General features: G+C 41.6%; 3 protein-coding genes across 4 annotated transcripts; 2 read left to right on the forward strand and 1 right to left on the reverse strand.

Moving 5' to 3' along the window:
* Positions 1 to 48,878: 48,878 nt before the first annotated feature.
* Positions 48,879 to 52,464, forward strand: LOC311001257 (5,6-dihydroxyindole-2-carboxylic acid oxidase-like; the record flags this gene model as incomplete). Its single annotated transcript, XM_083992297.1, has 7 exons — positions 48,879 to 49,233; positions 49,569 to 49,891; positions 51,154 to 51,358; positions 51,450 to 51,617; positions 51,704 to 51,883; positions 52,016 to 52,162; positions 52,277 to 52,464. The coding sequence occupies 7 exons, from the start codon at positions 48,879 to 48,881 to the stop codon at positions 52,462 to 52,464; spliced, it is 1,566 nt and encodes a 521-aa protein (XP_083848423.1).
* A 1,449-nt stretch (positions 52,465 to 53,913) lies between these two features.
* Positions 53,914 to 58,602, forward strand: lurap1l (leucine rich adaptor protein 1 like). Its single transcript, XM_083992505.1, has 2 exons — positions 53,914 to 54,425; positions 57,099 to 58,602. The coding sequence occupies exons 1-2, from the start codon at positions 54,207 to 54,209 to the stop codon at positions 57,486 to 57,488; spliced, it is 609 nt and encodes a 202-aa protein (XP_083848631.1). The 5' UTR covers positions 53,914 to 54,206; the 3' UTR covers positions 57,489 to 58,602.
* A 14,958-nt stretch (positions 58,603 to 73,560) lies between these two features.
* On the reverse strand, positions 73,561 to 121,372 carry mpdz (multiple PDZ domain crumbs cell polarity complex component). Of its 2 annotated transcripts, none has more exons than XM_083993301.1 (47): positions 121,289 to 121,372; positions 118,571 to 118,656; positions 116,516 to 116,682; positions 113,961 to 114,122; positions 113,500 to 113,639; positions 112,860 to 113,073; positions 112,278 to 112,400; positions 111,767 to 111,964; positions 111,009 to 111,111; positions 110,180 to 110,268; positions 109,226 to 109,457; positions 107,707 to 107,793; positions 107,304 to 107,383; positions 106,927 to 107,073; positions 105,873 to 106,043; positions 104,959 to 105,159; positions 104,484 to 104,693; positions 103,283 to 103,441; positions 102,754 to 102,906; positions 101,070 to 101,414; positions 100,574 to 100,685; positions 99,416 to 99,614; positions 98,396 to 98,437; positions 96,990 to 97,097; positions 96,562 to 96,642; positions 96,257 to 96,434; positions 95,991 to 96,101; positions 88,341 to 88,406; positions 87,062 to 87,236; positions 85,887 to 86,083; positions 85,623 to 85,714; positions 84,136 to 84,214; positions 83,691 to 83,759; positions 82,746 to 82,841; positions 82,583 to 82,657; positions 82,234 to 82,342; positions 81,917 to 82,062; positions 81,101 to 81,184; positions 79,770 to 79,963; positions 77,388 to 77,535; positions 77,209 to 77,295; positions 76,998 to 77,094; positions 76,738 to 76,901; positions 75,936 to 76,040; positions 75,524 to 75,618; positions 75,189 to 75,312; positions 73,561 to 74,967 (listed from the first exon to the last, which is right to left on the reverse strand). In XM_083993301.1, the coding sequence occupies exons 2-47, from the start codon at positions 118,584 to 118,586 to the stop codon at positions 74,821 to 74,823; spliced, it is 6,177 nt and encodes a 2,058-aa protein (XP_083849427.1). In that variant the 5' UTR covers positions 118,587 to 118,656; positions 121,289 to 121,372; the 3' UTR covers positions 73,561 to 74,820. The 2 variants fall into 2 exon arrangements, with proteins under 2 accessions (XP_083849427.1, XP_083849426.1); XM_083993300.1 differs by having other exon boundaries at positions 82,234 to 82,429.
* Between the last annotated feature and the right edge of the window lie 7,608 nt (positions 121,373 to 128,980).

The following is a 128,980-nucleotide window of genomic DNA, read 5'->3' on the forward strand; positions in this document are numbered from 1 at the left end:
GAGGTTTTCAGAGACAAAGTGAGAGAAGCAAATAAGTGGGTGAGTGAGTGATGGAAAATGAGACCCTTGATGATGAAGAAGAGGATTTGCAGGTACAGTATTTCATCCCGCAACGAGAGCCACTCCATCTCCTCTTCCTCTGCTACATAATAGTCTGTTTCATCGTATAATGTGTGCAATTAGGTCTTCGCTTTGAATAATATTTATTATCACAACAGTTGTCAGTGTTTCAACAAGAAATGCATCATTTAGTCTATTTGTCAGAGAGCTGAAGGGAACAATACGTCTTGGTTGAAAGAAAGTTCCCGCGTGATTATTCTAATGCTCCCCAGTGAACCAGCAGGATGGTGTAACAGGTTGACTGGCAGAGGAAGTGCTGTGTCAGCGTTTATATAGTCTTCTCTAAGGTGTTGTGTTCACTGAGATGGTGTTACAGGTGGACTTGGTTCCTGTTACTAAAGGTAGTGCTGTAAAATGCTTCTGAACTGGAATCAGTAGACTGCAGCTATCCAGAGAATCACGCTCGTGCTAAGCTACTGCATAGCTAACAGACAACACACACTGGGAACAAGTCACACTACAGCAAAACTTCTTATTAGTGTAAATTGGATTGGATTTAGGATTCAGGATTCCCTGAGCTGGTGAAGCTGTCTGGAAGGTATTTGCACACGCTGGGATCTCCACAGTGAACAGTCAATCAATCATGTGATAAAAATCAGTTTTAAAAAGACAGTTTGGGTTACTTCATGTGGGATTGTGTGAGGTAGTTTTCTGTAGTCTGTGTTATTATCAGAGGTAGATTCTGATCACCGCGCCGCCTGTTCAAAGAAGCAGCTGTGAACACCGCCACGTGTGCTGCTGAGGATGATGCCATCTGCAAGAAATTATGTTTTAGCCACTTCTTTAAAAAGTGCCAGCAGAAGAAAAACAAGGTCAGTTTAAGTACGCGGCTGTGTTTCGAATATTCTCACAGCTTTACCTTGGTGTCAGACGGCTCTTTTTCCTCTGTGCTGCAGTTTGTGAACCCATGAACTAAAATATTACTATGACCTGCTTATTCTTGTAAATAAAACTACAGTACTACAAAAGTATGCCTGTTAAAGATCAGCAAGTCTATTTTATGTTTACTTGGTAACAGCAATTCAAAGCTCTAACCCTGTGTGCCCCATTTGTTGAATAGCAACTAAAGGGAGTCACAGCTCTGCAATTTCAAGTGACAGCCTTACTTACTAGAATTTAAATAATGCGTCTCCCTTTCATCGCTCCAATACCTATTTTCACTTATGGTCCAAAGCAGTAATTTTAAAAACACTGTTATTAGGAGTCAACACACACATGATTAATCATTTATTTACATTACAAAATAAAAGATTAAAGAAATTGACTAGAGTTTGGTAATTGTAACCCAGTGGTGTGAATATTATGCAGAAACTGCTTGTATTTGAATGATGGTGGTGTTATGTTATTGACTCCATGATATTCATGAATTACATTACAATCTGTAAATCACTTGAATTTCCAAACTTTCCCTCAACTGGCAGCACAGCCTCTTCCCAGCATGTGCAGAAATGATTTCAAACAAAGCAAAAAAAAAAAAAGCCATCCTCCTCTTCCTCCTCCATGATGGTTCTTCTTTGACTGGTTGGAGAGGAGGACTCGCAGAGGAGATGGCAAGCTGTGGCGGCCGGCCATGAACTTGGCTGCGTTTGCTGACTCAGAAGAGGACATTAGCATACAGCTGCCATTAGCCAGGCTGCAGCTGCTGCGGATGCCTCCCTCACTTTGCTAAAAGGAAAGAGATAGCTCGGCGGGCTAGCTGCTGTGGGTGTGACAGAGGGTTCATAAGGCGTACACTCACGCTCCACGGAGACCTTTGCTGACGCCTTCTCTCTGTCCTGATGACTGATGATGCGCTGCTCTGATGAAACCCCATTTGCAAAACCTTACAAATGGCCCATTGTATGAACGTCATGATATGTAGCACAAAGAAAATATGGATCCTGTAACGTAAATATGGAAACTCCTCCCGGCTTTTGCACACATGCAAGCAAAAGAAAAGAAAAAGGAAACCCATAAATTTACAGATTTAGAAATATATTCTCAGTAAATAGAGTTTCCCTCAACAGTGTCTTTTGAATTGATTTCTGCTTGTTCCCAATCCACTCTGAGAGAGCCATCTTTTCATGTCTAGTTGAAGCTGAATCACATTCTGTTAGGGCTGAGGTGATGTTGCAGGCAGATTGCTTATCCGTCAGGATCACGGCAGACACAAACAGGTTGCTGATGCTGCTGCTTAAACCTTTTATTCTTATTGTTAAAATTCTAGATCCCCTTTGTTGTACGGTGTATAGAAACGGAGATATGCATTATGCGTACACACTCGCTACCCTCAGGCCCAATCTGGGCCCATTGACTCCCATTATAAACACATATTTTTTGATATACTGTAATCCTGGCATATTAAAATATTTTCCCATAAATACCGAATTAATCTAAACCTCTCCCTTCAAATTAAAGGGAAAATAGGTTTTAGCCCGCCTTCCACCACTAGAGGTCTCCCTAAACCACCAGAGAACTAGGCCTTCACTGAAACCGCTGTTTAGGCATATTTCTCTTTCTATGCAACATATAGGGCAGTAAAAACAATGAAAACCCTAAAACTGGTCTGGGTGTGTTTGGACCAATGCAGAAGAGTGGTGTGAATGTGGGTAAGAAAAATATTTTGTCTGTGTGTGTCTGTGTGCGTGAAATTTGGATCCTCATCAAAGGCCATACAGGCTTTGTTTATGTTGGTGTTTATAAACAGAGTCCATATCTCCCATTTGTGTGGTATCTCCATACAAATCTCTACAAAAACATACAAAATATAGAAAAAATCATATAAAACTTCATATCTACAGTTAGGTCCTGACGTTTGTGAAAAGATTTGATGCAGTAAAAAAAAAAAAAAATGTTATGTATATTACCTTTTTATGGCATTTATATGACAAGTGCCGTTAGTATAAAAGTATATGTTTTTGTTATAGCTCCAAAAATAATAATGCATTCAAATCAATGTTGTTATCAATTGTTGACATGTTCAAGCCTCTAATAACTTCATATGGAGTGATCCACTTTGGATCTCATTTTTGGGAAATATTGCATATTTTGTTTTTTTCCTCATTAAAAAATCAGGGGGTCGCCTGACAAAAAGGGCATAAAAACATAAAAAATGACAAAAAATAATAAAAAACTTTATGTTTATGAATAGGTCTGGAGTAGCTGAACAGATTTCATGGAAGAAAGCAAAGAAAAAAATTCATATATGACATTTTTATGGCACTTTTATGAGAGGGACCCGTTTGGGTCCCGAGGGATACAAGGGTAACTTTTTTGAATAAATTGTAATAACTCCAAAAAAAAAAAATGCATTCAAATTAATGTTATTATCAATTGTTGACATATTCAAGCCTCTAATAACTTCATATGGAGTGATCCACTTTGGATCTCATTTTTGGGAAATATTGCATATTTTGTTTTTTTCCTCATTAAAAAATCAGGGGGTCGCCTGACAAAAAAGGCATAAAAACCTAAAAAATAACAAAAAATAATAAAAAACTTTATGTTTATGAATAGGTCTGGAGTAGCTGAACAGATTTCATGTGAAGAAAGCAAAAAAATAAATAATATATGACATTTTTATGGCACTTTTATGAGAGGGACCCGTTTGGGTCCCGAGGGATACAAGGGTAACTTTTTCGAATAAATTGGAATAACTCCAAAAAAAGAAATGCATTCAAATTAATGTTATTATCAATTGTTGACATATTCAAGCCTCTAATAACTTCATATGGAGTGATCACTTTGGATCTCATTTTTGGGAAATATTGCATATTTTGTTTTTTTCCTCATTAAAAATCAGGGGGTCGCCTGACAAAAAGGGCATAAAAACATAAAAAATAACAAAAAATAATAAAAAACTTTATGTTTATGAATAGGTCTGGAGTAGCTGAACAGATTTCATGTGAAGAAAGCAAAAGAAAATATTCATATATGACATTTTTATGGCACTTTTATGAGAGGGACCCGTTTGGGTCCCGAGGGATACCTATGTTATAGCTCAAAAAAAAAAATGCATTCAAATCAATGTTGTTATCAATTGTTGACATATTCAAGCCTCTAATAACTTCATATGGAGTGATCCACTTTGGATCTCATTTTTGGGAAAAATTGCATATTTTGTTTTTTCCTCATTAAAAAATCAGGGGGTCACATGACAAAAAGGGCATAAAAACATAAAAAATAACAAAAAATAATAAAAAACTTCATGTTGTCTCAGTCAGCCCGCCATCATCAAATCTGTCCCTGTCTCCCATGATATATTGACAGCATTGCATTTGTCTCCCCCTTCCCCTCCAAGCTGAATTCCTGACCAATCCGGTGCCTGGTTATCGTGCCATCATAAAGAATGTATGACAGGACCTTAGAGTAGTGAGAGATGGCTTCGGTGGAGCCGGTGGGGCTGGTGCAAATGGAATAACGGAGGTGTGGCGGCACGTGGCAGCTCGACTTCCAGCCTTGATTCCTTTTCCGAGCCACCTTGAAAATCTCAGACCATGGACACTTCTCGCGCAGGCTGTCCAAGGAGTTGTTGAAACGGACATGAAATAGATAGAATTTTGTCAACTGATGGTTATTGAAGCTGAAGGAGGAAGGCCAAGCAAGTTCAGATCCAATTTAACACTCCTACCATGCGCATGCAGGTTTCGCATATTAAGTATTGTCAGCTGAATCCACGTCTTTGAGCTCATTAAGATTTAACATGGCTACTTTGGGACATTTCCAAAGAGCACCGTCGAGATCTTTTTCGAAGAGGCACAGATAGGTTACGGACAATTTTAGTTTAGCCATTAACGATAGAGCGGTCGAAATCCCAGAAACTGTTGATTGGTCATGGTCGAGAGGCCTCGAACTGCAAGTTTTCCTCACAAATTGTGATCTCAGGAGATAAACCTCAGACTTGGATCAATACGATCGGCAGAATAGTGACGTCAAAACTAATTAAGATTGCCTGTGTGGCACAATGGTACCAATCTGTGCTGAGTGGACCTAGTGTCAGCATGGGCTACAGCAAGGTTATTTTTCTTCCATTGTTTGAGGCTTAGAGACACCTCCAGAGGGATTCCTGTAGCCAAGACACTATTATCTGGCCACAGTTTGGGACAATCACACTGTCCCTCTCTCATTTCTTGTAAAGGTCCCTCTTCAATTAATCTCAGAGCCAAATCTTTTTATGCTCTCCTGTACGGGGGCCCATGAAAAGAGACTTTTTCAAAGAATCCTGTGAACAGGTTGGCTCCCTGTGTTGAAAGCGAACAAAGGGGGATTATGTCACATAGAGTAAACTGGGAAAAGAGAGGATGTAACCTGGCGACTGTGATTATGTCCAGATAATGTAGTGTTTTTACGTCTGACAGAAAATGCTGCGAAATGCTCAAAGATGAGAGTTCACGGACATTTTACATTTCAGTTCTACCAAATCTGTGAATCAGTTCAACACATCGATCTTGAGTATTGCTCTAGTGTGCAGATTACATGGATTATACAGTCAGGATGAGGAAATGCCAGTGGTGGTTATTTTAGGCCTTTCACTCCGAAATCGAGCAAATCCATTTGCATTATATACTTGCAAATATGTGTTTTTGCCCGCTCTAGCACTCCATTAGTGAATGAGAGGCTCCAACAAACAGATTGTTGGACATTAAATAGCAGTTGCATTGAGGCCAGGGTGGAAAAATATGCACAGACTAAAGAAACTTTCCATTCCATTTGATTTTCATCTTGTAAGTTCATCCGTTGGGTGTATTGGTAATTATGACACCACTGTCACCACCAACGTTGATGCTGAGTTCTGGGAAACTGCTGAAAATGAGTCAGATGAGACAAAAAAAGAAACATGAGCAGTCAGGCGATCATACAGGTTTTTAAAAAAGCACTAGGTTAGAAAACCGTCAGTTTATAGACAGACTGTGTACTGTACTATTTTCCTTTGCAGTGCAAGATTACCTATCCAAACTAAGTGCCTTAGTGAATACATTTTTTATAATGGCCAGACCTCATTTGAACTGTTACAGTGATATCTGAGGAAATTAGAGGAGTTTTTGACCACTGATAGTAAAGTGAGTGAGTTTGGAACTTTGGTCTCTATCATCCACTAACAGGAATCTGTGAAACCATACGTCCAATACCTCCATGCATCTGATACATGGCAGGTGGCAGTGAAGCGTATAGAAGTGCAGAAATCTGCTAACAAATGGCAGCCGCAGCACTGTCAGCAAGTAAGTGCAGGTAAACAATGCACGTAAAAAGATTTAATTCTTTTTGGCTTGGTGAATGTTTTGTTTGGCCTGAAGGATACATCTGAATGTAGATGTAACTTTTGTTTGTTTGTAAGAACACTCCAAAGGGCACCTGTAAAATGTGTCCAATTTCCAAACTCATCTAAGTTTAAGAAATAAATAATTGAAGATGTTTATTTATTCTAAGTTCCTCCTTTAAAACTGTGGCCAACAGGAACTTGACAGACCTTTTGAACCTAACCCAAGCCCTGCCTGTGTCAATGCAACATGTGATTAGTGCTTTATAATCCATTTCAAACCTTTATTAGACTGTGCTTTAGGAGGAGCTGTGCTTGCCCCAACTGATTCAATTATATTCACTGATAAAACCGCAATTTGTTGACAGTTAATTTTATTTCAAAAAAAATAATCATCAGGCAGAAAGACACAAAGCAACATTTGCAAATGTGTCACCTACAGTGCCTTGGAAATGAGACAAATTGCAAGTAAATTGAAATCTTAACCAACTAGAATACAAACTTAACAAAACCTCACCTTAAAATGCCCCAGTTCAAGCACCTTAACAAAACAAAAACCAGCCACACAGATTGTGTTTATTTGTTGCTAATAGCAAATATTCTCCCTTAACCAACCTTGCTTACACGTAATCAGCTCGATATAACCTTGAGAAAATGCAAACAAGGCAATTGTGTTGAGGTGATTAATTCATTTCTAAATTGCTGTGCCTGAGCGCATGTGGAACACAGTAAGATTAATTTTGAGAATTTATGCATTTCTCAAACGTGCTCTGGGAGTGCAAAGAAGAATGTTTATTTGGGTAAAGAAGCCGCGATACAGTGTTACTCTCTGGCCTGAGCAGTGTAAGGAGCTGCACACACAACAGTCAAAGTTGTTTTAAAGTCAAATGGATTGTAATCGGAACCCGAGATGCACTCTGTTCCTTACTCTGAGGATTAGGTAATGTGTAGAACAAAAGAGATATGAATAATTTATTGTCAGCTGCATGCATTGCGGTCATACACATAGAAGTCTACAAGCTTCTGACTTCTGACTTTCATGTTCATGGGAAAGAGCCTTTAAGGCTTTATTAGACCTTAAAGAGGTTAAATTATCTTCAATTCAATTAGTTTAAAAATCCACTGTAAGACTCATTTACATGTGTCCACTCTGTCCAGCTCTTGTCATCCCCTCCTCTTATGCAGATCCAGAACAACAACAACAAACAGATAGAAGATATGGAGAAAATGGCAGCCATCTGTGATGCTCCATCTTTGTGTTTGCTTGTTTTCTGAAGCGAGGAAATAAGCTGTCTTTGACAACTGGAATGGTGAAGATGAAAGCAGAGGAGAATGCTGATTTATGCAGCTGGCTAATGGCTGCCATCGCTGCTGAGCTGCTACCTTGCTGGTTCGGAACAGTTGCACGCAATTATGAATCGCCTCCCGTGTAGCTGCTGTATGGGAAATGACAATACACTTGCATTTACACTTGTTTTCAATGTGGTCGCAAAGTGTCTTTCACTTCCTCTGGAGGTGGCTGATTGGATCGCCATCCGTCTTTAGCGGTCAAAACCACACATTAAAGCTAAACGCTCGCGTCCTCCTCATCACTGCTCCATTTATAATCATAAAGTCGGTATTTATTGACATTTTTCATCACAACACACCAGAGAAATGCAACGGCTAACATTTGCAGCGACCCCCAAGTTGCTGAGTTATGAAAAAATCCTGGTGTTTCATGTGATTAATTTTTCCAGTTGATTTGACAAAACACTTTTGCTGTGTGGAGAAAACCTGACATTATGATACGACTGTAGCCACATTGAGAGCCCTTTTTTCCTTGAAGAAGCACTGTAATGGGGACTTCATTTTTTTTTTCTTTTGGGGCTATTCTATAAAAAGGTGCGAGTGTCTGAGGTCCCAGTGGTACCTATTACGGCAACCTAGTAGTCATTAATCACGGACGAGTAAGCATTTCAACACAGCGTCCGCCCAGACTTTCCAATAGCCATTCATTAACAGTTTCCACCGCCATTTCTTTTCTTAGCATCTGCCCCTTCCTCTGCATCGCTCCCACCTGGACTCTATGGAGTTGGTCCTTTTCTTGCTGACATACCTGCTTTTTTTTCTCCTTCTCCTTACAGTGTTTCATGTGTTATGTGGAAAACTGTAGAAGAGGATGAGCTCACTGTTCAGAGCTTTTATATAGAGTGGGGGAAATATAACCTCTGCAAAGTTTTTCTTCTGTTTTTAAAGTTGTTTATCAGTAAAACATATAGTACAGAGTGTCGGCGTGAAAAAAGGCTGTGTCTGCTGGAAAGTGACAGCGCGCTGTCTGTCATTGTATTCATCTCTCTTGGATTGTAATCAGGTCTGCATGCAGCAGTGAGTCAGACATTGTAAAAATAGTTCCTTTTAAATTAAAAACACAAAAATATGTCGACGCTGTCATTTACCATCAGGAGAGTTGTCATTCTGAAACAACTGAGTAGTTACTTGGTTACTAGGTAATGCTTTTCTACCCATCTGTGAAAAACCCTAGTGTTCACACTGTATGTCGTTTCATTCAACATAGCAGAAATAATCTGTCAAACATCATGCAATAGAGTAGCCAGTGGGGAAATTAAACCCATTATTAATGGTCTCCCACATCTCACGGGGGCTTTCCATTATAATTATTGACTTTCTCCCTTCTTGTCTCATACGGTGCTTTTACATTAAATTAGAGGGTCAGGGTCAGCGTCTGCTAAAGTAGCAGCAACACAGAAAAACAAAGCATGAATAATTTTGTGGTTGCCGATGTTTGTGTCAGAGGAAATGAGACCAAGAACTGTTGAATTTATTGGGGGATATTTTTATCAGAATTTCAGTTTCAAAGCATTTCAGACCAGTGATAATTACACCACAGAACAGTCTTCTTGGAACCTACAACAACAAATATCCTTGTTTGTCTTCATAAACAAACCAAACTGGGATATTTCAAGAAATGTGGGAAAAGCCTTGGTTAAATTTAGAGCTGTTTGCTTGAACAAAAAAAACCAGCCAGAGATTTAAATTACATCGTTGATTGCCCAAGAGAATGACTGTTGTCCCTGTGCTCGCTGAGAGGAACAGTTAACCACCGCTTACAGCAGGTGGTGAGACAAAATCATAGCTATCAGGTGGAAACCTTGACCTGTGGTTTTGAATGGGCACTTCATTTGGTTTAATAATTTCAGTTTAATGGTTAGCCTTAAATATTAAAAACTCATTATCTAATTGGACCTACACGGCACCAGCAGTGCACTATTTTCTGCTTCCCTTGGCCAAGAAATGGGGCATGAAGTTTGTCGGTGGTGGCCAAAAACCTGACTGCACAAACCTGAGCGATTTGGCTTTCCCTGCTGATTGATTGGGTCGAGCTCCCGGCCCGCTCATTGATATGCATCAGGGAGGGGAGCAACTTTCCTCTCAAAATAATTTAGCTACAATTACAGTGAACCTCACACCTTCGGCAGCACCTTGCTTAATATCAATCACCTGAAGAGGGATCACCCAAAGTGCTGATCAGCAGATTAAGTGCGGAGATCCCTCCTCCTCAGCTTTCCTCACCATGTCGCACAGGACATTAACCCTCAGAGTTAGGTTTCCCCACGGCAGCAGCCTAAACAAAATGATTGCTAATCATTTGTCGTCTGAGCCCTGGAAGACTGTGGGAGTAAGTCTGCATTGATTAAATGGCAGGAGAGTGAGAATGAGAGGAAGCAGCTTCTTCACTTGACTGATGCAGATGATGGGGAGAGTATACTGTAGTAGACAGAACAAATCAGCTAATGTGAGGGCACCTGAGGTCCCTGACACGCAGCCAGAGCTTATTGCTATGCCACTTCACTGTCTCCGAAGAATTCTAAATGAAACTTTGCTAAACCCGAAGTGTCTTCATGCTGCAAGTCTTTGTATTAGTCCTTATGCAAAGACAAAGTTGGCACAGACCTTCATTATTTGAACTTTAGAGTTTCTACATGATTAAGAAATCAAAAGTAAATACCCCTGTGGCCACATAAAGAATGACAAAGCCATTACTCATAACCTGGAACAAAATTAATAGGCCAAAGTCTACAGCACCATACTGTGGGTGCATGAGTAATGCAGGGTCTTGGCTGCTGGTTGGTTTCTGAACAGAAGCTAACACTACTTGCCAATTCCACGATAAATATCAAATAGTCTGGCGGCACTTTTTGGAAATTGAGCTCCATGATGGAGTGGAAATTGCCATCAGGCTGATGCATTGTTAAAGACAAGCAGGAACAGCTGGTGGCCTTTTCCAAGATAATCCAACTCTTGATGTTTCTGGACGTCTTGCTGGCGATAAGAGTATGTGCCCTCCACTTTTCCTCTCAATAATAAACTTCCCCTCCTTGGATTATAAATGAAAATGCATTTAACTCACACACGGGACTTTTGCAGTCACACACATGCTTACAATGCAGGATGCAAAGCCTGGAACCATTTGGACAAGGAGCCTAGGAGTCTGCATGTATGCAGAATCTTAACTACTGCTCCATTAACTCACAGTAATGATGCATGCCATCCTTCTGTTTGCCTGTTGGTGATTTGGAGATGGCACACTGTTGCATGCCGTATGCCCCCTCTCTCTCTCCTACTGGCCAGAATTTGAAGCCTCACATTTGGAGGAGTCAAGAGAATTTAAGGTGCAGCTGAGTTGTAGCAAACAAAATAGTCTGCACTGTTAGGACTTGGATTATGAGTGAGAGAATGGCAGAGAGAAGGATTGTGTGAAAGCCCACTAGGCCTGTAGCCTTTTTTTTCCTATTGTGAAGTATATTTGTCTGCAGAACCTTTGGAAGGCTCACAAAGCAGCTTGACGACTGAAGATGTGTTTTCTTTATGTGAGAACCAGCCTCTGTGATACACAGGGAAAATGCTATTTTTTACCCCCAACTGTTGTTTATGGGAAGCAAGTGTCAAAAACTACTTCAGTCTCCAAAGCCAAATTGATAAAAGTAACAATATGAAAAGTGCATGCTCTTATTTTCGATCACTCGGCGCTGTGTGAGAATTCAAAATTTGCTTGTGTGATTCCGGAACTCAACTTCTCTCTTTAAACTGTGAATGTATGCAACACTCGACACAAGAAAGCAGATGGATTCTCAGCTGAATTTGCCTATTATTAAATTATATCGGCAACACTGAGTCGTGAGGTGTACGGCCTAATTACTATTCTTTTGAAAAATCCCGGTGTTATTCCAGACTCATGCAAAATGGAAGACGATGTTGAGAATAAATGTGTTTCCTAAACTCAGAACGGAGGGGAATACATTATGCATGCCAGCAAAACTTTATAAGGTTACAGTCCTTTAATTATGACACTGAAGTCGTGGCATTGACTTCAGTGTTAATAACAAGCAGCTTTGCTCACAGGAAAATAATTCTATATTCAAGTAGAAGAAAGAGCTTTGGAAATGTAATTCTGGTATCGCCATGTGATATTTTCAGTACCATTAACCTTATGAAATGAAATGGATGTCCTTTGAAAGACTGATCAGTGTGACTCCCCTCCTTGTACCGCCTCCTCTGGGTTTTGTGGACCCATTCAGCAATTTGTGCTCCGTCTATCTGCTGAACAAGTGCTCCAAATACACTTTTCTGCGGTGAGATAACAGCCGGATAATATGTTTGTTGTGTCAGTTCCCTGGAATTACCTGACTCTCCTATTTGTCTCTGACTGTGTTTCTAGATACTTTTCTGGATGGGGCTCAGTATCTGTGGCTCTGTAATTAATCACCACTCCTTGTGTCCTCTCCACCTTCCCCACACTTATCTGGATGTTTAGCTCCATGTAGACAAAGGCATTACATTTTGCCCTTATGATTCCCAGTAGTCAGTGTGAGCTTGTGAAAAACAGACAAGGGCTAATCATAGCGTAGGATTTTCTCACAATGTTAAAGCAGAAGTGAGTGATCCGGTCGTTTTCGCTAATGCTGCGTTCCAGGCAGGCTTTTGAAATCGTAAATTACAGCTTCAAGTCACAACTTACGACTTTGTAGCGTTCCAGGCAACCCACTCGTGTTTTTCCGACCTGTTTTACCGGTGAAAGTCACTATAACGGCCACTCGTAACTTTCGACCGGTGAACTCGTACCAGATCGAACTGGTACCACTTCACGGTCGGAAAAATACGAGTTTCCTTGAACGCACCATAACAGTCCTCGTCCCTACGTCGCCACATTCACGGCGTTCCTTGGCTGCACACACAGCCCTGCATGCCGTTCTCTCTCCTCATTGGATAAAAACTGTAGGATACGATAAATGTTTTCTCTTCGGCTCAGAGCAGAGCAGAGTGACTGACAGACCCGTGTTTCAGTCCAAACACTCTATGTAAGTGATTGCTGTCGGAAGATATAACTATTTAAGACTTATATTAACACAAATATATCACTCACTTCTGCTTTAATATAGTGTGTTTTATGAGACACAGCTTTTTATGTTGGAGGAAAATGACGGAATTAAAGGTGTATTAACACTTTTTTGTTCATTTAGAAATGAAATGACGCCATTTGTGAAATATGAAACACTTTCAAAGCTTGATGAAACATGTTACCCCCATAGCTGAACTAGAGACTGGTTATTCATTATTACCTTGATAAATTACCTATATTAAAGGGATAGTTCACCCAAAATTGAAATTTCACTCATTATCTACTCACCCTCATGTCGACTAAGGGCTGGGAGAGTTTACTGAGTTACAGCTCCTCTTCCCGGTTTGTCAAATTTGACGAACAGGGAAGAGGAGCTTCCGCTACAAACAAGCTTGAAATATAGACTTATTTAATTTTTTTCGGAACAATTTCGCATTTCGGGGCTTCAATACAAGACGGACATTACATACGAGCAGCATGGAGGTATTTGGATGTTTTTTGGTGTGTCTTTTTGTTACGAGGACAGTTGGTATCCATTTGCAACCGTTATATGGACATGCACTGCTACACCGAGACCCCCTGTAACTCAGAGAAGCCACGGAGGACTCTGAAACTTCTCCCAGCCCTTAGTCCACATGAGGGTGAGTAGATAATGAGTGAAATTTCAATTTTGGGTGAACTATCCCTTTAACATATTACATGTTAATTTTTTACCCCTGGACCTTTTTACCTTAGACCTGATTACTATAAAATCATTCTGCATGATGGCTCTTTGATTCTGTGTGACGTCACATTTTGAGAAAACCCTAAGTATCAGACATTTAACTTGCTGAGGACAGTTAGTTTAGCTCATAGTTTTGGTTGTTCAGTGCACAATGCTGTAAGTTCTGTATAGTTCAGTTCCAGGGCTCCTATCAGCAACAGTGAGCTGTCCTTGAGCAAACTTGGGTCAATAAATCCTCTGCACATCTTCCCACCAAGCAGCAGCGAGAGAGGAAAGCTAGCCACTAGCTCTTGAGTTAAGTGGCACATCTGATTGACTAAAGACCCGATGTTTTATTCAGAAATCGCTAGAGGAAAGATGAATATTTGACACGATTTCAAGCTCATGTTAATGTCTGGGTCATATTTAAGTCATCTTTTGTTTACACGTTAGCTCTCCTGCTCCCTAGTGGTCAAAATAGATTTTGGTGGATTTAAAAAATCAATCAATCAGTCAGATGTTAAAACAATTAGCTGTTCTTTCATAACTTAGATGCTTTCTTTACAATTTATTGCTTTCTGCTTTAATTTCATTCACTGACCATTTCACCACTGTGAAATGTCCCCATTACATAATTGGAACCCTTATTAATTGTTAATGATAATTATTGCTATTATTAGAGTTGTTGGCGATAACTTTGTAGTAAAATAAAGTAAAAGTAAAATAATAAAAAATAATACTAAGCATGCAACTGCCCTGACACCGTGACAGCCTCCCATTGGGGAAGCCAATAGTAGAAGACCTAAGAACTTTTACAAGAAGAATAATCCACAGGGAGCCAAACAATGTGAAGCATCACTGAGCTGTAACATCTAATTATCAGGAGCCTCTGAAGTGTATTGAATTTGTCAACCCATTGGAAAAAGCTGTTTCCAATGTTCTGTGTTTGCACCTTTACAAGAAACCAGTGCAGAGATTCACCCGCCCTCAGAGGAAACAGTTTAGTTCTCAACCAAGATTCCTCCATGTCAAAGAGAGGGCAAACTTTAATCAAGACGCATCCAGACGCATGATCACCACATCCAGATTGTTCCACCCGAGGGTTTTTTAACCGCTCTGTGTTCTCAGAGGAAATAATGTCTTATAACAAGACATGGCACGAGTCTCATGCCCTTCTTCTTCTTTTTTTGCAAGCTATTTTCAAGCGTTGCGTCAGTAAACTTCCCATTATCTTGAAATACATTATTCACAAGTGAGTGTGTTATGAGACGAATCAACCCACCCCCTGACCTCACACCCTAGAAACCAGCCTCAGCTACCAGTGTGTGTGTGTGTGTGTGTGTGTGTGTGTGTGTGTGTGTGTGTGTGTGTGTGTGTGTGTGTGTGTGTGTGTGTGTGTGTGTGTGTGTGTGTGTGTGTGTGTGTGTGTGTGTGTGTGTGTGTGTGTGTGTGTGTGTGTGTGTGTGTGTGTGTGTGTGTAACCTGAGGTAACACTCATCACGAGTTGTTGTACCATTATTGGAACATCCTGCAGCATGTCAAGGCTGCTTTCTAATGACTCCTCTCCCCGCTGCTTTTGATGTGTAACTTGTCACTCCGTCGTCTACAGGCTAAACTAGAATGTTTTGATACATGTGAGAGAGGAAACAGAAGAAGAAGAAGAAAAACTCCAAAAACGCTTTTTAATCCAACACCTTAAAATATCCGCTAGCTTTTGGGTGAAAAGATTCAGTAGCAAAACTTGTGCTTGGTATCAGAGCTGAGAATAACATGCACCAGCAGGCAAGAGAGACACCGCATCAGGGACCAATTTACATCATGACACTGTCAAGACGGAGCCTTAGAGGTGTCACATCTGGAGGTGACTTGCACTGAGCATCCTTAAATTATGTGCACATATATTTGAATATTATCATCAGGTTCATTTTGTACCGATCGCAAAAAGCATGAAAACCCTGAGAACAAAACACTCAACAAAGAAGAGTATACATGTACTGTAGGTGCTGCTTTTTATCACAGTGACTTTGTTTGAAATTACAGGATTCTCAAAGAGCACACTGTGGTGGTATTATGTTTAAATATCTCCCCAACGCTGAGCTCAAAGAGCATATTAATTCCATCGCGCTGCAACATTTGTAATTGATTATTTATCGCTCGGCTGACAAGCGGTACTTATGTTCATTTACACATTAACAAATCTGCTTTTGAATGTCAGATCTGCCCATATGATGAGAACTATCACTAAGTCATTAGACGAGAGGAAGATTCTGTTGCCGTCGCACCTTCTTTGAGAACATCAAGTCTCATTTTGAGGCTTTTCCTGCTCTGTTCTTGATTCAACAGCCGATTTTACATTCGACCCAGTTTCGGCGAGGCTCTCTACTGGGACACAACCCAGAAGTGTCATACAGCAGAACCAGAATAATAAGGCCCCTCCGTTCTGGAAATGAAAGCAAACCGTACTCTGTTTATGCGCCATAGATTAACATACAAGCACAGCATTTTCCTGTATGGGTGATCAGCTTATTTAAGAGGCGCACGCAGTCGTCAGCTGGCGTTGTTGTAATCAATGTGGCTGAGGCAAAGAGGCACGGGGAAACAGACAGGATAAGTACAGTGTAATCCAGTGCGTACACATCTCATTTTGAAGGCTAATTATGCACACCCTGCCCCTTGGATGTTAGTTTGGTATGGAAATGACAGCCAACAATTTTAGGAGACCCTTAGGAATGTAATTAGTATTATAATATAATGTAATTAGTCTTACCATGCCATGTAATCGCACAAGGCTTGGGATATCAATAGTTAATGTGCAAACTGGATCACAAACAACCTGATTAAATTTTCTAACTTACTTTCAAAGAGCTAGTAGCAGTCTGCCAGCAGGTCTCACAGGGAATTTAATGTTTTTACTGAAGTTAGGGAAGTACATATTGTCTCTGAGGTGAACTCTGGCTGGCACAGGTCTAATTATAGGAATGCTGATATTGACAGTGTAGTCTTCGGTGTGTGTTTAACCTAAAGAAGTCAAGCTATCTAAACGTCTGGGGTCGGTGTTGTCTCGCTCTGCCCTCGTGGCTCCAGCGCCCGTGGTGGCTTTCTCACAAATCACTTTTTGGAACAACTCTTGGTTTTAGCGGCGCGATCGCAGCGGCAAGCACAAAGACACTGGTACAGTAGAGGAGTCGACACGTCCAACACAGGCCTGTGAAGTACGTTTCCCTTCATCTGTCAGCTTCACTTAAATAGACTTTTAACTGGATGTTATTTAACACCGTTAATTATATAAATAAGTCATCATTTCAGAGAAGTGCACTGTCAGAATCTATTTCTTCCTCATAAGTACAGTAGGTTTCAACTAACTATCAACTCCTAACCTGTTAATCCAGCTTTGTATATCAACCTCAGTTTCCGTGCATAGGGTTCAGTTATTAGCAGCCTCGGTGTGTGGATATTAAAGCTGCTCTCTCACCCCTCTGCTGTCTGCAGGGAGTATCATACTAAATAAGGCAGCTGCTCTAGTGTTTCATGCACTTTATTTTTTATTGTAATCTAAACAGATTGTTCTCATACGTAACAACTTGATGGGAGACTTTCTTCTAAGTTTATTGTTATCATTCGCTCCGATGTGCAAATTGTCCTGATGTGCATACAGTGTAATGAAGCAAATAATTCCTCTTGATTTTTGTTATGATGTTTTAATAATGTCTCTGGTGCTCTCTCATTGTGGTGGTATAATTGCTGTGGCATAAAGAGCACACCCAGCCCTCCAAAAAGAAGTTATTTCATTACATTTCTGACATTGAGGTCTGATGATGAGTTTAGACGTGTCAGAACGAGGTAGAGGGCGGCTATACAGGAGGTGCAAAGTAAACGCTGTATGTATAAGATTGGTGCATGAGCACAAACAAGCGTCTGTGTTATCTAGGCCAGTTCGCTGTAAATTACACAGCCTCAGTGGCTGTTGTGAGTGTCTTTGAGAGAGCGTTCCTCTCTCCAAGCATGTTTCCGCTATCCAGTCTCCAAAGTGTTACAGTCATAATTAGCCCAGATTAATGAGGAGGCCACTTCAGAATGAAATGTATGAATAATAAAGGTGCTGTTATACAAACACCGTTTCATCTTTCATTGTAATTTTACGCAGTGCCCATGTGGGACACTGAGGGTGAAAAAAAAGAGACATGTTATCACATTTATTAAGGCCTCACTGACTATTTGTGCCTGTGAATATTGATGAAGGGGGAAAGTTGCACATTTTTCCTGCCTAGTCTTGAAATATAGACAACAGACTATTTATAAATGACATTTAAGAAGCTGAGTAAATTCATCAACTGGAATTTCCCTTTAATTACTTGACCTGGGAGGAAAAATCAAAACCTTCAGACAGCAGTGGCCCCTCCACGTCTGTGTGAGCGGCAGCATGGAGTTGCTTTTGACAATGGTCAGGATGCATTCAGATTGCCCCCTTTTCTACTGTTCTTCACACTTGCAGATAATTAAGCCCAGGGGAAAAGACTGGGAGTCTACTGGGAGATCAGGGATGGCTATGGGGAATAAAGCTGTGCATATCTCTGCCATGATCATTGTGCAAACACTGGTTTCTCTTCACTCAAGCAGTGAAGCCTTTAACACCTTCATATGAGCTAAGTACTCTATATACTGTAAAGAAAGTTGGCGTCTTTACTGTACTTTCCTATTGCTGAATTGAACTTCTGACCTATAAAGGAAATTATACATACACACACACACACACACATCGCCTATTTCGCAAATTCTGTTCAAGCTGGTTTTTATACATTGATCACAAACATTCCTCCACACATGAATTAATGAAATATTCAGTATTTTGCAGTAGAATATTAACGCAGAGTTGCAGCTAACAGGAAACCTACACCAAACGGGATAAATGAGTAGTGGTCGCCTCTGATTTCTGAATGAAAGAGCCGACACATTTCCCCTGATTTCCACGTCTTGAGAGAGCTTCCTTGATGGGCCAATGTTGCAGGAATTTCTTCTGAAAATTGCTGCTGGAAAAAGAGAATTTAATATGTCTTTTTATCTTTTTCATTTTGTTTTGTTTTCTCTCTGTGAAGGTTTTTTGCCTAAAATGAGAAACACCACCGTTCAGCTCCCTCCAAAAAGGTTGCTTTGTACTATGTTAAATTTAGCATGACAGGATGAAAGTTAATTTCCACATTAAACAAATGTGCTGATCTCTGATTTTGGGGCAACAAACACAAAGCTCAGTGAGACCAGTGAAAAGTGGCTAGAAAGTAGAACAAACTTTTCCTCAGAATCCAGGCCAATGCTTTACCCCTCTGCCAAGTGCTGTTTTTTTTTTCTCCCCCCACAATGCCAGTGATGCTCTATGATTAGGTCTTTGTCTGAACTGCGTAGAAGCCCACACACAAATACTTTTCTCTTAATTAGGGTTTTTAAAGCGTGGGAGTGGGTAAGAAGGAGACGGAAAGCTTCAAAATGAAGAGAAGAAAGCTAAATTTGATCTCAGGCACTTATATCTTCAAGCTACTCGTGATCTTACCCACTGGAGATCAAGTTTATCTTTCTTTGGCGTCACGTAACTTCATCCAAAACGTGATGTTTTTCAATGTGGCACGTCTAAGGAAAATAAGCCCTTCAGAGGTTGTTGATGGTTGACCAGCAGGCATTTACAAAGACGGTTCATGTGTTTGGCAGCATGGACCTGGAGGGCCTTGGCAATTCAGCACCCAGGCCTTTTTGATCTATAGAGAACACACCGCGGATGTCAGCACCGGGAACGCTTATTTCCCTGGGGAGGCAGCCAGTGGGGACAGCAGAATCCAAGGGGCTAAAAATATATTTGTGTGAGGCGATTACAGGTATAAAGTCAGATGTGAACAGTGGAAGGGCTTTGAAATGTTAAATTAGTGTCTGCTCTCCGCCTGTCACTGGCACCGCACTCAGAAAGAATGATTGTCATCCTTTGCAATTTGCCCCATTTCACTTGCATATACTATATATATACACTACAGAGATCTGCACCACATGTCCATTACATGACTAGATGGAGGATTCCTAATTTTCTCTACTGCACCAACAAGAAAATTGCACCGTGATTGACAGCGTGGCTCATGTACTACAGTATCATCAAGCCAATGAGACTATTATCAAAGATACCATCAATTTCATCAGCAACTGGAGTCCAGGCAAAGAGATAATTTCACTGAACAGCTTTAGTATTGTCTGCTATGCTCGAGCTAAAGCAGAATACATCTGCATTAATGTGCTATTCCCCTTTTATCTGGCTCTCCTACACCCAAATTGCCTATCGTTTGTAACCCTGCATGTACGGAAAAATGTTAAAAAGATGCTTTTCCTTATCAGCAGCCCTTCCAAATTCTTTCCATGTTCCACCTCCTCTTGATTAAGAGTAGCCCCAGACACAAAAGAGCAAACACAGTTATCAGACGGGGATCAGGGAAGAAAAATAACCCTCACCGTGAAGGCACCTCTCCTCCCCCTTTTTCTGTGACTTACCCAGCCCGGAGAGGGAGGGGACAAGCCGTTGAGGAGGACATATAAGTGCGGGGATGAGGAACAACTTGTCAAGATGGTCGATGATAAACGGAATGCTCCATGTGGGTGGAGGAACTAAGTGATGCCGCTTGCCCCTTGGGTGGCTTTACCCACGTTTGTAACGAATGCGACTCGTGTCGCATTGGCATTCATCATTCAGAGCTTTTAGGCAAGGTTTTACCTTACATAAGTCACAGTTTGTGCAGAATTGTGGTGTGCAAGGACACTGCCATAGGAGCTTCACTAACTGTTGTCAGAGTGCCAAAGTGCATTAACCAATTATGTTAACTCCGCCATACCTGCAGTATTTGCAAATAGGTCTTGGTTGGAACTGAGCTACTGAGAAATATCAGGGGGACTATAAAAATCCTGGCAAGGAGGCAGAGGCTGCCTGTATTATTCACAGTCTTTCAGTAAACTTTAAATGGTGAGGTGAGGTAGCATAAATGACACTGGCAGGATGCAATGTGATTTCACAGCGCTAAGAATAAACCAGTGTTGCCTCACCACGCTCGCAAGTATAGAGTTGCATTGGATTTTTTTTTTGCTAATGAAGTGTTGAAGCCAGAAATCTCAGTGTATGTCACCACATATCATCCTTCTCCCTCCTTTTGTCTCTCCGTCTCCCACTCCGCTGCATCACTTTTGAGAAACTTCAATGAAACTGATCAGAATCAGGAAAGATTATGTCACTTTATTTAGTTTGTTTGTTTTATTTTCTTCACAGCCGCTGCTGTATGAGATGCTCTGGGATTAAAAAAAAAAAAATTGTTCTTAATGAGGATGAAAAACAAACTGAATACTTGAATTATTAACTATACATTGAACATGTCTCTCTCTGGACACCAAAGCAGATAATGTATTGGACAATGGCTTGCACAACTCAAATCCACATAATAAAGAATTAATGAACTATTTTGCCAGGGTGATGCATATTAAGGCGTGTTTAACTATCCGTCAGGCGAGGTGTCGACAGCCACTTGGTCGGGGTGATAGATTTCAAAGCGGGATGAGACATCAATCACTGTCTGGTGGTGATTGGTTGTTTGTGTGTGCGGCGGTGGCCCTCCATCTCTGCGAGGCGAAGGTTGGCTGATTGCTCCCTCTGCCTCGCTACATTCATTGTAGCTACCTGACACCATGTTATACACCCAATGCTGAGCGTGGAAATGCTTATTTACACTTCGCTGGGTCGAGCCTCCACACGCGCAATATCATTTGGGTGTCTTGATGCTGAATTGGCTGGTGTACTGGTGTGAGCCGAGCAGGTTTAGTAGTCTGGTTATTGCCTCCCTCGTTGCTTTTGTCCATTTATTCCAAGATAGGTTAGATGGAGGACTGTTGGTTGTTTGTTTTGTTGGCCAGCCTGTCTCCTGGCCCTGTTGCTACGATAGCTGACTGACAAGTGGTTAAGATGTCTCTTTGTGCTTATCAAAAAGTTGGCACATAAGGGTGAACCGCTTTGCTCTCTATCTGCTTTGAAGCTGCAACAGAAATCAGGCCTCTGGAGCTGCAAAAGCAGCTGAAGTTACAGTATATTGTATAAAAATAAATGTGCAGCAGCATTTATATTATCGCAACCTGCAATACCCATCAGCCAGACATATTTATACATGTGAATCAACGGATTTATCCTCGTGAAATTACCTTTTCATAACGTTTAGTATCGTTGCACTCTTTTATTTTAACTGCAAATATCATAATGTTATTCCTGTAATGTTATTCACTGCTCTGCTTTTCCCCTCGTGGCCTTTTTTCTTTGTCTTGTTGTTATCATCACCACTTGTGCTGCGCATAAGTGTGAGTCTTTTTTTAGCTGCTCGATGGTTCGTACTTTTCCACTGGCTAGACAGATGTGGGAAATGGTGCTAAATCTTAATATTGCTCAGTAATAGTCAGTCTGTGCTCAGATATAGAAACATAGAAATAGTAAACACGGTTGAACCAGCAGTGTTAAAGCAGATATCAGTGGAATGTTTTTGTTAATATAAGTCCTAAATAGTCCTATTTTCCGTCAGCAATCACTTACATGAAGTATTTCAGCCTAAACACGAGTCTCTCCGTCACTCTGCTCTGCTGTAACCCGAGGAGAAAATTTTCCTTGTGGGATACAAGTGTTATCCAATGAGGAGAGAGAACGGCATGAAGGGCTGGGTGTGCAGCCAAGGGATGCGCGTGAATGTGGTGACGTAGCACGAGGACCAATTGATGCCTGACAAGGGCGGGGGCTGCTAACTCATGGTGCGTTCAAAGAAACTCGTACTTTGTGTTTTTCCTTCCTGTGAAGTCATACCAGTTCGATCTGGTACGAGTTCACGGGTCGGAAGTTACGAGTGGCCGTTATAGGGAACTTTCACAGACAACAGGATGGTAAAAACACGAGCTACGGGTTACCTGGAACGCTACCAAGTCGTAGTTGTGACTTGAAGCTGTAACTTACGGTTTCAAAAGCCTGCCTTGAACGCAGCATTAGCCGAAACGGCCGTGAAGCTGATATCTGCTTTAATTTGTCACTAAAGCTACAGGACAGGAGGGGTGATGTGTGTTTACCAACTGGATTTATTTGCCCAATATTAACAAAATATTTTCATATCACAGTGCTCTGTAAATGTATTTCCATAACAGAGTTGGAGTGAGGATGGATGACGGAGGAGCGGATGGACTGATCAGAGTTTTTGAGGCGGCAAACTGACAGTTGCATGAAGGGACAGAGTCAACATGGCAGAGTCAAACCACAGGATAGGAAAAAACAAACACAGTGAGTGTCTTCAGGTCTGACTTGGTTGATATAATAGATTATTCAATAAGTAAAAATCTATGCAAGTTATAGCTTTACTGCTTGTGAAATAGATTCAGTCACTCTACATTCATGTGGTAAATGTATCTGTAGCTGCTTAGCCTAGCAATCGGACTGTAGGGAGGGGGAAAGAGCTAGCATGGCGTCTCTCCAAAGGTAGTAACATGTCCCTACTAACGCTTATTAAGCTCACAAATCAACAAATGGCAACTGTTGCTGCCAAACTTATTCAGCTCTGTGTAATTAACATTCAGTCTCGGAGCCCGGCAGTAGAAATTAAACCACTGGCTCTTGTGAGGTTAATATACTCACTGTCTGCATGCTGATGCTGATGCATTTATGCTGGAGCAGAGATGGTCCTGTGAAAGAGGAAACATTACTTTGCAGAGTCCTGCCCTGCAACCACAATATAAAACCCTAGTTGTATATTTTCCAATATACAACTAGGGTCTTTTAATTTCCTACAAGTGACTCATTAGAAGAAAAAAAAAGGTTTGGACCTAACATGTAATAATTTATTATACTCAACCACATTGTCATGAGAAAGATAGTTGGGAGTCAAAAGACAAAAAGTCCAGGAGTTACTGTATTTCACATGGCAACGCTAAGCTTACTGATCCACAGTCAGTGGCACACTTCAGTAAAGAAAGCTTTACTGTTGCCGAGCATCAAAAGGACGGCGAGCATCAAGCGGGAGACGAAAAGATGAAGTCAGACGAAGAATCCCAAACATCCCTGTCCAGATGTGATCCGTCCTGACGTATCTATGTGCATCCTCTTTGTCCTTCATGTGGGGAGCAGCTCTCTGAATTATGCATTCGTACCCAGTATTTTTTGAAAGTGTTCATCGAGAGATAAAGTTTTCTTAAAATTTGTTTTGATTTGTGCGTGTAGGGAACAGAAATAGTCGGAAAAAAAATCTTGTAGGGAATAAATATGCTCAAAATATATTAGGTTCAAAGATGCAGCTTAAAAGCTCGTCAGTACTCAAAGTGCTGTGGTGCTTAGAACATACTTTCCCTGATGATCACATGTACCAGATCTCTTTCTTTTGACACATTTTCTTGTTCTTTTCAGAGCATTTTTAATGCCACTATTTGCATAATCTTGTCATTGTGCCACAGGCACCATTAAGCCAAATTAGTAGCCAATCATCTTGCCTGACTTTGATGTCATATACTATCTGTGCCCTAACATGGGCTGATGAATAATGGTGGAAAATTAGAGCAGCTATCATGGTTCTGAAGCCTTTCTTCTTTGTGTTACAGTATATTTTTATATGTTACATTAATATAACATATTAAACAAATGTAAGTTATATGTAAGACGTTAGTCTGTATTCAATATAGATGCTCACAAGGGATGACGATAAGCATAGAGTAAATGTCTTTGTATTATCTCCTACATAAGATGAGACTGATATGGTCTCTTGTTATTGGTACTGTATGGTCTTAGCTGTAATGCCTCCTCCAGATGGCTCTCCTCAATTAAGCTATTCTTTTCCAATACCCTCAAGAAAGCAGTGTGGGTGCTCAGGCTCTTGACAGTTGTGTATATTTTGAGTGTGTTGCTGCGCCCTTCACAGAATTAACCATAGGGATGGGAGCATTATTAGAGTCAAATTAGAACCCCGCTGTGTTTGAAACCACACGGATGATTGTGGAATTTTTAATCATTGTGTACAAACACTGAGGAGAGGTCAAATTAACCACTGACTGACCTTTCTAATGCTTTGTGATGTATAGAACAGTCTTTGCTGCTGCCACTGTCAGCATATACAGTAAGCAGCATGTACAACCACTTGTTTCTTTATCCTTAATGTTCAATAAAAAATTTAAAAAAATAAAAATGGAGAGCTACAGTTACGAAAAGACACATGTTTAAAAAATTATGATTGAAATATATTGACGACTTGTGTGGAAATCAATAGCTAACAAGACATTTCCCCAGTATTTTTAGCATTATCTGACATGTGTGTGACAGCTTTATGGTGCTTGGGAGAACACCTACATGCCTGATCACACCTCAGCAGCACACCCATAGAGGGTTAAGTGAAAATGAAGCACTAATATCCCCCGGGGCCGAGCTGTCTTGCTGTGCACAGCATGACTGACAACATGACCAATAGATTATTTTTGGTTTTTGTCTCATTCACGGTGATGATGATCCATTGGAATGAAATGTTAGCCTGATTATAATTCCCTGTCATTCTGACATGGGTCAAAGATAAAAGTTAGATGAATTGATCAAGCCATACTCTAAGATTGAAATTGACAAGGCTCCTTAATAATCTTGACAATATTAAGGTATAGATACTTACCTGACTATTTGTTGTAAAAACACAAATAAACCAAAAAATTAAGATACTCTCTGGAAAAAACATAATTAATTCATGGTTAATCCATTCATGTGTTTCATGCATGAAATTTTTATTTCATGAATATTGCCCTTTGCCAAAAGTTGTCACTTTTCATAACAGTATGTGAAGCAATCATCTGCATAAGTTATATTTTTAACTAAGATGTCATGTAAAATCAGTCATTACAGAGTACACCATTATTCAATAAAAACAGTGTTGTAACTGAGCATTTTGAAATAAAATCATCTACAAAAAAAGTATTATTCTTATCATTGAAAATAAGAATAATGAAATAGCATCTTACAATAATGAGTTCAGTTTTATTCATTGATTTAGTTAGTTAGTTATTGGTTCATTAATACATTCATTAAATAAATTATACAGTTTATTGATGTTCACTTGTTTCTTAATTTCTTATTTGTCTATCTAATACTGATCACTTAGGGACTCCATGCAGTTTATTGGGCAGCGTTGAGCATGTAACCTCAGAGGAGCAGCATTCAGCACAAGTTAATGACTTTGCACTTGGGCAGAATGGTTCATCAAGGATCTTTTTGATGATATCATCTAATATAGGTGTGAGAAATCTTCTTACATCCAGCATGTGAAGAACCGTCTCAATCCAAGGATACTCCATCTCAGATAATGTACATAGATATTACTCAATATAATGAATGTGAGCAGAGATCAAGTGCATATTATACAACTCATCATAATCAGGATCATTACCACAGAGGAAACATTTGATGGTTGAATTTCAGAATAGTACACATCTCTCTGACATAGCCAAAGCAGCCAATGCAGCACTTTCATCTTGTGAACTATCACCTTTCAGGTTGCCTCATTACATGCCTTGATCTTTTATGCAGTCGGGTGAAAACAGCAGCCTTGCAACGCTTTGATCTCGGGTATAAAAGCTTCCCAAGAACTGACAGTGTTTCAAGATGGAAACGACATTACATAGGCCACGTTAAGACTAAAATATTGTTTGATATTGCGTTGCATTATTGACCATGAAACAAAAAAACAAAACCTTGACCTCATCAATTATTGAAGGGGCTATGGCCAATTGTGTAGATCAACAAGGCTGTTCAAAATGTTGGCCCTTTTGTGTGTTTTGAGTGAAGACATTTAACTCAGTCAGGGCCACCGGGAAAGTGCACTAACATTTTGAGGGAGTGCAGCGGAGCCACTAGAGAGCCACTATTTCAAAACACATCTGAACTGTACTCGGGCCAACTACATTTTTAAAAGAAAAAAAGAAAAAACATTGGATATTTTGAATCGAGAATTTGTTCAAAGACATCAGTAGCTGTAGGAGACTTCCTTTTTATGCACGGTTTGCTGATATTTGCTCCCTCTTCATCTCAGTTGTTCAGGCTTGTGTTTGAACAGTTAAACATCAGCTCAAACAGTCCTCCATTTGGGAATTACTAACTCCTAAGTGACTTCAAAAACACTGCCTTCTCCTGTGCCAGCAAAGAACAGAATGTGATGATTCATTCAGTTTTTTCTTGATTTAATTTTTGGGTGATAAACAGAACCCCCATATGGCCATCCAGAGATGCCATGGAGAGGAACATTTGACAAAAAACACACATCTAACAGCCAGACTTAAAGCGCATATTTATAGAAACCACCCCGCCAAAATGTTTAGAAATGTATTCTTATTTGCTGCAAGCTATGGGCCTTTTCTTGTGACAGATTTATGATTATATTATCTTGTACTATCCTAGATCCACCATGACCTCAGGCAAAGAAGCCCTTTGAAAAAAGAAAAAAAACCTCAAACACCTTGCAAATGGACAATGTTAAACTACAATGTAGCAATGTTCACTGAATACATTTTGTTAGATTTGCTGCTGACACCTGAATGCGTCACATGCAGGTTCAATACATTCTAGCCAGAGGGGTCCTAATTAGGGGGGTTCAAGAGTTTAATATAGTGTCTTAATAGGTTTAAGGGGGTGAACACTTGTCATTGTAAAACATGTAAATATAAGGGGCCATTTTTCCAGTTGGGGGTCCCAAATATTCACCTCACCTTAGAGGTAACACCTCTTGACTCCTTTGCCTGCTGTTTAGCCGTAGGTCAGACAGGCAGGTGTTCATAATCAAAGCTGGTACTAGACATGCAGCGTCTAATTAGCTTTCCATGAAAGAATAAGGATAGCTGGTAATGCCATGGAAATCGAAGCATATTTAGCGGTTCATTCATATCAATGCACCTGCAGGTTTTAATAATGTAGATAATGTACAGTGGTGTTGTGTGAATATAGGCTGAGACTGCTCAGAGCTTAAGAGAATTTATACAGGGGATTATTTCATTTCAATTTACTCAGCAGATTCCTCTGCAGTGATGACATTATCTAATTAATTCTTTCTCAGAGGCAACAAATTAAGTCATCTATTGAACTTCAAACAACAACAACAACAAAAAGAACTTTCACACCCTAGATGTGACCCTCTAGACAGAGAAACTAATGACCTGCAGCCAGGAGCAGCAGTTTGTCATGACAATAATCAGCTTAGCCACACTTTAATATACTAAAGTATTGAAAGCAGTGTGAAAGTAAAACAAGATGAGGCACTTGTGCTGACTCCACCAAGAAATAAAGGGTTCATTAATTCTGACATAATTATGATTATACTTCCCTTACCATAATGTTAGCTATATCCCCAAAGAGTGAAGGACACAGCTTTCTTTCAGGGTGCTCTGCACAGCCTGGATCCAAGCTTGTGTCCATCTCCATTTTCACATTTTGTATGTGACTGTAGTGTAATACACCAGTGTATCATACGGTATTACATTAATTCCCTTCTATAAACTGTGTAGTGCTCCAGATTCACTGGTATGCACAGTGTCTCTTTAATTGTTTACCCTCTTTCTTCTCTATTCTGTTTGAATATGCATGGAGAGGAAGAGCACTTGTACTCCCAAGGATATATACTGTGTGAGAGTTTGGATCAAAACAGAACTGGCTTAAACTGGATGATGCTCAAAGAGGAGTTAACCTCATTTTCTGCCTTGATCTGATTTGAAGCTTTGAAAAGAAGGTGAACTTTTACATATAGTGGGTTCCACCTGTGGAGTGTTTATTCACTGGAACTGCATTCAAAGCAGCATCAGCGCCGAGATAGACTACTTTCTGAAAACATTAATCTCCGCAGTTGTAATAGAAATTTGGAACTACACAGCTGGTGCATGAGGGAGAATGATCCGTTCTGGAAAGTATAGTATATAAGCTGAACTGAAGCTGAGTTTGCTTTTAATATGTCTTACCCCAAACATGATGTGAGTGACTGACATGGATTGTCAACATGGTACTTCCCCTCCCCTCTTCCCTTTGCTTTCCAGTTCAAGAGCAGTGTTTTAATAGCACGGTTACAGGTGACTCAAAAGGAAAATCCACCCCAAGAACAGAATTTGCATATTCTTGTCTCGTTTGAAATTGAACATGAACGTGAACACAAAACACACATTTCCTCCCCCCACCAGGAACAACAGGCGCATTTGAGGCGAATCGTGCAGGTGTTGCTTTGACAATCAACCAGAGAGCATGGCTTTGTAAAGAAAATCTCACCCAAGCAGATTTTTTTTATTTTTACATCTTTCTATAACACAGATTGTGTTGATCTACTGTATAGAGATCTGTTCTAAATAAATTAATGTATCACTGATCACACAGTGTGGGTTTTCTCTTTGTAGCAGAATCTACTTAACTACTCTCTGGGATGAGTCCATTTAATTTTTTTTTAAATAACGCAAAAGCAGGCTTAAGATCAGATAATTATTGCTGCTCAGATCACTGCTACTTTGCGTAGGGCATCTACCACCCGAGGTATAAGATGACATTTACTTCAGTGAAATAGTGACGAACCAATACGGACAATAGAAGACAGAATAGCTTGAAGAAGGTGAACTGAATCCAGAACTAATTTGCAAAGAGACATAAAATCACCGGTTTGCTCCACAACCGACTGAAGCCGTCCTCTGAGGATTCATAAAACAAAGTGAAAATAATGGATTAAACAGTTCTCATTTGTCTGGGACATTCTAGACCCCTGGATGGGAGGAATTAATGGATGATACCCCCTCCCTTATTGTGTAAAAAATGCCATCGAGCGAGGTACTGAGTGCAGCTCCGCTGGAACAGCTGGGGGACTGTGTCAAACATTAGGGCTCTGTGGTTGAATCAGGCGCCTCCTAAGTGCAAATGTGTGTAGCTGTGTGACCCTGTGATACTGAATCAGGCTCTCATGCTCTCCGGCAGTCTCTGATTGAATGCATTCTTTAAAAGAAAGTTAGCGCTTGACTTTGTTTTTTTTGTTTTTTCTGAAGATCAGGATACTTCATAAATATTCTATGATAAGGTGAGATTTACAACCCAAATGATTCCGTTGTGGGTTGTTTCATTGTGCAAATACAGAACAGAAATGAGTTACTTAACATGTCGGAACGGTTACTTTTAAAGCTGCTTGGTGGTTGAATAGCAGCAATGTCAGAGTCATCTAAATATTCCAGTCAAGAACTAAACTGACTGACATTGAAAGTTGCATTCTTGGTCGTCCAAGTAAGTGTTGGACTTGGTTGTCGCTCTTTCATAGAATTTGTATTGGAGAAAGCAGTGTTGCCAAGCTGGCAACTTCTTCACTATATATCCTAACTTTTCTGACCTTCAGCAACTTGTTTCCAAAAAAACACCATCAAGCAATTATTTGGTCAAACCTCGCCTACTTTCTACAGAAGTCTTTTAACTTGTAATACCCCACAAGCAGGATGCTGGACTTCTCTGTGCTGACTGTACAGCAGCTGAAGTTTGTTTTCTCAACTTGAATATAGCCACCCAGTCCAGCCATTGTCTTTAACTTAGATGTATGGTGATTTTGAAATACTGGTTGATTTAAGGAAAGAAAGCATTAAAAGCTCTGTGTCCTTGCTATATTACCCAACCCAAATACTACAATTCTTAATCCTGTCTTTTTGAAGATAACTGTACCTTAAAGGGACGGAGCGTATCTATCAATTCACATCAAAGGCAGATGTCCAAATCATTCAAATACCTTGTCTGTCAGTAACCAGTAGGAATTCAGAAATTTCTGATCATCATTATCTGCTGTGTCTTTGTTCTATGGGTAAAAATTTGCCTGGAATGCTTCAAAGGCATGTTAATCAAGCCCTGTGTGAAGATGCCAGGAGACCAATTACACTTGTGAGCTGCACTTCAGCTTTCTCATTTCCCCAAATCCTGCTGCTCAAACATGGTTATAGCCCAGATTTCTTTTTCACGTCGATGAAATAGTTGACCTTGACAAATAGCAGAATGCAGAGCAGACTTGGTAACATGGAAACAGCATGGCAGTGCTTCAGCTTCCCTGCAGCTCCTGGGGAAAGCAGATATGGCTGTTTTTGGTGCATACTGTAAGCTAAATCTATGTGTTTTTTTAAGAACATAGAGCAGCTTTGTTGCTCTAGACATTTATGAATATGCAATATGGTGATTGAATCCTTACAACCTTAGAGACTCTTCATATTTCAAGCTATTTAACCTGAACTTGATAATACTTAAAAAACTGTACTTGGAGATTCAGGTCCATGAGTCCGACTTGTCAATGTGAATAGGCCACAGTCCTTCTTTTTTATCTTTCATAATTGGCCAAGGTCATTTTAATCAAGTGCCATCCAAAATGTTGAGGCAATAAGCCAGTCTTCCTTCAGAGGTTTATTTTGCAGAGACAGATGCAGTTTGAACAATGAGCTCTCCAAACCTCCAGCTGCGTCTGCTTTTGCTGCTGGGTGGGCCCAAAACCAGAGAAATCTGTCATCAGTGGAAAAGACTCGTACGCGTCGGCTTCACCAAGCTCCAGCCTCGTCGCTAATCATCGCCCGTCCATCCATCTGCCGCAAGACTGATGCCCCCCCTCGGATGTTGTGAAAAAAAAAAACCCCGGCGTGCCCCTCGCACCCGGCAGCCAGCGGGGGGGGGGGGGGGGGGGGGGGGGCTGTCTCTGCTCGACTGGCGTTGCGTTCTGGTCACACCAGGACAAACTTGATTTGACCAGAGGGAGGCTTGATGATTCCACCACGCATCTTCCCCAATCTGGGCCGACTCCCAACGCTGTGTGGTGTGGATGTGTGTGAGTGTGAGGGTGGATACTAGTGTGTGTAACTGTCTGACTCTGACACTGAGAGTGCACACGTGTGTGTACAATATATGGAAGCATCCAAACGGGCCAGAGTTGCACGCAGCTCCAGTTGTTTGCTTGTTGTTTGTGGAGCATGCGACAAGCTGTGAGCTCACTCGATCCAGGCTTTGTTAAAGAAAGCTCAAAATGCCAACGGGTTCTTCCTCACACCCACAGGTTTCCTCAGCTGTGGTGGTAATCAGCGCTGAGAAGTGCCGTCCATGCCTCGCTGCTCGAGCCAGAAGCTTTCCACACTGCTTCTTCTACTACTACAGTACTTCCTTTTTCTTTTTTTTTCTTTCTTAAATGTCATCTCCCATTGTGTTCATCTCCCATAGTGTTCCTCAGGCTAACAAACAATGAAGCAGCAGTGCTCAGTCACTATTAACACTACTGTGCAGATCAATTCTTGCTCTTTATGTTGAGGTTTAGTATTAGGAGTTGATAAAAGATAGGTCCACTGTGTGTGCGGACACACAGCCATATATAAAACGATGGAAATGTCACATGGAAAGAGAGTCAAGTGCTGCTGAACCAGATTATATCTGAATCCACAGCAAGAATGACGCAATCATGTTCAAATGAATATCAATTCACAATTCAGTGTGCTGGTTATTTGAATTCTAAAGTAACATAAGTCCAGGTTATCTGTTCCCAAAAAGTGGTTGCATCAGGGAAAAAAGTGACATTATATAATATGTCAAAGGAAGCAGTTAGTAAAATCATGACAACATATGCCCCAGAAGCAGATAAACTCAACTTCAAGAGGGGCAGCGGTCAAAAGTTGAATCCGACTAGCCCTAGGGGATCTGATGGAAAATTACTGTATAAATTGGGAATGACAAATACAACTAATTGGCATGCAACCTATGACCCATATTTGTAGAAATGTTTCTAAAAAACCTTTTCAGGTTTTAGAAAACCAACTCCTTTTTTAATGACACGCTCATGTTGCGCTCCGTGCTCCTCGGTGTAGAAACCTATAGCAGAATGCACACACAAACACACACACACACCAACCCTTAATGACATAAATGGCATGTAATGGTGATGATACAGAGCTGGAGGGGGAAAATAAATCACTGATGTAATGTTTGTGGGGAGAGAGTGCTTCATGAAGCCAATGCGACGGGCTCCATCTACTGTTGGGTTAGGTGAAGTTCTTCCGGACGACGCTCCAGCTGACTCACTTCAGCTCCCTGTCTGGGAAAGGGAAGGGGACAGCCAGACTCAGCAATGAGAAAGAGGCAGTGTAATTTATGCCTGTGAATTATGGATATACCAAGCAAGTGAAGGCCAATATATGTTTTATACCACGCTCCCCTCCATTTATTTAAGCTGGGGTTATGACTTGATAGCTGGCGGTTGTATTGATGATGGACTGACTGATTTATCAGCTCAGTCAGGCAAGACCATCAATTAAGGCGCGTTGTCAGGACAGACATGCCCAATGCACTGTCACCTGTTTTTTATGACTGACTGACTGAGCCCTGGCGGAGTCTGCCTCCTGCAGAACAGGGGGCGGACCCCCACTCCCCCCGAATCCTGCTCACCACTGTGATTACACCCAGGCACAAGGCTGTAAAACAACGTGCATTATCCAGCTGCAATTTGTGCAGCCCTCTAAACCAGCACTATCTGCTCCCTGGCTTCATTAAAAAAAAAAAAAAAACTTTGACTTTCCTCTTATCCGATAAGCTGAATCACAATAACTGTAAACTGGGTGCCAACCCCTATACATAGCATTGTTTTATAACCTCATTTCATAACCTCATAGAAGTCGCGGACATATAATTTCTCACAGATAGACTGAGATGTATATACTATCCATTCCCCTGGAAGCCATCGACGGCAATTTCCCTCCTCTTTCATCATTCTAAATGCGCGTAAATGGTTTGGGTGGGGTGGAGGGGGTGGTGGGGGTGTGGGGGTGTGGGGGTGGAGCAGCAATAACAGCAACTTTGTGTCAGGAGGGGAATTTGGAATCTTTGATGCTTTCCCTGGCATGAAATGTATTTACAAATACCTTTGTGGGAGCCAATAAAAGGTTTAATATTTAATTAGGCCTGAGGGCATCTCACAATAACTGCTACATTTGTGATCAATGGCATGATGGAAGAGTCTTCCCTCAGTGTCCGACTGTGCAGGAGGAGAAAGCCTGGCTTCCTCCTTTTAAACGTTACTACACTCACTTACGCGCAGACTGCACTTTGGGGAGAAGAGTTAATCACAGAGCATTTACGGCACACTTCCTGGAAGGCCGAGCAGCCAATGGAAGCTCTGGATTCATGTTTGTATATGTATATGATTTTTTTTCTTCTTTTTTTAAAGGCTTGCGACTTCAGATGATTACCACGGATGATGAATGGCGACCGATGATGAAAAATGTCTTTAGGTTCTCTTTGTGCCAATACTGATGAAACTTTCATGATCCCTGTGGGGAAACTGGCCATGTCAGAGTGCACTATGAGATTGCATTGTATAATCAAGAGTATTAACTCACAGTAGCCGTGGGGATGTTTTTGAAAGACCACCCCCCACCCCACTCTTTTCTTTTGTGTGATAACAAATGCCAAAGAGGTCAGAGACATGTAAGCCTGCTGTTGACTTCCACCATCATTTCTCACATTTGAACTCAGAGTGCAATGCCTTAATGTGTGCTTTTCCCAACAAAGATGCCATAAATGTGTTCACTTTTCCACCAAAAACAAACCTAATCTGCTGCTCTGCTAATCTCTGCAGCCCTCTGCAGTGCGCTGCACACCATTCTGTTGGGCAGAAATTACAGAAAAGCACAATTTTCCTCCACTTATGGTGTTGAGAATAGAGTTTTCAGATAGAATAGGTTTTGAAAAAGCTTTGGTATTATGAAGTGATAAGTCTTTGAGCCATACATGACATTTTGCCCTGGGTAGAATGTTTGTTGCACATCCTTTCAGCCTCACTGTTAGAGCTACACTACAATTAAAAAACATATAAAAGAAACATTTCTAATTAAAAACCTTGTGTAGACCAGGGTTCTCTTGGTTTCTCTCTTTATCAGTGTTCCTTTAACCTTAATGCTTAATGCTGTTCTTTCTTTGCCTGATTGCTGTCTAGTATACATTAGTGCACCTCACTGCCTATACTTTAATTACATAAAGGGTTAGCATTGGATGGGAGCTGTAGTGTTAGGATGACAGCTTTGTGAATGACCCTGGGCTTTGCTAATGTTCTTGAGGCAACATTGCGAGACACCTAAGCTAATTTAGTAGCGCAGTGACGTCAAAGCACGGCAGCTATAGCTTCAGAGGAGGGTTTTTTTTTCTTGCCTAAACCTCACCATTGTGTGAATTAGCACACCTGTTCCGTGGCAATGAAGCCTTCAATGTAGCGCTATCAAAATACACAAAGCTTAACAACAGCTGTCAAAGCTTCATGACAGCTGTCACAGAGTCAACACACTTTAGTCTGCCCCCCCCCCCCCCCCAAACCGCAACGATTTTTCTGTGAAACTTTCCGAGTGCTGGAGAGAGAAAAAAAAAAAAAAGCTACGTGTCACATTTGTATTCCCTATGACAGGATGAATCCTCCTCTGCTTTAGTTTTAATCGGAGAGATTCAGGCTGTACTCTTGAGCCACATAGCAATGAGGGGAAAAAACGTGCGCTCTTGCTTTTGGAGACTTTTTTTTTTTTGTTTCGCTGCCACTGAACTCACGTCAGAGAGCGCTGATACAGAGACAAGGCACAAAACATATAAATGCCCAATTATAGTTGCTTCAAAGAGAGAGGCATTTAAAAATTAATAATGGGGAGGCATTATATAATTCACCATGGTTGGTTATGTAAGCGTCCTAAATATGAGAAAGAGACAGGGTATTGTCTCTTACTCAAATGGCAGTGGGTATGCCTGTGTGTCTCTGTCACCGTGACCACCTGCATACGCCGCCACATGCTCGCTCGCCTTTGTGTCCAGCTCGCCACGCAGAGCCCATGTGTGGTATTTGAACATTTCTCTAAAAGGAACACGGGGAATGAGGACAAGACATTGTTGAACAGACTCTTCTAAAAAATTTCAAAGTTGCCTGTGTGTCAAGGTGCGTTCAGTCCGCCGCCCTCCCCGAAGATCCGCTCTGTTCTCTCTCCTTGTGGCTTCGATTCAGCATCAAGGCTGCTCTGTCTGATGTCTGAATGGCTGAGGCTCCTTCAAAACCACCATATATAAATAGAGGACCCTAAGGCTCCATGAACTATTGTCCCTACATGGCTGCTTTGTCGCTCGCACGCAGGTTTGGATGCCACCCTGCACCGAGTGCTTTGTGCCTTTACTCTTTCTCTACAACTCTGGTATTGTCAACATCAGTGAGGATGTTAAACATACACTGCCCATCCAAAAAAAAAAAGTCACCACTTGGATTTAACTAAGCTAATAGGTAAGAGCTTCCCATTGGATAATTACTGCATAGATGGTTATGTTTCAGCTGGCAACGACTTATTTAACCCTAACTTAATTTCTTAAAGGGATAGTAGCATTTTTTTTAAAAGTGGGGTTGTATGATCTACAAATAGCCCCTAAGTACTTTAATTGGGCTGACGTTGCTAACGGGAGGAGTGCAGAGAGTCTTCTACTGCAATTAAAGTACTTAGGGGCTATTTGTAGATCATACAACCCCACTTTTAAAAAATGCTACTATCCCTTTAAACACCATGTCAGAAGACACATCCTGTGGTCGTGGAAAACACGTTAATCTGTTTCAGAAGGGTCAAATTATTGGCATGCATCAAGCAAATAAAACATCTAAGGCGATTGCTGAAACTACTAAAATTGGGTTAAAAACAGTCCAACACATGAGTGAAAACTGGAAGGAACCATCATCTTCAAGGAAGAAATGTGGTCCAATGTGACCACAGAGTTCATATCTTAACAACATTGAGAATATTTGAAAAATGAATGCAACTCTGGACAGAAATAAATGTCGTGATATTGCAGAAGCCACAGCATATGTATGCCGTAATCAAAACAAAAGGCGGTCCAACGAAATATTAGTGTGTGATGTTTTTTTTGGGATGGGCAGTGTATGTTTCCCTTCAATATCCATATCAAAAAAGGGATAATTTATTCACATTTGTCTTTCTCACACAAGGGAAATAGAGGAATTGTTTGCTTTTCAGAAATAGCTATGGGACATGATAAAACTGCAGACTGCAGTTACTGTGAGACAAGAAATACTCTGGTTGAACTAAAATGTCTCAGTGCAGTGTGGGCTCAGTGTGATTCTCTTGCAAATAATTAAAATAATCAACAGCAAGCAATATTTGGAATTCCCCAAATTGCACTCAATGATTTTTGAACAGTTTCTAATCAGATGAGTGTAGATAGTTTTGTTTGGGGATTTTACACGAGTTCATGCACCTACAGTGATGGCTAAAGAAAAGGTTCCAAGCTGCTTGTTCTTGTACCCAAAGTAATGAGTCTTGACAATAAGCAAAAAAAAAAAAAAAAGCTAGGGGCCCCAAGGGTGCACCATCCGCCTCATAGTGACTGCAAATACTTGCTCAGCCTAATGCTGCAAAGATAAAAACATTCAGAATCTGTAACTTTCCCCCAACAGATAAAACTAAATCTTAAATCTTTAATTAAGCTTATTGCTTTGTTAGCGCTATCATGTGGGTTAAGAAGAACTCCACAAAACTTATGGCGCTGGTCCCTAATTAGCCAGAATCTCAGTTGTTACATGTTTTCATTTACTGTCTCTGGGCTGCTGAAATTCTCTCTTTTCTCCCTTTGTGATCACTCTGAGCTCTTAATATCATTCAGCAGGATTGTTTCATGTGGCAGACTGCATCCCTGGGTTTGTGTTCCAGTCCTTTGCAGGTTCCCTCTTGCTCCATTAATATTTGCCTCAGTTTCCTCTAAGGTGCATGTGCATACACCTGCACCAACTTCAGTCATTTTAAAGAGCCTTTAATTCCCATAGAAACCTGTGTTTAACTTATGAACACTTCTGCTTTGACCACGTTTTAAAAAAAGAGATGGAGTAAAAAAAAAAAAAAATAACAGCAGACTTTACAGACAGCTCAGGTCTAACCCAAAATCCATCCTGTGACAGTACATAAGCCCCTGTCTACCTAGAAAGGTAAGAAAGCAGCTTGATCTTTTACTAAGGATTACTGAATGGATGAAAGAAGAAAAAAAAGAAAGAAAGAAAAAAAAACATGGATTGTGGCCCAGTTATTTGGGTGAGTTTCTCCATGGGTTGCCTGAGTGTTCTCCGTAGTGATATAACTGCAGATCACACATTGATCAGATCAGAATCAGACCAGTGCAGAATGACACACATGAAAGGATAGTTCCTTTGTTTTACATCATAGATCCAATATTTTTTGAAGGGTCTGTGCCATTGACATTGTGTTAACCAAACTAATTGGTTAACATCTCTGAACAAGCGCTGTTTAATTTGTGTCACAGTTAAGATGTGAGTTAACAGCTCCACCAAAATAGTTGATTTATTCCCACTAAACCTCTCATATTCATTTCAGTAAATGTTCAAATGATCCAATACCTCACAAGTTAGAGTAGAAAATTATAATTGTCATCCACAAACTGCAAGACTGAAGCACATGCCTGTGCTGTAGCCAGTTCTCTTCTGCCATGGAGTTTGCCCCTCCCTGTGATTGTCATTGAATAATTTGCACTCTGTGTACAGTGGCACACAGCAGTTCAGCACAATTGACAGAGCTTGAACAAGCAAATGTTCCATGTTTTTGCTGTGTTTGCTGCTGCTGATGTTCGGGGACCTGCACGGGACAGATGAGACACAGACAGAATGGTCAAAATCGATGCAGAAGAGGTCAAGAAACCCTGACTTTTTAGTCCCCCGTGTGGCTCATGCTCCAAAAACACTGAATCCTACGTTTTCCCATAAAGCAACTCAATAGTTTCTGACAGTCCACCCTGTCTGCCTCCTAAATACCCTCTGTTGTCAAACCTCATGCCTTCAGTTTGTAACAGAGCCTTTCTTTTAACATTTAACAACACTCAGACAACCCAGATGACATCATCAGTGAGTAGGCTACATTGAATAAAGAGTGCATCACATGCCAAATAAACTGAACTTGTTGTGGATGAGCACAAAGATTTAGAAGAAAACATTTTTTTTTTCTTTTTCTTTTTTTAAATTTTCTTCCAATTAATTGTCTAATCCTTTGAGTACACTAAATGTAAATCGTTATGGCTTGATGCAACAACAGCTGTTAATTTCACCCTTATGCACTTGAGTTTATTTCTGCAATGTAATAAAAGTGAAGCTGGTCCCAGAGCCATTATGGCCCACTGATGGAGGCCTGTATCCCATGACACAAAACTCAAACAGAAAAATCAAAGTGAGGCCACGATGGTACAGCATCTATTTGTTTATAGCGCTGCCGTTTGAACTGGCTCACTGCTGAGACTGTAGAAGAGCATCCAGTGGAATGGAAGCAGCACACGCCTCTCCTGGATCCTCAAAGCGTTATGGCTTGTTGCTGTTATTTGTGTTTTGCTCTCACTGTGCCAGAATATTACTGTAAGTACTGAAGTACACCTATTCATGTTTCAGCCAATTAGTTATGCACGAGTTGCTGCTACAGCTGTAGGTTTTGTCTCTGCTCTCCTGAAGTTGGTGTTTGTCTTGATATATTGGTTTCGTCCTCACTGCTTGAGTCTAAGTAGACATGTCTTTCATTGTCCTTCACTGTGCCACGACTACACTGTAAGTCGTTCAAGTCATCCTGCCTGCAGAAATGAGATAGTCTTTTTAGTTATAGTGTCCCAAAGTTTCAAGGCTTGCGGTTTTTTATATTTATTTATTTATTTTGTTCCCAAGCACAATCGAATCCTCTCTGGTGCACACCTCAGCAAATCCCTCACGGTTCCCATAGACGTCCCAGAAAACCCCCTTCTTCCTCTTGAGACCAACTGTGATTCCAATTACGAAGAAATATGTACAGGAGATGGGCGACTGTCACAGGTCCCATGGAAATTTCATTTTAATTAATTTTTGGGCAGAAATTGGCGGCTCGGGCATCGCGACACTCATCACGGCTCCCTGAAGTAGATCCAATTTTCTGTCTCAATAGGCATTAAATTAGCAAGAACATTTCCACCTTCGTCACCCCGGCACGCATAACAAATGAAATACATTTGGCTACGTGACATAATGGAGTGCTAATAAATGACTCACTAACCGAGTGAGGTACAGGGAGATGGTGGCAGGTGAATCAGGTTTGGTCGGCGCCTCATCATGTCTGGGAGTGTTAAAGGGAGAAGAAATGTGCAGGAAGGCAGATTTGGGAGGATGTGGAAGTGAGGATACAGACATTTTTGCTTTCTGTGTGGATTTTGTCAGATGATTCAGAGCTTATTTCCTGGATAGTTTTGAGAATACTGGAAAGTACAACATTATTGAGTTCCTCCTTTAAGGATTAAATAACCGACCATTACTTTTTTGTCAAGTCTTGAAATATGACAGGGTTGACTGACCATTTCTTCCCTCAGTTGAAGTATATTAACTTGATCTTAGCCTTTAATAGTGGCTGACCGATGACCTTTGAGAGTATGTTCTTACCATTGTATTAAATAAAAAGTGGCCTGTAACACAATATCACAAAGAAATGTTGTGTTTCTTTTGTGTTTGGAAGTTTGATTGTTTTCATGAAACCAAAGACAGTGCAGCAGCAGATCAAGGCAAGTCTATATACAGGGATTCTATTATGTCCCTTTATGAAAACTGCAGCACATACTTGTGGGGGAAGAAGTTTATTCAGTATGAGCACAGATTGAACATGTTGCCAGTCAGGGCATTTTGGATACGTTTCTAAAAAGTTAGTATGAGTCACAAAACCTTCGTCACCTCACATGTGACCTGGTACAAAGGGAATGTGACATTTCTGTAGACTGGTAGGGAACTCTACTATGACTATAATCAGAGGAGAAGACGTCAGGAGCTTGTCTCAGTTTCATCATATTGTTCATGTATGCCTCAACCTGACAAGCAATGTGCCTTCATCCCTCTAAGACTCCTGCCACATCAGTGTCTGACTCTCATCCGCCCACCGCCTAGGTGAAGTTCTCCATATATACTACACCTGCTGCTCATTATAAGAGATATCTCTGTTTTACCCAATAAGGAAAGACCAAAATGTTCTTTCAAAGAGCCTGGGCCATACATCGCACACACAGCGATCGCCATCTGTCCAAAAGTTTCACAGTAGCATCCAGATCTGGGAATTCACAAAGCCTTCCCCACTACCTTTGATCTTCTGTCTCTTTCTTCCAGCTCCATTGTTCATAGAGGCTGTTGGGCTCTAGGTGGCTGTGAGGGGACACCAATGTGGAAAACAAGGTGATGACAGTGCTAGGTGGTTTAGAAAAGGAAATGATGTGCCCGAATGATGACAGATGAATGGATTTAGAAAGTGAGGTTGCGTAGAATGTACACAATAACACCTGTTTGTTCTATGATCGTAGTAAAATGTGCAACTGTGCTGTATATCAGATGAGATAGTTGATTAATTCATATGATAATTTCTCTGGACATCCAAGTTCATGCACATAATGGACATATTAATTGTAAATTTTGTTTTTTTCTTTTACTGGTAGTGGTCATAGCCCTGCTGTGCTCATCTGAGGATTTTATCAGTGACTGTGATGTCATGGACATAAATAATGTGAGGTTTTGCCTTTGTTTATACCAAGATCGTGTTTTTATCCTTCTAATATCTATGAAGTGCAGAGCAGAAAATTGGATTAATGGAATTGATGCATCAGTGGGATGAAGCACCTTATTTGTCAGGAGTTTTGTTTTTCGAATTACCCAGAAACAAAACAGTCTCTCAATTGAATTTCCAGGAAATAGGCTGTATCACCAAACGCAGACTGGTGACAAGAAATGGCAATTTAATCAATTGCCATTTCTTGTCACCAGTTGACGACTTCGAGAGACGACTACTGAATGAGGCTTAGTATTGGGCCACCATGAGACATCAGAATAGCCTCAGTGACCACTGCCATCTAACATGTCAGTCCAAAATCCCTCAGTGGTGGTTAATTGGGATGAAGTCTGGTCACTAGCTCCAGTTTTGTGCCTCTCTTGTTTTGCTATTATATTAGAGTCAGAAAGCAAACCATCCCTATCCATAAGTCCAACCAAATATGGTCAGTGACTGCACCATTCTTTTTAATTTGCCTTTTTCCCAGCGTAGGTTTATTGAAAAGTCTTGTGTATGTCTCTAGTAATGATGAACCGACTCCATCCCTGTCATCATCTACTTCTGTGCAGCTTTTTAATTGGCTGAGGCTGGCAGAACCTTCCAAACCAGCTGTTTTCCTGCTATATCCCCGAGCAAGACTAGTGTTCCTCACTAATTACCGCCGCTGTCTGCCATGATCTGTGACACAGGCCGACTCCCATTGAATTACCCTGACCTCTCCCATTTACAGTACCTGTCAATACCCTCCCTCATTTTCATACATCAGTGGGAAAAAAAAAATCTGCAAAGGAAAGCAAAGGATTGACCGAAAAATGATGCCCTTTCAAGAGGCTCCTGCAAGACTAATGACTGTTAAAAAGCAATCAAGTGGTAGCAGCAGTCTGGGCGGTAGATCTCTGTGTTTTATTGCTAACGCTCGGTCACAGCACCTCTGCTGTTTAAATTATTGCTATGTAAATCACCTGAAGTGCTTTGGTATTGGAAAGCAGCAGATTTAAGGTGCTGGTGCATGTGCTAAGTAGACAGTATCCCGATATCCACGGAGGCCTTCATTTGAGGGACTAACTTTTGCTATTCATCAGCGTGTCAGTCTACCACGAACTGGCACTACATTCTGAGAAGTTCCCTGGCGGAACAAATGAAGTTCTCTCTGACTCACACATGAAATGCTTATCCTGTATTTCTGCAAAACTGGTGTGAAGTAAGGCGCCGGAAAGTTCTGAGCTCGCTTGTAGAGGAAGCACTTTTACCTTACCTTCTGTCTCCGTCTTCATTTTCGATATTTATCTTGAACTAACCTTTTTCACATTTCCTGTGTTTCATTGGTGCTTTGCAATGTGATTGTGGGAGGTAAATCTGTAACTCTAAAGACTCCGCTTGCATTATAGTGTCTGTAAACATGGAAATAGGACATTTCTAATCATGTTGAGTTAAGAGAGGCAGTAAACATTTGAAATTTACATCTAGAAGTGAAATACTTCAGCTTGTTGTTTACAGCTACGTGATGGTTTGTGTACAGCAGATGGATGTTCAATCCAGAGCTGCTGGTGGTGTAAAGTCTTTACATGAGATGTCACTGTCCTCTGCTGGTCACTACACTGTATTACACAGCTCTATTAGAAAGTCAAATGGATGTTTGTCAAAAAACAAATTCAACTAAGTTTCACTCATTGTTTTATTTAGTGCCCTTTAAGAAGTTGTATCCAGAAGTAGTTGCGTTCAGTCACATCTAGAGCCGTTTCAGCACTACACACAAAGCACAACTAATTTGTGTTGGAATTCAGGCTTGTGACTGTTAATATGCTTATCACAGAAGAAAACGCCATTGTGAGAATTAATTATTTTATTGTTGAAAAGTCTCTGTTGTCTCTCCCAGCACACAGGCTTATACGATTTGCGACAGAAATGCATTCCCTTATTCCCCCGGCTTATTTTTATTTCTGCACCAGATAGAGTGTGAACCTTAATAGAGTATCTCTTTTTTTCATTCAAGGATCCAAATTGATTTCTCCTCAGCATAAATATATATTAGTCATGACCACTACAAATTAATGTAAGAAATGTTGTCGCTATGAGGTAACAGACCTACTGTGTATTTATATCACACATCATTCCGTATTTCATTTGAGATGGAAAACTGGAAAAATAGAAAATGCACATCCTTCATTGTTTTGTGCCCAGAGGAGGGTTTTGCAGTCTTAGCTGCTTGTATATACAAATAATGATGTGCATGCAGTTTGAAAAAATGAAACAAAAACAACCTGTGCAGTCTGCAAGGTGCAGGGAGATAAGAACCCCCCACACACTCTCTCGCACACACTCACACTGCTCCAGCCCTATACCTCCAGGGCTCTAGTCATGAGCCTGCTTCATTCCGTAAGCAGAAAGTCCCGCGGGACCTCCGTTCACTCCCAGCTCAATTAGGTGGTGAACTTTCTGTAAAACTTTCTGTAAAACTCATCCTACGTGCACGATAAGGTTCTCGGAGTCGTGCATATATTGTTCATAATGGAATAATTACATTTTTATGATTTGAAACGTGATTGTTCTAACAGCTGCCCAGAGCGTATAAAAAACTAATATAGAATCATTTTTGGCTGCCTTATCTTTTATATGAACACTGTGTAGCAATCGGAGATCAGAGAGATTTTGTCTCCAAGATTGACATTTTCTATTGAATCTGGCTTTTTGTGTAGCCCCATACAGCTGATTTGTTTTTATCCCTGCTAGAAGTGTGGCCCTGGTCTCGGCAGTGTTGGCCTTTTGGTCAGTTAATTCCAGACTGGAAGGTCATAGGTCATAACAACTGTAGGATTGGCAGTAGATTGTATATATCTAAGAATCTCACTAACTTTGTTTAATGTCCTGACTTTCCCTGAAGCCACCATTAGCTTGGCGTTTGTGGTTTGGTTCACTGTATGAAAGTTGCTACACACATTCATGTCCCCCTGTGGATGAATTGTAATAACTTTGTTCACCCCACGAGTTTTCATTCATCAAAATGACTGCTAATTATTAAATACCCCACAAACGAATTGATTCAGCTGTACTTAATTTGAGTTAGGTGCTAATTTGCAAGCTAACATGCTAGACAAATAAGGTGAGCGTGCTCAATATTATGCTAGGCATCAGCATGTTAGCATTTATACTGTGGGTGCTTTAGTATTCTGATGTTACCATTTAGCTTAAAGCACTGCTGTGCCTAACAGCAGCCTCACAGAGCTTCTGGCCTGACTGTAGACTCAGCCTTGTTATGCCATAGATGCCTGAAGCTACAACAGCGTGTCCACATGGGACTCCTTCTTTGAGATTGTGAAAAATATAGACTTTTTGTTTTTCCCCAATTTGCATAGAGGCAAATGAACGCGAGGAAAAGCAGGGGATGAAATGAAAATGAGAGAAGGCAGCCTGTGATGTCAAAGTGAAAGAGGATGACAAGAAGTTGCAGGCTGCATTGTCTTAGAGGACAGGGGAGGAGAGGAGAGGAGAGGAGAGAGATAGGCAGACAGTCATGTGAACCGCTCTTATAGCTCCCTCTTAATGACTCCCACTGTGCCATTTTTACCAAAGGCAAGGATTACCATTAAGCCCGAGTCACATCTTCTCACATGATCCTCTATCCTGCCCAAGGTTTATTCACACACATGCACAGACGTGAGCACACACAGAATAGTGGCGGGGGAGAGGAGGGATGAAAGGGAGGCTGGCTGAGCGCTGGTCACGGGACTTACACACAGGAGATGTGTACACGTGTAGAACTCATGGCAGAATAATGTAGTAGCTTTCAAAATCATTATAAGCCAGGACTTTCTTGTTTTTGTATAATTATATAGTGTTGGTGTACTCTTTATGCTAATGTTAATTGCAACCACAGGAGTAGTTGGTGATAATTTGTGTTTACACTTGTTCATCTAGTTTAATGTGAATGAGTTTGAAAAATAATTGACATAGTTGGGACGACAGCAACTGATTTTATAGCTAAAAATAAAGATAATTGATTATCATAATAGGCTGGGGTAGAACCATATTCTGTGCATGTACACTATATTGACACAGGCATGGTGATTTGTATGTTCAGCTGGGAGATGATAAACATAAAAGCTTCTCACAGACCAATCAAAAGTAAATAGCTGGCTCCTCCTGACCTGAAATGTGACCTTAGAGACAGTGCAGTGCATTATTATATCAACTGCTTTTTGAATTATTGAATACCCACAAGTCTATCATGATGATAAATCATAGAAAATTCATTTAGGGCCAGTAGGAGACTGGAAGGTCAGAATAACTGTTCACTCATTCAGATGTTGAGAATTAGATGGAGACTGCAAACAAATGGTGTTTAAATGGCCATAACAACCTTGACAGGCTAATAGGCCTCCCATCAGCCCCCAGGGGGAACATGGGAACTGCACATATACAAGGAATGTGCTTGTATTTTCAAATGTACTCCATGAGAATGAGTTTAGCGCTTAGCTTTGTGTAATCCTCGCCGTCACGCCCCAATTATGAAGCGATACATCCAGACTGGAATTATGATAATCAATGTGAAACACATGTGACTGGGTTAAGAATCTTTTGCCTTTTTAGTTGAATTGAATCACACTGGCAAAAGTTTCACCTCTTTGGAAAACACTGCATTGTTATAATGTGTTTTATAAGCCTGAGGGGTAGTACATTTAAATTATGCCAGTTTTTAAGATTATACCCTAAACTTTATTTTCCAACAAACAAAGTTCACAGTTGACAGCTCAGCTCCATAACTTAGTGTCTAAATTCTAGGGCAAAATCTGTCAAACAACAGATGGCATCTTTGACAGAGTAAAAATGTTCTAAAAGTAGTATCAGCAAAAAAATACATTTGGATGATGAAAAATAAAAGTAACTAAAGTGTGACTGACATATTATAATGTCATATACAACAAAGTGTAAGCAGCTTTTTACTGTTGGAACTGACCATGGTGGAGCCCATGCCGAAAGGTCATGGGTCATGGGTAAAAGTAAACCTCTTTAAACCTTGAGCAGTTATTTCAATCAAACCATCCCAGAAAAAAACACTCTTTGGTGGAAAGGCAAAAAACCTCAGAGACATCTGAAACATGACAAGAGGCCTCAATCAGATTCTATCTTGAAAAGGAGTCACAAGACATTTCAAAGGCCTGGTTTAACAATTTATTGTGTCTTGTCCTGTTTCTGATGTAAAAAATCTTAATGGTAAAAGCAAATACTAACCACACCTGTCAAACGAATGCAGCAGTGGGTGACTGCAACAGTTACTTCTCCAGTAAAAGTATAAAGTTGTCCCCCTCCTCTGTTTGTTTTCAGCATGGCTGCGTCTAATGGGGCTATTTAACGGCTAATCACGCTGCCTTAGTGGCTGTTGTGTTGTTTTAAAGAACGCTGCAGTTTCACTCTTGCTGGCATTAATTTTCTTTGAAGTCGACGCAGCTGAAAACCTGACACTGATTTGTTCTTCCCTTTGCTGAGAGACCTCCCCATCGCCTCGCTGTGATGAACATCCGCTCCCTTATTAATGGATGTTGATTCCCTTAAGCACATCAGATATACATGTCCTAGTTTTTGTGAAATCATTTCTGATTATTAATTAAACACCATTGTTCAAACTATCCGGTGGCCTCTTTGCAACCCCATTACATTGTGAAGCCTGCAGTCAGTGTAAGACTGTGGGTACGTTGGTAGGAACCAGCACTGATCCTGCCCTACATTCTAACTCCATCGGGTTTATCGCTGCAGGTTTTGTCAACAATAACAGCCAATCATTTTCCTCACCCCACAACTGCCTCCAGGTTATAGTTGCAGCAGACTGAAATAATCCAGATTACGCCACTGGTATCATCAACTCATTTAAACTAATCAAAGTTTTTGTTGTTGTTGTTGTTGTTTTCAGCCCAACTCCTCCACCTGCAGAACAGTGAAGCAAATAAACAAACAGTGCTCTCGCTGGAGGGAGAATTCAAATGAATGCTGCACAAAAAAGGTAAGTGGGAGAAAAACATGTTCGCAGCAGAGGAGAGAGCTAAGTTCTCACCATAATTAAACACATTTTTAAACTTGCTGACTCCACTTTCACCGGAAAATCATTACACTTGGTTTTCTACTTGTGAAATGTTTTTTTTTACTTATTCATTTAAAGGAGGGCTTCCAGCAGATGTTACACATGAATATCAGCAAGCCAGCCATGAATAGTAGGGCTCAGCATGGAAAACAAGGATAGAGAAGCTACAGTATCAAGTCTGAGGAAATAACCCCGATGGCATCATCAGGGTTTTCTGAGACTGGACAAGTTGAGTGACATTTGAAAGATGGATGCGTTTACAGTGGTCATGGTGTTTTCATGTCATGTTCAGGTAGAGGAATGAAGCATAATTTAAAGTTTCCAACTTGTCTGTAATCTGAAAGTACCTTCAAACCAAACAAACACAGATGTCTCATGTCAGTGGAAGTCCGCTGTTCTCACCATTGTCAGCAGACTCTAATGAATTCAATTCAATGTCATTTCCAAGCATAAAGACACAGAGAGAAGCCTCCAGGGACATTGTGCTGCGAATCAAATCAGTTCCGACCGATCGTCCCATAAACTGTCTTTGTTGCAAGACAAACATGGCACAGCATGAAACAATGGTGCACTTCGTTTTTGACGCCATTCACAGCGTTTTGCATAGGGGATGCATGGAAAATTTACACTTGATATGTCTGATTGATTTCGGTTTGAAATATACCGGAACAATAGGAAGTATTCTGGAATTCCTAGATCTCTTTTTCTTGAATACATTCTCCTCATGCTTGCATATCTCACATGCTCGTGGCCTGAAAAGCAGCCTAGGGCTTGGCAAAAGGAGGAGGTGAGAGAAAGGGGGAGAGGGAGGGAGGGAGAGGCCGAGGTGAGGGGGGGGGGGGCTTCCAGAGAAGTCAAATGACCAGAAATATGATCACTTTAACAAACACATGAACCTTTGAGGCTTAATCAAGATTAGACTCTGGTATTTTATACAGTGGGAGGAATTTTTATTCCATGGGACAACTGTGATTTCTAAATGGGTTATTTGGTGTGTTTCTGCTTTACTTTTAATAATGGCCAAGCAAGGGTTTACAATAGTAAACCATTTAAACAAAGACCTCTCAGTGTGCTTGCAGCAGCAAACAAATTATTATTTTACTTGTGGGTCACTTTGGTACCAGGGGCTGCATTTGTAAAACTATGACTTAACAACAAATTAATTTTCATACAGTGCTCAAACACCCGTGCTGAAACGTTACAGTTCATGTACAAGCATTAAAGTGTGCGTGGTTATGTAGCCATTCATTACAATTTGAGTTTTAATATGAAAATATATCGTCATAAATTACACTTCCTGACATCTCATGTTGGGCTCATTTGCAACTGCAGAAGTCCAGTGAGTGCTTAGAAGAAGAATAAAGTGCATGACCGGATCACACTACCTTCGCCCCCCCCCATCCCCAGTAGGAAATATGATGTTATGTGATGGGATCACGCGGCAGTCAGAAAATCCGGGTAGTCATGCGCTAATCCGGTATTTAAGGTCGACGGTTCGCTGCTTTGGGGGGAAATACAAGCAGGGGCCTGGGCGCATGGGAGGGGAGGTTCACACACACTCCGGCTGAAAGAGAAGGTAATTACCCCAGCGTTGAGGTGATGCGCGTCCAGTTTGGATGAAGGGCTAACACGAGTGCATATTGGCAGATACATATCAAGGTGCTAAGAGTGACCATCAGCCGCAGCCGTGCGTAAAGTTTGCTGAGCGTTGTGGATCATGTGGCGCTGCTGGTTTCTGGTGCTGGTGGGCGCGGTGGGGGTGAGCGCTCAGTTCCCCAGAGAGTGTGTGACCCCCGAGGGGCTCCGGAGTGGACAGTGCTGTCCGTCCCCCTCTGGACTCAACAACGACCCGTGTGGCGCGAGCATGGGCCGCGGACAGTGCGTGTCCATCTCGGTGGACGCGCGGCCCCACGGGCCCCAGTACCCCCACGACGGACGCGACGACCGGGAACGGTGGCCCGGCCGGTACTTCAACCGCACCTGTCAGTGTAACGGGAACTTCAGCGGCTATAACTGCGGCCGCTGCAGACACGGCTGGACCGGGCCCAACTGTGACCAGCGGGTTTCTGTTGGTAAGTGATCAGTTCTACTATCTCCACTAATAGACTCGTACAGTCACATAAGGATTCACTGCGATTCAACATTCTTTTAAGTTGATTTCCATCACTCTGTTGTGATCTGATGAAGACAGATTCTTTTAGAAAAGACGCTCAAATTAGAGCCCAGTGAATAAAGTCTAATGACTTTTGAAATAGCTACAACCCAAGAATGAAGAAATGATTAGAATAAAATGAATCAACGCTGCTTCTTATGCCTTTCTGCGCTTCTGCTCATTAAAAAAACCCATCCCCAGATAAATAATGACTGATAATGTTAATCCTCTTTTTTCGCTGCTGTAATCCCACAGTAAGAAGAAACGTGATGCTGCTCAGCGCGGCCGAGAAGCGTGCCTTTGTGAGCGCGCTGGACCAAGCCAAGCGCACCGTGCACCCGGAGCTGGTGATCGCCACGCGGCGCTACGCTGAGATCTTCGGGCCCGACGGGAACACCATGCAGTTTGAGAACATCACCATCTACAATTATTTCGTGTGGTCCCATTACTACTCCGTCAGTAAGACGTTCCTGGGGCCGGGACAGGCCAGTTTCGGGGGCGTGGACTTCTCACATGAGGGACCCGGGTTCGTCACTTGGCACAGGTTCCACCTCCTGCAGCTGGAGAGAGACATGCAGGTGAGAGGTGTATGAGTAATGACATTATTAATATATACACAATAGTGTGTAGTAGCTGATTGGCTGTTTTAATATAAAGACAATAGTGTTATTGCCTGAGGGCAATCATCTCATCACTAGTTTATCCACATTTTTATTGACTGACTAATAGCCCACTTCAGCACATCTGTCATTTCTCCTCCTTGTTTGTGTAATGCCTTGTCAGGAAATTACAATTGACGACAGTTTCACGCCTTAATACCCGAACACCTCACAGAATGAGATTTTAAGTGTTTTATGGGCACATATTCGATTCGATCAGAGCACCATCGATTTGGACAAAACGGCAGAAGGCTTGTTGTTTCTGCTCTGTTGCATAAGCACACTGACAGAGATGGTTTGAGAGGAGAAGGGGCTCGTTTTCAATTCGAGATCAGGATGAACCACATCAGCTAAAATGACTCAAAATATACGCCAGCCTCTTGTCCTGTTACAACTAAATCCTATCTGGTTTGCATTGTGGATTTTAACAATGTGGTGAATTATTTTTTCTCTCTGGTGGGGGAAATTATGTGGCCTCACCCTTTTCATGTGCGTTAATGGCTGGCTTTGAGAGCAGCAGTTAGGATCCATTAGTGCCTTTTGGATCAAAAACTGTGGGGTTTCAGGAGGGGATTTGGTAATTTAGCCATGGTTCTTCAATGGAAAACAGTCAGTGATTCATGGGTGGACAAAGAGTTCATTTTCCCTTTAGCTTGATGAATAATTTTAACTTCGAAATACTGCACTGACACATGTATGACATCACTTATATGTGTCAGTAAGAGCACTAGGTAATCAATATGTCAAACATGTCTAAATGACCTTAATCTGTTTACTGTTTTCTGGTTACAAATGCACTCTGTGTTGTTGTGTGTTGTATATGTGTGTATATATACAGTATATATATATATATTGCATGACTTTTCTCAATGGCTTAGTCATGCATGGTCCACAGCTATTGTTATATGTCTTAACAGGAAATCGCAATGTGTGAATAAGATAACCAGTTTATCCGCCGCCTTATGACACCAGTACTAAATGAGACTTCATGGATACTTGGACCCAAGGGGATTGGAATATATTGTTGGCAGCACAATGACATAAAGCCTCCAGCAAACTCCAGGAAGCTTATATTCCTGCTGCAAAACCTTGGCGCTCTGGTTCTGGTTGCCTGCCCTGATCCTCACATTCACAAACACTAACCCAGCCACCCCTCTCATTTGTTTCTGTCTCACCACCAGGATATGCTGCGAGACCCCAGCTTCGCCCTGCCCTACTGGAACTTTGCCATCGGTGGGAGCACCTGTGACATTTGCACAGATGACCTGATGGGAGCCAGGAGCAGTTTTGACATGAACTCCCTGAGCGCCAACTCCCTCTTCTCCCAGTGGAGGGTGGTCTGTGAGAGCGTCGAGGACTATGACACACTAGGAACCATCTGCAACAGTAAGACTGTTGCTCTTTTACCGTGTGGTGTTACTGTGGTCCTCCTCTTTATTCTCTTGCTTTAACCTGACTTCCATTGATGTCCTCCCAGGCACAGAGACAACCCCCATCAGGAGGAACCCAGCAGGAAATGTCAACAGGCCGATGGTCCAACGTCTCCCAGAGCCCCAGGACGTGGTGGACTGTCTGCAGGTCAACACGTTTGACACGCCGCCGTACTACTCCACCTCCTCTGAAAGCTTCAGAAACACAATTGAAGGTTAGTGACAACCAAGACATTTCTTTCTCTGCCTGTTTTTACACCGTGTTTCTCTTTCTTGATGCATTTTCACATTGTTTTGTCAGGCTACAGCGCCCCCCAGGGGAACTATGACCCAGTGGTTAGGAGCCTCCACAACCTGGCCCATCTGTTCCTCAACGGGACCGGGGGTCAGACCCACCTTTCACCCAACGACCCCATCTTTGTCCTGCTCCACACCTACACTGACGCCATCTTTGATGAATGGTTGAGGAGACACAGCCCAGGTGTGTTTATCAGAAAAACTATCATTCATTAAAAGCAACATTTTATTGATCTTTTTAAAATAATATCTGCCTTTCTTTACTCGGTTTATATCATGAGCGGCTTGTGGGCTAATGTTGAGTATTTCTCAACAGGTACGGCTGTGTATCCGGAAGAAAATGCCCCCATTGGGCACAACAGAAACTACAACATGGTGCCTTTCTGGCCTCCAGTGACTAACGCTGAGATGTTTGTAACTGCACCGGACAATCTGGGTTACTCTTATGAGGCTGACTGGCCAGGTATGCATTCAGATCACCTCCACATCCATGTCGTTTTTGTGGTGCTGCTTTCAATGTGGCCGTTGAATTAATGCAGATGACGAGGGCAGTAATCATCTTCTTCAACTTTTCTAGGTCAACCCTTCACTCTGACTGAAATCATCACCATGGCAATAGTCGCCGCTCTTGTGGTCGTTGCGCTGGTCTTTGCCGCCACTACATGTGCAGTGCGTGCCAGATCCTACAAGATGGAGGGCCACCAGCCGCTGCTCGGGGATCAGTACCAGCGGTACGACGATGAAAAAAGCCAATCTGTCGTCTAAGATCTGTGTTTGAACATGAGCCTCACCTATGTGCCTCGTCTATTTACTTTTGCAATGACACAGCTGCACAGTGTGTTAAAGCCTGAATCTCTTCTCACAAGAAAATGTGTAGATTCTTGAAAATCATATTCATACTGCATCCATGTCCCTATTTAAACTGGTTTAGTTCATTTTCAATTAAAAATACTGGAAATATTGCAGATGTAAACACTGAAACCTTAACAAAAATATGACATAAATGACTTATTTAACTTGTTTTTAATAGAAAGATAAAGATACATGCAGAAATCTTTAAGGGTAACCTATGACTTATAGCAAATGTTGTGTCTTAGCAATTTTCAGATTTCTGGAAAATTTGAAAATGGAAAATGTGTTCAAATAAAGTGAACATGTTGGTGTGATAGCAACGCCAACAAATGGTGCTCAACTCTGATCCTAGTCAGGCTGGTAGAATGCCATGGAAGTATCAGCAATGCTATGTAGCTTTGTGTAGGTAAGTGGTTGATAAAGGTGATCAGGTGTAAACAATACAGATTCTGAGAAGTGATCCAGAATGTTCTGAAAAAGTAATACATGGTAACATGAGAGTAATACATGCAAGATAATCAAAATATAGACTTAAGCAGCTACATTCTCTGCCATGTTTATAGACGTATAGCACTTTCTATGTACCTGCCTTCACAGTCATAGTAGTATGATTTAGCTTAGCTGCATAATGGCGACACAAGTGAGGTGATCTGAGAGTAATAACTGTACAATCCACGGCCCATGTAATAGAGCCATAACGCCCACAAGGGGGTGCAATAGCTCAACCTCTGAAACTGCTTGGGCAGCAGTTAATAGAGAGATATGCTTTTTTTAAATGATGTATTCAGGTGCATTGATCCACATGACCTGAAACACTGTTGGTAATGAAGATATACAAAGAAAATTAACAAAACAGAACAAATGTAGCAAATTGCTGAGGGTCAGCAGGTTGTGACCCCAAGACTCTACTGAACTGTATATGCAGTTTTGTTTTTCTTCGGTCTTTTTTAAAGCTAAATTTGTGTGAAATTGTCATTGATGCTGTTCTGTTTTTACATTTCTACATTTGCCAAAATGTTGTTGGCTCTGGGTGCATGCCAAATTATTTAAGTGATTAAATTCGATGCCCACACACAGTGGCCTTGTTGGACTTTGTATTCATGTGATAAAAAAAATAATAATAATAAGTAGGCTACACAGCACATTACTATATTTCTACACACGTCCTGCTGAGTGCGTATCTTTTAGGCTGGTCTCGCCATTTTGCCTATGGCTGGACACCATTGCTCCTAATTTGTAACGCCTGAAGAATTTATTCCCCGGCGTACCATTTTCTCCACAACACCTCACCTGTGCGGTGTCTGGTTTCAGAGGAGCTTCCCTGTGGGAGGGTCCACGGGGAGCTGTGTCACCACTGGTCCGCCGCTCAACGGGGAGGTCTGTGTGTGTGTGTGTAGCAGCGTGAAGTGAAGTGTGTCTGTCTGTCTGGCTCATGACTTCATTCTGAGAACTGCAGGGGAACAAAGTTGTGAGTCGCACGCGCTTGTTGCGACTTCTCGCCACTTTTGACTCTGCTCCTCTTTGGCCGCTGCTCGCGTGCGTCCCCGCGGCCAATCACCGGCCAGCTCTCCGAGGTCGCAGATCTGTAGTTTTACTCCTCTGGTGCCGGTTCCAAACCTAACAGCTTCACAGAGTTGTCTTCGTGACAGTCCACTATGGACGAGGACAACACCGTTCTACCTGAGCTGAAGGATATAGAGACCAAACTGGGTCGAAAGGTCCCGGAGAGTCTCATTCGGTCACTCGTCGGAGGAAAACATGCGGACAAGCACGAGAAGTCTGCAGCACCGCATCTAGTCAACTGTAAATTATCTGCTAATTCTGCCGACTTGAAAAAGCTGGAGTGCAAAATGCAACTCCTGAAACAAGAAATGGTAAGTTTCTTTTCGTGAATTCTGTTTAACCGAAGCAGTTTAAGCCACTTTAACTGAGAAAGTTGCCAATTTTGAATTGTCATAAATACAAGAAACCATATGGTACCTTTAATGTCACACAGCAACTTGCTGACTTGTAATTACAAGCTAGGTCTCAATGCTTATCTCTGTATCTGTCCGAGCTTTTATTTCTTTTCAAAGATTGAAATAATGTAACAATATGGTGACCAGTGACCACTACTTAGTAGTAGTAAGTTTGATATGTCTGCTTTGCTACATGCATCAGCAGCCCAGCCTGTGTTCACAGGATTAGCCCATGCAGGATACATAACAAGTCTCTATCAACACGTGGTTTTAAAATGCAAAACTTCCAACTGATGGGTGTTGTGCATCAATTGTTTGCACCACGAAACTGGTCAGTAGGTGAGAGCCATTCACACCTGCACTCAACAGCCAGTCAAGCCTTTGTTAATGAGCCCTCCTCACCTCAGGGTATATTTCCAACCCCCTTGTGATTCAAACTACTCAGTGAAATCCAGTCCTGCTTTGTGTAATGACCTATTCATGATTACACAGTTGTGTCTGCTAACGCTCACCATTAAATTGCTCTGGTTCCTCAGTAGCACAGCAAAGCCCCGTTTCAGTGAGGTCACGGAAGGTATTAGGACTCCTGAGCAGATGGCCAAGTTGACCGAGTTTTGCAGACTGTAGTAGGACTGTATCATGGGCAGCAGACTGGCCAATCACCCTGAGACTTTGTGTTGATAGGCTTAGTTTTATGTTGATGTAACAGACCAACTGAGACCTATAACTAGCTCATTTTGGCTTAGCAAATGTAATAACCTGTACCTTGGTTTAATCAACTTGTGTTTCCACCTGACTTGTCAGATTTGCCATCAGTCATGCATTCATTTAATCGTGCTGATAGGAGGAAAAAACCAATAGACTTTTCAAAATGAACTGAGTGTAATTCCATCAGTGCTGTTATTGTTAGATGGCTCATTTCAAATTTGAGCCAGAGTGGGCCTCTCTGTTTTTGTGGCTCCCCTCACAGCTTAATCACTAATCTAATCAGGTTTAGTGTGCACAAGCATGGTAGACACACACACACACATACACAGGTTTTTCATTATTTTTGAGACTTCTATAATCTCTACAGCTAATCAAAGTAGCAAATCAACTCCAAAATGCGTTATTCCCCCAAAAGTTAGAGGCCAGCCTTTATTAGTTTCATATGACAGATTAAACATGTTACCATCCAGTGCAGACAAAATTACGCAGCGCTAATTGTATTTCCCAAACTTATTTTGTATACCGACCCATCAGTGCCATCTTATTAACATGAGGACTCAAATTTCAACACGGCTCCATCTGCTCAACTTCCATGTGTGTATAAACCGGGCGGATATACACACAAAACAAACACACTGGCAGCATTATGAGCTAAATGGAGGCCAGTTGTAAATCCACTCCAAAGAAAGGCTGTTGTATCAAGCCAGCTATCTGCTGGAATACTGTAGCAGCTCTGTCTGCCTCCATCTGCCTCAATGCATTTCCAGTGGCAGGATGTTACAGCTGTTCCGACTGGGTGGTGTTTGTCACCCACTGACACAGGGAATCCCTTCTGAATGACTCTATAGGCCGTCCACTTCCATCCACAGTCAATGGCATGGTTTGTCATGGCAGGGAATTAAATTAATGGCCATACTGTGTAAAGCAGACGTGTCATTCATTATCCTGGATGAAAAGTGTTTCCTGGCTGTGCAGTTACATGGGCATTACAAGGTCTTTTTTCCGGTAGCAGTTAAGTGTCTTTGTTCATAACAAAGCCTGATAGTCAAAACAAAAAAGTACACAGTGTTCTCGCCATGAGAGGACATAAGGAAGCTCAGAGTTGAGAAAAAAAACAAAAAAAACACCACAAGGTCGTAGCTCCTCTGCAGCTATCAGTCATATCACAGGATTTTCATTAGTTCATGGAGTTTGCTTAGTTGTCGTGGAATTCTATGATTAAATTCCCCCCCTTTTTTTATCAGGGGCATTTGAACAACTTCCTGTGCATCGTGGCCTGAAAGATAATGTTTCTTTTGCAGAGAGCTATAGCCACTAAATGGATCATATTGTGTGTGCGGTCATCTCAGCTGCCATTTCCAGTATATAAAATGCACTTTGAACCTCAGCGCTGACAATAGTTAACAATGAAAATAGATCTTGTTTTGTATTCTGTTGACTGCACTTCTACTTCTGAGGACAAGCTGTTGCATGTAGTAGCTGCGTTAATGGAACAGTTTCTACACACTAAGTAAGAGTTTGATAAAAGACTGATAACATCTTCATTTCTATTTTAATATAAAATATATGGTTTCAACAGAGGAGGATCTTAGCTTAGTTTAACTATTAATAATCTTTTGCAAAACCTGAAAATGTTTATCTTTAAATGTGTTGAATAGTGAGCTTCAGCTGGTCTATTTGGCACCATGTGTTGCCTTTACACAGACAGGTCTGTTGTTTATAGTATTTAGCCATATATACAGCCCTAGTATCGGATAGATATCAGAATGATGTCAGTTGTCTCATCAAGTGAATGATTGCACTGCTAAAAAATAAAAGTCACAACTACTGATCATCTTCAAGTTGTAATACCTGACCGGGATGTTTTTGTTCAACCCACAGGCACACCTGCGAGCCATCGACGTGAAGCTGATGCAGCAGCTCCTGTCCATCAACGAGGGCATCGAGTCCATCCGTTGGATGATCGAAGACAAAGGGGGCGCGGCCAGCCAGGACGGCAGCCTGACGGGCAGCTTGTACAGCCTATCAGACAGCCAGGACGGGAGCTCGCTACGAGGCAGCTTCAGCAGCTTGAACGATGCTAACAGCGACAACCTGGACGGCCTGTCTGTAGGTAGCTACCTGGACACTCTAGCAGAAGACCTTCCTGATGACCCGTCACCTACGGACCTCGACGGCTTTGGGGATAAAACTGTAATCGACAGCGATTCTTTCACCAAATCCCCACTGAAACTCCGAGTGGAATCAGATGAATACTACTGCTTTGGATGATGATGATAAGCTAGACACGGTGGTTCCAGACTACTGAGATACTTTGTGAAGAAATATTTTAAAATGTATTTACTTTACTTTGACAAACGAACACAGTTGTCAGGTTTTCCTACACGCTTTGCATTTTTGTCTTTATATCTTACCAAATAAGTCACATTACGTTTCACCTTGAACCCAGGTTCCTTACATTGTGGATTTGACTCACCTCATCAAACCACTGCCAATTAATGTCCCTACAAATGCAAGAGAAACTATTCTAACACTTTCTGATGTCTTAATTTTTTTTAAATCATGCTGATTAATTCAACTAAAAGGGTGCTCTATTACACAGAAAGACAGGAAGTCATCCGATACTGCAGCAGTTTCTTTTTTTGCCTAAAATGATTGAAGATTGGATGAATTAAAGTGTCAACTCCAGCAGTTTGCTGCTTTATCTGTGGAACATTCAACTTGGACTTTGTTGTCAGGTCAGCCACAATCGGCTGATCTCAGTAAAGGAGTAGATTAGGATTTAGCAGCCATTTGGAAAATTGGACATTTCATGCTGAGTGGTTGAAGAGCCTAAATTGCTTTTAAGTTGCGAGTGGTTAGTTACAGCAAGTGCAATTTGCTTCATTGCCAAATTCTGAGCACCACCTACTGTACATGTTAAGCTTTTAATTATTTTTTACTTAAAATGTTTTGACTGATGCAAGTTCCTAAGCTAAACCCGACTCAGCAACTGTACATCTCACAACACACAGTCTTACACACAAGAGATTAGTTGCACATTGAAAGCACAGATGCTTGACTGAAAACCAAAGCAATTTGATTGTCTTATAGATAATGTAGGCCTGAGGCAAAAACCCTGTTAACACCAGATGGGAGGTTGTGTTGATGGTGGACAGAAGTGAAACACGTGTTTGCTTTGCAGGCACAGTTTCATTTTCTGTTGTCGAAGGAAGTGGTTTAAAAAGAGCTTTACATTGCTGTACCTTAATGTGTTGTGTTTTAGTTTAAAACTCCTCATGTTGATTTGTTTGACATTTGTATTTTATGCTGCCTGCTTTTGAAAATGGTTTTATTGATTGGTAGTTAATTATGTTGTGGAAATGAAATAATATATTTTAATTTTCCCCTGACTCACATTGTGTCAAGTTTTAAATGCAAAGCAACTACTAAATAACACACAGTCCAGTATATCGGGTTGATGCCAATTTTTAAAAATGAAAAAAGAAAAAGAAAAAAAACAGCTCACTGACCTTGTTATAGAATCTTAATGAGATGGAAAGTGAACGTTATGGTGCTTTCCCACTCCAAATTTAAGTTAAGAATAATCTCTGAATAATGAAGTCAGACTTTGTGGTGCCCTGTATAATGTGGCATGGAAAATTACCCTCGTTAATTAACTTTGTCATTCCATGTCACGTTCCTTTTGATAAAACGCAAGACCAGGAAGATGGTTCTAAATTTGGAAGACGGCTGCTTATACGTGCCATTTAAAATTACCAAGCTGTTAGCAGACGAAGGCCATTTGGGAAAATGTCTGAGTTGGTGCCGCAAGAGTGGAGTCGCCTTACGGAACCCTCATGAGCGTCTATCATCTTTACAATGCCTGAAATGAATCACTTTTAAAACAACACCAGTCAAAACTAAGACTGGGAAATTAAACACCAGCAATGTAGAATATTTGGACGGTCTGTAATGTTATTTTCATTTGTATTCTTCTCCCTGGCTTCTTATCTTTCATGTGATAATTGAAATTCCAGACAGAGAATACAGGGAAAGTCATTATTGGAAAGATGAGAACCTTGGTCTCTCTGGCTTGCAAATGAATGAGTGGCAGTGGCTCACAGTACTTGAGTGGGTCTCACACTGGGATCTGACATTATGGTCTGGCTGTGGAAAACGCTGCCTTGTTGGGATTAGTCTTCGCTCATTCACGTCATTTATAGAGCTGTCTCATGGTTGAGTCTCATCCTCATTGGGAGTATTGTGTGAAATCATGGATGAAGAAATGTGTGGATGTTTTTATGAATGCGTATCAGTTTTCCTGTTTGATATGAAATCCACAAAATAACAAGATGTGGACACAAAGGGACACTTCTTGTGTTGCAGTAGTCTCATACAGATTTAATCACTTTATCCAGACACATTAAGTGCACTTGTAACTTTGTCTCACTCCAAGTGCAAAGCAGCTTTATTTGGTTTTATGCTGCCTTTCCTTATCTCCACCTCCCAGAGGCTTTGGCAAGCTTAAGCTCCCTGTCAAGCTCAACCAGACTAAGGCCACTAAACCAAAGAGCCTCATGACCCGCTTGTCAGCAATTCAATTAAAACACAAAAACTTCTCTCAGCTTCTCTAAATTTCATGTCTTGACAAACCGTGCTGTGACTGACTGATAGCTAATATCCCTAAGGGTAAAATGTTGAGACTGGAGCTAGTGGCCTTGAAATAATTGGACATACGGAACAGGTTCTGCAAGGTTATGGTGTAATAGACCTGATTCAAATTTCCTGGGATCTACATGGTACACCACACATGAACACAAGTTACCTTTTCTGATAAGTGTGCTTTTCTTCATGAAAGGGAGAAGCAGTTGATTCAGCCTTTGTGGTGAGGACAAGTGCTGTCTTTCACTAAACCATTCAGTCACACTGGGAAAAAATAAACATTTTAGTTTTGTTTTGCTCCGGCTACAAGCTTGAAAGTTGTTGTTTCCTAATTCTAAGCAAATACAAAGCACACAACATTGTGTAATTGTTACTTTTGTTATCACAGAAGTAAAGTTACACCAAGTTTGTTGAATTCTGCTGTCAGCAATTATAGCCACCCTGTTCTGAGGGTGAATGACTTCCAGGCTTTGTGAAGAGCAAACAGAGGGAAAATCAACAGCATTTACCCAGAGTTTGGGAGCAGAGTGCAAAATAATGATTTATTCATTCCCTGCGTTAGTCCCCAATTACATCATTTGAGCACAAATAATTACACTCACGTACAGACAAGACAGCGGCTTCCAGCAGGGATCCATTAGCAAATTAGAAGCTGGAGTTGGGCCCGTGCCACAAGATGAAGGGAAACCAATACTGTCTGGTATCTGGGAAACTGTCACCATGCTACCAAATGAGGATACAGGATATGGGTTACTGGAGTAGGTTTTAGAGGGGGGATCAAAAGAGCCAGAGGCACAGAGGACCCTCAGACAGGAAGCCACAGATACCAAGTAAATACACTGTACACAACTGTCAACTTACTTTATTCTGCTTTAATTAGGGTTTTCTCTCTGTGAGCCATTGGGTTTTCTTCAGTTCTGTTACTTTTCCAAGAACTTCAAATAGACTGGCGAACTCTATAAACATCACTGTTAATTTAAAGTGAATCTAAGTCTTACACATTACATGATCAACTTAAGAATGAGTGTTTGTGATGGCTCTGTGTGCTAAAGAGTCCTGCTAATACTTGTGATGGATGTAGCACATTAGATCCACTATGTCAGCCTTATTACATTCCCAGACACGAGGAGCTCCACGTTGGGAGATTTATGAAGCCGTGGAAAACTTAATAAGGCCTGTCCCCTAGCATGAAGATCTCGTTTCGTCTAGGAAAAATACTTAATGAATGTCAAGGTTAGCCACAATCCTAATGTTGTGCTTCACAAGATTTTCTGCACTGCTGATGCGATGATAGCGTTCTAGTTAGACCGAGCAAATACTTCATTTTGATTGGATTATTACATAAGTGGAAGTCGTACACCGTACATCTAACCATGTACACCGCTGGATTTGGTGAGATAAAGTCTTGCAAGTCCTCTGAGTTGGCCCTCTGCCAGGCTGCAGGAGCATGAATCATGTCTAAAGAGAAGAGCCGCACCAACACCACTGCATTCAGCCAGAAGAGAAGAGACACGACACTATTTCCGTCGGTGCAAATATTAGACTTTAACAATGGTCGTCTCAGCTCTCCTAAATGACTCGGCTGAGATTTAGAGAAACGAGCTGTGGAAGCTTCTGTAAACATCACACACAAAACACTGGAGGAACCCAAACCCAGAAAGTGGAGAGCCATGGGAACTCACCCCCCACCCACCCCCGGGCTGGTCAAGCTGCATTCCACTCACCGTTCATGGGGTTATTTTTAATGAACATGAACACAAAGGGTGCTTGATCACTTAGGACACATAGTTCCAGCTGTAAAGATTACAAATGCACACACCGCACACACCAGCCCCCCCCCCCCCCCCCCCCGAGAGCGTTTTTCTCTGGTGTTTGTGAACCTTATGATTACACCCAAATTGCTTTTTCTCAACAACTAGCTAGTTCTCTTGAATGAAAATTTGGAAGACATTACATCTGACTACCCACAGTGTTTGGGAAGATGCTACATTAACCCTCTTTGTATGGTATTTGAAGATAAACAGAAATTAAAATAACTTGCATAACATTGAGTTCGTAAAACATTCTCCCTGGAAGCTGCAGTTACCAAGCTGTAGCTAACTGAGAAGACAAAACAATAACAATTCATCAAAATGCAGTTAGACAATGAAAAGAACTGTGAACATTAATTAAATATCATCATGTATATAATCAACACACACTTCTAAATATATGCACATAATAACAATACAAAGTCATACCAATAAGGCTTTAGAGTAAATATTGATTAGATGTGTATCCTCTACAACTGTTTATGGCAGTTATGCAACAGCTTGTACTGGATAACATGAACTTCCTGTTCACATTATTGATTATTACTGCTCAGCTTGTGCAAACAATGCTTCCTCCCAACTATCTTACACATTACTGAAGTCATAAATAGAAAACGGTCCTTGTCATTAAATGACGCAACCCAACTGTAAATCACTAGTTATGGCTTCTATATGGTAGAAAGGACGCCAATGAAAGCTGCTCCCAGTACCTATATGCAGAGAGCGATGGCTGGTTGTGAAATCGTCCTCTACGGAAGGAGAGAACTGGTGGAACTGGTTGACGGCTGTGACCACCTCTAATGTCAACATATTTTTTCCAACTAGTCTGATGTTTAATCATGAAGTTCCTTTACAGCCCTTTGTGCCAGGAGCTAAGGAATGGCTAGGAAAGTCATCATTAGTCACGGGTGTAACCTTTACCCCAGAGAGCAGTGTGTTTCACTATCACTCTGTTTACCGCCAGCAGGCCCATCACAGTCTGTGTACCCAGAAAGGTGCAGGTAGAGGGCATCAGGGTGATCATCCAGAGCAGTTATAGAGTCATTTCAGTCATAAAACTAGGTTCAACAGGTTGTTACATATAAGCCATCCTGTGAGTCAGTGTCTTTATACACATCATATCCTTACTTATCTACCTCAGTACCTTTAATGTTCTCCCAAACCCCCCTCAATGCATTGGCCTTTTTACCTTTCCATCACCTCCTGACAACCTGGCTGTTTGATGCCTTTCTGTATCCGAGGCCTTTTTCCTGACCACACTTCCGCAGGCCGGGCTGTTGATCCAGCTGAGATTAAACAGCCGGCTACATCAGCCAGGGACCTTCAGCAGATAGAGGGGAGAGAACAAAACAAACCTCTATCCCATTTGATCCCCCCCCTCTTTTTTCACTCCCTTTTTCTTTCTCTCTCTCCAGGCCAGGAAGCCTTTCCATGACTATATTAGAAATCAAAGGGACTTCTACAGAAGGCACTGACCCCGTCAGAGCTTTTGAACTTTTGCTTTGCTCTTTGACAGCGAAGTTGTGCGTCATCAAAGAGACAGAGAGAAATATGTGTTACTGTGGTTGCTTTTAAGTTTACAGAAGTTGTTGCATTACAGCGTCTGATATTATTTCAGCTGTATTAGACATTTGCCTTCGGGATGGCCACGTACATGCATTTGATTTGTAATGTGAAACAAGAAAGTTATGATATCAATGGACGCTGCGCCGTCTGTGAAGATATTCTCACACTGAGAATTTCCTCGCCAGCATGGATGTGAAACTCTCCCGGCAACAGGCGAGCCAAAACATCAAAAGCCTTTTCAAGTGTTTCCAGGCAACAAGATGACCCTGTGCCATTAAAGGAGCAGGGCCCCAGCACGTTGGCTGGCAAACATAGTTGACCAAACTGTTTCCCTTTGGAAGACTGCTTTGTAACTCCCTCGACACTCATTCAGGTCAAATGAGGGCAGTTTGGGGTCAACAGGAAAGCATTACAATTGATTGACCCGAGGGGGTCAAGAAACGTTGATGTGATGTCTTTGTGGTGAACTAATGTGGATAGTCTACCAAATCTGTGAGGTATTAGCTCATGTTTTATGTGGATCTGCCTGGAGTGTTTCTTCAGGGCTGTGTTATTTGATTATCTCAGCCGGCGCACATTTGCATCTGTCCACATGTGAGCTCCATTTGTTTGAAGTCAGGTCATATTCAACTTCAAGTGGCTGCCGGTAGGAGAAAGAATAGCTGTCAAAGATCAGGTTTGTTGTGTTTATTCCTTTTTATTTTTCTTCTTCTTTTCAAAGTTCATGAAGAATTCTTTTGAGGAGTTTTATTAGTCAGTTATTGCTTCCTCAAGTTCTGCAGTCACAGTCGTATTTGGTGTGGTCCTTTCTTGAATCTGTAATTCCAGTTTTCCCAACCATTGTCTGCGTTCCCTCATAAACTGACATCCTTCATGGGAAAGAGATGTGATCCTCTTGGGAAAGCACCAACGCTTCACCCTCCTCCCCCATCACTGTCCCGCAAAGCGAGATCCTCCCATGGTCTTCTCATGGCACTGCGGTATTCCACTTGTATCATCCCATTTCCTCCCCCCCTCTGTCCTCTATCTGATCGTCACATGTTTCAGCAAACCCCTTGTTGAGCACATCCACACAGACAAAGCAGACGTATCTGCTTCCCGTCAGCCTTGATGCACACAAGTATGGTACAAATTGGGATTCACCATTCAAGTTCTGATCTGGAGCCAAATTTAAATCTTCTGACAGAAAAGGTTCCCAGCGTCATCCAAGTTCAAACCTCCAAAGCTGCCGCTGAAACCCTGCTCTCCAACTCAAAACAGGTGTAACAGGGCCCTGAAGATTTGGCTCAAGTGGTTTGGTTTAAAAGGTAAAGCACCTCTAATATCCGGGGGGGATTAGGATGCAAAACTGGCGAGGTTTTCTTGGCACCCTCTTGAAGCCTGCCCTCATTCAAATCCAGAGCTTCAATGAAAACACAAGATCATTTCTACTTGAGCAGGATTTGGATGGCCTCCACCACGGCGGTGTAATTTTAGGAGGCTTGAATTACACTCAGGCCCCATCTACCTGAAAGTCTGCATGCAAAAGATGAGCAGATTAAGAGTCGGTGTGTAATTTTGGAGAAATAGTTGGATTGTGTTTCCTCATGATTTGGATTTTCAGCCTCATGTATTTGGTTTTGTTGAATTTGCAGCACATTGGTTGTGAAATTGATGAGGGCTCTTTCTGCAGTTCTTTTTGTTTTTGTCTATCTGCATGTGTTTGCAGTAGCTGCAGTGAGCTCTCCGGGCCACTGGCTCTCCAAGCAGTGACCTATTGTGCATGCTAATGTCACTGTATAAATATTTGATCCTTTTTTGTTCTCACTATAAATCTTGCAAAGGAATGCTGAATTAATAAATAATTCACAAAAGGAACAGACCGCCCTCCCTCTTCCCATCAACAAGGCAAAAATAAATACGCAACAACATCCCAGAAATTATTTTTTGACAGTCCCTATTTGGAAAGTATTGAGAAGACGGCAATTCTCGGGAACTTCATTTTCATGCATCCGGGCTGCCAGGAGCTGACATTCAAGTTGTTCAGATAATACTTTCTTTTCTCTTTGCAGTGCCGTTCCTCTCCATCAAACATTTAACCCAGGTATTCAACAGTTGGAAACCCACACTGCTAAAATAACACCATGCTTTTGTCTTGACTTGTCTGATTGCCGCAGCATTCAGCCTCCCAGCCCCCACATACATACCCTGTGGGGATAGCCACCTGTCTGGGCTGACTCCTGGGATGTCTCCTTGGCCTAACAGACAGCTCTTTGTGCTGGGGGGGGGGGGGGTGTAAAGCCTCTTAGCAGGCTGTTACTGATAGGACTCTGGAGACTTGTGCTGTCAGGGAGCAGTTACAGCAGTATATTACAATGACGTAATTCACCTACTGTCTTCCCTTTGACATCAATGGTGCACGTAGTTTCTGTTTTGTTTTGTTAATAATGCAGCCTTGGTTGGTTTTTGTATACATGTGCAGGGTTTAGGGTTAATCCATACAATCAATAGCGCGGGCCAGCAAGGTGACATCAGCTTTAAAACACACAGTATGGCAACTGCAGAGACTGATAGCTGACCTAACAGTGTTCAGGCCGCTGGCGGTTTGTGTTAATGATTGCCTCTGTACAGGATCATCGCTTGAACCGCTGGTGCACCGCCCGCTGACAACCTGTCTGCTTATGTAGATAGATGGAGAGATGTTCTGCCCCCACCTTCTGCCAGAGCCGCGGCCACACGGGGTGCAAGGATGTTGTACTTTTTGCTTAGGGCCTAATGAAGACAAATGATGGTGCGGACTGCTGATAGGGTAAAGGGGCTGCAGGAGCAAGGTAGATTCCCTGGCCTTAGAAAACTGTTAAACCGTTCAGCTGTGGGGGAGCCGGTGCATATTCTCATTTGTCCAGGTCATAGTATTTCAAAGGAGGTTAAATCGAAAGCAACTGAACTTAGTTATTTGTCTAGGAAGACGTTTCACCTCTCATCCAAGAGGCTTCATCAGTTCATGTACGCAGCTGACCAGGCTGGGACTGGTCCAACAGTTGGACCAGTCCCAGCCTGGTCAGCTGCGAGACGTTCAGCTGTGAATTACTCGACTAATGGCCTTTCAGGAACATCTCCTCATCCTTTCATACCTGCACAGGAAAAAAAGTCCCACCTCTGTCCATTTACAAACATTAACAAAGTTCTGTCACTTACTTTTTTGTTACTGAACTCTTTAGGAAATGCAACTTGTCAGATGCCTCACATGTTCGCATGATGTAATGTGGTCATGTAAGGTCAGGGAATGTAACCCCAGTTTCAGATATAGGCGATCATGGCATAAGTTTGCATCTTTATTCAGCAGTGACAGCAGTAAACAGGAAACGTGAAAAGGGCCTGACAACAGCTGGAAGACAGGGCTGAAAGCTGCATGAAATACCAGTAAGTGAACCTTGGGTATGATAACATAAATTCTGCAAGTGTTTCCGTAAAACATCATGCTCCACCTTTGGTTTCTACTAGATAACATCTGAATTTTTCAATTGAGTTGTTCAGAATTACAAAACAAAAACAAAAGCTACAAAATAAAATCATGTTCATATTGTGCAGATGCAGATTTCCTTTTGGTGTCTTCAAAACATCGGCACAATAGGAAAACAGAGAATTAATAAATCATTACTGCCTTAGTACATTGAAGCTATTAGCACTGTATTTATTCGTGGTTGGAAAAAAAAAGAAAGTTTCATGGGGAATCTCTGGATCTTGGCAAGCAGTGCAGCATAGCAGGGATTCCACTACAGCCCACCTCTGAAAACAGCGGGAGGACAGATGTGTGGCTGTGAAGCCTCGCAACAAGCTCTTACTTTTGTTTGTTGCAATTTTGACATTTGGATAAGAACACTTTAAAGCACCGTTAATTTTTCCCAGAAAATGTTTTTTTTTGTGTGTTAACAAGCACATTTCTTTTTGCATATTTATCTAACAATGTGTATTTGTTAAAGTTTCTACTCCAGTATTCAAACTGGGGCTGTGTTCAGGCAATGAAGGCATCATTTAAATTGCCCCATCACAAAGTTTTACACAGAGGAAGAGTCATGTGAAAGTGCCCCTGAATGATGTCATGTGTCAGCATGGCCCTGCAGCCATGTCTATTGGCAGCTCACCCTCTGTTCACAAACAGAAATGTGCTGACTTTATTACTTTCACATCAACAACAACGCTGGCTGGGGTCAATGTCTGCGTTCGTCCTCCAAGTCATTCGACAAATCTGCCAAGCAAGGCGGTGATTTATTCTAAATTAATCCCATTGTCTTGTACTAAACGATGACGAATGGTGATGCCGCAGTTGTTTGAGTTGCCTTTAAGGAATCTACATACACCTCAGGAGAGCGTAAATCTGTTCAAGCACTTCCCCATAACAGGTTCATGCAAGTCTGATGGAAACTTTTACCTTAAATACCCTACAGCCTCGGTGTCAGGCACATGACACCCTTTGATATTTGCTCAGGCACAAGCTGAGTCAATCTGCTGCTTGCCAAATAACTTATGGCGCTTCTTATGTTGCTGATGGGCATTCATTGTTCTCTGAAAAGATTATCACGTAGTTGCGTGTGAGCAATTAAAACACACCGTTTGCATTTGGCATTTTACAGCTTTGCAACATGTGGATGCATTCCTTGGAGAATTCCTGTAGGAGGGAGTACTGTGAAATAATTAGGCAGACACAAACTGTAGCATGTGTTCAATTGTTGTCGGCTTTACATAGGTGTGACAGGTGTTCAGTTAAAGAATCCACTGGCTGAGGCTCACTGTTCTTGGAATGCAGTTCCTGTTTCATGCGTCTGCCCTTAAAAACTTTCCCCCTCAGGTGGATTCACAGGCGGCCAGTTTAAAAGCACATCTTCTTGTCTTTAGGGGACATAGAGTGCTGTCACCCAGTGCCACGTCTGTCATTATTACTCATGCGATCATCGAACAGAGGTATGTTAGATAACCATCCATGGAATCTAGTGCGAGAGACACCCATATGTGATTCTTTGGTCTCTGTCTTTACATTTGCATCGATGGCAGCAAGGGCAGATAAAAGCAGGGGGAACATGTTCCTGTTCATTCCTGGCCTGGCTTTTTTACAATGACTAGAGGACATGGTTACACCTGTTTAATGCTTGGAATTCACTCAGGAAGTGAACAAAGTCAGTGAGCCAACAGAACGATCTGGCATCTGTGATCTTCTGAAAGAAAAAGGAAAAATGTGCAGTGGCAGCGAATGTTTTAACGGCACAAACCAGACGGGAACCGCGGGGTACGCTCAGCCGGCCAGGGAGGTGTAAACATGTTTTAAAGTGCTGCTCTGACTGTTGTGGTCTCATTTAGAGGCAAGTGGAAGTAACTGCCTCACCCAGTGGGGCATCCTCATAAATCAAGCAGAAGGGCTGGATTGCTGGATTAAAAGAGGAGCAGCCTATGTACAGTCAAAGCACTGTCATGTTTGTAAAGCCTTGTGTTCAAGTCTTTTTTTGAGCATGATACTTGTTATTGGGCACTGAATGCATTCCATGTTATGTCACACCAACCAGAGTAATTAGTATGTTTAGTTTAATGTACATTCAGGGCAGGAACTCAGCTGTTAGATACAAGCCCTTTAACATTTTATGGGTGTGTAAGAATGTAACCTTGCAACAGTGCTCTCAAAATCCCAGCATTACCCTTTACTTACATCTGATAAAGGATACCTGGCATCTTCAAGCTACCAATTGGATCCTGCTCAACAGATAAGACAAACAGAAAAGCACAAAAACACCCTTGAGGCTTTTTAAGCAATGAACTACAGTAACTCCACCGAGGCTGAATTTTATGACTTGATCAAGCATTTGTTACCGTATACTGCATAGCAACAATTAGAGGCTAAGGTAATGGTTGCATGATTCACCTAATGACTTGGTTACATGCCATATCAAAGGCTGCAGCTTTATGGGGCTACAGGTTTGAATGCGCCAAAGGTTGACAGCTCCAAATGGCGTATATCACTCCACCACCATGCTTTGCAATTTGCAATTGTAATCCTGTTTTAAACAGGGGGAAAAGGCCCAGTTGTTACCCCAGGAATGATAACAAAGGCTCTAAAAGTGTCATCCTCAGAATAATAAAAGGAGTCAGGCATTAATCAAAAGTTAGACACTCAAGTCAAAGCCTGTGTAAGTACGGCTTTCAGAAAAGAAAAAAGATTATTTACGATATGTCACTTAATTTGACACTTGTTTCAGTCTAATGCGCAGGCAGGTTTGCTCAACGGACATAGAAAATGAGTTCAAACAGCAGCAAGCGCCAGAGGCGTCAATGGGTTTTTCATCACAGGCTCATTTTTCCGTCCTGCCTTAAAAATCAATAGGATGCCTTTATTTTTAAACCAGCAGTGCAGAGAAATGGCAGTCAATAACACAGGCAATTAACAAGAGCAGAGGCATGTTGCAATAGTGTTGTTGTCAGTAATTCACTTTGGTTCACATTGATATGTCATCAACTACTGGATGAAACATTTGTGTAAATATTCATGGATGAATCCTACTGACTTCGTGATCCACTGACTTTTCATCTAGTGCCATCGTAAAATTGCCGCTCTTGGTATTTATTGAAGTCTTGACAGTTATTGGTTGGATTGCTGGGAAATGTTGTGAAGGTGCACAGAGGATTAATCCTAGTGACTCTTTTATCATGTGTCCCCAATGGGTCCAAAGCTTTCTCTTGTCAATTGGTGCCAGCATTTTGTACTGTAGTCAATCATGGTCCACAGAGGATAGCCCCCAATGACTGTGATGATCCAATAATGTTTTCTATTGTGCTTTTTTGAGTGTCTTATTTCTGGTTTGGAGTGAAATAGCTGTGATCGGGTGTGCTGCTGTAAAATTAGCGACTACAAATCCCCGCCCGGGCCCTCTTCACCTTGCCACATTAGCATGGAGCTAACCTCAAAGCACCCAGAGTGAATATTTTGACATGTTTCATTGTATTTGTTAAAGTTCTTTGACTTTGTGTGTATTTCCTGTCTGTAGTGCTGGTTCAACAGCCTGCAGCCACCGTCCTTCCACAAGGTCAGATTTGTGCACCTCTCACCAGCAAACAAAGGTGACTCTTCTGCCCTCGGCTCTACAAATATTTCCTAGCAACTGTGTCACCACATTACTTTACACACAGCTCATAAAGCAATGATTACACACTCTGCCTTATCAGGTCGCGGCCGTGGTGATGTAATTTGAAGCAGTAACTGAAATGCAAACATTCCAAGAGAGGCACAGGCGGTGTGTTTAAGACAAGCGGTGGCTCTACAGTGAAGTAGCTTCCTGTTATCAGGCGGACGGTCAGACAGAGATAGACCCTAGTTTAGATGGATGGCTCATTAAAAGCTGTCTTGTCTGCTGTGTGGTTATAGCCTTAGCTGAGCTGACTTGTTTGCATTGCTAACATGTAATAACGGCAGTTAAGTGTTAAACACCAAACATCTAATGTCCGTGTTTGGTGTTCCCTCATTGAACATGTCCTCTGTTGTCTGTGTAAACACACTCCTCAGCCCTCGTACTCCACTTTGTGCAAACACCTCTAAAGGTGAGGAGGAAATCCAATCCTGCATGATGTCATCGCTGCTTTGGTTAACTCCCGGGTTTATTTTAACAGTCAGGGAACGTGAGATTGCACGCCGAGCTGCGGCTGAGAGAAAACCTCACTGTAAATCATGAGAACATCCCAGCTTCCTGCTCGCAAAAGTATGACTCTGGCATAATTTCAGGTTGCGAGGGGGAAGGAAAGTATGTGTTTGTTTGTATCTTGACTGTGTACTCAGAAAAATATAATGGTTACCATCTAAATAAGGGAGGATAGTTATATGTCTCTTTGTTTGCTCTGGAAACAAGACGCCAAGCCAGATATGTAAAGCGCGAGTAAACAAATGAGTCGTTATAAGCAAGGCAGGATGAAATTTATCATGCAAATATTTTTTTATTCATTCTACCAGCTAGTAATTCTCTGCTCCAGAACTGTTTACCAGCTTGAGGTCATACTGTATGTCCCTGCAGGTTTATGCTCGTCTCTCATTGTCTGTGCTGATCATTAATCATTACTTCAATAAAGCTCAATCATACCCCAGTACCTATATGAGGCTGTGATGAGCTTCTCCTCACATTCTGATCGTTATTAGTCATTTAATTTGCAAATTAGCTCAGGATAGTAATGTTCATCAAGATAAATGCTCTCGGCTTTTGACATGTTTGCCCTCCAGTGGATGAATTCTGATGTAGCCGACAATCACCGGCCAATTTGTCAACAGTTACACCATTGTGTTGAGAGGAAGGACTGTTAAAGAGCAACTAATGTGTGCCGACTCAGACAGTGCTGAGGATTGTGCAGCGCCTGTGATGTGCTAATCTTTGTGACAGCTAAGTAAAGACTTGAGGCAACAGGAGGAAGGTCGAATGACCCCCAGATCTGGTGAAGGGGAAGTATTGTCTCTTTGTGGGGCAGCGCATTCATCGAGCTGCAATTTTACACCGCCGCCGCTGTGGAAATTTAATTATGCTTTCTAGTTTGCGTATGCAAGAGTGTGTCATCGTGAGGGCAGGCTTGGTAAGATGACCTTTTAAGACTCTGTGTTCTCTGAGACAAAAAGAAAACTCGCCGTGAAAAGGTGAAGCCTGATCCACGCAAAAGATATCAGACTGTTCTATGACGTCGGAGAGTCCACAAAACAGATCAGGCACTCAGATGAATGATGCAGCCAGTGATTGTGAAGCATGTTAGAAATATCAGATACAAGCAAGTACAACTTTAGTGCTGGCGTGATTATTCCCACCACTTTGTCCTTATTTGCTCTGTGATATTACACAAAACAAATGAGCGAACCCTTGCTGGCAGTCCAACAGTCACAATAGTGTCCCATTAGTGCATGTTTGCTGAGTCATCATGGCCTCATCATCAACTATGGGGTTTCCGTTTGCTTAACCTCTCGACGGCCAGCGCGGAGAGAACATGAGTCACGGTGAAACTGGCTCTGAAATGTTTGAACAGGCGGCGACAAGCTTATTTCACAGAGCCGCCTTTACAGCTGCCAGTTCACGTGCATTAGTTCCGCGGGTGACTTTTTTTTTTTTTTTACGCAACAGGACGTTAAGAGTGTCTTTGTTGGAACTCTTGTTTACGAGGTCAACAAAGAGGTCTTGTTCATGGGGGAAAATCCCCACGGAAACGCACATAAGATGGCAGCTCGGCCTCTTGATTGAAAAGATTTAGCCTCGGCGCCGTCGACAAGGAAAAGTTACACCGCTCGCCCACATTCAGTTGGAGCATGTCGACTCGATGGCAACATCTGATCTCACATCTAAGGCCTGTGCAGACGGGCGCTATGTAAACCAACCGGTGTCTCCCTGAACCTGCAGGGGAGCTGGGTCACCTCCAAACCCACTGGGACCGTTAAAACAGGTGCTTTAGTGGTGGTGGGCTGAGGCTCAGCTGCTGAGTTCAGGCACATGTTGGCTTGTGGTTTAGCAGCAGCTGCAGGCAACAGCAGTGGGTGACGACCTCGGGGTTGACGGACACCCAACACTGGAGCATGTGCGCTTCCACTGTGAGGGTCGCTGCTGGAGCCCACTGATCTGAACACACCTCATTAGACAGAGGACTTCAAAGTTTCCTGCTTGATGAATTGGTAGCCCCTGTGTTTGCTGTAAACTGACCTAAGAAATGGACTTCATGCAGATGACTCGGCACCAACCATGTGACAGGCCGTGAAGCAGCTGTGCTCGTCAAACTCATGGGATGCCACGTTTTATCTATCTCTGCAGGCTTTATTAAGTGACAACAGAGGGTCCATTCAAGCAAGACCACATGTGCATGTTCTGCTTATTATCGATAAATCTTCGTTCATGTACATTTCAACTTTTTTTTCGCTCCTGTGTTCCATCCATTCCCCCTTTTCCTTTAAACATTACCTCAGACGACAGTACATTTTATCTCCCAGATAAAAGATTATCTATGTGATGTATACTGCACAATAACCCTTGCATTCACCAAGGAGCAGTTAAGATTGACCAAGAGCTTGTGCACTTGGAAAGTTGCCCTGTATTTCACAATGACTGCTATTCATTCAACAGTGTATTTGTTATATTGAACTTGTATGTATTTTCAGGGTTTGACAGGTCGGTTTTGGTGCATTTAATGTTGGCATGCGTTTTCAATCACAGTAACTGAGTAATTTAGGGAAAGTAAAATACAAGACAAAGCAAGAGCCAGGCGTTGATTGAATCCAAAGGTCACTTTTATTTAATTCAGTGTGAATAAATTCAATACTGTCACCTTGACAGTACTAGAGACACATTTAAGGTGATAAGACAGAGAACAGACAGCTCTCTGAAACTAGACCACACAACTGCAGAAAGGAAACAACACAGTGGATGTCTTTGTTTTGAGTAAACAATAAGGTCGAAAAGAGTTCATCTGACAAAAAAGACCCACTCGTCCATTCCAACCTAAATAACACTTCATTTACTTCTCTGTGCACTTTAATCAAGTGAACATTACTTAATACTTACAAAAATCCAAGTACTGTGACATAATACGTTACACATCAGCTTTAGCAGCACTATATTTCAGTGAGGAGGTCACACAGACACACTCACTCATTCACAAGTCCTCATCTAGTGTGCACACTCGACAGGATTTCACATCTTTCCCTTCAGAAAATGAGTTAATGCACAGTGTATTCACAACACCAGACATCGCTTCTGCTAAAACAACAGTGACTTCATCGCGTAACACCAGTTACAGCAGCATTCAGCAAATCCAAAGTGTGATGAATTGCCAACAGCAGTGCAACGTAAAAGACAAATAACGCTGTCATCAGCTAATACAGTTGTTCGCTAAATACTGCTGTTGTGATAATTGACTAAAGGGTATTTTCATGTTGTTTCATGCTCTGACTTTTGTGATTTAGTTGGGAGTCAACCCCTGTGAGACTCTATCAGACTGTAAAACCCCTTGGAAAACGAGGCCTCTCCTCTGTAGAGATACTCTGATGTGGCTTCAGGGTCTTCTCTGCCCCTCAAAGAACCATCTTACAAACTACGTATCTCAGTACAGTGAAGGGTGAAACACAAGCCGAGGCGAGGAGTGAATATTTCATTCCAGAGGCATGTTTCTAATCTTATTCACAACGTCTTTGAGATTCATGTAACATCTGTTTAAAAACCTAAAAACTATCAGGTGAACAATTCATGAATTCATACAGTATTTCTACTTACTGTAACATTATTTCAATTTCTGCGATAGAAGTTTCATATCATGACATATACTGTATGTAAGTCTACATGTGGCAGGCTTAAATGGATCACAGTGTTCAAAGCTACATAATTGAATAATCAGTGTACGGTTGTTCATATTTCACTTTGCATATTTTCACAAATGAACATCTGGTGATTGCTTCACTATCACCTAGTTGTGAATTGTTGCACACCTGGCGCTCCTTTAAAGTTTCAGTCTCTGTGGGTGTGCGTTTATTTGGGTGTAACTACGAGTGCAGGAAAAGTAGCGGGGATAGTTGTGTGTGTGCGCATGTTTTGCGGATGTGTGCCTTGGTGTGTCTATGATAGCACAGTGAGCGTGACGGTGCCTTTGGTCCTCTTCAGGATGCCAACGGCCTCTTCGTGGGTGACGCCCTCCAGAGTTTGCCCGTTAACCGCCATGATCTGGTCGCCTCGTTTCAGACGCCCGTCCTCTGCTGCTGCTCCCTACACACACACACACACACACACACACACACACACACACACACACACACACACACACACACACACACACACACACACACACACACACACACACACACACACACACACACACACACACACACACACACACACACACACACACACGGATATTGGATTTTGATTAATAACACACAGTCTATGAGATCTGCACAAGATAAATTGTCATGTCTTGCTCCACTTACCTTTCCAAAAACAGTTTTAACATAGATAGGCAAGTCTCCATGGGGACTGCCGTAGCCTCCAACTATACTGAAGCCCAGTCCATCTGGTCCTCTCTCCAGAGTGATGGTCTTATACTGCGGTGGGCTGATGGGAAGACACAGACACTATTAACACAACAAACCTGCAGCCGCATCTCCCTTATCAAACGGTTTTGATATTGAAAGTTAAGGAGCATGAAGAATTTCAAATGTTGCAACACTTACAAGCTAGCATGTTAAGACAAACAGAATCATTTTAAGTGGAAGTCAGATGTTGCGACACATCAAAAATGTTCTGTGTAATAAAAGCTTCATACCCGAGGTCGTCCTGGAAGATGCAGGTGGGTGTGAGCCCCACAGCCGCCTGATCCTGAGAGGGACCGGTCACCGTGGTGTCGCCACCCGCCACCACCTGCAGGTGCACCAAACAAACACACAAACAAGCGCACACTCTTACTCTCTGTATGACCGAGTTGATTTACTGACAAGATAAAGGCTGATAGGATGGTGGTAGCTCTGGATGAGGAGACGGGTTTTTATGGTGGTTCAAAGTGTGCTGCCGGTAACCTTCCACCTCCCCTCACTTGAACGGTGCGCAGATAAAATAAAGTATACAGGACGAGTTCATCTGCAGATTATCTAACTGTGTTGGTGGGTTTTTATCTAATAGGAACAGAAAGTGGGAGAGAAAGGGTGTGTGTGTGTGTGTGTGTGTGCATTCAGACAGACCTGCAGCTGTATTGTGCCTGTGGCATTCTTGAGCAGAGTGACTGCCTGTGCGTGGCTCATGCCTTCAGCAGAGGTCCCACAGATACTGACAATCCGGTCACCAATCTGGAAAAGTGACAGTTTTAGTGCAGTTTACTAAGAAACATGAGGAGAACAGCTCCGCTCTGTTGAGCTCAGTATTTGCACCACAACATTTGGCTAAAAAATATTAAATGACAATCAAACCAATCCTTTTTTTTCTCCCTTCCGCCTCAGTGTAACAGAGTTTGACAAACTCTGAACACTAACAGGATGTGAAACAGTCTCTAACGCAATTTGAAAATTAAATTCACCACGCCATACAAATGCAAAACCGCGCTTGTGTTCAGATGAGTAATTTTATTATGTAGCGTTCTCATCTCTCATTCTGGCTGAAAGGGCAGAGGCCGCATCAATATACTATTCAAGATTCTCCCCATTCATTTCAATGAGCCCTTCTGTAGGCCTTAATGATCTGAATGCAGGAGTGGGAGATTTATGATCCATGCTCGCAATGGCTATTGTCCTGCTCCAGTCCTGCGTCACACAGAGCTCCGATTGTTGGTTTGTCTGTCATTTAACTGCAAAGTTCACTTCTACAGGCGGTGGGCTCTTGACCTTTCAGAGGGTCTGAGATTCACCAGTTGACTGGAGTGAGTGGGAATGACTTTGCTGTAAGTAATTGACATTCACATATAATCCCACACAAGAATTACTGATATGTGAGTCTTTCGTTCATCATTTGTTCTGCTAGAAGCCGAAGGAGAGGAGGCCGGTCTGGTACCTTGAGTTTCTGGGTCTGAGCAGCCAGGCCCACAGGGTTCATCATGGCGATGAAGATGGGTATGTCACCCAGAGGGCTGCCCACACCACCTGCTATACTGATCCCCAGAGAATCACTAGGACCTTTGGTGAACTCCACTGTTCTGGTGTCCTGATGCTCTGGAACTGAGGGGGGAAAAGGAGAAACAAACACATTATTAAGAGGAATTGATGGACTGATGAGATTTCCATCGCAGATAGCTGCAAGCTCATGATACTCACATTCTTGACTCTGGCTTATTTTGTCAGGGTCAACAGGAAGGTTTCCAGAGTCGGAGCATGTCTGAGAGGCTGCCTTGGAGCTGCCGCTTTCACTCATCTGAAACAGAAACACTCAGAGGTCTGATTGTCTTTCTTTCACTTGTTTTCAAGGTTTACAGAAAAATGATTTCTATTCTCCATTAAACCTATCCGTGGCTAAGAGATGAATTACCTGACTGCTTTGAGACAGCCTTCTCTCAGAGTGGAAGGGGCCAGCTTTGAACCTCCCCACTTCCAACTTTATAGGCCCCACGCAGCACTGCAACACAAAATAACACCATGTTTTTCCTTTAGTTTCCCTGCCAGCACGGATTGAACGGGATGCTTCATTGCACAGTGAGGTGGATGCACCTTGAGCAGCGCGGCCACGGCTTCTTGAGTGGCCGACCTGACGTCCTCGCCGTTGACTGACAGGATCTGGTCGCCTTGCGTCAGCCGGCCGTCTGTGTCCACCAAACCTCCTTTCACAATATCAGACACAAACACTCCCGTGTCATTCCTGGTGGGAAAATGGAAAAGAAAAAGGCGTGAAAAGGAGATAACGGAGAAATGACTGTATGAGAACTCTACATTCTCAGTTGCATCAGTCTCTAGAAGTCTGACTTTGAACTTGTAATTGATGACACACTTCTGATCCAGCAGTTTCCAGTCCATCTCTGCACAAGTACAGAATATACTTTTTTTGGGTGGGAAACCACTGAGAAACAGCTGGTAAAATGGAATATTTATTTGCCCCCTCCTCGAAGCTGTGACCTCTATAAATGTGTTTTCCATCTTGGATCCTGCACATGCGGACTGTGAATGCTGCAGTCAGATACAAGTGAGACGTTAAAGGGATGTTTTGGGGCTTGTTCGCTTGATTGATGGTGTCTACACTTTTCTAAAGTTAGCTATGATCATCGCCTGCTTGCTCGTCCCACCTCTGCACCCTGTATACTTTAAACCTTTGACCAAAAATGTTGGTTGTGACAAGATGACAGCTTGCGGTGAAGCTGAATCTAAGCTTCCTATTGTCCTTCTACAAAGCCATCTGAGTTGTCAGGATGTCTGTGTTTGCATTGTCAACATTTGTGCTGCTGTGCTCAGAATTCTGGGTTATTAGCTCGACTACAGAGAGGATAATGAATCCTTGGACTTTTTTTTTCCAAATGCACATCTCTCCTGCAGACTCTGCATATCTTACTGTAGGTGCCAGTCTCCACGTGGATCAAGGCTAACAAAGTCAGAAGCTGTGAAGCGAGGCAACTCGATCCCACTCGGTCGGCAGCGCCAGAGATACTTGGCTGTCACAGCTCCTCACCACTAACTGCTAGCTTGTGCTTTCCATTTTAGCAGAGGGCTTTAGGTTGTCGGTTATCTTTCTGTTTTTCCGTCCTATTGAGCATTTCAGTTGTTCTTTCCACTTGAGTAGCAAAAACGCTGTGACGGAGGCAAGAGATCGCAACTCCATTAAAAAAGTTGATCTGCCTTCTGCTGCCCAAACTGTCGACTCATCTGTTGCCCTACTTGGGCCTTTTTTTCCCAGTGGTTAGTGCAGTTGCTCTGTGAGGACTCAAATATGTTGATTACAAACATTTACACTATATAAAGGCATAAAAAACACACAAAGATACACAAACACAGACATAATCACTTTAAGTGCATGTGTGGCCTGTGTAAGCCATTCCTCAGGCTGATCCTGAGGGTGAGATCAATCATGGCGCTGCACACACTGGGCAGCAGCACACTGCCAGCCTGTGGACCAGCAGGCCTTTTCCCACATGGGCCATTAACCCAGAAATTCTCCTCCAAAATAAAAGCCTGAGTTGGGTTTTCTCACGTCCTGGTAAGACTTGTGTAAATTTCCCCTCCGTGTTCCCTCTATCGGGAACACAAGCAGCAACATTCCTACACAGAGCCAACATGTGGTTACAAGCTCGTCTGTGGCAATACGTCGGGGTCAGGACCGCCACCGGTGCCACAGACAACACAAACCGGTTCTGGCGAGGTGCTGACTCACTTTTCATTTCTGTGATGTCATGTCAGCAATCCAGCTAGGCAGGTAAACACTCATTCAAGAACAAAATAGGATTTAGAAAGCCTTTAAGCCTGATGTGTTCCAGTTAGCTATGAGGACCTACTTAATCTTTGCTGCTCTTACACACACACACACACACACCACGTCGAACATTTTCTATCTCTATAGAAACATTGGTACTTATGCTGTTCCAACATTTTACCTGCTAACTAACTTCAGTCATGTTGAGGGTTCCATCAGGGGGGAAGGTAAAAACAAATACAAGGTAGCATTTCTGACTACATATGGTTTTGTATGTATGAAGTCTATTTGGTTTCTCTACTCTAAATGTAAATATAAGGGTTTCTAATAATAGTTTACCTTTGGTCCCGTGATCTGTGTTAGAGAGGAAAAACAGTGTAATTACGAACACTGCTCGGCATCCATGTTTGATCCATTACCTTTACTGGTCTATACCTCTCTATTATTTATACTGTAGTTGTATATGTAATTACCAGAAGGCCTTTTAGAGAGTAATGAAAATGGCTAATTTATGACATTTCAAGAGATAGCAAAATTCAAAATATGGCAACAAAAAAAGCCAACACTTCAAAAAAAAAGAACTCTTCAACTATTTTCATTGGAGAAGCTTATTCAGCACTCTAATAAATCCTCTGCTGTGTGTATAAGTGCACACGACGCGCTAAGCAGTAATGCTAATAATAAATCTCTCCCACCTCCTCCCTACGATGCTGAGGCCCAGACCCTGGCCAGGCTTCTTATGCAGCTCCACAGTGAACGAGTCCCACAGGTCTTCCTCCTTGTACTGGGCCTCATCCCTGTAGACAGCCAGCCGGACCCTCTGCGGCGTCTGCCTCAGCACATTAATGGCTTCATCATGAGTGGCTGCACGCAGGTCAATGCCATTCACCTGTGACAAGAGAAACACTTAGGCATCGGTGTGCACCAGTAGTTCCAGGCTGTTGCCGCTGAAAGCTACTGGCTTTAAAGTTTGTTTGAAAATTCATAAATATAAAAATTGCTTGAGCACATTTCCATTTTGGGACACTCGGCAAAGTAGCAAATCCTTGTTCTTCTATTTCTCATATTAAGTCAAAGCAACAGAGGACTAGGAAATGTGCTAACGGCCTATTTTCCTATCACCGCTGAGGTCAAATTTCCTCTATAGAAACCCAAACTGCTGACATATCTGGACGCTGGTTTGTAATATTTAAACCACAGGGCGATGTTAGAACACTTGAGTTTAACTACAGGGAGGCAGCAGCCTTCCCACAAAACTCTGAGAAGCTCAGCTCCTCGGTTCAAGGACCCATGTCCAGCTTCTTTTTCTTTTTCCTTTTTTGTAAGAAACCACATTAAACGAGGGAAATACCTCATTAGCTTTCTCCATGGACATGCAAAGGATTTTTCCCATAGTAGCTAATGGCCGGGAAACCACTCTTTTCACTTTTCCTCTCTGACCTTATTTTCTAAACACAACAGTTTGGCTCTGGGACAGAAATGAATAGTAGAGGGTGATTAAGCCTTATGAGTACGTGTGTGTGTGTGGGGGGGGTATGGGTGTGTGCATATACGTGGGCCTTTCAGTTCAGGTCTGATTGAGCTACCCTAACGATCCTCCTGAGCTCCACCCCTGCCCTCCCTCTGTGACAAAGCACCAGGTCAACTAAAGGGCAAATCCAAGTTGAGCCGAGATACTTAACTTGTCAATCCTCATAATACAAACAGGATTCATATGAGAGGTAACTTCCTGACTTTCAATTCATAATCGCTTCATCCTTCAGTATATTGACTCTGCAACAGCCAACAGCCAGTAGATTCTTCTTGTTGCCAAATACTGATATCACTTGCACTTGAGATATCCATCAGCTCATTTATCACACTTTTTTTTCATAGAATCCAGCTCCTTGATCCTTGACTGAACTTTAAAACCCAAGCTTTCATGTTGAAACTCCTCCGGCTGCCACAACTCACTTATTGAACCATGTAATGCCTCGTTTTTTTTTTTATCTGGGTCATATGTGCTGCTTATTATACTTCGCCGCACCTCTAGGATTTGGTCTCCTGCCCAAAGCCTGCCATCTTTGGAGGCTGCCCCTTCCTCATAAACTTCATGGATAATGATGGCCCCCTGGAGAGAAAGAGATGGAGAAGAGCAAGTAAATATGAGGAAGAGAGAGACAGTCAAGTGTAACCGCTTGCTTAGAGGAATGACAGGCTGTACAATTTCTAAGCTGGAGAAAGAGTGTATAATTTTAAAGGCAATATGTGTGTGTGTGTGTGTGTGTGTGTGTGAATTTCTTTTGCATTTGACAGCAGCAGCAGCAGACGTTATTTTGGATTCTCAGCGTGCATGTTGCTGACTTCCAGGGTGTTTTCTCTAGCGTTCCAGTGTGAGTGTCATTTGGGGTTCAGAGGTTACATTCCAGGGCTGGATATTGTCTGCTGTGGCCGAGGCCAGACAAAGAGCTGCTCCCCCAAGCCTCACTGAGCAGACAGAATAGATGGGCTGAGGAAAGGATGGCAGGAGGAGGAGGAGGAGGAGGACGGCTGTGACAACATCATTTCCTACATTCCTGAGCAGCCACGGCTATTTCAAACCTGAGTTATCCCAAAGTGGGTGGCATGGTGGGAGGGACTGACAAAGTACAGTCACGTAACTTCTAAACACTCAGATATTTACAATGTGTTTTTAAAGAACTGTGGATACCACATGTATTATCAGCATGTGTGTTGTTCTCGACTCGGTGTCTGGTGCTTATCTATTAATAACAGCTTTTCTCCACAGGATCAAAGTGTATCTTTTTAATAGAGGGATACGGCCTCATTAGCAGATTTGTTTTGGTATTGTTTTGTCTGGTACCAGCAGGGTGTCGCAGCCTCCCACGATGCTGAGGCCCAGGCCTGTGCGGCCCTTGGAGATGTCAATGGTGGTCTCACAGCCGGGGATGATGGGACAGGTCGCTGGGTCACAGGCCAGGGTGGAAGGGGTGGAGGAGCGACTCAGGCCTGAAATAGAGGAAACACAAGTGTAGAGACACAATGTGAGAAATGTGCCATCAGTTGAGTTTAAACCGGGATAGTTTTTGGATATAGTAGTAGTAGTCTGGATAAAAAATAAAATCAGTCTTTGTTCATAAAAAGTGAGGCGAGCAAATCTTGTAAGTGTCAGTAACTCACTTGTGACTGCTTCGGCCTCTGCTGGGCTCAGCATAGTGGTGGCGGCGCTGGGCATGCTGGGTAGGCTGGCGAGGACTCCGTCTGAGTAACCCCCGTCTAGGCAGGTTGACTGGGGAGAGGAGGAGGAGGAGGAGGTCTCATTTGTAGAGAAGGTTAGCTTCACTGGACCTTTGGCTTTTCTCAGTAGAGAATTGACCTACAACACAGCACAGTCACTATCAGACTTTATACTGCGGCTGCTGCTGTTGTTTTATTGACTATACCACCAACAATAAGTGACCTTTATGACACTAAAAAAACATATTGAAAACAAATACAAATGTTTAAAGATTGTAAAAGATAATGATACCTTTTCCACAGTGTACCCCAGCACTGATTCTCCATTCACAGTTAAGAGTTTGTCCCCTGGTTGCATGCAGCCCTCCTGCTCGGGTCAGATCACATTTTTTGATTAGCAAACTAAAATTAACTAAGTAATTCACAGGAATTCACTCATCTTTGTTACAGCATACTTTGCCTGTGTGTCCTTTCGCTTCAGATATGCTCTGAATTTCAACCCCACCCTCAGTGTTTCCCTCGACAAAGGTGATGCCAAGACCTCCGTCCTCCTGTCGGAGGAAAAAAGAACAGCATTAGTGCAAAACAGGTGCTAAATAACAGAGCTGTAGCAGCCACTGAAAACAGGCATTAGTCATCACTATTATCTCCAGAAAGATAATTAGCCTGATCTTTTGTTCCTGGAGAGGATTTGGTGGGATTGTGTGCGTCATGTCAATGAGCTGCCCAGATGCTGCTGCGTCGACGCTGTCATCCTGTCGTTTAATACACCATATGGATGCTCCCAGACAGGGGTCCCATCCAGATGCTATAGCTTTTCCAGCAGCGTTCCCATTTCCCCCCCTCCTTTTCTGTCAGTCTTGTTTTGTGTCACACACTCTTATTTCTCTATATTTCATCCATTCACCTGGATCACAAATAGCATCTCTTCCCAATTACCTCCTGAGATGTCTAGCCATGCAGATATTTCAATTTTTATTTGGTGAGATTTTGAGACATCCCTCCGGCGAAACCTCTCCTGCCACTCAAACGCGAGTGTGATTTCACTGGTTGTGCTAGAAAGTCTCGAAGAATGACATTTAAAAAAATTCCAATAATAACCACATGGGGTGAAATCTGTTCCTTTTCTTATACGTCTCCCGTTCACTGATTGTTCTGTTTATTCCCCCTTTTATTTGACAGTGTTCTGTTGGCAGCTCGTCAGACTTGACTGCTCCCGTGTGTTCCCTCTCTGTGTTTCCTCCATACCCCACTGACTTTTTTTTGTGAACATCTCCTTCATTATGGCACCGTCTCCAAGTATTTGACTCCATTATTGTCTTTAGTTTGTCATTTTAAAGGGACATCGTCATTTCAAAGTTGTCTTTGGTGTGTGTGTGGAGGGGTCCAGTGTATCTCACCTTCAGCTTTACGATATGATGGGCATATTTTGAAGCATCGGCATCTCCATTAGCAGCGGCTGTTTCAAGCTGGAAGGAAACATAAGGTAGTTGGTACAGTAATGTGTGTGTGTGTGTGTGTGTGTGTGTGGGTGGGTGTACAATACTATGAATGTCTACACTACTGTTTGTGGTTTTTGGGTGTCTTGGGAGTTACATGCAGGCACAAGAAGTTGAGACCACACAAAGTGACTTTTGGGAGAAAACATGCGTGAAAACAATTCAGGAGCCTGACCCAGGAAACAAGCAGAGATGGTAGAGTTTAAATGCTAATAATAGTCATTGTGCGAGCGTCATAGTTTGCATGCAGCTGCAGCTTGGGTTTATAACATCCCCATTAGATGGTCTGTTTGAGCACTTGTCTGCGATGAGTGCGTTAACGTGTGTGGCCACGGACGAGTCGTACCTCGGTGTGGGGCTCCACTGTGTCTCCCTCGTGTTCTCTCACAGGTCCCACAGCCATCTGGTTCAGCGCCTCTGTGCTCCTGTTTTTAAAGAGTCATAATTCACGTAAATCGTCACTCTCTCTGCTTCGTGACAGCGCGCTCCGTGATTTACGCACACTGAGTCCAGCGTCTTTTTTTCCCCAGGGGGTCAGGGAAGGGATGTGAGTTAAGTGGGAGGTTAAGGAGGGACACTACAGGTGAATAGGGTAAAAGTTTGTAACTAACAGATATCACCATTAAACGTCCCAAGTTTATCACTTACATTACAGTAAGACAAATATTTTTTGTATCACAAGTTTTGTCAAATTTTATGTTTAAATATGCAAAAAGGAAATTATCTAATGAAATATGTGCTTATTTGCATACATTTCCAGAACCGAAATCTGAACAGTGGATAAAGCTACTTTCAAAATTCTTGTTTTATTTTGTTGACATATTAGAGTCAGAAGTTTTTACAGAGGGGGTTTTGGATATTTTTTTTATCACTCTGTAAATGAGAAAATACTGTCACCAACCCTAAAAAAAACATAAATCAAATTTCACCATGTTTTTAGGAATAACATGATGTATAAATCAGGCTTTGAATGATATATCAACAATCCCCTCTGTAAAAACCTTCAGAATATAGACAGGAATAAAACTGGAAGGTTTGGTGTCTGTACAGTAAGTGCTGCTGAAGTGGAGATTTCGGGCTCAGAGTGTGAGGAATAACTCATTTTGAGAAAACGAAGAAAAATAGCCCAAATCTCAAAACTGATCAGTGCATGAAAAAATAGTGTTTTGCCTGTAGTGTCTGGTAGTGTAATCTAGTTAAGACTGTGTGGGAGAGGGTCACGGGGCGAACGTGTCTCAGTCTGAGCTGATATGTCAGCTAAAATGTTACATATTAACTGTGTACAGTATGAAGTATACGCTATTCTATCTAGTACACCACATTTTGTGATGTGTTCACCGTTCAAAAATCCTCTCCTGTTGTTTCTATGTGCATTGCATTGTGGGATAATAGTATCCATAAACAATGCACTGAAAAATCTAAGGTTGTTAAGTTTCCAGATTGACTTTATTTTATCACTTTTCCACTTGTCATGCTGCAAATTGGGTGAAACACTGTAACAAAGTGAAGTGTCACCTTCACTGATCTATATGATGCTTTAAAAACACTAAATTACTTACAAAGCTGCACTGAATTCATTATTTCAAGCTTATAAATCCTCTCCTTCTTTCACAGAGGCTGCTCCTCACTCCTGAATATTTATTGAATTGCTTCACCTTCAGCTACACCCTTCAGTTGAATTACAATAGCTCCCTCTATTGGATTTTAAATGGCATTACAACAGACTTGTAATGGTTTTTATCAGCTGCAGCATTAGTGAAACGTAGTGGCTGTTGCCATGGAAATGTATTCATAAATGCTTTGGTAGAAAGTGTTCTGAAGTGTTTTTTATACCTGATGAAGATGATTTTGACTTTGGATGGAGAGCTCTTGATGATGGAGGATGCATTCTGATGACTGTGGCCATAAAGGACTTGCCCATTGATCTAATAAAATTAAAGAAAACAAAAAAGCTCAGTCACCTCCACCTTTTCACAAAGCGTAAACATGAAACATATTATAATAACACATTAAAATACAGAGATAGCAAAAGGAAAAGAAGAGAAAAACACTGACAAAATGACTAATCACTTCAGAAATGATTAATACACAGCTCACCTCCAGCAGCTCATCCCCCACCACCATGCGCCCATCCCTGCCGGCCGCCCCGCTGGGGTCTATCCCCACCACGAACACACTCATGCGAGAGCGGTCCCTGTTCCCCGCCAGGCTGAGGCCCAGGCCCGTCTTGCCTTTCTCCAGCTCAATCATGTGTAGGACACCTGGGAGGCTGCCATAGCGCTGGATTATGTTCTCTGAAAGAGGCAGATGAAGTCGTGGCAGACAGATGTAAGCTGACAATATGCGGCTGAATAGCGCCAGGTTTATCTTGATCCTGAGGTCCCATATCAATTCATGTCAGGTTGGCTTCTAAAAGGGGCAGGTGCAAAGATTCACGGTCACAAAAAGGAAATTGTAAAAAGCGTTAAACGTTAGACTGCCGCTTTTATTTCCCCCTGAGTCTCACCCTTCTATTTTTTTCCCCTTGTCTCTATTGTTCTCACTCACGTCCCTTCTCTTTCTCTCTCTCCACCTTCTGTCTCTGGTGTGTTAGATAGCTGTTCAGACCAATGGGCTCCTGTTGTTCTGGGCTCCCTGCCACTGTTGAACCATCAGTCCTGTACTAATCTCCACAACTCACCTCCCTGGGCCCAACCTCATCAATCTTATCCCCGCAGGATGGGCTCTGTCTCTCCCTAACACACACACACAGATATAGTCCCAGGTGTTTGAAGGCTGGAAGTCTGTCCTTTTTGCTGGTTGCCTGAGTTGAATGTGACCTGTTCTCCTTGAATGAGAGCGTTCACCCTACAGCCGACATTACAGCGTCTGCAGGATGCTAAGAGCTTAATTGGGACATTGAGTCCTTCAGGTTTTTTGCTGAGATACAACCACCTCAATGAATCTGTGCACTTTTATTGCAGGCTGGTTGGATTTATGAGCAGGCAAGACAAACATGTAACTTGGGGGACCTCTAGTGGCTGTTATGTGACAATGCATGTGTGTCTGTCTAACTATTGAGGTGAAATCCAAGAGTATATACTCAAAAACAGCTCACACTCTCATGTTTGAATTGAATATTTAGATATTTGAAACAATAGCTGGTTAGGTTATGATTAACCAGTGCTAATTTAAATGTACCAAAGGCAGTCATAAATAACAAGTGCCAATTTGTATTGCCATTAAAACTATATTTGTTGCTACAACCTTGGAGATAGAGAAAGTGAACTCACTCCAGCTGTATCCAAACTCGTCCTCCACCTCCTCCTCGTTCTCCTCCTCTGCCTCAGCAGGTCTGCCAGGAATCTCTGTCAGCGTGTCTGTATCAGTCTCTCCCACATGAGGCACCACTGGCAGGGGGAGGACAGTGCTGGTGGGAGATGCCTTTGCCGCTTCACGCTTCACCGGCTGTCACGCCGCAGATGGAGTTGGAAAATAGTTTATTAGTGAAAAGCACAGTGAAGACACCGGATTTCACTCGGCAATTAAGTTTGAATCAACTTGATGTGAGGTTTAAAGGGATAGGAAGGCACATGAGAGCTGTTGATGTAATCAACAGAGGCCATATGCTTGGTTTACATTAACAGCTTCATCACTCTTAGCAGACGAGGTTAGTCTCGGGTTGAGAAATCATTTAGTTATGTAATGTAGTTCCATACTGAGGCTAAAATCAGAAGTAGGCTAATCAACCTGTTTTTAGCTACAACCTTAAATGATGCTAAAATTACACTGATGGTGTACAACATGCTACAGAGTGTTTATTTATAATCAAAATATTCACACATCAGACTTGCATTGCAATACAGACTTACCTGAAAACCAAAGGTAACATAATCACAGGTTTGATTATTATGATGTTTAAAAATACAAAGCATGTGTGTAACTAAAGCCAGATATCTAACATTTGCTTTATTCCACCATGAAACTGAGATCTGAGTATTGATTTAACTAATTTCCTTGAAGAAAGTGAGAAAACACAAAACATGTTCTGATTTCACAAAAATGGACAAAGGATTCAAACAGAGGAGATGTTAGGACATATACGAGTGTATGCATGTACAGCATGTTAGATATCCAATGCATGACCTGTGTCATGTTATATCAACACGTCTGTACAGGCATACACAGAAAAGGGAAAAAGTGGGAAGAACAACACAGAGACCCACAAACCTTAAACGGGGTAGGAGTGAAAGGGTTAGTTGGGGAGAGGCGGAGGAAAAGTCTACTGTGACTGTCACCCTCCTACAGAGAAGAGACAAAGGGCAACAACTTTAGAAGACAACACATATACAGACATGACAGACATATAGCCTACTGTTGCTTTCCCACAACGCACTTTGAGTTCATAGAGAAAAATGTCGAGCACAACGACTCTTGATCTGAAACGCTGTCATATTTCAAACCTGGTGTTTATTGCGGTGAGCAACACTACCCGCTAGCTGACTGTGAAAGAACAACAAATACACAACGCCGATACAGGCTTGTCAGTGCAGGGTCACTGGAAATACCAACCTTGTCCTTGTTGTTGTCCCTCTTCACAGCTGCAGCTCTCTCCTCGCCGGAGTCCGTTATCGATGACTGTTGTGCACAAGACGACATGAAGGTAAATCACCGTACGCTCTGGATCAGATTGTCACAATGAGAAACTTCTAATTCATTTGTGTCACGTCGGAAGCGGAAGCAAATTCATAATGTTCACTTCAATGTCACCACATAGTGAAAGATGCTGTATCATTCTGCCGCACACTGCAAAACAGTAATCCTATAAATATTAATAAGTTCATACAAAGTCGTAACTCCTCGGAGTGACTAAAACAAGTCCCATGCAGCATATGCTCCATGATGAAAACCCATCTGTTTAGAAATGTTACTAGCAAAGAAAATTCACATTTCTTAAATTCTTGAGAAAAAAAAAACCTTTGCTTGATTCTTTTAGCGAACTTGAAGCTTGGCAACAGCAGACTAAGAAGTTAAGCACACACACACACACACACACACACACACACACACACACACACACACACACACACTGGACCATGCCAGAACATTGATGTGTCGAGTGAAAAAGCTTGCCCAGCACCACATGCCTATCCAAGCTTGACCATTACTCCCCATTGATCGAGCTTAAAAGGTTTCGCCAGGAATTCTGGCATTCTGAAAAAAGGACACTGTAGTTTACACTCCTTCACATAATAGCAGCATTTGTGCTGGCTGCCTACTGTCTCATCAAGTTGTCGTCTTTACATTAGCAGTGAGACACTTAGGGCGATGTTTCAGGGGTAGTTAGGGAAGAAATTGTTGCCTCCACAACAGGAGACAGAAGGAAAATAAAATGCACTTATAGTAAAAGCCTCTACTGTGATTTTACTGGTCTTTGTTTGGTGCAACATAGAGATACAGGAAAGCAGCCAAAGAGAAAGCTTTAGCTTCAGAAACACATATACATGCAAGCATACACATACTGTAAACAGCAGCAGAAACAGCCCAGAAGGTTTAGAATAATAATTTTCCTTTCAGAAAGCAGAGGCAAAATAAGGTTTCTGTTGGAAACAATTTAGACCCATTTTAGTGGGACTGATGGGTATTTTTCATAATCAATATGTTCTGACATGGTTAAAAACCTACCATGCAGACTGAAAATAAATTATTTGTAATATTTGCACTAAGGCTTTCCACACACACAAATACATTTTCAGTCTGACTCGTCGAGAAGCTCATCGTTAAAACAATTTACACAAGTCAATGCAGAGCAGGTCAAGTGAAAGACACACCCACACACAAGCAGGCAGACACGGACAAGGGGTAGTAGCTTTCTAACCTGAGGGAGGGCAGGTGCTAAGTAGGTTTGATTAGTGCAGCAAAGGCTCGACCCGCGGTGGCTACTTAGCTGCGGAAAGGGCAGGGGGGGCTTCGGAAAGCAACACACAGGATCAACAAGCTGACAACATGACGAATATTTAATGCGACGGCGGCACCTCTCTGACAAAATTGAATCGGAGGCCATCGAGGAGAGAAGATAAAATTGGGAAGTGTATATGGAGGACAAAAGCACCTCAGGTTTTATTTAAATGAGGAACCATTAATGCAAGCGTTTCCTTCAGGACAGCAGTTTCTTCTATATAGAAAATAAAATCATAGTAAAGCTCTTCCCCTGAAATAGTTTAACAAAATGTTTCAAATATTCCTCCAGGCTACCTGGAGATTATTCACTGCTTACAACAGAAGGATTTAAAACTTAAAGGGAAATAGCAAGGATATGCTTTTATACTCTCTAGGTGGCCCCCAGTGGCTGCATTTAAAAATGGCATTACTGACCTGCTCAAAGCACTTAGGCTAGATGTATCATCCAATCAAAAAGATATTTTTCAGACTCTTCAGTCTATTTCATAGGATGATGACTGATGGATTTCAGAGGTGCTGCAACTCAATGGTGGGCTTAATAGTAAATGCTAAAGATGTCATACTCAGTAGCAATACAATTTCAATAAGCATTATGGTTAAATTAACAGCTAGACAATTGCATATCAGCTACACACCTTTATCACAGTGGCTGTTGAAAATACATGCATTGCCAGTAACAAAATTGGTTTTACCACTTGCTGACCTTTTTTGATTAAAAAGAAAATCACTGAAGGTCAGGTCTCTGCTAACATAAAAAAAATACAGAACGTAATCTCTAGATATCAAAATAATCCTGCACTTCTTTTCTCCCACAAGGAATCTCCAATTCTACTTTGTCAGTATTATGTGTATATCAAAGGTGCAGTTAAAAAAGAAAGACTTGGCTAAGAGTGTGTGAGAAACTGAAAGAAAGAAGAGGCAGCAGAGATAATGCAACAAAGATTAAGTGTAACGGATGGCTGATGCAACAGAAAGCTGAGAGACAAAGAGAGAAGAGACAGATTACCTGACATGTGCGATGTGGCATGCATGTGAAAGAAGTGGTGTGTTTCTCTACAGCGGCCGATGGAGCTGCTGGCCTATATATTGATTCAGGCTGAGAAGGCAGCGTGAAGGAACAAAGATGGAGGTTTGAACCAACTCATAATGCATTCACTAGTTAAAATAATAAATAATAAACCTTAAAGGATAATTCCGGTCATTTTTGACCTCTAAATCGTTGTCCTGATGTCACCCAGTGGGGAGCAAAAAACGCGACTAAAATTGATGCAGGCAAACCAGAGTTAGGCTACATCATGGCTAGACCGTCTCGCCATGGTGTAATAAAATGTGGAGCAGTGCAGTGGTAATGTCCAAAATATCTCCGACCGTTTGTTTTCGTAAAGAAATCATCACAACAAGGAAAAGTGTGTGTTTCTGTGGCGGGGAGCGCAGGCGCTCTGTGATCGAATAGTAATGTCTTTCCAGGATGTTTCAGAGTTGCTGTCCGAGGTGAGTAACTACATGCAAAAACACAAAGTTTTTGAACAAATTGACCCCATAGTTTAGCGTTGTTGCTATCCCTAGCGCCGGGTAGCCAGCATGCTGTAACTCTTGGTTTGCCTGCATCAATGTGAGTCGCGATAGCTTTTTAATCCTTTTCAGTTCTATGCTAAGTTAAGCTAACCGTTAGTTAGCTAAGTATGCTAACGTTACTGTAACTAATTTAGAAGACAGACATGAGTGTTAGGTCAATAACTCTCACCAAACTCAGCGAATACATACATCATTATATTATGCCTTGCCTTTGATTAATCTGGTTTAATTAATTAGTCTAATATATTTTCTTTTTTAAATCTGTTTTTTGGAAATATCAGGCTGCTCAGTTTAAGTGCTAACAACCCCACAGCTAACTAACCATCTCCCTGTTACAATTGTTAAACTACATACTTTTTAGGGCCGGGACTTTAACGCGTTAATTACGATTAATTAATTACACAAAAATTAACGCATTTAATCGCACTTATTTTTGCACCTAGGAACGTTTCTCACTGGATGAGTTTCAGGCGTACTGATTACACTGGAGCACAATCATCTAAAGCCGGCCGCTGACCACTGCAAGGGAGAGAGGAGGTGAAAAGAGTCAACAACACTGTTAACTGTTGTATACTGGCTGTGCCATCGCTAACACACAGACGACCAGTGAGTAACGAGTCAAAAAGCAGCAGACACTGATCACTGCCTCAGGAGTTTTAATGCAGCCTGAACGCAGCTCAAACCGACCTAGTGCCGCAGCACGGCGAACAAGCTTTGATAAACACACCGGATCCGCGCTGGTTTACAGTATCCTCCTGTAGTCTAGCCAAAGATATTAGCCGGTTGCTACCGGAGCTTCATTGCTGGAAAAAAAAGCGCTAGTCGCGTCGCGGTGCAGGAGTTTCCTCTGCTGCAGCTGAACAGCTGACATGTGGTCAAGAGTAGGCAGCCTACAGACCTGTCACTGCCTCACGGTGCATACGACTTCAACCTCAGAGCTCTGTCTTCAGACTGTCCTGGCCTGTCCCTGAACATCACACAGGGACAACATGTGTGATTGGTTACTGAGTTTTGTTTTCATCAGGCTGAGTTCAATAAATCAGTTTATGCATCTGTGATTTAAAGCAGATATCAGCTTCACGGCCGTTTCGGCTAATGCTGCGTTCAAGGCAGGCTTTTGAAACCGTAAGTTACAGCTTCAAGTCACAACTACGACTTGGTAGCGTTCCAGGTAACCCGTAGCTCGTGTTTTTACCATCCTGTTGTCTGTGAAAGTTCCCTATAACGGCCACTCGTAACTTCCGACCCGTGAACTCGTACCAGATCGAACTGGTATGACTTCACAGGAAGGAAAAACACAAAGTACGAGTTTCTTTGAACGCACCATGAGTTAGCAGCCCCCGCCCTTGTCAGGCATCAATTGGTCCTCGTGCTACGTCACCACATTCACGCGCATCCCTTGGCTGCACACACAGCCCTTCATGCCGTTCTCTCTCCTCATTGGATAACACTTGTATCCCACAAGGAAAATTTTCTCCTCGGGTTACAGCAGAGCAGAGTGACGGAGAGACTCGTGTTTAGGCTGAAATACTTCATGTAAGTGATTGCTGACGGAAAATAGGACTATTTAGGACTTATATTAACAAAAACATTCCACTGATATCTGCTTTAAGTAGTTAAATCAAAGATATTCAATAAATGGAAAGATACTCCATGAGCGGCTGCTCCAATGATATGAAAGTTAATATAATACATCCATGTATGAAATGGTATACACTTCCTGTCTCTCTAAATTGTAAACTGTTTTCTTGTCTGTAACAACATCTATTGCACGTCTGTCCGTCCTGGGTGAGGGATCCCTCCTCTGTTGCTCACCCTGAGGTTTCTCCGATTTTTCCCTGTTAAAAGGGTTTTCCATGGAGTTTTTCCTCAGTCGATGTGAGGGTCTAAGGACAGAGGATGTTGCTACGATGCCATGTGAAGCCCTTTGAGACAAACTGTTTGTAAAAACGGGCTATACAAATAAAATTGCCTTGCCTTGCCTTGCCTAAATGGGCGTGGCCAACCGTCACCCCACCTCGTCTGTGAACGTGTGTGTGTATTTATACAATCTGTAGGTAGATGAAAGTGAGATATTTATATTTTCTTATGATAACATTAAATATTTACACTACTAACAGTCATATTTAGCATGACAAAAATAATTTAAATCATTTTCACGGGAGTTCGCGGCCATTTGTTTGACGTTGCCTAGGAGATCTGTGCCAAATCTCGCGAGAGTGTGTCTTGAACAAAGTGGATTTTCTCCTGATGTGTCCGTCTGAAAATTGCCATTTTGGTGTCAAACTGTTCAGAAGAGATGTGGCTTGTGAAAAATGAGTCCAAAATTTACTTCAGTGACTGTGGGGAGAAAGACTCGACCATAATCTGTGTTCACGTTCAATTTTCCCATTGGAGTCAATACACTCTATGCTGCCTCTGGTCTCCCTAAAGGGGCGTGGCCGTGCAGAAGCCCACGTGACATGCATACAGGAAGCTGACTCGTCATGGAAGGTCTTGGTTTATAAACCGTCTTTGGTTAAATAGTTAAATACAGTAATCATCATAGTGTAGTGGCAGGAAAGACCATTTAATCTGTATCAAATATCGATTAATGAATTAATCGATAATTTGCATAACTAGTCTGTTGGTCTTGGTTAAGTACCACCTTGAAAAAACCCCAATGTTTTGTTACTTAAAGGGATAGTTCGGGTTTTTTGATATGAATCTATATGGCATCCCCATCATCAGTTACGTGCTGTGACGGTGACTTTCCCCAGACTGTGTCCCGTGAGCGGAGTTCCGGCCTGGTTTCGGTGCTGACGAATGTAGTCCGGCTAGTTGGCTGGGGTCACGAAAATAAAGCGTTTTTCTTCTCAAAACAATATGCATTCAAAAGAGTGATACATTTGCATCACAAAACCGTTGTCCACGAAAAAGTCTGACCTCGCAATCGCTTGGCGCTATTTTCTCTCCCTCCGTATCACTGCGCGCTGCCGCCTGTAGACGGCTGTGCGCGTTTCTATCAGCTGTTTCACGGAGTTTACTGCTCGGATAGTTCACATAAACATTTCTGATTATGACACAAGTGATGAAGCCATCCCTTGTTTTAGCACAGAGCTAAAGGGAGAGCTTTATGAACCTGATGTGATGCTGAACCTCGTCAGATGGAGTTAGGTAAAGAGGTGGGTGATCGTTGCAGCGCAGTTCATGGTGGAAGATCAGACCTACAAACATACACAGACAGACAGCGTGCATCACCTGCACCGGACGGTGCTGCTGGGAAAAAAAAGAAAGAAAAAAAAAGAACGGCACTACTCTCCAGCCAGCTGACGTGCAGCTCACCTGCGGCTCACCTGCAGCTGTCAGAGGAGCCTCAGATCTTCCATAACGGACTGCGCTGCATTACTGATCATCACCCTGTCCGTCACAGCTACAGCTGTGGTCTAACTTCAGCTTGTCACTTCCCTGTCCCTCCTCTCTCTTTCTGCTCGTTTTAACTCCATCTGACGAAGTTCAGCATCACATCAGGTTCATAAAGCTCTCCCTTTAGCTCTGTGCTAAAACAAGGGATGGCTTCATCACTTGTGTCATAATCAGAAATGTTTATGTGAACTATCCGAGCAGTAAACTCAGTGAAACAGCTGATAGAAACGCGCACAGCCGTCTACAGGCGGCAGCGCGCAGTGATACGGAGGGAGAGAAAATAGCACCAAGCGATTGCGAGGTCAGACTTTTTCGTGGACAACGGTTTTGTGATGCAAATGTATCACTCTTTTGAATGCATATTGTTTTGAGAAGAAAAACGCTTTATTTTCGTGACCCCAGCCAACTAGCCGGACTACATTCGTCAGCACCGAAACCAGGCCGGAACTCCGCTCACGGGACACAGTCCGGGGAAAGTCACCGTCACAGCACGTAACTGATGATGGGGATGCCATATAGATTCATATCAAAAGACCCGAACTATCCCTTTAAGCTTATGTATTCAGTCATTATTCAATGGTATACTAAAATCGGATCCATGTGAAAAAAATGCTTCTCACTGTTCTCAGGTCAAATATTTATATGCGATTAATTGCAAGAGCAAAGCCTCTAATTAATTAGATTAATTTTTTTAATCGAGTCCCGGCCCTAATACTTTTTTTTATTCACTACAGTTTATGTGGTTCTGTGTTAAACCCCCACTCTGTGTCCTTCTTGTGCATGTGAGTGTATTATGAGTTGCTGCAAGGCTTAATGAGTAACCAGAATGTTAAGGAAAGCATGTGGGAATATCTCACAGATAACAATGCATGAAAAGTGATTGACTATGAAGAGATCTAACACTGGAGCCAAGCCAGTGGAGGCCCCAGCAGGAAACTACTTAGTCATGCTTTAAAAGCCTGAGGGCACTTTCAAACAACAAACGATGTTGTTGATACGGTGATTTTCAAGTCGAGAGTTGCACTTAGGTTAAAACTTGCTAATATATTTAACATGCCACGCAGGGATTGTTGCTGCTGCTATAAAAGAAGACCATCTTTCAACATTTAAAGGCGAACCAGATACCAGAGGGTTTGTAAATTTTAAGTTTTTGAAAGTGCCCTAAAAGGCCTGTACAGACACAGTTAACTTGAGGTAGAACAACAGACTACTGTGAGGAAACGGTGACCTTTAGATTATGAGTGGGTTAGCAATTGCTTTGACAGTGTTATACAGACTTACCCTGGGCCTGTGAATGATACTCTGGACCAAGAAGGAGACAGGGTTGCCTGCCCTGCGTATGGCCTCCACTGCCTCCTCATGACTAGCATCCCTTAGGTCTACACCGTCCACCTGACAAAGAGTTTAAAGAAATCCCATCACCACACATGTATTGGGGGGGATTTTTAACATGTTGTAGAATTTTTCCCAAATCTTTTGATTGGACACTAAAGAAAACAAACTCAGGTTTGCTAATCATGTGTTTATGGTCTGTGACTGTGACTTACCTCTACAATCCTGTCTCCAGTCTTCAGAGTCCCGTTCTGGCCAGCAGGACTGTCCGCCAGAATGTGTTTGATGAAAATCCCCCTCATCACCTCGCCGTTATTCAGGCGGCTGCCCATCCCTCGGCCTCCGACGATACTGATGCCCAGGGACTTGCCTGACTCTCTGAACAACTCCACTCTGAGGAAGGTACAAGAATCAACATTTTTAACCTCCCTGCTCTGACTCTGGCACTGATCTGATTAAACCGTGTCATGTTCATGTTCACAAAAGCACAAAAGCTTAGATACAATGTGGGAGCACTCACTTCCTAGGTTGGTTCCAGTTGCTGTAGGAGGCACTTTCCTCTCCCTCTCCATCTTCACGCTCTGGGAGGTTAGGAATTTCTCTAAACAGGTTATAATGAGGGAAAAATGATACTGAATCAAAGATAGATTTAATGTGATTGCCAGGGGGTAATTTAAGTTTAATTATCACTTAATTCTACTAACTGACCGGAAGTTGCAGTAACACAAGATGTAGCAATGCCCCCAACAAAAGCAAGAAAGAAGAAGGCTGCTAGCTAGTAAAAGTGCATGTAAACACTGGATGATCAAAAATGGCTTTGTTTTCTGAAAAAGGAAATCCATTAAACATCTTTGTACAGCCACACAGATACACACAATGTGAAAGCAGTGCAACTTTAAATTCATAGTACCTGGTTATCAGTTCAATTATATGAATGTGAAAACATACTTTGGTGCTGGAAGTGGGAGTGTAGACGCTTCGGAGAAGACATCGTCTCCCGCCTGCTCCAGGCTCGCCTTGTACTCCTCTAGATACTCTGCTGGAACATATGTAATGCTGGAGACACACACACACACACCCACAGACACACACAGGCATTCATGTGTCAAACAAAACCAAATAATTTAGCTTTCTCCACTTTTAGAAACCCCCATTACCCACCTTAGTGGCAATTATGCCCCTGCCCTCTCACTGAACTTGCACGGCAATTTACCAAAAATAGAGAACCGGTAGTCAAGTGCAAACTGGCATCAACACATTAAAATAGCTCCTTTTTCATTTAACAAAAGAGCATCTTTTAAATCTGCTCATTTACATTCAGAGGCTTGTTTTTCTCAACTGCGTCAGATTTAACTCACACGACTGCACTAGCACTGAACTCTGCTTGTTCCTCAGCAAATCCCCTCTCCATTATAACAGCCCAAGGTGAGCTGTCAATGAATTATATAGGCTCTTGAGATATGACTGCTCAAAAAACACATGTTTACCTTCAACAAACGTCTAGGCTAATCCTGTCTTCTGTCACTTCTGGTGTGATGAACATGTGACAGATTTGAGGGGCATGTATTATTAATTTACAGGTAACGAACTCATGTTGAGAAGTGAACCAAAATCTAGCTGACAAAATCTGACACCCACTTAACGTCCCATTTAGAAACAATTCAGACTTGATTCTGAGGGACACATCAACACATCTGAGTGACAGATCTTCGACAGATGGGTTGATTCGGTTTTTTCAAACATGCCGGCATGTGGACAGGGAGGAAAATAAATTCCGGTGAAATAATGAAATGCATGAGTCAGTTCATTACAGTAAGAACATCACAACATGCAGTGGAAGACATGGCGGAGCTTCAATACGGATGATTACAGTACAAAAGAGTGAGTTTAAAGAGTGAGTTATAAATGGTGATCGTCATGTTAGTCACAGGAATGAAAGAAAAGTTGTTAAGCAGCGAGTTAGGCACAATGTGATGCAGTCGGTGAAGATTTATCCAGATATTATTTTGACTTCATGTGTTTAGTTTTGTTGCCACAAGACAAATTTGAACTATATGCTGGTTAATGTTAGAGTGCAATGTCACAGCACGATAACAATGTTAATCAATGTATCTGAATGATATTATTAATAACAGGATTTTCAACAGATGAATTCCACATTTATAATAAGCACTGCGTTCACAGTTTTTACCCCCCGCTCACTGAATAGAGCTGGCTTAGTTCTGTGTCTGGATAAAACTCTTTTGAACAGACTGCAATGAAGCCCGGCAGCAGATAGACAGAGTGAGAGGAAGGAAATCAAGACGGGCAGCTTCTTGCTGAAACACCACAATGTGGAAGTTAGTCATACTCACACATAAAATGGGCACAGATCGTCCTCAGGTGAACAAGCAGATCTAGAATGTGAACAGTTGGCTTTTATGCACCGAAGCTAACACACACCGCCAAGCTTAGTTCAGCAAGCAGAACCTGTACAATACCACACCCGATTTACCTTGGAAAAGTGTGGGAGGTTTGGTAACTCACATGGCTTATGCAGAAGTGCAAGTGATAGAATTATTGTTTGCCTGTATCCCAAGCATGTGTTCTGTATTTACATTGAAAAACAAAGCTTTGCAACACATTATGTTTAATAAAGTACACTACAAATGTCAGCATGTGTTGTTTGTAAGATTTAAAGACAAGCAATCCTGATGTAATTGGGGTCAAACCTCGAAGTATATTACAAATGAGCTCTGCTACTTCCTGTGATTATAGAACCATCTATTTTCCAACAGCAAACAACAACAATTACAAAATAGTATTATAACCTCAGTGCTTTTTTTAAATACCTGGAGAGAAGCAAAAATGAAATACATGCACAGATTGCCCAAAAGCCATTTTCTTGGTCTCAGATTCCTTACTGTCGTATTATAAGTTTAGACTTTTACATCAAAATAACACCTGCAATGAATGCACTAAAGAGACATTATGGAAATGTAGCACTGATAGAAATGTCACTGAACAATAATTAAATCAGACCAGAGCTGCTGCTGTAGAGGGGCACAATCAAACTAATGTACAAACTCAAATAAATGAAACCCTAATGCAGAACTCATTGTTTGGTTCCTGATTTGAAAGTGCTATTTTCATTTTGATCAGGTAGAGCTCCAAGCATTACTCTAAACATTTGCATTTGAGAACTGTGACACATTTTGCTTTCAAGTTAATGAATTGTATTTTCAGCTTAGTATTACAAAGATGATTTTGGTATTGGTAGTGACAGTCACTGTTATCAGACAAATTCAACTAATACTTCCTTCCTTTGTTACCTTATGAGTTTTAGCAATGAACATCTGTACAGATTCAGATTCTCTCTGTTAACAGTCCCTTACCCCATGTCAGGTGCAATGAGGGAGTGTCTTCGCAGCATGGCGCGAGCCTGGGCGTTGGTCAGGTTGGCGGTGGGCTCTCCGTTGATGGCCAAGATGAGGTCACCGACACCAAGGCGTCCGTCGCGGCTGATCGATGCTCCGTGGATGATGCTGCGGATCAGCATCCCCAGACCGTCCTTCATGGCGCTCACCGTCATGCCTACGAGGTAGATCAGAAGAGTCCTGTTACACCTTTATCATGGGTTTTGATGTGTAATTTTCACAAATGCTTCTCTTAAGATATGAGCTGACTGACTGAACTATGATAGCAACTGGTTGTGGGTTTTTAACTGAACTCTTTGTGTAAGAAATGGTAATGTGTTTATGTCTATAGGGACAGAGAGAAACTCCATTATGAATGAAAAGGTACAAATCAGCAGAGTTTCAGCTCCAACACAAGAAAGCTTCATGTCCCAGCCAATAATCCTAGAAAGTGTCATGGTATTCACAGATTTGGTTTTCATACCATTCTCAACGGAGTAACTTCAGAGTGCGGCATAATATATCTAGAGACTTTTAGAAAGTCTACCCAAAACCTGAAATAAAAATTCTTGTCTTTATCCAGCTGGGGCACAGCGTGGTTGAAGCCTTTAACAAACCTCCCAAATGTACCAGTGAAGTATGCCGGAGTTAAATTGAAAATCACAACATTAGTGTGGTCTGGTTAAGTGTGGATCTGAATTATATTTTGTAAAAAGAAAACAAATCCCAAACATATTATGGAGAGAATTTAAATGGACCACCAAATAAAAGCCTTCAAAGAGTACTAAATAGGAAAATGAGATACTGTTTTCAACGAGGCACTAAGGATTTTAAAAACTATCTTCATAACACCTGTTTGTTTTAGAAGTGAAAACGTAATATTCTCTAAACCAGGAGCAGCCCCGTGGGCAGGTTTTGAAATGCAAATACCCAGTATAGCAATGGAATTACCCTTTCAGACTGGAGAACAGCCCAAAAATCTTTTCTATCATTTTTGCTCCAAATCTGGCATTCACGAAAACTGAACACAAAAGTAAAGGCTAAAGACGCTTTTCAGTGCCACAACCTCATTTACACTTCTGTGAACGATAAGAAGGAACAAAATAAAAAAAAGATTGTGAAGAAATTATCACAAACCAAGGCTGGAGTTGCCCTTGACAACTGTGATAGTCCTTTCAAAATTGCTCCCTGAGGTCAGCACCGCGTTGTCACCGTGTTCTCCAGATTCTTTCACACCAGCCTCGTCGTCCTTGAGGGCGATAATTCAACATTTATTCATGAAAGTAAATGAAAATATTAGTGTAGATTCCAGACAAAGTGCACGTCTCTAGAGAAGAGGAAGGTGCAATGTGGGAATGAATATAAAACAAAACTTTGTTTATCTAATAAATGACAAAAAGCCTCACATCAGACTGAAGAGAGGTTAGATGTTACCTTCAAAACATTACATTATTTTTTAAGCTGTTTAAATGGACCTTGACTTATCTTTGATGTTCACCACACACCAATCACTTCAACTCACTCATCGGTTCTACAGAGTCCTCATTTCTCATCTTATTTTTTCAACATTTACTGACTTATTATATGTTATATCCTCCCAATTTATGCTTGGCAGTTAGACAGATTATATTACCTTCATCAAAATCTTTATATCTCCAATATCCCCAAAAGACATGGGTGGCTCCGTCTGATAGTGAAGGGACTCCACAGGTTCTTCTGGTACAATCGATCTGGTTCCTGTTTCAGCAAATGGGCTGTATGAGTTTGAGGACTCCACCGGTTCCTCATTGGTCGAGTGCTGAGCCAGGAACTGATCAGAACTGCTTAGTATGGTATTAAAATCTGGTACGTGACCTCTTAAACCCGCCGGGGTGAAACAGGCCGACTTCTCTGGTGAGAACACTTGAGTATTGTCTCCGAGGGTGGACGGCGTCGCGAAGCGGGGATGCTCATCCAGCAAGTCCAGGCGAGCGGTCAGCTGGGGTAAAACATAGCATAGCAGCTGAATGAACGTTCCCCTCTGTTAGTTAGACAATTGCCCAACAGGGGGGATTCATCTAGCTCAGTCGCCATCCTGCCCTCCTCGTAATGAGCCATAGAAAAGCCATCAGCGGCCAATAGAGAACAGCAGAAATTACTGGTGATCTTGAGAGTGAAATGCACAAAATGTAGTTTCATTATAACAGCATTTGAGACTTTATTAGAAGCAGAGTGGCTAGTGATGATTCCCGGCAAGCAATTCCCTCTGGGGTCCAGAACAGAAGTATGAATCTTAAGAAAAAAGTTAAAATATGCAAATGTGTAATACACACGGGGCTCAGTAAGCAGACATGAGAAGCAGAGTAAAACAAGAAATGGGGAAGTTTCATTTTAATGAAGTAGTGCTATAAATTTGGGATGAACTGAGCTGAAACATCTATAGGTGTAAGTATTCTCAAAGGAGGGGTCAAGTATGACTATATATATGAAATCAGATCCAATATATTCAGGTAACATTCAAAGATTGGCAGGTTCTATGTTGTCAGCTGTAATATAATCTTGAGTCTATAGCATATGGTGTGTGAAGCAAATAAAGCTTAAGATGCAATCTTTGAAGTCAGTTTGAACATTTCATAGCAGCTGAGTATAGAGGTTGAAATGTCTGTTTAGAATTCATATATACTTTTCTGTTCTGTCTTCAACTCTGGTACAAATGCCAGACATCAGAAAATCATGCCATCTGACGATGCAGTCATGAGGAAGGAGCTGTCACCGCTTCATTGGCGCTAGATTTGTGGACTCACTATGCTTATTTAATCTTAACACCCCAGGTGACCTTTATATTGTTGTTCCATAAACAGGTATGGCCCAGAAAGAAAAAAACACCACCACCCGTATTAACCATATTATATTATATCATCCATATACTGTGACCTTTGGTTAAAATGGAAGCACAGATACCCCAAGGAAAACAATTCTTGCGGCCTGTGCTCTTCTTTGTTTATTGTCTTATAATTTAATATCCATTTGGGGAATTGCTGTTTTAGGGGCACCTAGGGCAACAAAAGCACCCACAGCTTTACTCTTCACATAGCAACAAAGTCAGTAAATGTTGTTACTGCCTTAACAAAGAGAGAAAAAACATTTCTTATGACATTTTGGCTCCTGATAGCAAAAAAACCCAACAAAGGAGCAATGACTGCATACTTTACAACTCGTTCAGACAGAGAGCAGTTACTGTTGCAGTAACATTTAATGAAATGAGGGAATAATCTCAAGCCAGGCCTCTGCTTTCAGTTCATACACTGCGGTATATAGAAATAAATGTGTTTGTTTACCTTAGGTGTGGATGCATGCAAGTAATCCAGGTCTGCACTGCAGCTGCTACCATGGAGAGCAATCATGGATGCCTGGAAAGTGTCGTCCTCCATCCCAGAGTAAGTATGATCTAACACCTTTTCATCAGAGAGGTCTGCTTCGCCGGTGTCAATCTGTGATGACGGATGATAACATCAGCAACTGGGACAGAAAACTGGCCTTTAAATAATGAGAAATTCAGTGAACTAGTCACTAGTCAATCACACATAGCTAGAATAAACATGATATTCTATGCTGCTATCATTGTCCTAAATTTACCTACCTATAAAATACTAATACAACAAATTGTTTCTCTTAATGATATTTCAATACACTGCTAATATAAGATAATTACAAACAAACAAACAAACAAACAAACACACAAACAAACAAACAGACCACTCTTCATAAATAATTAGACAGAAACACATACAATACACATGTACAACTGGTTGTCCCCCGTTTAAATATTCTGATTGATGTTTTCAGTTTTTCCCAAAGCTAACTAACCAATGCAGGCTCTGCTCGGTAAACGACGCCCTCAGCCAGATCTTCGTCCACGCCTTCTTCAACCATAATACTGTTGAAGTCAAATGAATGGATGGTGGATGATGAAGTTATTTCCTGTTCACCATATAGGTGTGGAGAGTGGGAATATCCACATATTCCCTAGGAAAGTGGAGAAATTCTTTCAGTGTCTCCAGCTTCATTAAATTAAATTTTTGATTTTTTCTTCTTTTTTGTTGTTGACCAAATCAAGTAAAAAAAACTTTAATAAATTAGTATGGGATGGGAGAAAGATGTTAGGAACCATTAGGGGATTTAATACATTCACTACAGAGTTAAAGAATGATCTATTTGTTGGAATTAATTCTTAAAAGAAAAGGTCTTGAACATTTCACATGTATTGTTAAGGAAGAGCTCTTGATATTGATTTGGTGTATCAAGCTGCTCAGACACACACTGTATAGAAAAAGCAAGGAGGCATTTTTGGGGGGATTACACTTGTCAGGGCTCAAATTTTGAGAGGCAATACAGCAAAAATACCCCTCAGAAGCACATTCCTCGTCCTGCAGGAGAGTTGGATAACCCCACAGAGGCTTCCTACAGCTCTGTAATCCAGCTAACCTTGGCAGCCCAGAGGTCTCATTGTGTAATCCAGTGGCAGATTCAATACGAGAGAAATGCAGCTCTAAAGCCGAAAGAATGCGAGCAGTTTTGCAGCGAGAAACATCCTGTACAAAGAGTGCAGGTGCCTGGAGCGATGAAACAAGCCAATGGACGGACTTGATGTCTTGACAGGTGCCCCGATGTGTCTTTATGTACAAAAGGGTCTGTGCTCTTGAAAAAATTGCTAATATAATCATATGAAACAAAGGGCAAAGAGCGTTTTGGTCACTTCTTTTGAAAGAGCAGTGGGTGGAATGCTAAACCAGTTTCCACCATAAAAAATTGAAGCCCTTGTAAGCTGAGACCTCATGACTGGTTACTGGGTCGCATCGGACAAAGACAGCCTGACTCACAACCTTGCATACACACAACGATAAATCCCCAGCATGCTGAACTAATTTTCCCAAAAGCATGTGTAAAACTGTTAGTTTACCCCCAAATATATGCGTTATAAGTGCCTCTTCACTGCCATCACCCTACTTCCTACATTCAGACAGATTCTAAATAAAGAAATAGGGGGAATATGAACACTAATGCTTACAGGCAGTGGTTTGGCGACTCCTATCTGGACCTTGCCAAGCTGAGCCCCCTTGAGGGCCTGAACAGCATCCTCCAGACTGGCATTCTCCAGGTTGGTGGTGTTAACATACATGAGTCGGTCCCCTGGCAACAGTCTGCCATCCTGCTCGGCCACACCGTTAGGAACCAGAGAGCGAATCACTATCACTGTCTTGGCAGGGTCCAGCGGGTCCTGTGGCAGAGCCAGCCCAGTAACGGTGAATGAGAATAGGTCAAATATCACAGCTTTCAACTTAGATAACAATCACAGGGAAAGTCACTTTGTTTTAGCTTTGTGTGTCATAAAATTACAATAGTAATATACAGGAACTATTCTGTATCTGGCACTACTAATACTATACTAACACATTTGTGTAAAATAAGCCAAAAAGATATGTCCTGTCACAGCTATTACAAATGTACAGTTTTCATGAGACTGTACCTATAAGAATTCCTACCTGGTAGTCCAAAATGCTGAATCCCAATCCCCCTTCTCCCTTCTCGAGCTCGATTTTCTGGATCTCCAGCTCCCACATAGCCAAAGGAGATCCTATTGCCTCCTCTGTCACATTATCCTGTGTCGCTGCTGCTGCTGCTGCTGCTGTTGTGTTCACCTCTGAGTCTTCAGCAACCAGCACTCTGCTCAGATCTATTTGTTTCTGCAGAGGAAAACCCAAAATCTCTATGTAACAGCATGCCTTCCCTACTTTCACTCCCAGCCCATAGGCTGCTACCCTCTAGTTGTGTTTCTGGCTCAGGTTTCTGGCAGTAGATAAAAGGGAAATATCTTTGGGATGGTAGGGCCTTAGTACATTATCACAGATAAAGCTGGGGAGATGAAAACCCATTCCCCAAAGGAAAGCTGCTTTTGATGTTTCATATATCTATAGCAAATGTTGCTGGCAACTGCTGGTTAGGTATTACTAGAATTGGTCGTACTAAACTTTCAGCCGCCCCAGCTTATCACTAAGTCTTAATCCATCACGGTCGCCAATGTGGAAAGCCAATGGAGCGATTGACAGCCCAGGCTAAGCTAATAATGGGTGATGAGTTATAAAGGAGGAGGAGGACTTATCATTCTCCAATCATATTCCCTTGCTGAAATGCAGCGGCGAGGAAACATTTTTCACGATGCATTACTGCATGTCAAGGAGATGCAAGGACTCCCTGACTCTCCTTATATGCATCATCTCCCACAATGCTCTTTAAGTAATACACCTGGCTTAACTTCAGCCTTAAGAAGGTAACATCACTTTTGCATTTTAACTCTTCAAACAACAAATTCTTTGTGATTTTGAGTTATAGAGAAATTTACTTCAAACATAATATTTGTGACTTGATTTGCTACAACTTTGCAATTCTAACATCATACCTTTAACTTGGGTGTCGAGGTCAAAGCCTCGGATTCTGGTTGGACAGCATCCATGTCAGTCAGCAGGGGAGGGGCGGGCCTACAGCATATCATGTATACACAGAGTGGAAGCTCCCGCAGGATTCTGACCACCTCCTTGTGGGTCTCACCAATTAGAGATATGCCATTGACCTGTGAAAAATGATGATTATCTTAGTACAGAATAAAAATAATTACAATATTATATTGGTTTAAAGCAGTTTATTTAGGTAATTTTTTTCGAAGTTTTTGTGTCAGTCATGCTAGCAAACTATTTGATTTATTCATCCAGTTAACATGGAACACATGCATTTATTTTATGTTTCTTGTCATCTAAAGTATTTAAGTCTAATATTCACTCTCCTTTTATCTCCAGTCTGGTCTGCATTAATTCCTGAGGGGAAATGTTTTATCTGAGAATTTAGCTGCTAAATGCGAAACTGTCTTCACTGGCTATTAGCTAACTCCGTGTATCTACTGGTTGCTGCTGAGTAAGCAGCAGGAAGTGAGCTGTTAGATCTTTAGCTGAAAACAGCTTCCTGCTGAGAGCAGTAAAAGTTAACCAAAACAGTTAAGTCGTCAGCTGTAAATCCAAAACAGAGCACTGAAAGACAAGGGAAATGATCTGTAGGACTGAGGGTAACTGCAGAGTCAGGTATTGATTCACTGTGTTTACTGTACTTCACACCTAGTTGGTCAATCTTTTTGCTTTTATACAGATATTGCTTCCTGCTGCTTTAATAAATGCTTTTGTTTTTTATCGGTCCGTGTAGGGTGAAATACAAATGCTGCGTTTCATCTTTTTTTATGCTGTAACTTGAGTTGTGGGGCAATAATAGTTTTTGATAGTGAACATGCGTATCTTTTGGTGTAAACACTACATATCACTGTGTGCCCATAATTGCCCCCTGAGCAGAACACTTTTCTAAATACATTTAAATATTTAAACCTCTGTAAATATTAATAGGAAATGTGACATAAAAAGCTCTACTCTGTAGGTAGTTAACTGTTTTATTTTATTGAAGTGACGACATACCTCAAGCAGTTCATCTCCATTAAACAGCTTGCCACAGCGACCAACAGGCCCCTCCGGTAGAACAGAGCGGATGTAATGATGCCCGCTGTTGGCTTCTAGATTGATCCCCAGGCCACTGTTTTCACTATACTTCTCCACCTGAGCCACCTGTCATGAAAACATTGAACCACATCTCAGTTAGCAGGTGAAAAGTTTTATCTGTATAAATGATATGTTAATGAGATGAGCCTTTTTGACTGATAACGAAGGTCATCCTTGCTTTTGTGATACCATTTCTGAGCTGTTTACCATTATGAAGCAGTTGCCCTGGAACAAAGTTGTGGTATGTATAATTTGATGCATGAAAGAGACATATTCACTTTGAAAAGGAAACTTACTATAACTTCATTACTTGGACCCAGAATCCCCTGCCATTTCTTCATTAGTTCTTCTTCTTCAAAGAGTATTAACTTCATCCCTTGGAAAACACAATACAAAGTACTTGTATTAATATACATAACATATTATAAAGGCAAATTTATGATAAATCATTCAAAGAACTTGTGATGTGTTCAAGACAAGACCAACATAAAAAAAAAAAAAAAAAAAAAAAACTTTTATCTGTGCCTCTTAATTTTTTTCCCATCTGCAGTGTCTGAAACTACAAACACCATCTCAGTATTTCCACATATTGTGTGTCCCTAGTCAGTGTAGTTCTGACTTATCCGAGGAACTTATCCGTCAGATGTGTGCTCCCAGTATCTTGGCTGATGCATTTAAAGAAGAATCCCAGCCTCCTACCATGTTTGTCTTCCGTTAGCTTATCCGTGGCCGGGCTGACATCAGATCCTTCATTCTTTGTCTGGAGCGGCTTTTCATCTGTTGTGGCTGCAAACACACAATGAGCATTGTGACAGGCAGAAACAGGGATCAGCACAGACATCTAACATTACAGGCACACAACTACTCATATCTCACATACATACTATAATACACAATCATATATGGGTGCTATATTTATCTGGAAAAGAAAGCATGTGTTAATACTCCCTTTAGAAGAGGAGCTCATTTCACTACCGGCCCAAAAAGCATATACACGTCCCTGATGATGTTATTCATAACGATAGACCCTAACACCCCAGGATTTTAAATATATGTTTAATGATCCAGTTACTTTTTTACTACTTCATGCCAATGTTTATGTGTTTGGAGTTCCACAGGGCACCAAACTAGTCACGTGTGAAATTACTACTTAGGCGTCCAAGCAAGCCATGGTCTACACTTCACATCAGCATCTTTTGAGTGCTGTCATTAATTAATACTAGCTAGTCTGTGAAAAAAGAACTCAGCAACCCTAACACTGACTTGACGATGATCTACCTTAGAAGTTTCAGTTCTTTCAATATCCAAACATTAAATGACCTGTAACAACTTTAAACACCAATCACATGCTTGTAAAACTGTTTTTGGCACATATATATATCACCTAATAATCTTAACGAATGAAATGGAAGTCTAATTACTTTTTCTTTATTGTGCAGTGTATTGGACTCACAATTGCAAAGTCCTGCATCTGTTATTTTCTGACAGCAGCCAATAATATACTGGCAGTCTCCTCTCCTTTCTGTTTATCAGCTGTTGCTAGCCTTTCCTTACATTCTTGGTAGAAACGTACTTGTGCCAAATATAATCACCTTCAATCTGACTTCTGACAATGAACTATTTATGCAGGTTACTTTTCTTGCTGCCTAAAATTCCTGTCAGGACACTTGCAGATTCAAATATGTTTGTTTCCTTTGTCTTTATTTATCTTGCTTTTTTTTAGAATGAAAAACACACATGCTAATAATAAGTAAATTTCACTCTTTTATTTGTGGAAAATAATGAGAATTGTGTGGTGAACTTTCTCTTTTTTGGTAATTATGTTTTTTAACTCCCAGTGCAAATTGTTTAGGCAACATATCAAAAAATAAATCTTTCTGTAGCACAGTCCACCTGTCACCTTCTCGTTATGTGTTCTATCACAATGTTGACATCAGGTTGGACTGTAAGTAAAGTGTAACTCAAGTCAGTGGTTTTCATATGTGCCTGGAGAAAGTTCTGTTCCTCTGCTGTAACTATAGCGATAAAAGGGAGTGAAAATTCCATTTGGAGTCACAGGGAAATTACTCCTCACTGCATCATCGTGAACACTCCTGTCTGAGCCACATTTACACATCAAATGACACTTTTTCCCCGACAGGATGATGAGGAACAAGGAATCAGGGTTTTCTTTTTCCCTATCCTCATTAAATTTTTCTCATTTTATCCTTTATCCTACCTTGAGCAGCCTCCTCACTCTTCCTCTCCAGCTCAAGCTCCCTCATCACCGTGGTGGTTGTGGGGATGGTGGTGGAAGAAGGCAGGATGGTGACACTGGGGGCCACAGCAGGGGGGATCTCATCAGGCCTGAAGCCCCGCCGGATCAGCTTAAGATGGACTGTCTGGCCGGTATGTCTGAGCACTTCCACAGCCTGTTGATTGGTGTACCCCTGTATGTTTACACCATCGACCTGCAGGGGGCGACCGTTCATGAGCACATGGAGTTAATCAGGGTGAAAGACCTTCTGCATTCATTATGAGTCAGCTTAAATACCATCTATATTCTTGTTTGGCCTAGGTGAAATTGCAATTATAAAATCCAGTAGGCATACAGAGAAAAAAAGGGCTGCACAAGATTTTCAATCTGTTCTTACAATGCACTTTTTTTTTTTTTTAATTTAGATCATTTAGGACAGGTGGACATTTCCTCAGTCAAAAAAATCACAGTCAATTAAGTTCTTAATGTGAATACTAAAGCACATCATCATTTACACTTAAGGACAGAGCTCAATCAAGTACACCCACCCACACATCAGTATAACTGAACAAAACAAGGGTGTGTGAGTCCTTGAGGGAAAACAGACCAGCATCGGCTTGTGTTTCAAAAAGATGAAGGAAATTACACACAGTTTAACTTCATTGTTAATGTCCTGCAATAATTGAATTAAAACTTAATTGCTCCATTGTGCCAATTCAAGGTTTTCTTTATATTCACAGTCACAAAAACACTTAATAAACTATGAGTTAATTATGAATTATTCAAAATGATGTATCCCATTATTTCCCTCCACTGACTGAGTGAGCAAGTGCGTTCGCTGTAATTGATAATACGAAACATTCTCCGCATATTTTACCTCATGCCACTGAAGACAGAAAATAGTAATAGCTGCAAAGTGCATAATGGGGTACTTACAGCTATTATCTGGTCTCCCACATGAACACGGCCATCTTGATCTACAGCGCTGTCTTTTGTTATACTCTTAACAAAAATACCAGAGGGCTCTGAGAAGTCAAAACAAGACAAAAACATTAAAGCAACGAGGAAGATGGCCATGAATCATGACATTAAATAATACCCAAGGAAAAAAAGGAAACAGATGGTTCAGCTTGATGGTAAGAGTTTGTATAAGACTTCAACATCATAAACAGTGATGTGTTGAACCCAGTGCACTTAAACCTACCTTGAAAATCAAAAGAATGTGGAGTGCTTTTCAACCAAGGCAGTTGGAATAAATTCAAGACTACATGCTATAATAAAAAGGTTATCTGTTGTGCTATTTATTGTGGCTGATGGCTAGAATTTCAAAGGCACATAGAAGTGAAAACATAATTAAAAGTTAATTTAGGGCTGCATACGTTATGTGTTATATGTCTTTATTGTTGACACTGAGGGCGGCGGAAAAGCTAATAATACAACACTTGCAAGCAACTGTCAAATTCCATTCCATTAATTAGCATTCAATTATAGTTGCTTCAGTCCACTTGATGAATATTAGCACCTATATATTCACCCTTTTAAGTTCTTTCTCTTTAGCTGTGAAATGCACAAAGCTAGATTTTCATTATTTGGTCAGTTAACATAAGCTGTGATAAAAGTGGGTTTGAGCAACCACTTAGACATTCCACATTTTTATCCACTGTTTCTACACCACAAAAATATTGACAAAAGCAGTCTTTATATATTTACTGACGCACAGAATTAAATATCATCTTCTGTGAGAAGATAATCTCCTATTCCTCACCTGAATTTTTATCTCCCACATATCCTGCAATGGTGATCCCCAATCCCTGAGCGTTCTTGGTGAGGCTTACATCAAACGCCTCAGTCTCCTCTTCCTCGTAGCCCTGTGAAAAGATGAATGCAAATGGAACGTCAACATCAACTAAGTAAATAAAAAGTAAAGGATAATTCATTTGACAACATTGGAAAAGAAAGTCATGACACTTGAGTGATCTGACTGCGCCATGTGTTCACCAAAATACATTTTTCAACTTTAATTAATGAGTTCTCTAAAGCTGTCAGCCATTAAAAAAACACACACACAATGTGTGCCAACAAAAGGATATGAGGTTCGTCACTGCATACAGTGAGTCACTGAAAACCATTCATGTTTAAATAGGGCCGACTGTTCAGAGTATACATGATATTGCTGTTGAAGTGCTGTTTCTGAGAAGGTGAAGCTCAGAAGTGTGAGTCAGAGGTGATATAACCTGCAATATTCTGTAATTCCATTTATCCAAGGCAGTCAAGAGGTAAGAACAGATAAAACTGGAGATGAAAGAGCTGAACTTTAGGTCTGAAGTGTTTTTGATATAAGCGTATAACTCTTACTGTGTGTTATATATGATATTCAATCATCCTCTTACTATAGAGAAACTGCTTTACTATAGGGATACTCCAGATCGTGACATGTTTTCAATGTGACTGACAGCATCTCCTTGTTATAGGAGAATTGTATCACTTTCTCGGTTTACATCGCAGTGAAACAGCCACTCTCACCTGTTCATTGACAGTGGGGAGCACCACAGGCATGACCGCAGAGACGGAGGGATTCTCATCGGCGGGACCCCTGGTGACCACCAGCTTCACCCTGTTGCCGCACTGCCGGAGGACCTGTGCCACCTGCTCACTGCCCATGCCGTACAGGTCAGTCTCTCCGATTCTCAGGATGTGGTCTCCGCTACGCAGACGGCCATCCTGAGGTAGAAAAAAGTTTTTTTTTTTTTTTTTTGTCTAAGTCTGTGTAGCTTCAGTAGAAATCAAACCCATAATGAGACTGTCACTACCAAAGAAGAGACAGAGTGACAGTTAATTCTGCGCTTGCTTGCAATTAACTCACTCTCATTATACACAGATGACAAGAGCCATCTCTCTACAACACTGAAAATGTCATGAAATACAAAAAAAAAATCTTTTAATGGTCTTCGCTGTTTAAATAACTATTCACAACACTGAAGCCTCCCAGTTGGCAGTTCCCCAGAAGAAAATAGAGATGCAATAATGCTATCACCTGATCAGCTATGCCTCCAGGAAGAATGGTTTTGACAATAACCCCAGTGGTCTTGCCTCCCACGATACCAAATCCAAGGCCGGTGCCATCGTTGACCAGCTCGATTGTCTCCACATGCTGCCACTGGGTAAAAAGAGAGACATAAGAAAGCTGGTGTGAAGACAAGTCGAAAGAGATTTGGTGGCAAAGTTTGTGAGATTAACTTCAGAACATAATGTTTCAGTTATCCAGTTAAAAACATGAGATATCTGCAAAAGCTTTGGCTTTGGATGTGGAATGCAGACGGTGTTATCTACTGCAGTTGGACAGCTTGATTTCCTTTGACAAGAGACACGACTGTGAGCAGCCATGTGCTTCTGTTTGTGACACTGTATTTCCATGGGGGGGGACTGAGCTGCTTCTGTGTCTTTGTTCAGTTGTTTCTGGGCATGTGTGATTTGTTATCCATATGTCAGGCAAACAGATGTGTGCATATTCTCAGTGTTATAAGCAAGAGGTGCACGACTGCACTAAAAGTCAGATTAACCCTCCACGTTCCCCACGGTGAAGTGTGTCTGCTGTATGACTCCACTGTATTCATACCGCGCTGGAGTTGGCCGACAGTGTGCTGGCAGCAGAGGGCGTGCGGGACACCACGGGACTGACGAGCTGAGGGATGGGTCCTCTGGCCACTGTGAGCTGCACCCTCTCTGACGCACTCTGCAGGATGGCTATGGCCTGCTGGTGGGTCACTGTCTGGTCCAGGGGCTGGCCGTTGATGGCCAAGATCTGGTCGGCTTCTTTGAGCTTTCCATCGCTGTACAGACACAAGCAGAGGGTGTCGATTAGAGAAGGAGATGTGGCAGTGAATGTTGTCAGAAGAGATTTTAAGCCTGTCTCTTGTAACCATTTTTCTGCTTGCAGTTTTGGTTAGATGTTGACAGATTTCTCTAGGTTTTTTTTTTCCAATTTGAATAAAACAAATTAATGATTGTGGGATGAGATGTTTAAAGTTGTGAAAAGAAAAGTTTCCACAACTGTTGGGGTTAATTGGAAGAAAGTATGAGAGAGCCACAGACTGAGTAAAAAAAACAAAACAATTTCTCTGACTCTAATTCCACTTCATCAACTGGCAAGATATTGAGAAAGTTTCTGGAAGCTAACTTTGTTGTGAAAAAGATTTTTAATCATGTTTGAAATCTCTCATGGCTCTCTGAATGACAACATGTCGACCGTAACGTACCAGTGAGCCACACTCCCCGGCTGAATTTCCTGGATGAAGATGCCGAGCTCTCCGCGATTCTCGCTCTTCAGTCCCACCACGCTGAAGCCCAGACCACCTGACGCTGGCTTCTGCAGATCCACGTGTGTCACGTAGCGCCCCTGTGATATACGCACACACATGTACACTTTGACCCCAGTGGTGATTGACTATAGCATCAAAGCTACAGGCAGCCTTTAGATGTCTATTTGAAGTGCCTCAAGAGAGAAAAGCACTGTTTGTGTGACTGTCTTTGGTTTGAAATATTATATTTATTCAAGGTGCGCTACCTGTTCATAGAAGAAGTGCTGATTTGTGTCTGTTACTATGAGCAAAACATTTTGAAATGTGATAATAAGTCTAATGGGACCTGACAGAAAGGCACTACATTAGCCTACAATATAACACTGTTATTCCCACGTTGGTGTTTCAGTTGCTTATACCTGCGCCATGGACTGAATAATGTGCTCAAATTCTTCAGATGGTGTCTTCCCATTGATTTGTATGGCAGCTGGTACATCTGAATAGGAAACATGGCTTCCATTGGGCTTGGCTGCTGCGATGTGATCGGCAGGGTCACTCCCACGTGATGCTGGGACGCTCCCCTGAAAATGTCAATAACAGACATGTAGTGAATGACCTAGATCATTCAGATGTACACTTCCGCCTTAATACATGGCTGAAATAACACTATAAAGGGAAATCAAATTAAATAGGACACTGGACCTTCATTATAAAAGCTGTGTCTTTTTGTTTCTAGTGTGAATGCTAAATCGGACAGCTTAGGATTTCTCATCCTGCACACCACAGCAACTCTGGCATTAATCCCACCAAAGACAATTAAAAGTTTGAACAAAAAAAAAAAACACATCATGACTTGTTCATACGGTGAACATAAACATTTATCAAGTTTAATTTTAGGCACAAAAAGCCCTGACGTGTGGGTGTCTAAAACCACGGGGATGGCAGATAGTTTGTTGTCCCACCATGATTAGCTGGATCTATGGCAGCCTAATCCTTCAGGAGATAATGGCACTTAGCTGATGTTCCAACAATGACTAGGCTCCAAATACAATATTTCTGTCATGGTGGGGGAAAAGCATCACTGGCCATCTGGATGCCTTAATGTGCTTCGGTTTTAATTACTGCAATGACTTTAGTTCTCTGACAGATGAATTACATGAACGCGACAACTACATAAAACAGTGTTTTTTTCTGATTTCATTAGCCAAAGGCTGTAATGTTTATGACCATCTGAACTGGATTCAATTCAGATGGTCATAGCTATTCACAAAGATAATTTCATAAACACTCTATTTGGCATATGGCACTGACAAGCAGAAGCTGTCCTTGTGAACTTGTTCATCTCCACCAGGAAGTCGACTGTAGGAACTTTCAGAGTCGTGTACAGTAAAATGATGCCTCCTTTAAACACGGTCCCAAATTAGTCCTCAGAAACAAAAGTCCATTGGACAGGACACATTAGTGCTGCACGCTGCAAACAAAACCCTATGGGCCGGGCTAAGTTAGCGTAGCATGCTGCTAAGTTGCTGTCCTCATGCATAAGCTTTGTTAGCTGGGGCCTTGCTAAGAGGATTAAAGTTCCAGTTTGGTTCTTGCACATTTAAGAAATTGTTTCTGCCCCACTTCACACGGTGGCAGCGGCCTCTTTCTCATTGGAGAGCAGGGCCTTGTCGCCATAGCGACATGGGCCGAGCAAGGCCCAACTAGCGGAGCCAGAAGACGGACAGTGTGTGTGTGTGTGTGTGTGTTTATGTGTCTGGCTCTTGTCTCACAACAGAACACAAAAATGCTGCCTCACTCCAAATTGTTTCTGCTTAAGGGGGGAGCAAACAAGTGCAGCTGGGCTTGGAAGCTCTATAAAAGACAGAACAAGAGGAACATCCATTTGTAGTTGTCTCTGAAATATGTCTCTTTACCATTGTTACAACATGGAGTGGGTCCATTTTAAGATCTGTCGGGGCTTTACAATGAATGGCTTGATAAATGTTGCTCAGTAAAACAAACACACAGCCATCAGCTCAGACGCACACATCGGAATGTACCCCCTTTTGAAATAAGCTAAATCGCCAGCACACAAAAATGCCAGCAGGGCTTTTATAATCTAAATTCCACAAGGGGTAAAAAGCTCGAGCATCCCTGCCTCCCACTGCATAGCTCAAATATTTTTGTCTCTGTTTCTCAAATGCTTACCCTGGCCCCTTTCCACTGTGACTTAAGAGCTTTTTCCCTTCCACTCAAATGTTCAATTCTCAATGGGGGAGAATCAGCTTGAAAAAGAGTTCCTGCCTTTAGACCAACTATCTCTGCTCATGTACCCATATTATATCTGGCTCATGTGAACCCTGACAGCAATTTGGCCATGGCAGCAATACAACTGGGGATGGAGACTGGAATGGGGAGGGAGGGGGTGTTGACATGAGCCAGAAACAGAATCAGTGAGGGCCAGCGAGGAAGATAAATACTGAGGCACAGGTAATGCAGGAATTTCACTTTTTTTTTCAAGATGATCATATGGTTGTCATTGTAACCAGACAATAGGCTGCTCCACAATGCCTGTCTGTTCTGTCTTTGAACCACAGGCCTTAAGCCTGAACACTGGTTGGGAGTACCACAGCAACAAAAATAATGGCGTCATAACACTGCACACACATATACACACATGGATGAATGATAAGTTATATTACCCCCTCTCTGGCCTAAATTCCTCTTTGCCTGATAACACGACAGAAAAAAAACAGACAATTAAGTTTTTATTTCTCATTAAACACAATCTTCTATTTAAATCACTTCTGTACTCACAGTACAGTGGGATGCCGCCATCTGGCACTGGGGTTTAGTTTCTACTTGTATATCAATAATGCAGAACTTCACATGACCACAATATTTTATCCTCTTAATGATCTTCCATGGCAACCTAGCATCACTCCTCTGTGTTCAGCGATATCCCTCTAATTGACTTGAATGTGGAGTTTACCTGGTCTCTGAGATGCTGGACAGACTTCTGCAAGGCCAGGATCTGGTGGAAGAGGGGGCTCTGGAGCACTGATTTAAGCAGGCTGAGCTTCTCCTCAGTGGGCACCTCCCCTCGCTCCTTCAGTTTGGCCTGGAGACGCTCCACCGCCTGCAAGGCACGCTGTGTATCTGCAAGCCGTCCAAATATTTTAGTGACAGCGCGGGCCGGAGTGAAGGAGTGGATGCAGGGAGAAGGGAGGAGTGGGAGTGATAGGGGTGGACAGGGGTGATGAGACATAAGCTTTATCAGTCCAGAGCAGAGATGGGAGACAGGGAAGGGTGTGTGGAAACGACCTTATCTATTCATTTAAATATCCTTATTTTATTTTACCCTCAATAATACGCTTGTTAAAAATATACAGTTTCCCATAACCATTTGGCTAATGCCTTTTAATTTGCGTCTTTATGTACAACAATGACATGTAAATTAAGCAGAGAGGAAGGATGGAGAGAGCCACACTTTACAACCTGTAGGCTTAGCTAAGGCTGACTGGTGCTCAGCAGACCTTACTAGATTGAAATCACGTAGCATCATGTTTTTACACCAGGAAAGAAAACTATTTTCAACACACTGTTTGTTTGCAGAATTGCAATGTTGCCTTAAAGGTCAATTGTGAGCTGCACATGAGCACCGAATGGGTATCAAGAGGAAAAGACAGATAAATAAATAAATACAACCCAGACCCGCCACAGTTTGCTTGCTGGACCCTGCATAAGCCCCACAATCGAGCAACTCCAGAGAGGCTTGTTAGTGGGTTTGGGCCAGCCCAACGTCATCTGGACAAAAATCAAGCAATTTCCAATGCCCACCAACTGTGACTAACACCTAATAGGGCGTGCACGAGGTCCAAAGCACTTTTTGCACTGAGATGCTTTGTTGTTTGAACAAAGGTTGTAAACAAGCCAATAACACTTGAGCCTAGGAAGATATCTATTTTTTTCTGTTCGCCACCAGTCCCATGCAGGTGACAGTGTTCTCTATTGTGGATAATGAGTAGTCCCGACAGACTGTGACATATGTCTGTTTGCATTTGTGTGTGTGCTGCAAGCCTGGGTTGTTTTCTCTTAATACAACCATGATGGATTTTAATTTATTTCTTTTTTTCCTTCTTTCATTTTTGTCAGAGGTAACGTTGAATTCTATCATTCATTCAACTCATATTATACAACTGGTGCATGAAACCCAGTTGTCCCAACCTACAGTATACATTACAACTGATTGGATAGGTGCAAGGTTCAACAATCTTAATTATCCCCAGGGGGCAATTTTTTTCACAGCCAGTGGTGAAAAACAAACATGTACTATAACAAGACAACAAACACATCCAATCACAACAGGTCATTTAAAAGTCTGATTGCTGCAGGGATGAATAAGCCTGTCTTGAGAACGACCATAGATTTGCAGCTTTAAAGAATGAAGCTGGCCATGCCAATGTGGCTCCATTCTTGACAGTTCGGGGGAAAAAATCTCAATAGGGACAAACACACAATCAAATCTATAGCAACATTATCAGATATGGCAACACTGGCTGTACATAAGCCTTGAACTGAATCCAGCGCCCCTTGCGCCGGTTGAGAAAACTCACAGCAGGAGCCAAATGTTGGATGGAGAGCCAGCAGAGATGGACGCCCCAACTGACTAGACCAAACGCTGCTCATTTTACAAAAGGAAATTGAAACAGAAATAGGCACATTGAGTGCGCACTGCGCAGTGGCAGTATTTAATCTTTCTCTTGTTTATCATTATTCTGAATCTTAATTAGAGTATTTGTTGTGGAGTCACTCAGTCAGAATTATGTTATCGTGGCAACAGTAGATGCTAAAGCTTGGCCCGTTACAGTTCATTTAGTGACAGAAATAGGCAAGAAAAGAAACATTTGGTAGATGTAATGGATACAAACAAGCCTGTGGAATACACCAACTGTAAAATGTACTTCTATTTCAGCTGTAATAAATAACAGTCTGGCTCAATCAAGTGAGTGTGGCTGCCATAAAACAGAACAAATTGATGACTTACCCATTGTTTCAATCATTTTCAGAACTCCAGGTGAATGTGATTTCTCTCCATTAACAGCAATTTCACTCTCTTCCTCTTTTCAAGGCCTGCAAAGAACAACCATGCTTTTTCTTAACATTCACAGAAATGACAATCAGGGCACAGTGATATATATCAGTATACTTTTTCTTTTTCAATTCCACAAAGATGAAGAAGTAAGAAAGAGCTAAAGGGACAAGGAGGAGTTTGTATTTGGTTATACAAAAGTCACATATTAATGTGGATGAATCTACGTTACCCACACTTGTTAATGGGTCCACTTTCGATAAATATATCGTTTTGTCTTTATCGTTATTTTGCTATTATTATTAATTAATTAACCTACTTCCGGTTTTGCGGACACTGCCCGACGGGTCATGGGAATAATGCCACCGAAACGCTGTTTATGGTCGGAACTACAAAGGTATCTGATCGTCCAACAGATCGTCTTCGAACCTCTGACTTTCATTCTTGATTAATGAAAATATTCTTGGCAAATGTAGTCGCTTTCGTCCGCCTTGCACCGGTCCAAGAATTTCACTGTGCGCGCGGAGGCTCATGGGAAATTTAGTGTGAAAACACTTTGCTTTCCAAAACTCCTCATTGTCCCTTTAAGACTGGTTCATCAAAATATTACAGAGTCACCATTGTGAGAGGAACTGCAGACTATTTACTGTGTTCCAACAACACTGGTGCTGAGTCTGAGTTTGATCACACATCTACTGTAAGTCATTAGTTATTTTACAATTGACTAATGCTCTTATTGATAAAATAACATTAGATTTACATTCTTGGGCCTTCATTCAATGCACTTTGGCAGTAGTTTTGTTAAATCAATGACATGCGTGAATAAAAATTTCCATTGCACTCCCCTGATAAATAAATATATTTGTTTCAGAGATGACATTTTGATGATTAATAATCCCATGCACACAAACAATCTTGTTAGTTATTTCAAATATTCAGCACAACACCCAGCCGTCTTACATCATTATTTCATCTGTCAATTGCAGTAGTTTTGAGTTTGGTGTCTTTGCTCATAAGATTAATCACGTAGCACAGCAGTGCATTTATATATGAGATCTTTCAGTGATCCACTGCGATCCACTGTGATCCACTGCTTCATAATGCAGTGATTGTTAGACAACAAACATAAGCACTGAGCTGTGCCCCTGCTTTTACACATCACACCTTTAAAGCCTAATGATAACATATTAAGGTGGTTATGTTGTAACATTTGACTAATGCTTTTAGTTAAGCTTGTGATGGCTTGTCAACTCCCATCTCAGGAACATTACACTTGACTTTAGGAGTGGCTTTGTTGCGAGCATGACATGACTCAGGGAGACATTACACGATTAAAGGAGATTGGTAGGATAATTAAAAGCCCTATACAGTCTCTTAGAATAGCTACAGTGCGTGTGGCAACAGGATCACCACAGCAGTGGTTTGTTTATGTTTTATTCTATTTGCCTCTGCTGTAATGTAAAACTTTCAAACTCACAAATTAGCTTTCTTAACACAATATGTGGCACCAAGACTTTTCTCAGCTTTAAACATGCAATTTCTTTTTGATGTACAGGTTTAAAATCAAACTTATGTTTTTAACTAACTGCTTATTTTGTTTGCTGACAAATTGCTGCATTAAAAGGATATCCAATTATACATACCCATACAGCTTTATTAGTGTTACTAAAACACTGATTTAATTTACCGAATAACCCAAATGGTGGTGTAAATGACTATTGGTATCCGGTCCAATAGAAACAGACTGTACATTTCACTATACTTTAATATCCTGTATAGCTTTTACACTCACATGTCTTCTTGTGTTGTTCCAACACTATCGCCACAGTGTTATAGATGTTACTTTCAGGGACAAAGGCCAAGCGTCCGTTCTGATATTTGTATTGTAAAAAGTATCGTTATGGTTCCTAGTTGAAAGCAAGAGCAGGAGGGGGCTCGCTGCCCTTCAAGCTGCACATATTCAGAGGCATGTAATGATTCACTAAAGGGCAAAGGAACTCTACATCTCTTACGAAGTTAACCCACGGGAGATTTAAGGAAAGTAATCGTCGGTAAAGTCGTGCCTGAGCTTTGTCGTGACCACAACCAGCTAATAATAACAGGTTGTCATTCTGTCGTGTGGCTCTTTTCTATCATCATCGGCAACGTAGGTCGACTACGTGCTTACTTATAACTTATATATAAATAAATTGTTATAAATTGTTTACAAACTAGATGCCAGGATGTGTTTTGTCAGTAAATATAGTCAGATTTATTAGTATTTTGAATCCAGTCGCCGAGGCACTTGGGACAATCCGCTTTTCTCAACTCCTCCTCCTCCGTCTTCCCCATCTCATCCACGGAGCAGGAAAGCAACAGGCTTCCGACGAGCAGACGGTCAATAAGTTCAGTAGTGTCGCTATTTAACGGCAAAAACCAACCACGGTGGCTTTTAACAGCACACATTCAACATTTTGTAGTTAAAAAGAAAAACTTAGAGCTGTTTAAAACGCGTCTTTCCTGCTTAGTAACCCAACGCGACAACAGGCGTCTGAGGATATCTACCCCCCTCCTCATTAGCGACATTGTAACGAACAAAAGCGACTCTTGCGGAAAAAGCTGGAGTTATTTTGTAGCTGCGAAATGTTTATTAGCATTCCCCGGAGAGGAACTTGTCTGGAAATAATCACTTACATGAGTGTGGAGGTTTAGTTTCCCGGCGGCCAGCGTCCTAGCCTATCCTCTGTTGTCCTGCGGCTAACGGCGCACTGACTGACCGGGGCTTAAAGATGGGGCGTAGTGTAACTCGAGCTTCTATGGACATTTTCGACGGTAGCGGCTCTGAGAGTTGAGCCGGGACTGAAGCGCCGCTTGCTGGCTGTGTTGACACCTAGGCCTGAGATGTCAAACCCGGCCCCGAACTCCAGCCAAAGGCTTCAGTCAAAGCAAACAACTTAAATCAATCCAGTATGCCCCACTTAACATTTAATGAGGCTACGGAGCAAGAAGTTTGATTTTGAGCCCGTGTTGCCTTCAAGTTTCCACAAAGTAGGCTTCAGGCAGGCTCATTACATTTTTCATGCAGACCCAAAAAGTAACCACTAGCACACTGCTATCTTGAAAAACCGCCTGTCTAACCCCAGACACCCCAACCAGCCAGTTTGCAATGTTTTTTTAAAGGAGGCTTTATTTTATTTATGAAAATACACAGTGTAAACCACAAAAATTAAAGGGTTAGAACTAGCTTTTAACAGGGGTCTTCTCAAGACAGGGTCACAAGAAAATAAGCTGTTACTTGACATAATAATTTACTGGTGCTCTTAACACATTTGCAATAATGCAATTACTACAAATCAACACAGACAAACAGCTATACCTGGGATTTATAGTGTGCATTGTGCCGGCCAGTTGTCTGCTCTGCACTGGAGGTAATTCTGCGCAGAACCTGAGTTGAGTATACAGTATATCAGTCCCAAGAGCAGACATAGGTCCACATGATAAAAAATCATAGACAGCTCTAAATGCTAAAAGGGTAAGCTGTAGCAAGTTTACCGTCACAATCTGGGCTTCTTGGATTTTAACAATGCACACCGGGGAAGTCAATTTACTAAAGCGTGACACATCTAACTTCTGTGCCCATAACTCTATTTCAGCCAGGAGCAGAAAACCATTATATTAAGGCAGCTTGAGGTGAACCACAATAACGTTGCTTAGTAGGGACATCTTTACATGACAGTCTGGGAGATAAAGCTTTAAGATTGTTTGTTGAGTTGGGTCAGTGAAGAGTCACAGGTGCAGTAAAGTGCTGGTTGTTTGCCCTTAAATGATATTCTGAGCTGTGTAAAATATTGTACAAAGAGAGGCAGTGCTGTTGTCATGATATTGGAGTCACTGCTGGATAAATATGGACGAACACCAGGCCTGAATTCTGAATTTTTAATGGAGAAAAAGTTACAAACATTGCTGCAAGAAATCCATTCTTGGCAGACCCGACACAAACTTGTGTAATAGTTCAGATTTCATCAATGTGTTGTTGTTGACTGTCATTTTTTCCCCCGCTGTGGTAATAAATAATTTGTGAACAAAATCTTGTTTTTTGGTGAATCAGGTACATGGGTCCGTGAGAGAATATTGCATGGAGTTGCATGGTACGCACGGTTGATAAATCTTTAATGATCGTAATGCAGCAAACATTTTATTTCTTTGTCAACCACATGCAAACACACACACACATAGTCTGCAGACACCCACGCGGGACCACGTAAAAGCCAAACATATTTTGGAAACAACAAGCATTCAAGTGCACTAAAAGATACACAGTGTGATTTTGATTGCAAGTGGAGAGTGAAGTATTTTTAGGCCCAGGAACCACCTTGGAAAAGGACATGGCATGCTGATAAAACCAGAATTCTCCGTATGTGTCCTGTTTATAGGATTATGCACTCTATTTCAGTCAGCAATGCTCCATGCTTATCAAATTTGATATGAGCTGTTACTCAAAATGAAATGTATCAAAAACCCGCTGGGATAGAAGCTGTTGCCTGTTAACTCATGACTCATATCCACCAATACCAAAATAGCTATAGTCTGATTAGGATTGCATTGTTTTTTTCCGTCATTGTCAAGGAAAGGGGACTGTATCGGAGGCATTTTCTGGTTGTTGATCACAGCCTGCCTTTTGGCCTCAGTGCTTCTAACTCCAGAACTTTTTGTTTTCATGGATCAGGACCTCAGAGGAGGGCAGGAAGGAGTGAGGTCACTCAGTGAGAAGTCATTTCAACAAGTAGAAGAGGGATAAAAGCTGCTTTCAGGAAGCTGATACTGACTAAATCCCTTCACCATTTATATCTTTACTTCTACCTCCCTCTTATCCACCCTATAACTCCCCTCTTACTTTGACAATAAGCCACTTTTATGTGGGAGGTCTGACTCAGCCAAACGCTGAAAAAGACAAGAGATTGAAACATTGAAAAAAAAACCTATCTCAGCTTGGTGCTCAGCAGCTTCAGCGTTTTTGTATTTTTGTACCTGCCTATCACAGGCCTTTAAGCGATAGTCATTGTTCGTGGCCGCTTAGTAACATGAGACGGCAAATCTGTGGTAACCGGATTCAAATCTTCATTGTTTTATTCAGACGCGTTTTCTTCTTCTCTCCATGCTCATACTTGGTACGAGGTTTTATTTCATTTGTTCGTTTCCTCTAACCCAGTTCAGCGTAGGTAAAAAGTTGTATCAGTGTTTGACAGTCTCCATGGCTGTTCTCCGTGACTGCAGGTATAACTAATAACATTAACGAAGGCAGACACACACCAGGGAAGTGGCACACCTAAATGGCACGCTGACATGATTAATGCTATTATTAATAATACTGTGTCTGACAGGTCGAAATGTCTGCACCGTGACTGCTCTATAGATAGATAGCTGACATACAGCACATTGTGCCAGTCGTATTCTCATAGCTTAGCTGACAGTGCTTGATTGCCGCGTGGCGTGGAAATTAATTATTGGAGTGATTATTCAAGGTCGCAGTGATTTAGCAATAAAATGACAACCACCTGTCCTCTGCCATAAAAGTGACGTCAACACCTGAAAAACACACATTTTCTTTAAAGGAAGTCACGCTCAGATTCCATGCTTTATTGGATAGCAGCTACTAGGTGTATGAAGTCATATGCGGCAATAAAGAAATGTCCTGAAGGAATCACAAATTCAATGACTGGACCATATTGGCAGACTGAAAGCTGGCATTGTCTGCCAGTCTTGATTTATTGCCAATAAAGCCATCAACTTTGAAATAGCCTTTGAAATTATAGCCTCCCAAAAGATGTTCAAAGGCTGACAGAAGAAATCGGACATCATGATTTGATTTCTCCATACAATAGGACTGGCCAATAAATATTCACAAAGTAGAAGCAGGTCCTGGTTTTATTGAAACATTCTTTTGCGATTCCTATTGCACTTTGCAGTAATTTACAAGAGCGCTTTCAAACCGGAGCTGTGAGGTCAACAGTAGTAAGTGGCATAAAACAATAAAGACCAGCAAAAGGTTCAGGAGATTAGAGAGTTTGAAAGTTAGGAGGTTGTCCTGATGTAGGTCCTAGAGGTTACTCTTGCTTTGTGTCAGTAGGTCTCTGGGGCCAGGAAATTGAAAATTGAAAGTTTGCCTTGATAGTGTTATAGAGGAAAGGTCACAGGGGCCAGAGCTAATCGATAGGTCTGTTCCTGTCGGGAATATGAAGGGCCAGATGAAATTTATTGCCAATCAATTGGGGACTTGGAGATTTTTTTGAGCCTTTGACTTTGACTGGTGGCAACAGAAACATTCATGTGGACAGTCGAGGCCAGAAGAGAGGGCCTGGGGTCAAAACCAATCAGCTTCTGGCTCCCAGGGCCATGTATGAGTACATGCCAATCCAGATATAAACAATCCCATTCTTTGCTGACCATTGAACTGCATGATGACAGGTTGCTAGACAAATGTCAATGTCAACATCAGACAAATAGTTTCCCTAATTGTTAAATTATTGATATTGTTAATAAATGTAAATGAAACATTTAAGAGCATCATCAGTGAAAGACTTGTCCTCTCCTCCTAATCAAGACTGGTTGTCTTTTGTGAATCATAAATTAACATAGTCACAATTTATTTGAAAGAGACGCTGATGAGTGAAAATAAGTAAGAGTTGGTATAATTTGCATTACAGACTTTCATTGTGTGATAAAGTGGAGATGTGGTGCAAGTGAATGCGATTAGAGTCAATTGCTGTCACTGTGAGAGAGTTGGCAGCTCTGCAATAGGTCGTTGATAGCTAACCTGGCATGGTGGCTTATAATGGGACAATTTATTGCCTCCATCTTCTTTTAAGGTTTCTGTAACATTACACTCAGGAGAAATTACAACCGGCATCACTTGAAGGGGCTTTGAGAGCAGTTAGACGACTCCTGCCTCTACAATATCTGACCTCAGAATATCTGACAGACAGAAACGAGGGCCTAAAGCTAATATCCAACCGTGTGGACTCTTCTTGGTTTCACCTTGCCGTGCTCTGAAAGCCCCGCAAAGTGAAAGGCTTTTCAAAGTGCCCTGAGTCATAGCAGGTGAGGTGAGGATATAGCAGCACTTGATGAAGCTGAGAGAAAAAAGAAAAAAAATCTGATGAATTAATGATGAATGAAATGTGCTCGCATTCTTTAAATGCAAGTATTGATCAGTGCAGAGGAAGAAAAGGTCACTGTTAGTTGATTAACATAAAGAAGCACCAGTTTGCGTCTCTCACCTAATCATCGTTGTTACATTTCAGACCACATTAATGAATAGATTCAAATCACAGAGCAGATGAACACAGCAGGTTGTTTCACTCCAGCCTACAGATAGCAGCTCAAAGGAGATGGCAGCATCTCCTGTTATTCCTGTCTTATCTTCTACACCTAAAACATGTTGATATATTTATTGCCCATATCTTAATTGCTAAGAGTTTGTGAATATGTGTGCGTGCTATAGCTTTCGCTAATTGGTGCTAAGCAGAAAGTGCAGGTGAGGGTCATGAGGATTTCATTGGTCTTGTGATTATATACTTGTACTGGATCTGACTAATTTACATACACTTAGTCCCAGGTTGCTTAGTTGACTATGTAGTTAGCTTTGTGCTTCACCAGGGTAATCAGCTGCCAGGCATTTGTCTAGACAGAGTGTGAGAAATTGGGAGCTCAGCTGAGGATGTTTTGTTTTAATGTTATTAATAATGCTAGGTTAGCACTCAATATAGTTTGCCATCTGAATCTTAGCAATTACATATTTTTAGGCTGTCATCAATACACTTTTTTTAATTATAAGTTATAACACAGTGGCAGACATAAATGTCACATTTTTTTCTTTTTCTTTTTTGTGTCTTAAATTATATGTTTCTGCAACTCTGAACTGACAGGATAATAATGCTTGGGAGCGTGTCTTGTATGAAAGGACTTTTTTCAGTGATTATGAGGAAAGTTTGAGGCCACATGCAGGCATTTCCGTATTTCCTAGATATTTCTTTTCCATAGTTGTGGTAATGTAGTGAGATTTGTGTATGATCCGCTGTGGTTCACCGTTTCTTTTCTTTTTGTTGGCATTTTTGCACCGAACTTTAAAGAGAGCACATCACAGATAGTCACGGCATGCCTGTCATGATGATAAATATTGTAGTGTTGTTTGTAGAGATGCTTTTAACTACTGAGGAAGGTACTGTCATACTATATGTGTGACAGGGTGGAAAATGGTGTATCTTGTCAAGATCGCTGGGAAAATTGTCTACTTGTTGACTGATCTTCCATGTAGTGGTACGGGACCACCTACACACTTTTGGGCAACAAACATTTCTAGACAGATGGCTGAATTTTATATGGGCACAATATATGAAGACAGCAGCCATGTACAAGAGCATTGCAATATGAACAAAACATTGATATGCTTATAGAGATGACAAACATATCAGACTGTCAATGTTTTTATTACACAGCAAGCAGAGAAGCTGTAACATCCAGTTGAAGGTATTTTGGCCAAATGAATCTATAGGCTGCAATTCTTTGAGATCAGTTTTGGCCCTCACCAATTAACCTAACCTTTTGCTAATTTTGCCGTTGTTTCTTACTGTGGTTTTCCAGACCTTTAAACCTTCCATTTCTGCACAAACACTTGAAGTCACCACAAACTCCAACAGTTTACCAACAATATGAACTATTCGAATTGTCTATGTATTGGCCAAAAAACAATGTGGATATTGATAACATGTCAGAATTGCAGAAACAGCTGCTGTGTCGTTGCCTTTCCAGTGATTTTGTCTGGGTATCAGTGGGTATCAATTGAGAACGCAAGGCAAGGAAGTGCATCATTATTTGCGTCTGCCGGCATGTCTGTAGATTTGATCTCTCCTCTCTCCCAAACTTGCCTATAGTTTTAAATAACATCAATAGCTGTATTGGTGCCATTAGAATAAACTTTGCTCTCCAAAATAAACTTTTTTTGACAAGTGTGTGCAAACACTCAGAGCAACAAGTCGAAACTGTTCCGAAACACTAAAATGTGGGTTGAGGCAGTATCTATTTTTTTAGCACAAAGCCCCAGTCTTTGTGTCTGTATGTGTGTGTGTCTGCTGCGTTTCTTCTGCTGCAGTGATTTTTCAGCCATGTGGGCATTTAAAGCAGCAAAGGTCAAACCTAAATTTCAAGGAACACACAGATAGGCTGCAGGTACAATATGATTATTAATAGAACCCCTATGGTTTTGGTATTCAGATACATCATGAAAACAAAAACTTTTTTTTCCTTTTTTTTTTAGTTTCTTTTGGAGGATTGGTAAACTCATTAGGAGTGTGACAGAGTATTCCTACCAGCAGCTTGGGCAGTCTATATGTGGCACTTTCATCTTAAGAAACTATGGCCTATGTCTTTAAAACAGCATAAATAAATAAAAGCACCAGAAGCTTAAAAGCACACCTCGTGCTCTAAGGTCTCTACTTCCCACTTTTCCACACACACAAGGACACACACAACCTTTGCCTGTATGACAGTGGGAGTGTGTATCTGGCCTTGCTCCCACTCTCTCAGTCACCACACACACATCATGGACATGCTCCTGCTCATACAATATAGAGAAGAGCTTTTAATTCCAGCGTATTGAATTATATTCAATCTTTTTTTTGTGTGGAAAATGTTACACCACTATTCAACTGGCCACAAATTAATCTAAAGCAGATAGCGAACGATTTATGGGGCAAATGTTGTCGATTAAATTATATACGCATTTCTATTAAGGCTCACTCCAATATATGTCTTTGCCAAATGAGATTTCACTTTGTGAAAAGAAGCAAACAAATAAAACAAAACACAAAACAGATCTATATGCACATGCACTCCCACGCACACGCAAACACAATAACGACCACTCTGTTGGATTGTAACCTGACTCATGACAGTATGGGCTGATGGACTGACTTGAATAATACCAGTTTTAAACCATTCTGGTTCAAGTCAACTTAGAGTTGACTCTATACAATCTATCCAATATATAGATATATACATTTTATATTTTGGTTTTCTTGAATGTGGAGGATTGAACTGAGATTGTTGCTTCTAAGAGAATGTATGTTACAGTGGGCGAAAGCAATGTAGGAGTTGCTTATTCCAGCTGATGTAATATTGAATGTAGGCAGGTGTGTTTGCCCACTGACTGTGGGTAGACTGAGGTTAAATACAGACAACAGTTCCACATATTGAGAAACATAAGTTGTATGAATTAAAAGATGGTGCTGGAGTTTACTTTGGAGAACTCAGATAATGATTTTGTTTTATTGCGATATCTGAGGTTATATCTACTTAACAATGCAAAATTCAGGTTGTGCTCGCCCGTCA

Source organism: Trachurus trachurus, assembly GCF_905171665.1.
Source record: "Trachurus trachurus genome assembly, chromosome: 18".
NCBI lineage: Eukaryota > Metazoa > Chordata > Actinopteri > Carangiformes > Carangidae > Trachurus > Trachurus trachurus.

Coding starts and splice junctions, on each gene's coding strand:
- mpdz (XM_083993300.1), bottom strand. Junction 96,102..96,256: donor CTGGAGACAGGATTGTAGAG/GTAAGTCACAGT, acceptor ACTCTTTGTCAG/GTGGACGGTGTAGACCTAAG. Junction 82,658..82,745: donor CGAAAGGACACACAGGCAAA/GTATGCTGTAAC, acceptor TGACCCGAGCAG/GAGGGCTGCATGCAACCAGG.
- lurap1l (XM_083992505.1), top strand. CDS start 54,207: ATGGACGAGGACAACACCGTTCTACCTGAGCTGAAGGATATAGAGACC. Junction 54,426..57,098: donor AACTCCTGAAACAAGAAATG/GTAAGTTTCTTT, acceptor TTCAACCCACAG/GCACACCTGCGAGCCATCGA.